The sequence below is a fragment of the Littorina saxatilis genome, linkage group LG3 (assembly GCF_037325665.1).
Source record: "Littorina saxatilis isolate snail1 linkage group LG3, US_GU_Lsax_2.0, whole genome shotgun sequence".
NCBI classification, from domain to species: Eukaryota; Metazoa; Mollusca; class Gastropoda; order Littorinimorpha; family Littorinidae; genus Littorina; species Littorina saxatilis.
The window spans coordinates 61,824,692-61,932,191 of NC_090247.1; the positions used below are offsets into that span (position 1 = coordinate 61,824,692).

The window sequence follows — 107,500 nt, forward strand, 5'->3', positions numbered from 1 at the left end:
TGTCAGTTACTGGTTTATTGGTATAAACTGATGAAAGAAATGAACGATGGTGCGAATAAGATGTCTTGTTTAATGTTAAAACTACATTTGAAGTTGTACCATGTACAAAACGTTAAATTGCCCTGGCTGTCGCATGTCAATACTATGTTAAATAAGTTGGGTCTATCATATTTATGGACAACTCAGAGTCTTGCCGTCTCAGGTTTTAAAAACGTTGTAAAACAAAGGCTAAGAGATCAATTCCTGCAGGAATGGAACACTGACGTGAATGCCAACAGCTTGTGTTTTAATTACAGAATATATAAAAAGGATTTTTGTCTGGAAAGGTATTTGCTTTGGTTGCCTAGGAAACTCCAAGTTAAACTAGCAAAATTTAGAACAAGCAATCATAAGTTGCCAATACATCAGCACAGATTTTTTAATGTTCCTAGAAATGAAAGATTGTGTGACATGTGCGATAAAAATGAATTAGGTGATGAGTTTCACTATTTGTTCAGTTGTACCGACGAAAGTATAGTGTCTGAAAGAAGAAAATTAATTAGTCCTTATTACCGATCTCACCCAAATTGTTTAAAATATGAACAGCTAATGAATTGTAAATCTAAGATAAAACTAATGAAGCTAGCAAGATTTGTAGCCCATGTTATGATTTTAGTATGTTAGCGTTATATCTAGTTTCTTTATTGGTATGTATATATGTAATACATGCTTTTGTTTTGTTTTTACAAAAGATGCATGGCATAATGGTATTGCCAATTTACTTCAGCTGTATATTATCGTTGTCCGCTTAATGTATACATATTATCTGCCTGATTTCTTACCTGATTTTGTTAAACCTATTTTTCTTTTTGTTTGCATGTATGGAAGTGTATATTGCCAATTTAATTTGGTCGTATAGTATTGTTGTATTTGTCCGCTCAATTTATATACATATATTAACTGTCTGATTTGTTACCTTTTCTGTGTTAAAGTTATATCTTTGTTTCAAAGCCCTCTGGGCCCAAAACAATAAAATACTTGACTTGACTTGACTTGTTTGCTTTTGTGTGCAACAGATTCATGTCAGAAAGGACAGACCAAAGCAAATTAGGCTACATTATCGAATATTTGCCGTGTGCGTAAATGCCTGCACGCGAATCCGCGTGTGTTTTTGTTTGTTTAATTGTTGATATTCAAATGGGTTTTTGTTCTGTGTGTGCTTATTTTATGGATTCTTTCTTTCTTTGTTCTCTTTCGAAACAGGAACTAACTGTGTTCTGACATGGGAGTATCTTCGTACAGATTGCGCAATCTTTGCCTCTAGCTCTTTTTTTTCTTCTTCTTTTTTGGTCGAGGGTATAAAATAAGGAACATAAGGAAGTGTATGTCGACTTACGGCAATGGATCCACGATGGAAACATTCTTTCATCTGTGTCTTCCGTCTTGAAACGTCTTACGTTTCTATCTTGAACCATCCCTTAACCTGTGTCTTACGTCTCCATCTTCGTATACCATTTTGCCTTTGTCATTATCATTGTACAGTTTTGTCTTTCCACTGACCACACCATACACCAATAGGATAGCTGGTGGTGGTGGTGGTGGTGGTTTCTTTCAAGACTTTTCTGCACCATCGAAGCTTATAATTCATGTTTTAACTAAATATTACTGTGATTTCAGAATTTCGTCATAGGTCGCCATTCTTGTCTTGGGTCTAGGACACTGCTTTTTTGTTATTTTTTTCCAACAGTGATAAATTGTCAGCCATCTGGTTTGTTTTTCAACCTCCAATAATTTTTTTTTTTTTATTAAGGAGCTAAAGTACTTCGTGGTGTGGATCATTTTATAAGTAGCCAGCGTCACACCAGGAGGTTGTGGTGGTGGTGGTGGTGGTGGGAGGGTGCGGGGTCGATTGCATCAGACGATCAGTTCACAAGGTGTCATACAGGTCGGTATGTTGTTCGTCCGTCGATTCGACGAGGACCACTCTAGTAGAGTGACTTGCGCGGTGATTTGGATTTAAGTGAGGAGGAGTTGCGCAGTTCGTCGACCTCACTCTCTCGCCCGAGACCATCTTGATCCAGTGGCAGGACAGAGTCGAGACGGCTGGAGACGGAGACGGGTGCAGTGGATGGCATGACATCCTACGTGTCTTGTCGTGCCCTTAGGTCGGTATACACTGGTCATCAAAGCATGATGCAAGATCGATTTATTGTTGAATTAGCAGTTCCCACTGATTGTGCATACACCAACAACTTAAGTGGCAAAAGCTGGTGACAGATTTAAAGCTCTAAGCCTATCAATCAATCAATCAATCAGGTAAGGGCGTTTACTCTTTCATGTGTGCTCTTTTCACGTTTCTTTGTTTGGTTGATTGGTTTGTTAGTTGTTTCTTAGTTTGTTTGTTTGTTTGTTTGTTTGTGTATGTGGTTAGTTGGTTGGTTGGTTGGTTGGTTGGCAGAATAGAAAAACAGCCGAAACAGAAAAACTGCCATGCTTTCTTGTTATGCAACTGAAGTGACTCTGTGTTTCTGTTTGTTTGTTTGATTAATTTGTTTGTTGTTTCGTTTGTTTGTTTGTTTGTTTGTTTGTTTGAGCGGTGCATGAATTTCTTGAAAAGGTATCTTGTCTATGCCGTAGTTTCTTTCTCTGTCCGTCTGGATTTCTCTCTCTCTCTGTCTCTCTCTTTTTTTTCTCTCTCGCACACACACGCGCACGCACACACACACACACACACACACACACACACACACGCGCACGCACACACACACACACACACACACACACACACACACACACACAAGCGCGCGCTGATATCTGCACAAACTCGTTCAGGCGTGTGCGTAGCGTGACAAGAAGGGGAAGTAACTAATAAGGGACGGAAAAGAATAACTAACCTTTTCGCGCTATCGTTACTTAATTTCATTGCACACAACTGACAATGGTGTCGCGATTCAGTTATTAAACAGACAGAAAGAAATATGAGGAATAATAAACGATGTTTGCATAATTTACCTTTAGGCTGAGGCGATATTTATATGACTGAAAACATAAAAGAAGAACACGCAATTTTGAATAATTGTCTGAACATGTGAACATGTTACATTTTCACCAACGAAACTCCATTAGGCTAACTGGTCCCCACACTGTTGCTTTGTGACTTTCTGCAAATGTTCTTCTCAGCAGTAAAACTGGTCCATATTTCTCTGTGCATCGAAGGCGATACTCCATGCGTTGAAATCCATAAACCGCCAGCGAAAGAACAATCAGTCGGAAGCACATCTCTGACGTTAACCTCCTCGTCAGATAATCCAAGATGGCGGACCCCCGCGGCGTGGGCTAAGGTTCCGGTCACGTGCACATCCTCCATGTTGTTGTACGGAATATATTCAGCGATACTGAGAATCCGAGCAGCAACACTCGTCTTCATGAAGTAGAAGTTTCCCCTCGTGTACGGCGGGTAGAACAGAAACGGATAAGTTTCAAAACTCACCCCGTACTTTCCCCACCTCCGAGCGAGACTGTGCGGTAACACACGTCCGTGAATCATACCGTGTCTCAGCGACACACTCCGAGCGGAGGATGCAGCAGATCCGAGCCAGAAACGCCGATGACCGTCCGCGCGGTAGCTCTCGTGAGGAAAACGCGTTAGAAGCAGACGTTGCGATTTGTCGACGCCGTTGACGGAGCCGTAAGTCCGCTGAATGTGTCTGAAGAGTCTAGGGATGTGTAGAAACGTGTCATCGTCCACCTTGACTACGAAACGAGCCGATGAGCAGAACTCCTTCACCCAGCGAAAGCCGAGGAGAACTTTGTAGGTCAGGTTGGAATAGTCCTCCTCCAGTCCTTCCCACTGAACCACGTCACCGAATCGTTCGCTCTCCAGCGCCACCTGTTGGGCCTCGGCGTCTCGGTTAGCCGCGTTCTTGGTCTGGCCGAGAAGAAAGACGAGCCTGACGCTTCCTGTTGCCTCTCGTCTCGGCGTGCCTGAATCATGACTCGTTCCGTGCCCTCGTTGAGGCTCTGAGCTGCCTTCGTCTACGGACAATTCTTGCACGTTTCGTTCAGAACCGTCCAGATGTCTTATCCGTTGAGTTTTCTTCTGTCTCGGCCCAACTCTAGAGCCTTTGTTCATGGACGGCTCCTGCGCGTTTCTTACAGAACCGTCCACGTCTCTTATCTCCGGACTTGCTGGCTTTCGTTGCAAGGCCTCGGAGCCTTCGTCCACAGAAAGTTCCTGCACGTTTTGTATGGAATTGTCCACTTGTCTAATCTCCGGACTTTCTGGCTTTCGTGGCCAGACTCCACCGCGAGTCAGGCTGCCGTAGGTTTCCCTGATGGCTCGCCGGTATTCTGTACGCCCTGGTGTGGTCAGAACCAGTAGAATCAGGTCAGGGCCTCGCTGACCGCTGTCTAGTCTCCGTCTGTCCACCACGCAGACATGGCGGGCATCGTGGACGTAGCCGTGTCTCAACAAGACCTGCCTATGACATAGACAGAAGATTTTATTACAACCACGGTACACAGGAATGTTGCTTGGCTTGAGTATTTTAATACATACAATATTTCAACACAACAACTAAACAGAGTGCTCACCGAACTGCGTACACATACTCACTCACACCCACACACACGCACGCATTGACGCACACACACACGCGCACACACGCACGTACACACACACACTCGCGCACACACACACACATACACGCACACACTCGCACACACACACACACACACACTCGCACACACACACACACACGCTCACACCCGCATACACACACACACACTCACACACACACACGCGCACACACACGCACACACACACAAACACACACACACACACACACACACACACACACACACACACACTCTCTACATTGTACCTGTGCTGTCTCGGAAGAAAGAACCCTCCATCACCGAAGAGAAAAGTCGGCCTCCAGAGAATCAGTATAATACCAACGACTATTAGAATTTTAATCCAGATATTTCGTCTCTTTACAGCCCTTACGACGCGATAGTTTAAAGATGTGAACACACTCATGTCTATAACAGAGCAGGGATGCTAACGGAGTAAACGGGAGTGAAAGATTTGATGTGAAAATTAAAGCAGGAAACAGTTGATGCGAGAGCGTGTGCGTGAATCGAACAAAAGAAAATATAAGAGAAATCAACTGTTTCCTGCCCCGAGCGAAAGGCTTAAGTCATCTGATGAAGTAGATGTATAATAGTCGTTTGTCTTTTCCACAATAGAGCCGCATGTCTACGTTTCCATTTAATTTGATGAATGCAAAAGGAGCAAGACAAACGGAGAATACGCCACGGGAAACAAGCTGACGGTATTGTGCACCTTCGGCGTCCCGTGAACATCGTCATCCGGTCATTCGCACCAGTTTTGATTCAATTTGACATGGTTTCTTTGGTTTAAACAGTGTTTATTCAACAATTCATAGGTAATTGAACATACTACATGTTAAGGATCAACAACAAGCTCAAGCTTATGGTGGTGACTCTAACAGGAGAATTTAACATCGGATTACAATATCTTGCGACGAGACTTTGACAAATACTTTTTTAAACCAAAACAAACAAGAAACAAACAAAATATGCAAGCATATATATATATATATATTTATATATATTTATAAACTATACATATTTGACAAAAAGCAAAGGTATAATGGAGACAGGACACGACAATAGAATGGACAAACAATATAAAAGGGAAAGAGAGAACTCGAACAGAGAGAGAGAGAGAGAGAGAGAGAGAGAGAGAGAGAGAGAGAGAGAGAGAGAGAGAGAGAGAGAGAGAGAGAGAGAGAGAGAGAGAGAGTGAGAGAGAGAGGACATGGTTTCTTCTTCTTCTTCTTCTTCTTCTTCTTCAACGTTCCAAGAAGCTGATTTTAGAACGTTTACGACAACCTGTAACGTTTGTGTTAGCCGGAAGTTTCCTGTATGTTACGGATATTAAGTTCAAAATACTGGAAACGAAATCGTCATCCAGCCATTCTTCTTCTTCTTCTTCTTCTTCTTCTTCTTCTTCTTCTATGTTCCAAGTAGCTGATTTTAGAACGTTTACGGCAACCTGTAATAGATACGTGTAACGTTCGTGTTAGCCGGAAGTTCCCGGTATGTTACGGATATTTATTTCAAAATACTGGAAACGAAATCGTCATCCGGCCATTCGTACCAGTTTTGATTCAATTTGACAGGGCTTATGTTGTTGTTGTTGTTTGTTGTTGTTTGTTGTTGTTGTTGTTGTTGTTGTTGTTTTTGTTGTTGTTGTTTGTTGTTGTTGTTGTTGTTGTTGTTCTTCTTCTTCTTCTTCTTCTTCTTCTTCTTCTTCTTCTTCTTCTTCTTCTTCTTCTTCTTCTTCTTCAACGTTCGACAAAGCTCTTTTAAGAACGTGTACGGCAACCTGTTCGTGTAACGTTCGTGTTAGTTCTTCTCCAATGTTCGACGACGACGCTCTTTTTAGAACGTGTTCGGCAACCTATTTGTGTAACGTTCGTGTTAGCCGGAAGTTCCCGGTATGTTACCGATATTTATTTCAAAATACTGAAAACAAAATCCTCGTCTGCCTGTTCGTACCATTTTTTTTTACTCAATTTGACAGGGTTTCTTTCTTCCTTATGTTCTTCTTTTGTTCTCTTCTTCAACGCTTGACGGTTGTGTCATTAATATATATGTCATGAACTGGCAACTAAATTCGGCGCAGGTCTTCAACAGTTTGACACAGCTTGGTCCTCGAAGTAGTGCTATCTGTCAAATGAATTGATCGTCAGTGCCATTACGCCAGTATTAGAGTCGTTGTATAGATTATTATCCTTTCTATAACCTAAGTTCCGCCGCCGGAATCCCGGAAGTCTGCACTATAATCAATTTAACTCACACGCAGACACACACACACACACACACACACACACACACACACGTGCGCGTGTACGCACATGCGCGCACGCACGCACAAGCACACACACATTCACTCACATAGACACACACACACACACAAACACACCCACACACACATACACACACAAACACACCCACACACATACACACACCGCCACAACCATCGTCCCAAATCCTAGTCAATGTTATAACATTTAGTCAAAACTTGACCCAATGTAAATATACGAGGGGAAAAACACCACACACAATGCGGATAGTATAATATTATTTTAAGATGCAAAGGGGTAGTGTGCCTGTGTCACAAAGCAACGCGGACCTTCGGATAGAGAGTTATTGCCCGACATATTACTCGACTAGAATCAAAACAGGGGGGAGGAGGAGGAGGGGGAGGAGGGAGAAAAAGGGAGGGGGGAGGAAGAGGACAATGAGTAACAAAACACATTCCCAAAGACATTAATGGCTTTTGGATTTAGATTGATAGGACCTGTGTCTACTCTGCGAACTCCTCGAAACAGTCATGTCTGCTTGACACTTCTGATATTGTACAGTGCTGCATGGCCCCGACACTTGTGATATAGTAGAGTGATTATTGTCTTCATGGCTCTGACACTGTTCTGACAGCCATGGACCTTCACCCTGACAACTCAGTATGAGTCGATCGGTACCCGGAAGTACATTACTTCGAAAAACATTGGTGTGCACGAGTCAGCCCTCGTGTCTGATTGGTTGGATTGGGGTTTGCAGACGTGATTTCAACCAATCCGAGCACGCAGCTGGCACCCACTGAGTTGGTAATACTCTCGTGCGCATTCTCCCAGGATCTGGGTGCAGACATCGTGTGGCACTGATTAAAGATACTCTCTTCCCCGTGAAAATCATCTGGTACATCCCTTTTCATCTACCATGTTTTTATCCTGGGATAAACAGCATCATTGCACTTTTTATTATTATTATTATTATTATGGTGAGCTTATATAGCGCGAACCACAATTAACTGTGCTCTCCGCGCTTTACATATTAATTTCTGCCGTGTGAAATGGAATTTTTTTACAGACAGACAGACAAACAAACATTTTTTACACACAATATATAACGCATTCACATCGACCAGCAAACCTCAAGCCTGTTAGGCGAGCATTCACCTTTCGCGGCCTTTATTCCAAGTCACACGGGTATTTGATGGACATTTTTATCTATGCCTATACAATTTTGCCAGGAAAGACCCTTTTGTCAATCGTGGGATCTTTAACGTGCACACCCCAATATAGTGTACACGAAGGGACCTCGGTTTTTCGTCTCATCCGAAAGACTAGCACTTGAACCCACCATCTAGGTCAGGAAAGGGGGGAGAAAATAGCGGCCTGACCCAGGGTCGAACACGCAACCTCTCGATTCCGAGCGCAAGTGCGTTACCACTCGGCCACCCGCCACTTTGACACTCACCAACAATCGAGTCTTGCTACTTCCGATGCAGAACGCAGTATTTTTCTGAATTAATATCCCTGGTTTATATAGCTATGTGTTACGAATCATGTCAAGAAAGGCATTCCACTCATTACAGAACGCAGCATTTTGCTGATCTAATATCCCTGGTCTATATAGTTACGAATAACGAATCATGTCAATAAAGACAGGCTGCGGATGTTGGGGTTGAATCCCGGGGGAAAGATGCTCCTTTCCTGAATGCGATATACAAGATGGTTGACACAGGAAGGAAGATATTCTTAAAGGCTCAATCTTTCACCTGTAACCGATTCGACTCTCATATAGGGCTAGACTTTTACATGGGATAAGGCCAAATATTCGATTACTTTGGCCTATTTTGATGTGGGCTGGCATTTTTGACTTGAATCTGTTGCACGGAAAAGTATACAGAACACAGCAAGTCCGCTTTGCTGTGATCTGCCGATGTTTTTAACAAACCAGAGTCTCAAGAAAACAGGCAGAACACAATGAGTCCCCTTTGCTGTGATCTGCCGATGTTTTGAACAAACCCGAGTCTCAAGAAAACCTTGGCAGAACACAGTAAGTCCACTAATTTGCTCATAGTTTTTTCATTGAACCAAATTTTTGAAAGAAACTATTTAGCAACAAATGCAGAATGCATGCAGACGCTTACTTCCAGTAAAACTTTAATCTAGAATGTCTTTGCTTTAAATATATAGATCAGAACAAAAACAAGTCGCGAAAGGCGAAATTACAACATTTAGTCAAGCTGTCGAACTAACAGAATGAAAACTAAACTCACTGCATTTTTACAGCAAGAGCGCATTTTTCATGATCCGCTAACTTCGACCATTATTTTTGATAATCACTGAGACTCGGCATGTAACCTCTACGTCTCTTCCGATCATCAAAGCATAATGCTACGGAAGTCGGCCATTTTTGCCAATATTCAAAAGCATATTGCCAATAACAAAGATGCATGGTTCCTGTTTACCCATCTGTACCACACGATGTTATAATCGACAACAGCATACACTGACAACTTGAAATTCTTCTCGGGAATGTTTTTCAGCTTTACAAATGTCGATAGCATACCCTTTTCTGCTAACTTCCCGATGAAACAGGACTAAATCAATTATCTTCTGTCCCTAAACACCACACAATGCCCAAAGTCGAAAGATGTAGTACAAACAGGGGAGTAAAACGGAACAGCCGTTTTTGTGTGCCTGTGTCAGTTGCCGACTGACACAAACTTTCGCATTCGGCTTTTCTTATCTCGTAACTCCAAACTAAATACCCCACTTCCCCTCTGAAGTATTGATGTACAACCCATGGCACTAACATTCATGTAGTCGTTTATAACTGAGGTTGAAAATTTCGCTTCATGACGAGACAAGTATAAATGTCATTCACCCAAACTGAAAACTTCGCTGCCGTCTGCTCGCGATTATCTGTTCTCTTCTCCTCCCCTTGTTGCATCCTAGTTCTTCAGTTGTTTCTAGCTTTCCGTTTATGTTGTGTTTTGGTCTTCTTCATAAGTAGTCTTGTTCAAAATTAAAAAAAAACTCAAACTTCTTTTTGTTGTATTCGAATGAACTAATAAAAAGCTGTTTAACAGCTGTGTTGTCAAATCGAGTTTTGCGCATAAGAAACGGCGTCTGCTATCAAAACCTGAGATCAACGCATCGACGCAAAAACTGTCATTTTGTAAGTTTGGAACAACAAATCAAGGTCAGAACAGCTATGTAATCACTATTGTGTTTTCAGCGTAGCAATAGGGTCCGATATTTAGACTCGAACAAGTATAATGCGACTCGTCTTCGACTCGTCGGCATTTTACTTGTCTCGTCTAAATATCGGACCCTATTGCTACGCTGAAAACACAATAGCTGTTAATAACAAGACTCTCCGCCCGTTTATGACGCATATTCAAAGTTTTTTGGGACAAATACCTGAGCTGATTTAAACACGCTCGGATCTTAAATCACAACATGAATATTCATATCGCACAAAAAAGAGTGCGCGGTCTTTTGTTGCTTGTTTAGTGCTGAATTAGAGAATAATATTACAGTGGAACCTATCTTATGTTGCTGGTTTAGTGCTGAATTAGAGAATAATATTACAGTGGAACCTATCTTATGTTGCTTGTTTAGTGCTGAATTAGAGAATAATATTACAGTGGAACCTATCTTATGTTGCTTGTTTAGTGCTGAATTAGAGAATAATATTACAGTGGAACCTATCTTATAAGACCTTCTTTTTTTCTTCAGATTATTTGTCCATAACCTCTGTAAATTGACATCCTTTTTTAAGACTCACACCTTACATTTTTAAGACCGGTGTAACAGGCCATTTTGACACATAGTCAGTTTTGACCGGGAGGTCATTCTGGGCTAGCCAATTTTGACCCCCCTCAGTCAGTTTTGACCTCCCGTTCAAACTTCAAGAATAAGTACATTAGGACCTTTTAAAACGAAATATATGTAAATGTGCACAATATTAGTTGGAAAAGTGATCTAAAAAAAAAAGTTTTGACGCTTCCTTTGAAACTTCAAGAATAAGTACACTAGGACCTTTTAAAACGAAATGTACGCATAAATGAATGAATCTATGCATCTCGACAAGTTTGGGGGGGTTGGGGGGTAATTCCCGGTCAAAATCAGCTAGCCCAGAATGACTCCCCGGTCAAAACTGACTAGGCCAGTCAGTTTTGACCCCCCCCTTCAAACTTCAAGAATAAGTACTTTAAGGCTAGCGGATTTTGACGGGGGGGGCTAGCCCAGAATGACTCATCCCTCCAAACCTGTTGAGATACATAGATGCATACATATATGCATAAATTTCATCATCTGAAGTCCTAATGTACTTATTCTTGAAGTTTGAAGGAAAGCGTCGAAACGTTTTTATTTTTTAGAAAAAAATTAAAGTTTTTTTGTGTGTTTTTTTTTAATATCATTTTCCACCAAATATTATCCACGTTTACATTTAATTCGTTTTAAAAGGTCTTAAAGTACTCATTCTTGAAGTTTGAAGGGGGGGTCAAAACTGACTAGACCGGGGGGTCATTCTAGGCTAGCTGATTTTGACTAGGCCAGTCAGTTTTGACCCCCCCCCCCCCCCCCAGAATGACACATCCCCTTAAACCTGTTGAGATACATAGATGCCTACATATATGCATACATTTCGTCATCTGAAGTCCTAATGTACTTATTCTTGAAGTTTGGAGGGAAGCGTCGAAACTTTTTTTGTTTAGAAAATAAAGTTAAAGGGTTTTTTTCGATTTTTTTTTCCATATCCTTTTCCAACAAATATTGTCCACATTTACATTCAATTCGTTTTAAAAGGTCTTAAAGTACTTATTCTTGAAGTTTGAAGGGGGCGTCAAAACTGACTGGCCTAGTCAGCTTTGACCGGGGGGTCATTCTGGGCTAGCTGATTTTAACACATCCCCCAAACCTTAGATATACGTAGTTGTATACTAAATATGCATAAATATTGTTTCTAAAGGTCTTAATGTACTCATTCTTAAAGTTTGAAGGGGGGGTCAAAATTGACTAGGGGGTGGGGGGGGTCAAAACTGACTAGCCCAGAATGACCTCCCGTTCAAACTGGGCTGTGTCAAAATAGGCTGCTACACCTGATTTTTTTTAGATTTTGAGGGCAGGTCTTAAAAGGAGGTTCCTAGCTATTATTGTGGGGTCGAGGATGACCCCACTTACTGTACAGCCTTGGGGACTGTGCCATGGGCAATCGTGTTACCGTTCTCACGAGATCAGTTCCTCGGCTTTTTGGCGAAAGCGTGCTAGCGTATTCTTCAATTCATTTCAGTGTCGCCAACACGTCAGCTGTAACCGTGGCCGAACGGTTATGGCGCTCGCCTGGTAAACCATAGGTGTACTGCCAGGTTCAGTTCGCGGTCGGCTCTTATTTTTTTTTACTCTTTTGTCATTTTTGTGTGTTTTTGTTTAGTTTTATTCACGAATCACGTGTAAAAGATTATGTTGCCAGGAATTTCACAATCTTCTGTTTCGCCTGAAGTCAGTGGTACTGGCAACAGTACAAAGTGTAAACAACACAGCAAACGAAGACTTGCAACCATTAATCGGGAACATTCTTACTTTTCTCTGCAGCCGATACGCAAACGCCAAAGTAAGTCGAATCAAGTCGAAAGCAGCCAATCTCTCTCTTGAAAATATTGATATTCCAAATGAACCATGCATTATTTTTAATCTGGATCAAGTAGCAAATAGTTGTGAAGTTAGAACAAATGAAGAAGACAGCTTCCTCACTTCCCCTCTGCATAATTATAACTATGAAGTTGCTATCAAACAAAGGCCATCTTTCCATTGCCACTCCTGTCACAGATTTTTGTTTGAACAACAGTGTTGCTCATGGAAAAGCAAAGATAGTATGGATACATTCAGGCAAAGTTTGGGACTTGACAAAACTGCTGTCTTTTGCCTAACATGTCATTCACACCTGTCAAAAGGTGCAATGCCTGCAAGTTTTCATAGAAATAACCTAACAATAATAATAATAATAATAATCCTATTCCAGAGGTTCTCAAATGTCTCACATTTTCAAAAAAAAAGTTGATTTGAAAACTTCAGATTTTCCTGACTTTAGGTGTACTGCCAGGTGGTCAGTTTTGTGAGCGTGGCAGTGTTTTGCATTTACCTCTGAATGTGTCGGATATTATAGGGGAAGGGTTCCTAATATGGACCGGCTCCTAATATGGACCACCACAAACTAACGCGCTCAAAACAGTTTTATTCGCTGTATTCACCCTCTCTGGATAACTTGCACATGTCAAAACAGTTGCAGAAACAGAAATCTCAAAACCGTTTGGCTTTTTCTCTTTTTTCACGTTTGGCAGCGTTCACTCTAAATTTGCCGCCTAAAACGGACTCGTTTCTGTCTACAGCCAAAGCTTTTATCAAACAAAAATGGCTATATATGACAGCTAAAACCGTATTTGTTACATTTTAGCAGTGTTGACCCCGAGTTTCTACTGCAAACAAAAAATAATAGCAACATCTCAAAGTATGTGCGAGTCCCCTAATATGGACCACCTTCAACAAATCGAAGAAAATAAAAGCTAAAGGCTATTTTCATTAATTCACTAAGAAGCTTGCTGGTAATAACCAATAACTAACCCTCGAGATTTAAAAAAAATGCAACGAAAAGTCTTCTTTTCGTGGAAGTTGATAATTTCACTTATTTTCACTCTGTTTTTGATAAGCTTCTTTAGTTTCCTGGTGTGCTTCAAATAATGCTCTCATCAACCCGAAACAGATTAATCTAGAGCATATTTTAATTAGGCTGACTTGTACACTAAGTTGTATCATGTTATTTTGAAATATAGGGGGCTTTTTACAGTGATTCGTGAAGGCCGCTTCACTGGTCCATATTAGGCGCCCAGGCTCCTAATATGGACCCTTTGTGATTTTTTCTGTATTTAATTTTTGCTGAATGTGTATCAAAGCTATTTTACTCTAATTAGGCCTAACGGTTAACATAAGAAAGAAGGACTACCAAACACAAAATGAAACTTGTTTGCAAGAAAACAAGCTATTTATCAGCATGCAACAAAAAGTGGTCCATATTAGGAGCCCTTCCCCTATTCTTAACCAACTTCCTCTGCATCAAACTGAAACCGAACACGTATCTGTCTTTTATGAAAATGGACATAATATGTACTGGAGTTATTTCCAAACATAAACTTTCACCTGATAACATTTTACTCGCTTTACAGTGGTTAATAACAGCTATTGTGTTTTCAGCGTAGCAATATAGGGCCCGACATTTAGACAAGACAAGTATAATGCCGACGAGTCGAAGACGAGTCGCATTATACTTGTTCGAGTCTAAATATCGGACCCTATTGCTACGATGAAAACACAATAGCGTTTATTTATCTATTCTGACATTAAATTCTGTGTTAAAATCATGTTTTTGTCAGCAACAAGTACCAGAATGGTCCATGTCGTTGATTGCAGACGACGGTTCCCTTTCCGAATGAAGCCACGGAAATAACCGAACATTGAAAAACTCACGGACATGTATTACGGAGAAAACTCGAGATAACCGGATGTTTAGCATTACGTCAATATGCTAGGAATCATATGACGTCATGACGTATCATGCTTGCCTACGTAGATTGTATGTTCGAAAGTCTGACTTCTGTTGGGAATTCGCGTGGTGAAGACTGCGGTAAATCTGTAGATGATAAGAGAACAAGGATTGTCTCAGAAGAAACGACTAAATGTTTCAGACCGGTAACTTCATTTCAACATTGCACTATACAATAGACGTTCTATGTGACAGGAGAGTTTGCTGATTTTGTGTTAAACATTTGAGAGATCGTCTGCTAGAATCAGAGATAGGTCGCTTCAGATTGCAGCTTCTGGAAATGTGCACGGTTTGTTGCCTGTTAAAGAACTGGATTTTACACGTAATGTATGTCATGTACATTAAGCAACAACAAAAACACACACAAAGCAAATGGCATCGCCTGTCGACTTGTCACATAAACAAACCTGGCGAGGTATGCGTGTACTTTATACACGTGGAAGAAACCGGAACCATGCGTCTTTGTTATTGACAATATGCTTTTGGATATTGGCAAAAATGGCCGACTTTCGTAGCATTATGCTTTGATGATCGGAAAAGGGAAGTGTGAAACCATCCAATCACAGCCCCCGAATTCACCCACGTGTCCATCAGAATAGCTATATTATGAGTTATTTCTAATATGCTGACTGTTAGCAAATGATAACAGGCATGTCGAGAAAAAAGATATCAAGCATGAGCCTTTTATGCGAATGCTGATATCGTTTGTGAGACATGACTGTTATCATTTGCTAACAGTCCGCATATTAGAAATAACGGTTTTATTACCGTTTAATTCGACCAAAACAAATTTCGAAGCGACCCCGCAAATTAGACAGAACAGCCGCAATGGGAACTTGAGCGCTCCTACCTGATTATGCCTGTCAGTCAAAGAATTCTCGTGACCTGGGTCAGCCAATCAGAGTAATACTCCTGACGTGATGAATATTCACAGATCAAATGCGTTTGACACACAACAATCTCACAAGATAAACCATGTTCAACATGCGTTTCGGTTGCTTCGCTTTTTCTTGTTGAATAGAGAGCGACAGATTTCGAACCGACTCAAGACGGATGGGAAATGACGTAAAGATACATTTGACGTAACGCGAGTGACGCAATTTCACTTGATTTTTTTAACTTAGGTAATTTAGATTTCAAGTGAGCCGGCATTTCACACTCAAAGGATGGGCGGTACCTTGCTGTTCCGTAAAGCACCCACCGACAAAACTCGCTTATTGGTATTTTTTTTTAGATAAAGAGAGTATTATCTGACAGGATTTGAAGTGTCATTCTGTAGAATAAATCACGCTGATCTTGTTGATTTAAATTTTTACTTTGTTTTGTCAATTTTTAGCTTGATAAACAAAAAGGGTCCCTACCTGAACGTTATAACATTTAACAGGTCACCTAGAATCCGTCCTGATTGGTCAAAAAGCCATATGGGGCACTGAATTGGTAATAAAAGCCAATAATCCAATCTACGCAGACTTGGACTTACACAACGCTGGATCAAAGCTAAGCAAGCCACATGATGATAGTGTTTGATGGGATTTTGAACAAAACTTTGAAAAAAGAGGGCCCCAAAGGGGGGGTATCATCACGATCACGGGAAGGGACATTTTAGCTTTCACGATCACAGTTACCTTGATTTTTGTTTTCACGATCACGAACACCTTGACGAATAGAGGATCATAGAGTGATACAGCTGTGAAAAATGTACGTTGAAAATAAAATGCTTTGCAATAATGCCCATCACGATCACGAAAACAAATGACGATCACGATCACGAGACTTGATTTTTTTGTCATCACGGATCACGGGCAAAGTCCCATCACGGTCACAGAAATGGAAATTTCGGCAATCACGGTCACAGAAAGGTAAAAAAACGCCAATCACGATCACGATTTTAAACCCTTTGGGGCCCTCAAAAAACACAACATGAAGTTATGGTCCCTGCTGATAACTCTGCATATCAGTGAAGCCTTGAACGAGTTACACACACTTCACCTATGTTGTATGTCCAGAGGTCTAAACATAGCCCTGTAAATATATACAAGATTAAAAATGGAGAGGAAATGGCATTTCCATGGCGTTTTTCTGAGGGCAGAAATGGATTCAGCCATGCAAGAGACAGCAACATATAGCTTTCAATGTACTTGCGAAACAGGCTTTACAATGTAGACTCTCGGTTCAGAAAAGATATGATGTATTTGCTTCAGTCAGCAGTAGCATTATGACAAGTTACTTCTCAGACAAGCTGCATCAATCTACATGAAAATCCGATCTCCATTTGCAACTGGAAGACAAAGTAGAATTTGTGCAAAGGATGCTAAGAATATTAATACCACTTCATCTTTGAATTTACTAAATCGTTCAACAATCCAAATGCTGTTTAAACATCGATTTTATATTTACATTATACTGCTACAGTATAATGCTTTCCCAAATTGAATGTATGGCAGAACATTCATAAAAGAAATGTTCCACACAATCAATCTTATCTGGACAGAATGAACATTTCTGAATAACACTACTGCCCATTTTGCACAACCTAATATTAGTCGGATATATGTTATGCAGTATCTTCCAGTGCAATTCTCTCAGTCTTAATTCTTTCAACACAGTCCTTACAATGTGCCAATGCCATTTTGTTAGTTCTATATTAAACGTATGCATCCAGAAATTCAGACAACTTGAGTTGTGTTTGGTTTTACTTATTCAATGTCATCTTTATGAACGTGCTGTAGATAACTTTTTATGATCACAAAGCAGAACATTGTTTTCTTTGGATTGCATGAGCATACGCCGGATATCTTTATTATAAACAGGGTACCAGCAGCCTGGACAACATTGTGTTCTATCATCAGTAAAGATACCCACTTTTACCTTAATCTACTCTAAGATAACAGCCACTTATTAACACATATCAGCAACTACTGCGATCCCACATTTAATCAAAAATAACACATTATTTTGGTACATAATCTTGTTTATTATTCCAGACTGTTACTAACAGTGGGTTCTCTATTTCTGTATGAGTATTATTCTCTATCCACAATTTTAGGGCCTCCTCCCTAAAAAGGGCTAAATGAACAAGTTCTTCTTTTAATTACTTCCATAAAGACTAAGTTGACTAACACACACGAACAATTGCAAAATGGCCTGTCAGAGGTTATGTCATTTTTGCTGAAGAGGGGAGAGAGGGGGGTGGGGGTGTTGGTAGATGGGGGAGGGGAGGAATTTTACTCCAGCAGTGTTGTTACTGTTTTGCTTAATCTTCTGATGTCTTTATGATCTGCTGAAAAGTGAAGAGGCTACTGTTTTTCCTGACCGAAACAGTTGTTATGGCGTGATAGTCATCTGTGACAGTGTTGCTACATTTCTTTGCTAATCTGTTGAAACCGGGAGGTGTCTTCAGTCCCGCGTCGTTTTGAATGTCATAAGTTTGACTTTAAGTAATTTACCAAATACAGCTTTTCTTAGACAAATGACGCCATTGATTGAGCAACCATACATTTTCAGCTAGTGCTGGTTTTGATCTGAATTGCATTTTTGACTCACATGCGAAGCAAAAGTGAGTCTATGTACTCACCCGAGTCGTCCGTCCGTAAAACTTTAACGTTGGATATTTCTTGGACACTATTAAGTCTATCAACACCTGATGTGGCCTGATGGTGTATGGTTACAAGATCTCAAAAAACATGTGCGGCAACTTGACCTCACTTCAAGTTCAAGGTCACAGGGGCCGTAATTGTTGTCTTAAAAACGACCATTTTTCACATTTTCTTCTGAAGTTATCGAGAATGGCAACCTTAGCTATGTATGCTATACAGGGCAATGTAAGCCCTATCTTTGGACACCAGTTTGGTTGACCTTGCTTCAAGGTCAAGGTCGCAAGGGTCCTTAAAAGTTGGATTGTATACATATTTTGAAGTGACCTTGACCCTGAACTATGGAAGATAACTGTTTCAAACTTAAAAATTATGTGGGGCACATGTTATGCTTTCATCATGAGACACATTTGGTCACATATGATCAAGGTCAAGGTCACTTTGACCCTTATGAAATGTGACCAAAATAAGGTAGTGAACCACTAAAAGTGACCATATCTCATGGTAGAAAGAGCCAATAAGCACCATTGTACTTCCTATGTCTTGAATTAACAGCTTTGTGTTGCAAGGTCACATGTATTTTGGTAGGAAAAATGTGTAAAGTAGTTCTTAGTGTATGATGTCATTTCTAGGTTTAGTTATTTGACCTTGACCCTGAAGGTCAAGGTCATGTAAAGGTCAAGGTCAAGAATGTGAGTTGTATGGGCTTTGCCCTTCTTGTATCCTATGAATTGCTCCTCAAAATCAAGTTGGATGATAAAATGTATCCCCGATTGTCATGCGTGTCATATTTCTTGATTATTCACACAAACAATCGGGTGTGAACTGTTTTTGTCGGGTTTACGTTAACGTTTCACTGAAGGAAATGCTTTTAATGTGTAAAACAAAACACTCTGGAGAATTTCATGTAAACGGGAAAAAGCACTACACTTTAATTTATGTAGTTACTGAACGTAGATTGAGCTTGCATGATGTTATTTGAATATCGCAACGACAGCGATGACGTTGGAATATGACGTCATGGCTTTATTTATCTGTCTTTGCCTTTTTTCCCCATTTTGTTTTCAGCGAAGACTTTTTCAAAACACCTGCACATTTTTTGTGCAACAGCTACTGAGCCACCTGTACATATATTTTTAAAGGTTGTATACGTCCTGTCGGAAGGCGGGGAGCTAGATCATTAACAAGTGTCCTTTAAAACAAAGTTTAGGCGAAGTATTTTGTGTCTCTTTTGAAACGGACACAACTTTTGATCCCGAAAAAGAATGTTTCTGAAACTGTACACACTTATATGGATACAACCACTTGCTAAGCATGCACAATTTCGATGATGTTACATGTGTCTCCGTGGCGTTACCAACGTTCAAAGAGTTTTCACGGAAAACCATTACAACGTCTACTCTCAGGTTATGTTTCTTTCTACATAAAGCTCGCACACAGAAGAGAGCATTTGTCAGCGTCCTTTGTAATTTGAAGAGATTGCTTTGTGTTGTTTTAGATTTATTGCATATTAACTGTAGCTACCCAGGACAAAAATTCTCAAAAAAACAGGATTTCTTATCATTTTCAACCTTGTGGGCGCTCTCTTTTACACGTTAGATCAACTTGACCTGACTGCGCGGCAGTTTTAAACGAAATTGGTATGCCCTGTTGGGTAAGACTCCAACGAAACTCAGTGGTGTAAAACACGTGAAAAGGTTGTTTAGTTTTATTCGCCTCTTTGACGCTTTAAAGAGAACCATGCTGTCAAAACCCCACATTGTTTTGTGACGTCATACCGAAATCATACTCATATCCTTTAAACCACTTTGTAAGCAGGAAAAAGGCAAATCTTCATACACCCATATGTTTTTGGCCTAAACACTGCTGTTTAACATGATATCTGTAGAACTGAAGAAACATCCTCTTTTGTTTGGTGCTCAGTGTGGTAGGGATGTTTTGCCTTCGAATTGTGAATTGACCCTGCTACTGCTGAGTTCCACGACAAAACAATTTAGAGAGTTCATTTATATGTCTTTCACATGACACAATTTTTTCGAGTAAGTACCGATTGTCCGACCATTACACAGTGCTCATTCTTGACACCTTGCCTACGTTGTAACTATGACGTCACTATGACGTCACGTGTGACGTCACTGATGTTGTTGCGATGTTCAAATAACATTCTGCAAGCTCAATCTACATTCAGTAGCTACATAAACTAAATTGTCCTGCTTTGTTGAAATTGACCAGAGTGTTTTGTTTAACTTTACAAGGAAAGAGGTTTAAAGCTACGCCTTTTTTTTTTTTTAAACCGGTCCTGTACAAACTTCTGTTACGGATAAACAAATAGAATAACCAAACGAGCAAACAAACAACGACATAAATAAGCAAGAAAAAAATGCAAACAAACAACCAAAAAGAAAACCAAATCAGCAAGTAAGCAAACCTGCAAAACGTTGATAGAACCAACACTTTAAATTAAACAGAACATCATCGCGCCTGTTTACAAGTCTGCCCACCTCTGGCAAAACATAGTAAGTCCATTTTTGTCAAATATGAGATTGTTATGTCATCATTACGTGCGCATCAGGGCGCATTTTGTCAGTAAATATAAAGTGTCAATGTCGTTTAGTTTCAAAGATAACATAAAGTAAGTCCATTTAAAAAGATTTAAGTTCTCAAAAAACAACGGCAGAACACAGCAACTCAACGAAGATTTGACATCTCAACGCGTATGCCGTGTGCAACGAACGTCTTGAACTCGCGACGGCAGAACACAGTAACTGTGTGAGCCAATCAGAGTGACGATACCAAAATTGAACCAATCAGAATGTTCGATTTACTTTGCATGCATCTGCAGATAATCATGGCGACCTTTCCGACAGCAGCTTGACTTCTTGAAAGAAAGGTAAGTCGAGTCAGGACTGTATCGTTTGTTTATTCATAACTTTACAATATTTCACGCATTCTCCGTGATCTTGACAAAGGATGATGCTGTCAGAGAGAAAGAGTGAGAGAGAGGTCTGAATAACGCAATGGTTGTGAGTGTAATAGTAAATATTTGATCAAGACTTGAAAACAGTTCATGGCCCGGCCACAGTTTCCGGAAATCAGCTCATTGACCGGAGGTCAGTGACTGTTAACATGGAAGAGCCGGCGGATCGGACAGTGAGGCCTGTCAGAGTGAGGGGGAGGGGGGGTGTGGCTTTCAGCTGGGTCGTTCACTGCGAAAAGAAAAAGTCGTTTGGAAGGTGGCTGCTCATTCGGGGGTATTTACTGTTGAAAACAAACTTGTGCTAAGCAAAATAATGTAGTCTTGCATGGCAGGTAAGCTGCTTAAATATGTTCCTGACATTGATGTTATGCCTAATCTTTCAGTCTGCGTTTAAAGCCACATAACGGTTTTTTTCTTGTGACGCAAACGTACAACCAACAAGCGATTATAACTAAATTCAACAATACCGACCCCTCATCTGGCAGCTCAAAGTTTGTTTCTTCCTATGTTTCCAAACATGCGCATATTTAAGTGAATGAAACATGTTCTTCTTTTTGTTCTACAAGAACAAAGTTTAAAAAAAAAAACAAGAAGGTATACTGAGACATATACCGGAAACACATCCGACACAGTCACCAAACCAGAATTCGAATTCTTACCGGAATCTTCATCAGAACTCTGATCCAGGTCTTCTGTCATACAACTTAGTGGATCTAAGATGCCTAGACTCTGACATTTCAGATGAGGCAGAACCGACTCCAACAACGAGAGCTGGATCTTCTAAGTAAAGGGCTCAAAGGACATTTAAAAACACCACATGCAGCCCTGAAAGTCCCACATATCAAATGAAATGTTATTAGCCAAAGGAAATATTCCAACGTATCAACGGCTCTAATCAAAATCCAGTTACTGACCACAACTTATACACAGAGTTATACATTTACTGTACTTTCACATATTTTTTTTAACAAAACCACACATCCACACTTCCCGGACATAATGACCTAAAATATAAAATGTTTTGGGTGTGGGAAAAAGCAGTGTAAGCAGCGGACTGCAATAGCTTCATTAATACATGAAGCACAATGATGCAAGTTGCTTACTAGCAAAATATTAGTGTACCCACTTCATATTTAGGCATACATTACCAGAAGCTAAGCTTAACCCATTAGGATGTCCAGTTTGTTTTGCAAGTCAGTACTCGCAAATGTATTTTGAATGATTTTTTTTTTATAACAAAACTAGCATTCATGACCCGGCTTTGCCCAGGTGTTTCCCAGATAAGATTCACCCTGTCGAGACGAGATACAACGCGATTTTATGGATACATCGCTGGTGTAACGTACATATCCCGTGACCCATCAAAGCTAATGTTACGTTTTCAGCGGATTGTTAGGTGTCAGGCTGTCTTCAGCAACAATACACTTTTACTACCTTTCGTTGCGTGCCAGTAGCTGTCGGACCAAATGTCAGTGACAACGCCACCCAGATGTCTCGTCTTACCTGTAGCGGGGGAAAGCTGAGACTGCGTGCTGTGATTTGGGACCCCAGGTGTTACTCACGAGATGTGCAGAAGAAAGAAATCGTGATACCAGAAACGTGGCTGTTGTATTTAATTTCAGACAATTGTCAAAGGTGCACATAGATCTGAACAATCTTGACGCGGGTTGTTGTCTGTGTGTCTTCCAACCGTATGTCTGTGTTTGTCTGCTTGTGTGTGTCTGTCTGTCCAGCAGTTTGTTTGTTTGTTTGTTTGTTTGTTTGTTTGTTTGTTTGTTTGCTTAACGCCCAGTCCACCACGAAGGGTGATATCAGGGTGGTGCTGCTTTGACATTTAACGTGCGCCACACACAAGACAGAAGTCGCAGCACAGGCTTCATGTCTCACCCAGTCACATTATTCTGACACCGGACCAACCAGTCCTAGCACTAACTCCATAATGCCAGACGCCAGGCGGAGCAGCCATTAGATTGCCAATGTTAAAGTCTTAGATATAACCCGGTCCGGGTTCGAACCCACGACCTCCCGCTCACTGGGCGGACGCCTTACCACTAGGCCACCGTGTTGCGGTTGTCCAGCAGTTAGAACCCGGCTTCGCCCAGGTGTTAGAAGAGCCAACATGTGCCCAAGTAACTATCACCTGGGAGTTTTGTAAATTTATGAAAGAATGACTCATGAAAGACAAAAGTGCTCACGTAATTTTGACAGGTGAGAACGGTTAATCACACAAGCATTCGCCAGTTTGTCATGATACCAAGAGTTACCTCCTTCAAAGTTCCTGAATATTCTACAAGTGTTTTGTTGTGAAGTTGCTTACACATTTAACAACAGGTTGTGAGACAATTTAAACACTTAGAATCAACATAATTTGATCGTTTAATACCGGAAGAAAATTTCAAATTTGGTTCAAATGCCATGAGTTACCTCCAATCCTTGAGAAAGTTTCAGATAATTGTGCAGCACTTTCAACTTCGTAATTGTACACCCTTTCAGGATGAACTTCTCTTTGAAAACAACAGAATGTAAAAAAAACCCATCAAATACATATCTTTAGTCTCGTTCTGCTTGCAGCTGATCTTCAACAAGTCGCGTAAGGCGAAATTACTACATTTAGTCAAGCTGTGGAACTCACAGAATGAAACTGAACGCACTGCATTTTTTCACAATGACCGTAGTCCGCCGCTTGTGCATAACGGAGTGAAACTGACGAGCCTGTTCAGCGCGGTAGTGGTTTCGCTGTGCTGCATAGCACGTACGCTTTTCTGTACCTCTCTTCGTTTTAACTTTCTGAGCGTGTTTTTAATCCAAACATATCATATCTATATGTTTTTGGAATCAGGAACCGACAAGGAATAAGATGAAATTGTTTTTAAATCGATTTCGGAAATTTAATTTTGATCATAATTTTTATAGTTTTAATTTTCAGAGCTTGTTTTTAATCCAAATATAACATATTTATATGTTTTTGGAATCAGGAAATGATGTAGAATACGATGAACGTAAATTTGGAACGTTTTATATAAAAAAGTTATTACAATTTTCAGATTTTTAATGACCAAAGTCATCAATTAATTTTTAAGCCACCAAGCTGAAATGCAATACCAAAGTCCGGCCTTCGTCGAAGATTGCTTTACAAAAATGTCAATCAATTTGATTACAAATGAGGGTGTGACAGTGCTGCCTCAACTTGTAAAAAAAATCCGGATATGACGTCATCAAAAGTATTTATCGAAAAAAAGAAAAAAACATCCGGGGATATCATTCCCAGGAACTCTCATGTCAAATTTCATAAATATCGGTCCAGTAGTTTGGTCTGAATCGCTCTACACACACACACGCACAGACACACACACACACACACGCACATACACACGACACACACACACACACACACACACACACACACACACACACACACACACACACCAAGTGATGCACAGACACACATACACACACAAACACAACCTTAGATAAAATATGGTTGGTGTATGTGGTAATAATTATCACCATGCGATGGAAGTGTACACTACATTGGGGTGTGCACGTTAAAGATCCCACAATTGACAAAAGGGTCTTTCCTGGCAAAATTGTATAGGCATAGATAAAAATGTCCACCAAAATACCCGTGTGACTTGGAATAATAGGCCGTGAAAAGTAGGATATGCGCCGAAATGGCTGCGATCTGCTGGCCGATAGCGTGATGTATTGTGTAAAACAAATTCCATCTCACACGGCATAAATAAATCCCTGCGCCTTGAATATGTGCGCGATATAAATTGCATTAAATAAAAAACGCTCGCGCTGGACCCGAGTACTCTTCAGACTGGCTCGCTCAATAAATATAAATGTTTGGATCGAATGTCTGTGGTGTGAATGTTGGTTTCTGACCAGAAATGCAGATCTATCTCTGGCCGATTCATAGATTCAACCTACAAACTGCGACCTCATCTGTGATCAGATGGCCAAGCAATGCGTGAAATCTTTTATTCTAAAGCCTTATGGCTCGTTTCGACAAGCATTAAACGGATGAAATTAACCACACGCAGTTTATTCTTCAGAAAAATGCACACACAAAATGGGTTGGGTTCGGAGATTTGTACATAAACGTCTTCCTCGCGATAGATTCGCTTATTATTTTGTCTTATGAAGCCGTCATCAACACGAACACAATGATTGCAGAAGCAAACTCTGTACCTACACGACCGAGACACAAGACTGATTATTTCACAGCTGCAATGAGACTAGAGAACAAAGACGTTTTGGGTAAGCTTACTCACGTCAGGTCTTCACTGACAAGCAAGGAACAGACGGAAAATTCCGAACAAAAGTAAATGACGTCAAAGTCTCTTTCGCTTTGCGTGTAACTTTGTCATGACGTATTTTTGTGTGACGCGTTCGGCTGTTCTATCAGGTCAATGGCTGCGTGTTGCCCCGCCGGTGTGAACTCCTCCTACGGCCAAGTCGTTTTTGTGGTTTATTTCGCATTTAGGTCCCAGGTAACATTATGAAGTTTTAATACGATCAATCGGGCCTATTATCAAGTTACTGTATCAACTTTTGAACGAACTGCGCCCAGTAGTTTCCCAGCAATAAGCTGTTAAGTGGAGAAAGACAGACAGACACACAATTAAAGTCTGCTGAGCCCTAGTACTAGCGTACTCGGGGGAAAAATATATATAAAAAAAATACCTGCGCTTATAGAACTGTACCCACGGAATACGCGCGATATAAGCCTCATATTGATTGATTGATTGATATGATGCTATGACACCTTAGGCCAAAGTACAAACGGTAGTTTTGTGATGATATGTCATTTGTGAGGAATTACAGATGATTTTGTGCAGAAACGTACGTCGCGTGTCTCCCTTCGGACAGAAAAATAAGGGTGCAACCGCTTCGGACAGATTTGCCTAGTGCAACCACGGTATACGGTGTGTGGAACAAAGGTCTCGGTGGTATGCCGACTTTATAACATTATCTTTGTAACTCGGCCTTGACACTGCTGGTTGACAGAGACTTGTCAACTGTACTTAATACACATTGCCGACAGGTGTTACAGTGGTGATGCTCAGCCAGAATGGATAATCACTCATCATTTTTTAACGAGGTTTGGTACTCTAACCAATCACTGAAATCTGTTTCATTCCAAATGACTGATCTGCAATATGGTGTCACCCTACGTGATAGAATAATATGCATATGACCTGCGCTTGAAATGTGTAAATACTTGAAGGCCAACGTTCACAAACACATTGAAGCAATGAAACAAATCGATGATATGATGCTATGACAGCCTCATATTGATTGATTGATTGATTGATATGATGCTATGACACCTTAGGCCAAAGTACAAACGGTAGTTTTGTGATGATATGTCATTTGTGAGGAATTACAGGTGATTTTGCGCAGAAACTTACGTCGCGTGTCTCCCTTCGGACAAAAAAATAAGGGTGCAACCGCTTCGGACAGATTTGCCTAGTGCAACCACGGTATACGGTGTGTGGAACAAAGGTCTCGGTGGTATGCCGACTTTATAACATTATCTTTATAACTCGGCCTTGACACTGCTGGTTGACAGAGACTTGTCGACTGTATTTAATACACATTGCCGACAGGTGTTACAGTGGTGATGCTCAGCCAGAATGGATAATCACTCATTTTTAACGAGTTTGAGTACTCTAACCAATCACTGAAATCTGTTTCATTCCACATGACTGATCTACAATATGGTGTCACCCTACGTGATAGAATAATATGCATATGACCTGCGCTTGAAATGTGTAATTATTACCCCCTCTGCTTCTTTACCTCCAAATAAATAAAGAAAGAAAGCTTCTTTACCTCTGTAAACTTGTAGAGCTAGTTATTTTTCGATAAACACCCAGCAACCAAACAAATAACGACCCAGCAACAGCCTGAATCCTCGATAGCGCAATGGGTTGAGAAGCTGTTCTGCGTCGGTTCTACTTTTGCGACTGAAAAGTTCCGAACGCTCTAATGTACGAAGTATACATCTCTGGAGCAAACAATACAAACATACCGCATTTAAATTAACAACTACAGGCTTGAAAACATGAATCTCCATATAAAATCCATGAGTTTGGTTGTTTTCTGAATCTAGGTCTGCTGTGCACAAACGTTCATCACAAGCAAATTCCCAAGGCAAGTAACTCTCATACTTTGTCTAGCGACAAGAGTAGTTCCCCTTTCAAATTTCTTTTCACTCAGTTTCTTCGACAACAGACTGCAATCCGACGGTCAGTTTTCAACAATATTTCATTTAATAAATAGATCACACGCAACCAAATGCACACACCTCATCAATTTAAACAACATAAAGCGGTTTCATACACTATTTTCCCCAGAAAACTGAACTTCATACAGTTTTTAACGTTGGAACACGGGTGCAAAAGTTCGTCTGCTAGTCCCATTTGACGAAAGAACATTATCCTAAGCGATACCAAAACATATACAGAACACACAATATCTGCCTTTGCCGCCACAGCAGAATAACAGCATATCTGTGTACTTGATTTTAGTCCAAAATAGGAAAACTGACAAGAAGTGTTAACAGAATGGAATGATTTGCACGGAACTATACAACCGCGCATTAATCGATCGCCTGCGCAGGTTGAGTGAATAGGATTCGATCAAACTTTCGCAAAAAAACTCCTCTTTTCTTTGAAAAACTGAAGAAAGGAGGAATAAAGAGGTTACACACCTCGTCTCAGTGATTATAAAAAATAATGGTCTCAGTTCGCGGTCATGAAAAAGCTCGCTAAAGCTCGCATTTTTCATGATCCGCTAACTTCGACCATTATTTTTAATAATCACTGAGACTCGGCATGTAACCTCTACATACTTGAAGGCCAACGTTCACAAACACATTGAAGCAATGAAACAAATCGATGATATGATGCTATCATGACACCTTAGGCCAAAGTACAAACGGTAGTTTTGTGATGATATGTCATTTGTGAGGAATTACAGGTGATTTTGTGCAGAAACGTACGTCGCGTGTCTCCCTTCGGACAGAAAAATAAGGGTGCAACCGCTTCGGACAGATTTGCCTATTGCAACCACGGTATACGGTGTGTGGAACAAAGGTCTCGGTGGTATGCTGACTTTATGACATTATCTTTGTAACTCGGCCTTGACACTGCTGGTTGACAGAGACTTGTCGACTGTACTTAATACACATTGCCGACAGGTGTTACGTTACAGTGGTGATGCTCAGCCAGAATGGATAATCACTAATTTTTAACGAGTTTGAGTACTCTAACCAATCACTGAAATCTGTTTCATTCCACATGACTGATCTACGATATGGTGTCACCCTACGTGATAGATTAATATGCATATGACCTGGGGTAAAAAAAAGACATAAACTAGTCGCGTGCAGCGAAATTGATACATTTAGTCAAACGGTCAAACTCACAGAACGTAACTGAACGCACTGCATTTTTTTCACAAAGACAATAGGGTTGTCAATACACGTATAAGAAAGCGCTGACACATTCAAAGCGGCCTGCTAATCGCTTGAAGTGACAGCCAGTATAGCGCAGTAGTAATTGTGCTCAAGAGGAAAGCGCGCTTTTCTATATTCTTTTAACTTTCTGAGCTTGTTTTCAATCTAAACATAACATATCAATATGTTTTTAAATTCAGGAAATGATAAAGAATAAAATGAAATCATTTTTGCATCCGTTACTGAAAAACATTGTTGAATTAGAATTTTGAGATGTTTAATGACCAAACTCGTTAATTTAATGTTTACTCTTCCAAGCTGAAATGTAATGCCATAGTCCGGGCTTCGTCGAAGATTGCTTGACCAACATTTCAATCAATTTGATCAAAAAATGAGGGCGTGACAGTGCTGCCTCAACGTTCACGTAAAGCCGGATATGACGTCATCAAAGACATATATCGAAAACAAGAAAAAGAAATGGGGATATCATCTGGAGGAATATGTATGTAAAGTTTCATGAAAATCGGTCCAGTAGTTTTCTCGGAATCGCTCTACACACACGCGCGCACACTCTCACACATATACCATCACCCTCGTCTCGATGCCAATGCAGTCTATGTTGAAACATTTAGTCAAAACTTGACTAAATGGAAAAAGCCCTATGCAGTTCTGAGACATCCTGCTTGCAGCCGCGCGCGGAGAGACAATTTTTCCCTCTTTATCTTCACTGCGCTGGCTGCAAAACCCCTCACGATGAGGTGTTTTCAGACAGGCCAGACACAGCTTGTCCCGGAGGTGCATGGCGCGGTGGACAGTATCCATGGACCAAAACCGACTAGACCAGTGCAGTCAACCAGGAAAAAATGTGACCCTCCACCACGGAATGAGTCGCATGTCACCTTTGCATGATTTTCATATTTTTACATTTTCTTAAAGAGTTTGTTGTGCTCTATGCAGTGGTAAAAACCGTTTTAGAAAAGAGCGAAAACTGTTTGAGTTATAAGCCTGTGACTAAGGTGACCCTCACACTGTTACACAGAACCGCGCGAGGTGACATGCGACTCATTTCGTGGTGGAGGGTCACAAATGTGATAGGACGTCGCGCGTAAATTAACTCAGCCGTGCAAACGAACGAACGCCAAGCAACATTCCTGTGTACGACACGTTTGGGTTGACACAGAATCAAAGTAACCTCGGTCTCGTGTGGATGTTCATGTAGAACTGAGAGCACAACTGACAGTTGTCGTCATTTCTTGCTGTAACTGTAAGTATGTTATCTTCTGTGTGTGTATGTGTGTGTGTGTGTGTGTGTGTGTGTGTGTGTGTGTGTGTGTATGTGTATGCGTGTGTGTGTCGTTGTGCGTACATGCGTGCAGGCGTGCGTGCGGGCATACGTGCGTGCGTGCGTGCGTGCGTGCGCGTGTGTTTGCGACAGTATGTGCGAACGCTTTTTGCGTCTATTGATTTTTGAATAGGTCATCAGTGAAAGAGACAGAACTTGAGGAATGCCGGATCGCGCTTTTTTAATTATTGTTCAGGTGCCTGTAGTAAAAGTTTGATGTTCGAGGGATGTTACCTCACAAGGACGAATATAGATATTGGCCCGGTTTGCACTGAAACAAATGCAATAAAGCCTCACGCCTAAATCACCTTAGTAGCATGCAATGCAAACAGGAAAGAGGAAAGAACGAAGGCAGATACGCTGACACAGGATCATATAGTTGTGTGTCTCGGTCGCGCTTGGAAGAGGTGCTGAGAGTGTTACTTGCAGTTGTCATGATAATACTTTCTTGTTGTAAGTATCTTGAATTCTCTGGGATTTTATTTTTCCCTTCGTTTTTGAGCTTTTTCGATGCCGTACAACGGCTTAATGGGTCGATAAATGAGTTTGATTGTTCCCGTGGGTGGGTGGTGGTAGTGTGGGAGGGGGGGGGTGCGTGCATGCATGCAGGGGACGCGTGCGCCGCGTGTCTTTATGTGCTTCTGTCTTTGTGTGTGTAAATGCTCGCGTGATAACCTCAGTGCGTGTGTAATACAATGTGCGCGTGAGTACATCTAATGACGCAATGTCACGAGTTTGATGTTTGCACAGTTTTGGAGTGTGCATGAAGAGACGCATGGCGCAGTAACAACAGGACATGATATAACGCGACCTAAGAAATAAGAGGCCGCAGGCACTGATGCATGACTTAAACCTGACATGACGTATGTTAATTTGTTTTGCCATAAATCATCCTCGATGCTCCGGGTCAAATAGTGTTTGAAAAGGAATTGCGCACAGCCGTTACCGGATGCATTTTTTTTACAATCGGTCCCAGGTTATAAATTGTCTTTTTTATTGATTATGAAAAAGCATTTGATTATGTGAAAAGAGCTTTTCTATGGAAGAAGATGTTTGACGCTGGTATAAATGGGCGAATGCTAAATATTATTTAAAATTTGTATAGTAAGGCCAAGTCATGTGTTTTGGTAGGTAACCAAAAGTTAGATTTCTTTCAATGTTTTACCGGTGTACATCAAGGGGAAAACTTGTCTCCTGCATTGTTTGCTGTGTATTTAAATGATTTACAAGCGTATATGTTTAATAAAACTGAACACCTCCCTACTATTGAAAGAGAGGTTACTATGTTGGACTTACAGCCGGATGATGCTGAGCTGATGTTTACAATGTTTATTTTAGTATATGCAGATGATACAACCATTTTAGCAGAATCCCCAGAAGCATTACAAGACTCGCTTAATGTGTTGTCCGAATACTGCGATCTGTGGAGTTTGCGGGTGAACGCCAAAACAACGAAAATAGTTGTTTTTTCAAGAGGTAAAATACGAAAATTGCCATTATTTAAATACAAAGATGAATTAGTTGAGGTCGTCTTTGGTTTTCAATATTTGGGTCTATTTTTTAATTATAATAATAAGTTTAATAAATCACAAAAGTTGTTATATGATAAGGCCTCTCGAGCAATGTTTAGCTTGTTAAAGAAGTGTAGAATATTGTCGTTGTCCATAGATATTCAAACTCCCCCCGCGGGTTAGGGGGAATAATTTACCTGATGCTCCCCAGCATGTCGTAAGAGGCGACTAACGGATTCTGTTTCTCTTTTTACCCTTGTTAAGTGTTTCTTGTATAGAATTTAGTCTCCGCCTGGCGTCTGGCATTATGGGGTTAGTGCTAGGACTGGTTGGTCCGGTGTCAGAATAATGTGACTGGGTGAGACATGAAGCCTGTGCTGCGACTTCTGTCTTGTGTGTGGCGCACGTTATATGTCAAAGCAGCACCGCCCTGATATGGCCTTTCGTGGTCGGCTGGGCGTTAAGCAAACAAACAAACAAAATAGAATATAGTCAATTTTTGTAAAGATTTTAGTCAAGCAGTATGTAAGAAATGTTAAGTCATTTGTACTGGAAACTTGCATTCTCCCAGTAAGGTAATATATTGTACTACGTTGCAAGCCCCTGGAGCAAATTTTTGATTAGTGCTTTTGTGAACAAGAAACAATTGACAAGTGGCTCTATCCCATCTCCCCCCTTTCCCCGTCGCGATATAACCTTCGTGGTTGAAAACGACGTTAAACACCAAAGAAAGAAAAGAAGAAGCTGGTTAATGCATTTTGCGAGTATTTCTAGCTCTTCTGCGGTGCAATAGGCCCTATAGACGATGAAGGTGTCTAAGATCTCAGGAGATGCGTGTGTAACCACTATGTATTCAGTCAAATCCGTGTAAGAGGCTTTCAACTGACGGGGACAACCAAGCCACCATTATGCACCGACTTGACATAGATCAACAGACGTGCCGTTAGAATAAGGTATGTGCAGAGGTGCCTCATCTGAACAGACAACTAAAGCTTGATGTTTCCGTCACACTTTGTCTTTTAGATATTCATGGGATATACAGGTTACAACACTCGTGATTTTTTATATGACTTGTATTTCAGTCAAGACCCAGCGGGAATATCAAAGGGACTCACTCGCCAGAGGCTCGTGAGTCCCTTGATATTCGTCCACTGGGTGTTGACTGAAATACAAGCCATATAAAAAAACCACTCGTGTTGTAACCTCTATATATAACACGTTTTAAACAGCCAAAAGAATTAATATTTAACTCAGAATTTGCAATCAGGTTAAAACTAACAAAAACACTAGTTATAATAACGAGTTTCATGGATTAATAAAATGATGATTAAGATGTGATGCAGTAATAGTTCTGATTGTCAAGTGTAGGGAGAGGATTATGATTGACTAAGATATTTTCGAACATTTTCTTTGAAAGACGAAAGTGTTTGACAGGTTTTACAGTATATTGGAAGTGAATTCCTCACAAGCGATCCCCAGTAAGATAAACTGGATTTATATAAATCAATGCGTGGGAGCGATAGCGTGTAGTTCAAAAGCCTGGCTCTACCAGGAGGACGCTCGAACAGGTCTTGGATGTATGAAGGTGTTTCGTGGTTGTACATTTTGAAAACAAAAACACTAGCATTTAAAAAAAAACTTTTTTTGTAGAGTAAGTATGTTTAGTTGAGTGTATTTGTCTTGAGTGGTCTTATGTTGGGGGCCAGGAGGCCCCCATTCTATACGGATAGTTTCGAGGTTGACCATGGGCAGCGCCATTTTGTTGTGAAATACGTCATCAGTTTGTGTACACAGGAAGTTGTGACATCCGTCACCCTTTGGGAGGGGTGAAGGCAACATTGTTCATCAGTAGAAAGTTGTGAAATCCGTCACCCTATGGGAGGGGTGAAGGCAAAATTGGTCATCACTGAGTTTGTGTAACACAGGAAGTTGTGAAATACGTCACTCTATGGGAGGAGTGACGGCAAAATTGTTCAACAAAAACATCATAGGCCGAACTGTGCAGGGTTAACCGCAACAAACTCAAACCATTCATACTACTCTGCATTTGAGTGACTTATATACCAACATTTTTATGTCTTATTTTCAGCACAGGTGTAGGAAAAATCATGAACCAAAATGTTATTTATTTTCTAATTTAACATTTGTTTTACAAATTTGACCTTGGTCTTTCAAACATACAGTGACATTAAACATTGTTATGTTAAAAAAAAGAAGAAAAAGAAAGCTTTTGTGCACAAATCAGAAAATACATTGTACATTTTACCTACAGGCCCAACAAGAGATCCAAGCAAGTTGCACTGATCTAAAAATATATGGCAAGTTGTCAAAAACAGGCGCTTGCATTTGGATGTGTCCAATGATAGTAGGTTTGGTTGTGATCAATCAGAATAATGTAGGAAAAAAAATGTATGACAGCTTGGTATGATGACATATGTAATTCACATATGCTGAAATATAAAATCATACATCATATGATATTAATATGGCTGTTGCCATGACCATGAACCCCAAGAAAGGTTTAATGTTATGTAAATCAAAATACCAAAATCAAGCACCTATTAATCTGGTCTACGGCGCGGGAAGATTGAGGCCTTCGTAAACGTTCAACGTTGGCCAATAATGATTTTAACAATGTTGTGTCGTTTTGTATTATGTTTTATTTTGTTGATCAATTGATAAATATGTCTTCCCAACATATTACAAATCAAACAGAAATAAAGTCTTAGAAAACTACAATAATTATTGTTGCCATCAAAACCTTGCAAGGCCTCAACCGTTCTCACGAGATCAGTTACATGTCTCTCTCTCTCTCTCTCTCTCTCTCTCTCTCTCTCTCTCTCTCTCTCTCTCTCTCTCTCTCTCTCTCTCTCTCTCTCTCTCTCTCTCTCTCTGTATGTATGTCTTTGTCTGTGTCTCCCTCTGAGTCTCTCCGCTTCTGTCTTTCTATGTCTGTCTCTGTCTATGTGTGTGTGTGTGTCTCTCTCTCTCTCTCTCTCTCTCTCTCGCTCTCGCTTTCTCTCTCTCTCATCTGACTCTTGGCACACAGGTCAAAGCAGAGGTTAACTTGAGTGCACGTGTACCTAGGAGGGGGGGGGGTGATTTCTTGAATTAGCTGAGGGCGGAAGGAAATCGCTCACCTTCCACGTCCAAAACGTAGTGATATTGACACGCCAGATTAGTGCGGTAGGGTATTGTGCTAAGCAGGAAAGCGCGCTTTTCTGCCGGTATTCTTGTTAACTTCGCAATTTCCGGAAAACATCCACTTTCACTTTGAGACTGTTCTGTTTACATTCGACACTATCAAAACCACTTTGCAATACTGAAATAATTTTTTCTGTGTTCGAAAGCTACAGCCAATCGTTATTATGTCCCCTTGGGTACAGTTTTATAACATTATTGGCACATGTAAACAATAGGAATTAATTAATGAACGCTACGAAAAGGGCAGCCTTTAACCTCCCTGTTGTCACTCAGCATTTTTTTTTAAATTCTCATCCACACTTTCAGCACTTCCCCCACCCGCCCTCCCTATCTCAGATGTAATTTGTAAATGACGTTTTCAGCCTTCAATCCACTATTTAACATAGTAAGTCAAGCTTTTCAAACCTTATTAATAATTGCTTTGATGTTTTGCTGATGTTCAGTTTATTATTTAATAAAGATCTCATGGTTGAGGTTCAAAATTTCATATTGTTTTTTTCAAAAACGTGCGTGTGTTCCATTTCAAACTAACCTCACTGATGTGAACTCCATTATTACTGTCACATCTGTTTTACAAATTACACCCATAATCCAAACCAACGCGCAAACACACACACACACCACAACTACACACATATGTACTCGTTACCATTAGCCAACGCTCGTCACAACACTGTCAGTCTCAAGTGTAAATAATAATAGTATAAATCATAACTAATTTTCTTCACATCATCATAGACATAATGTTGCTTCACATGTTCTTTGTACAATCGTTGGTTTTCACAATAAATATTGCATTACTGTAATTGTCTTCTTTTTCTTTAACAATATCTTTCCAAAAACAAAACTCAAAGACCACACAAACTATTGCAACCTACTCCTATCTCTGGTCTCTCTTCCTGGGTACAATGGTACCTAAGACTTACATTCAAATGCTTACATTTCCATGCTACCCACATTGTCAAAATACCAATAATTATTCAAAACAAATGTTAACTACTACCTAACTTCATTTCAGACCCACACCCATTATTATACACACATTTCACATTTAAACCATTAGTCGGCCCCCTATCGATATTTATCGACTAAGTTCCTTGTTGGGTTCTCGGTTTAATAACTTTACACCTCTCTTGGGAAGTGTGTTTATTTTCTTTATATGAACATCACTGGCACGGGACGGACACGGGTCAACTTTATGTGCAGACCCAGAGACGGTATCCATCTCCCACCCCCGTACGCGTGTCACCACAATGGCACGTTAAAGATCTTGGTCATTCTACCATAAGTGCAGATGGCTGATACCACCTAACATCAAAAAGCTGTGAGGGCGTAAAACTCGAATCGTATAAACCAATTCATGTCCAATATAGGCAATTTTAGACCTTAGAATTTACTCTTTTTATATTTAGTCAAGTTTTGACTAAATATTTTAACATCGAGGGGGAATCGAAACGAGGGTCGTGGTGTATGTGCGTGTGTCTGTGTGTGTGTCTGTGTGTCTGTGTGTGTGTGTGTAGAGCGATTCAGACTAAACTACTGGACCGATCTTTATGAAATTTGACATGAGAGTTCCTGGGTATGAAATCCCCGAACGTTTTTTTCATTTTTTTGATAAATGTCTTTGATGACGTCATATCCGGCTTTTCGTGAAAGTTGAGGCGGCACTGTCACGCCCTCATTTTTCAACCAAATTGGTTGAAATTTTGGTCAAGTACTCTTCGACGAAGCCCGGGGTTCGGTATTGCATTTCAGCTTGGTGGCTTAAAAATTAATTAATGACTTTGGTCATTAAAAATCTGAAAATTGTAAAAAAAAATAAAAATTTATAAAACGATCCAAATTTACGTTTATCTTATTTTCCATCATTTGCTGATTCCAAAAACATATAAATATGTTATATTCGGATTAAAAACAAGCTCTGAAAATTAAATATATAAAAATTATTATCAAATTTTTTTTTCGAAATCAATTTAAAAACACTTTCATCTTATTCCTTGTCGGTTCCTGATTCCAAAAATATATAGATATGATATGTTTGGATTAAAAACACGCTCAGAAAGTTAAAACGAACAGAGGTACAGAAAAGCGTGCTATGCAGCATAGCGTAACCACTACCCCGCTCTTCTTGTCAATTTCACTGCCAATGCTGTGAGCGGTGGACCACGAGTATACGGTCTTGCTGCGTTGCATTGCGTTCAGTTTCATTCTGTGAGTTCGACAGCTACTTGACTAAATATTGTATTTTCGCCTTACGCGACTTGTTTTTTACTGCACCAAACAGGCAATGCATAACAAATGTGAGATAGACAGCGTGCGTGGAAAAACATTTTAAGAGAGAGAGAGAGAGAGAGAGAGAGAGAGAGAGAGAGAGAGAGAGAGAGAGAGAGAGAGCAGGTGGGAGAGAGAGAAACTGAGAAGGAGAAAGAGAGAGAGACAGAGACAGACAGACAGAGACAGACAGACAGACAGAGTGAGAGAGAGAGAGAAAGAGAGAGAGAGAGAGAGCGGGTGGGAGAGAGAGAGAAACTGAGGAGAGAGAGAGGGTGGGAGAGAGAGAGAGAAACTGAGGAGAGAGAGAGAAACTGAGGAGAGAGAGAGAGCGGGTGGGAGAGAGAGAGAGAAACTGAGAAGGGGAGAGAGAGAGAGTGTGTGAGAGAGAGAGAGAGAGAGAGAGAGAGAGAGAGAGAGAGAGAGAGGGGGGGGAGGATTGGTAGGAGGGGCAAAGTTGGGGAAAACTAATCCAACGCAGTCTGGATTTTTTCAACTACAAAAAAAGATATTGGTGTCTAATCGTGTACACGATAATCTCGTTACGGGGTGTTTTCGAGCAAATGATCGCGGGAGCGTCTTACTTACAGCCCAGCGAATGTACCTTGAACTCCTCAACTCGCCAGAAAACGTCTCCCAAATGGTTTCTTCTCTGTTATTCCAAGCAAGTTGTTTATCACCCTGCTGTGCCGACCTTAAAAAGAAATCTCATCTATCTTCGTACAAAGTTGTCCCGCTTCTTGCTGACCATTTCGAATAGGGAATGTTTACATACGATTAGACAAGGCAAGGCAAGGCAAGACAAGACAAGGCAAGGCAAGGCAAGGCAACATTTATTTCAGAAACCCCTAGGGTTACATGAATGATTGTTGGGTGTTTTTTTTGTGAAGGGGGGGGGGGGGGCAATTAAAACACCAACAAAAAATAGATTAAAGACACACTCCTTCCTGTAAAGAGACCAAACAGCAATGTACTCACGTTAAAATGACGAACACGGAACGAATAACAGAGACGTTTCGACCTAAGGGTCTTCTTCAGGCACAAAAACACAAAAATACACACACAAAACAGAAGAAGAAAGACGATAGAACAGATAAAGAGGAGAATAACTGACAAAACAACTGCACTGCACAAACCAACAAATGACAAAGACAGAGAAGCAAGGGAAGCTACTCGAGGGGAAGCCAACAATAACACAGGCAAGAAAAAGTTAGTTGAAAAGTGGCAGTTTTGAGGCCTGTAGACCAAACAAAATGTGGGGGGGGGGGATGAATGGGAACGAAAGAGAAAACTCACGTACCCGTGCGGACACACACACACACACACACACACACACACACGCGCACACGCACACACACACACACACATACACACAAGGTGGAACATATGGCTGGGGGAAGGTTTAGATGAATGAATTAACGGCGGATGTTAATTCCATCGGGGCAGGTAGTGCCGAGGGATGATATGATGTGGGACTCCCTGAGTTTGCGCTCGAAGGAGTCGCCACGTACTTGCCACAGAGCCATGACTCTGACATGATCAAGTGAGTGATAGTGATTAACGGCGGTGAAATGAAGGAATACTGGCCTATTGCGGGAATGACGGATGTCGGCCAGATGCTCGGAGAAACGCACCTCGAGGGTGCGCGCGGTTTCTCCGATATAAATCTGGCGACAAGAGAGGCAGACGATCGCATAGACAACGTTGTGACTTTGACAGTCAAACGTTCTCTTGACCGTGAAGGAGCCACGAGGGCCTTGGAGGCAGGTGTCAGAGTGGAGGAAGGGACAAGATTTGCAATTTCGTTTAGAACAAGAAATGTCCCAGGGGCTGTGGGGTTGGTGGGACTGCGAAGACGGGATCTCACCAAGAGGTCGCGAACGCTGCGGTCTTTTCTGAAAGCACAGAGTGGTTTTTGAGCAAAGATCGAACCAACAGAGTCACTTCCTTGACAAAACACGTCGCTGTTATTCGTTCCGTGTTCGTCATTTTAACGTGAGTACATTGCTTTTTGGTCTCTTTATTGTTCCCTCTCACGTGCAGTCGCCATTGTTTAATACTCCTTCCTGTGTTAACACAAACATGTTGTCCCCTCACTACTGGTAAGGACGCGGGGAAAATGTTAGTAAATCATAGTAATGTAGTTTGCTGCTGAATAGCTTCACTTCTTAAGTTATGAACTGTATATAACGACTTATAAAGCCACTAGCGGTCTGAACAAAATGAATTCATACAAAATCCCGAATGCACACAGAGAGAGCACCCAGACAGTAGAATGTGTGTATGTGACCAAGTGGAAGGGGTGGTCTTACCCCATGTAAAAACCTTGCCAGATCTGAGAGGGTGAACCAAACTGTTTATTGGAGACGCGGAATGTGCCTTTAACTTGTTAAGGTTCATAGCAGAATTGAAACTTTTCAGCAGCAAATTATATTTCAGTAACTATTTTTTCCCGTTTAAAGTGAAACACAATCATTTTGATGAAAGTGAGTGAGTGTGACGTGATCAAACTATTGGTGAAAATGCTCGCATGTAAGTACCATTTTTCTTCCATCAGTGCAAATAGAAGAATTCGGAAAATACGAGTAACTCGTAACTCGGTTGAGTTTGAATGGGTTGTGAAAGAGTGAATGCCCTTGCGTTTTACTCCGACAAACATTGGAGGGGCCAATCCCTAGCAAGGTTTGTGTCAAAAACATGTGGACAGGAGCTGCTTGTGTTAAATTATTTGTCAGAGGAAAAACCAGCTTTGGTATTCATTTGTTCACAACTCATGCAAACCCGACGGAATTATTTCCAAAAATCGTCAATTGGAAGCGCAAGCATTGTGAGGCCGCGCAGTAGCTATGTTGCTGTACTAGATCACACGCTAAATACTCACTGTTTCAATACTATCCGGAGCATTCACAAATAATGGCATTATAATCGTAAATACATAGTCATCACTGACAGCTGTCTGGCAATACTTGCAATCGTCTGCGATAAAAACGAGACGCAAGTAATGCGAATTTTGAAAATTCAAACATTTTAGAAGCAGTAGATTATATCTCTGTAAGTATCCTTTCTTCTCTGTTTTGTTTTGTTTTCTTTTCTTTTCTTTTCTTTTGATTTCTGTTGCTTTGTTTTCTTTTCTTTTGTTGTATTTTTTTGTTACCGTCAGTGCAACGGCTACGGGTGGGTCTCAAAATTGATATAATGATGTGTGTGTGGGTATGTGTGTATGTGTGTGTGTGTGTGTGTTTTGTTGTGTGCGCGTGCGTGCGTGCGTGCGCATCTCTCTCAGTCTCTCTCTCTCTCTCTCAGGATGTACGATATGGCGTACCACAAGGGTCAGTTTTAGGCCCTCTCCTCTTCTCTATATACATAAATGACCTTCCCCTTCACATTGAGAATTTATGTGAACTTTTTGCAGATGACACAACCATACATTCTAGTAACACAAATTTAAGTCGTTTATCAGAAACACTGCAAGAAAGTTTAAACCAGTTGAGTGAATGGACTGAGCTAAATCACATGTCCCTTAACCCCCAAAAAACAAAAAGCATGATAATAACAACTAGGCAAAAACGCCAGAACATAACCTCAATATTTCACGATCTAACGGTTAATAATAAACTTGTTGAAAAAGTCGACCATCATAAAGTTTTGGGAGTGACCATTGATAACAACCTGTCTTGGTCACACCACATCGAACAATTGTCTAAACAAGTGTCCAAGAAGGTCTATCTATTATCTAGAATCAAGCACTTTCTGAATTTGGAAGCCAGGAAATTATTCTTTAATGCTCATATTCAGTCTGTTATTGACTACGCGTCTACCTTGTGGGACTCGGCAAGTGAAAATTCATTCAAACCACTAATTAGATTACATAAGCGAGCGCTTAAAGTAGTCTTATTAAAGAAAACAACCCTATCTGAGTTAGACTACATGAACTTAGGCATTCTTCCTCTGAAGGCAAGGCTAAGTTATAATAAAGGTACCCTTATGCATAAAATTATTCATGGATGTGTACCTCAAACCATATTTTCCAAATTCACGTTAAAAACTTCACGCCAATTGATGAGACTGAACATGCCTCTGCCTAGGATTGACCTATTCAAATCTAGTTTAGTCTATTCAGGTAGCAGTCTCTGGAACACTCTTCCGACAATCCTACGGCAAACTAGCAGCACAAACGTTTTTAAGACCAGATATACGTCTTATCTCATGAAGTCTAAATAAACATCTGTTGTCGCTAGAATGGTTGTTAAAACGAACAACCGGTGCTTTTTAACAATGTATTATTATTTTTATATACACTGATTCTTTCGAATGCAGTGTATGTCAATGGGCATGGCACTTACAACGTTGTTGCGTCAGTGCAATCTACTCTATAATTCTTAACTCATGTCAAATGAACTTACATTTTTCATTTAAGCAATGTATTGTATGTAAATTGATGATATGTTCTTACTTTCATTTCTATTATAATCATGTAGCAGTAGTTTGTTTTCTTTACTTGCTTATTCTTTAGCAATTTTAGACTAGTCCCTCTTTAGGGCGAGGGCCAGATGTAAAAAAGCAGATCACTGCTTACTCTATTACCCTCGTAAAATAAAGAATTGTTCTTGTTCTTGTTCTTGTTCTCTCTCTCTCTCTCTCTCTCTCTCTCTCTCTCTCTCTCTCTCTCTCTCTCTCTCTCTCTCTCTCTCTCTCTCTCTCTCTCTCTCTCTCTCTTACCGGAGAATATCAAGCTGGGTTTAAACAGAATTATTCCAACTGTCGATCATATGTTTACATTGTTGGCGTTTGTACAGAAGCAGTTTTCCTTTAATCGTAAACTCTATGTGGCATTTATAGATTTTGAAAAAAGCATTTGATTCTATCGATCGTAACCTGATGTGGCCAATTTTGTTGAAAAATGGCATAAAAGGAAAGTTGTTCCGTTGCATTAAAAGTATGTATGAAAATGTTAAATGCCGAGTTAAATGTGGTGTACATTTGACTGATTATATTAAGTGTACCTACGGTGTGAAACAAGGTGATGTTTGTAGTCCTCTTTTGTTTTCTCTCTTTATAAACGAGTTGGCTTTGGAAATTATTGAAAAAGGAAGACATGGTGCACAGTTTTTGAATGATTATATGGAGCTATTTATTTTATTATTGGCTGATGATGTTCTTCTATTATCTGAGACTGTGGTTGGTATACAGACGCAGTTGAATAATTTGCAACATGCAGCATCAAATTTACACCTTAAAGTAAATATGAATAAGAGTAATATTGTTGTTTTTCGGAAGGGTGGATACTTGAGTGTAAGAGAGAAATGGAAGTATGATGGAAAGATAATGCCAGTGGTTAATGTTTATAAGTATTTAGGAATATTGTTCTCCACAAAACTCAGTTTTACCGCCACTTGTTGTGACCTTGCAAGCAAAGCGAAAAACGCATTGTTGTGTATATTACAAAATTTGTCCAAGCTTGGTAATAATAATTTGAAAGTTTATTTAAAATTATTTGATTCTCAGGTTTTGCCAATTGCAATATATGGAGCTGAACTGTGGGGTCTTGAGAAATCTGCATTACAGTCTGAAAAAGTTCATTTATTTGCCCTAAAGAAATTTCTTGGTGTTGGATCACGCACACCCAACGATTTTGTGTACGGCGAGATGACTAGGTATCCCATTTATGTGAATGCTGCAATACGTTGTGTTAAATATTGGTTGAAGTTGTTAAGAATGGACGTAAATAGATTGCCACATAAAGCCTATAAAATGTTGCGTGAACTGGATGAAAGAGGTAAAAGAAACTGGGTGTCTAGCGTACGTTGTAAATTATGTCAGAATGGTTTTGGGTTTGTATGGATGAATCAAGGAGTGCAAGATGAGAACCGTTTTTTGAAAGATTTCAGAGAAAGATTGATTGATTGTAGATGGCAGGAATGGAATTTTCATGTTCAGAATAGTGATAGATTTGCGTTATATAGGACATTTTGCACTGTGCACGAAGTAAAACCTTATTTATTATTGAACATGGATAGGCATTTGAAAATTATTATGGCAAGATTCCGAGGTGGAAGAACAGAACTATTTGTGCACGTTAATCGATATAAGAGATACGATGCGGATATGTTGTTATGCCCATTGTGCAGGGAACGTAAGGAAGATGAGTTTCATTTTGTGCTTTGTTGCCCCGCACTTGGTGATTTGCTATGCCAGTTTATTCCTGCTAAGTTTTATAGAAACCCAAGTTTACACAAGTTTTCTATGCTTATGGCATCTGTGAATGAAGGTATTGTTCGAACGTTTTCAGTTTATGTGTACAAAGCATTTCGGCTACGTAGTGTTGTATGTCTTAGTTCATGTAGGCCTACGATATATTTTATTTGAAATGTAATGTCTTAGTTCGTGTATGATATACTAGATGAATACCCGCTTCGCCGGGTACGGCTGCGCCGGGAAAAAGTCGAGCCGAATACCCGGCTGCGCCGGGGACCCGGCTATGCTGGGTGACACAAGTCGTCTATATATATAGATTTCATTTGATTTGTGTGCAAATGTCATTATGTCATTGTATATATATGTTCACCCCCCTCATAAGGGGCTATGGCCTAAATGAGTAAACAATCCAATCAATCCAATATCTCTCTCTCTCTCTCTCTCTCTCTCTCTCTCTCTCTCTCTCTCTCTCTCTCTCTCCCCTCTCTCTCTCTTTCTCTCTCTCTGAAAGCGAGGTAACTGAAAAGCTGAACACTGATGAGTGAATCCATTGGGTAGTAATACCTTGGAATGCCAAATCATATGTGTTTGAAATTTCACCGAAAAACAAAACACAGAGAACGTGTGTTTTTTTTCCTTTCTAGAGCTGGCTCAACTCTCTCTACAGTCATACATTGAGGACATACTAGTGTATTTAAATCCCCGGTCAGATTAATTTCAAATTGTGTGCATAGGTTCCTTCAGACATCCCTGGAAACAAAACGGGAGTTCATCTTAGTAACATTTTTTTCAATGATATTCATCTGGGGGGAGGGGTCGGATATGATTTTCTCAAAAACACCTTGATTTTGAATGTGGTCGTCGTTGAATAGTTTGGCCATTCATATGATAAATAATACATTTTTATTGTTTTGACAAATGGATAGAAAGTGTACATGCATGTATCATAGTATGTTAGTTTACAAAATGTATGTGAAATGTTATCCAGGATTGTCGAAGCTTCTTGTCTTATTTCTACCTGACTGGATCCATCACCTTTATTTCACTTACCAAAAGTCTTCTTTTCCACATCCTTATTTCTCTGCACCCCGCATGTCGTATGAGGCGACTAACGGATTCTGTTTCTCCTTTTACCCTTGTTGAGTGGTTCTTGTATAGAATATAGTCAATGTTTGTAAAGATTTTAGTCAAGCAGTATGTAAGAAATGTTTAGTCCTTTGTACTGGAAACTTGCATTCTCCCAGTAAGGTCATATATTGTACTATGTTGCAAGCCCCTGGAGCAATTTTTTGATTAGTGCTTTTGTGAACAAGAAACACTTAACAAGTGGCTCTATCCCATCTCCCCCCCCCCCCTTTCCCCTATCCCATCTCCCCCCTTTCCCTCGTCGCGATATAACCTTCGTGGTTGAAAATAAAGAAAGATTGTCGAAGCAGGGGTCCTGATTTGGCCTATATGGTCCGCTGGACCCAAAACGCAACAAGAATCAAATCAAATCATTGTCGAAGCAGTACCACCCAAAAAATCATCATACATTTGTGTGATAAATACGTTGTATCACAATGACCCCGCATCTAATCATCTAAACAGTTTTCTCCCCTTCTTTTCTCCGGTCTAGTAATCGGAGAGTCCACCATCGTCCGGCTTATCTGAACATTTGTTGCCAGACACTTGCATGGTGGGTGTAGGTGTCAGTTGTGCATCTAGAGGTCATTTATCACGCTTCAACTCAGATCTTCATACTCGGTTCTCCGCCCTGATATGGCCCTTCGTGGTCGGCTGGGCGTTAAGCAAGCAAACAAGCAAACAAAAATACTCGGTTCTAAAATGGGGCTTTAACACCAAAGTGGTTCTTAGCAGACGAGTCTACTCTCCGAGACCTTAAAACAAACGTGGTTCTAATTGGGCGAGTCTACTTTCGATCTCTTAAAACCAAAGTAGTTCTCAGTGGGCGAGTCTACTCTCCGAGACCTTAAAACCAAAGCCGTTCTCAGTGGGCGAGTCTACTCTCCGAGACCTTAAAACCAAAGCCGTTCTCAGTGGGCGAGTCTACTCTCCGAGACCTTAAAACAAACGTGGTTCTAATTGGGCGAGTCTACTTTCGATCTCTTAAAACCAAAGCCGTTCTCAGTGGGCGAGTCTACTCTCCGAGACCTTAAAACCAAAGCCGTTCTCAGTGGGCGAGTCTACTCTCCGAGACCTTAAAACCAAAGCCGTTCTCAGTGGGCGAGTCTACTCTCCGAGACCTTAAAACCAAAGCCGTTCTCAGTGGGCGAGTCTACTCTCCGAGACCTTAAACCCAAAGCCGTTCTCAGTGGGCGAGTCTACTCTCCGAGACCTTAAATCCAAAGCTGTTCTCAGTGGGCGAGTCTACTCTCCGAGACCTTAAATCCAAAGCAGTTCTCAGTGGGCGAGTCTACTCTCCGAGACCTTAAAACCAAAGCCGTTCTCAGTGGGCGAGTCTACTCTCCGAGACCTTAAAACCAAAAGCCGTTCTCAGTGGGCGAGTCTACTCTCCGAGACCTTAAAACCAAAGCCGTTCTCAGTGGGCGAGTCTACTCTCCGAGACCTTAAAACCAAAGCCGTTCTCAGTGGGCGAGTCTACTCTCCGAGACCTTAAAACCAAAGCCGTTCTCAGTGGGCGAGTCTACTCTCCGAGACCTTAAAACCAAAGCCGTTCTCAGTGGGCGAGTCTACTCTCCGAGACCTTAAAACCAAAGCCGTTCTCAGTGGGCGAGTCTACTCTCCGAGACCTTAAAACCAAAGCCGTTCTCAGTGGGCGAGTCTACTCTCCGAGACCTTAAAACCAAAGCCGTTCTCAGTGGGCGAGTCTACTCTCCGAGACCTTAAAACCAAAGCCGTTCTCAGTGGGCGAGTCTACTCTCCGAGACCTTAAAACCAAAGCCGTTCTCAGTGGGCGAGTCTACTCTCCGAGACCTTAAAACCAAAGCCGTTCTCAGTGGGCGAGTCTACTCTCCGAGACCTTAAAACCAAAGCCGTTCTCAGTGGGCGAGTCTACTCTCCGAGACCTTAAAACCAAAGCCGTTCTCAGTGGGCGAGTCTATTCTCCGAGACCTTAAATCCAAAGCCGTTCTCAGTGGGCGAGTCTACTCTCCGAGACCTTAAAACCAAAGCCGTTCTCAGTGGGCGAGTCTACTCTCCGAGACCTTAAAACCAAAGCCGTTCTCAGTGGGCGAGTCTACTCTCCGAGACCTTAAACCCAAAGCCGTTCTCAGTGGGCGAGTCTACTCTCCGAGACCTTAAAACCAAAGCCGTTCTCAGTGGGCGAGTCTACTCTCCGAGACCTTAAAACCAAAGCCGTTCTCAGTGGGCGAGTCTACTCTCCGAGACCTTAAAACCAAAAGCCGTTCTCAGTGGGCGAGTCTACTCTCCGAGACCTTAAAACCAAAGCCGTTCTCAGTGGGCGAGTCTACTCTCCGAGACCTTAAAACCAAAGCCGTTCTCAGTGGGCGAGTCTACTCTCCGAGACCTTAAAACCAAAGCCGTTCTCAGTGGGCGAGTCTACTCTCCGAGACCTTAAAACCAAAGCCGTTCTCAGTGGGCGAGTCTACTCTCCGAGACCTTAAAACCAAAGCCGTTCTCAGTGGGCGAGTCTACTCTCCGAGACCTTAAAACCAAAGCCGTTCTCAGTGGGCGAGTCTACTCTCCGAGACCTTAAAACCAAAGCCGTTCTCAGTGGGCGAGTCTACTCTCCGAGACCTTAAAACCAAAGCCGTTCTCAGTGGGCGAGTCTACTCTCCGAGACCTTAAAACCAAAGCCGTTCTCAGTGGGCGAGTCTACTCTCCGAGACCTTAAAACCAAAGCCGTTCTCAGTGGGCGAGTCTACTCTCCGAGACCTTAAAACCAAAGCCGTTCTTAGTGGGCGAGTCTACTCTCCGAGACCTTAAAACCAAAGCCGTTCTCAGTGGGCGAGTCTACTCTCCGAGACCTTAAAACCAAAGCCGTTCTCAGTGGGCGAGTCTACTCTCCGAGACCTTAAAACCAAAGCCGTTTTCAGTGGGCGAGTCTTCTTTCCCGGACCTTAAAACCAAAGTGGTTCTTAGTGGACGACTATACTTCAGTTCAATTTTTGACTGAAATTAATGTTCCTTACATAGTCAAACGTGTCCTTTTTAATTTCCATATATGGCAAAAAGTTTGTATAAAGCTTTGAAAAAACCGGGGAAACCATGCTGTAACTTTCTGTCCATAATGTCTTACCCCTTATCTTTTCCAGGACCAAACCATGAAGTTTGACGATGTCCTACGTCAGATCGGCGAGTTCGGTCCTTACCAAAAGCGAACGTACTTCTTTGCTGCAATTCCCGCCATTCTGGTAGCCTTTGAGACACTCAGCGTCATTTTCATCTTCAACATCCCTCCTCATCGGTGAGTATGTGACGTCATGAATCATTTAACGTCATCAATCCGTATGACGTCAGAAATCAGTGCGAATAAGTCATCAACCAGTTTGACGTCACCAAGCAATGACGCCTTTCATATCTTTATGTGTGGTATTGCTCCCTGAGTGACGTATATCATATAGTATGACGCAGTAAGTGTGCATTTAGCTTCGTACGGTTATTTTCAGCCTCATTTGCAGCAAATTAACAAACGTGGAGAACAACATCTCCACTGCAGTCAAACTCACGTGGGTTTTTTTCTCTCCAAATAAACAGCATTAACCAATACACCGCCCAAATATATGGCATATCGATTGATAAAATACCACCCGCGGGTTAGGGGGAAGAATTTACCCGATGCTCCCCAGCATGTCGTAAGAGGCGACTAACGGATTCTGTTTCTCTTTTTATGGGGGCGAGGACGCCCCCATTCTATACGGATAGTTTCGAGGTTGACCATGGGCAGCGCCATTTTGTTGTGAAATACGTCATCAGTTTGTGTACACAGGAAGTTGTGACATCCGTCACCCTATGGGAGGGGTGACGTCAAAATTGTTCATCTGTAGAAAGTTGTGAAATCCGTCACCCTATGGGAGGGGTGACGTCAAAATTGGTCATCACAGAGTTTGTGTAACACAGGAAGTTGTGAAATACGTCACCCTATGGGAGGGGTGACGTCAAAATTGTTCAACAAAAACATGATTTGTCGCATTGTGCAGGGTCAACTGCAACAAACTCAAACCGAGCCATTCATACCTAGCTGTATTTGAGTGACTTATATACCCGACATTTTTATTTCTTATTTTTAGCACAGGTGTAGGAAAAATCATGAACCAAAATGTTATTTATTTTCTAATTTAACATTTTTTTTACAAATATGACCATGGTCTTTTAAACATACAGTGACATTAAACATTGTTATGTTAAAAAAAAGAAAAAAGAAAAAAAGCTTTTGTGCACAAATCAGAAAATACATTGTACATTTTACCTACAGGCCAAACCGTGAGTGTCTGTGGCAAAGCCCGACCCAGGAAATTGCACTGATTTTATATTTAGATCAGAGAGAAATTGTCAAGAACAGGCGCTTGCATTTGGATGTGTCCAATGATAGTAGGTTTGGTTGTGATCAATCAGAATAATGTAGGAATAAAAATGTATGACAGTTTAGTATGATGACATGTAATTCACATATGCTGAAATATGATATTATACATCATGTAATATTATTATGGCTGTTGCCATGACCATGAAACCCAACAAAGGTTTAATGTAATGTAATTCAAAATACCAAAACCGAGCACCTATTAATCTCGTCTTTGCGCGTGAAGATTGAGGCCGTCTGCCAGCAGCGGTTAGGTCATACAGTGGAACCCCTCTCTAGCGACCTTTAAAATGTTGACAAAAATCGGTCCTTGTGGAGGGGGGTCCTTACAGAGGGAGGGGGGCGGAGTCAGGGGGCCACAAAGAAAGTCAGATTTAAAAAAAAAAAGAAAACAGAGAAGTTTGAGTTGCTGACGACCGTTCTCTCTGAAAGCAAACTGCTTCGATTTCATGTTTGTCCTTGGTGTCCACCAGTTCTGGTGCATGTACTACCCTGGCCAAGTTTCCTCTCAAGACATCAAAGAGACCGCCCCAGTATACTCTACAGCCTCTGGGCGAACCACCTCTCATAGCTAAAACTGGGTCAATGACCCCTGGGAAGAAGGTCAGTGTCTATAAAATTTTACTCCTAGGCCTGCGGCCAGGGGGGGGGGGGGGGAGTATACCGGTACCATTTGAGAATCAGACCAAATGAGAATTGAACCATTTGAGAACATCCTTTTTTTTCAATCACTACATCGAAGGCCTGCGGCCCGGGGTTCACAAGGGTTGGTTTGTTTGTTTGTTTCAAACCCACACCCATATACACACATTTCCCATTTAAACCATTTGTCGGCCCCCTGTCGATATTTATCGACTAAGTTCCTTGTTACCCTTGTTAAGTGTTTCTTGTATAGAGTATAGTTAATTTTTGTAAAAATTTTAGTCAAGCAGTATGTAAGAAATGTTCTTCTTCTTCGTTCGTGGGCTGAAACTCCCACGTATTTACGTGTATGACCGTTTTTACCCCGCCATTTAGGCAGCCATACGCCGCTTTCGGAGGAAGCATGCTGGGTATTTTCGTGTTTCTATAACCCACCGAACTCTGACATGGATTACAGGATCTTTTCCGTGCGTACTTGGTCTTGTGCTTGCGTGTACACACGAAGGGGGATAAGCCACTAGCAGGTCTGCACATAAGTTGACCTGGGAGATCAGAAAAATCTCCACACTTAACCCACCAGGCGGCCGCGGCCGGGATTCGAACCCTCGACCTTCCGATTAAGAGGCCGACGTCTTACCACCACGCCACAGCGCCCGTCGTAAGAAATGTTAAGTCCTTTGTACTGGAAACTTGCATTCTCCCAGTAAGGTAATACATAGTACTACGTTGCAAGCCCCTGGAGCAAATTTTTGATTAGTGCTTTTGTGAACAAGAAACAATTGACAAGTGGCTCTATCCCATCTCCCCCCTTTCCCCGTCGCGATATAACCTTCGTGGTTGAAAACGACGTTAAACACCAAATAAAGAAAGAAAGAAAGATTGATAAAATCATTTATCGACACTGGATTTCCCTTCTTTGAGCCATGTGACGTCAGAGGCCGACAAAACTTCATATTTAGGCGGCCAATTGAGACTACAAAATAGTGTCTGTTTGTGTGCGTTCAGTCATAGAAACTAAAAGGAATTCTAACCAGAATCGATCGATACATAAATGTTATTACTATTTTTGACCAAAATATGACATTTTACACAGATCTCGACAGTCAATGTTCACCTCGACCTAAATACGAATAACGTATAATCATTGACATTGTCATCATTTTCACGAGTTTTCATTCACAAACACCTGGGAAATAAATCTCATGTTCCCCATGCAATTAATCGAGGTGGTGAATGGGTTTGAGCTTTCAGGTGAAACGTGGATTGTCAAAGTAAACGCCGATCAGGCTGATTGTTTGATGTGTAGAACCATCGCAGCTTTGGACTTGTGTTTCCGAGGACAACGATTGTAAGCATTCACTCTCAAAGACCCAATCGATGTTGATAATTACCGCGGCGACTCATGGTCAATTTGCAACTTATCTCTGTAAACGTAAAAAGTCATAAACACTTAAAAAGAAAAGAAATATGCTCAACACTTACTGAACTCACACGTATGATCGCAGCTCTGTACATTTTCAGACTGGACGAAAAGCGTCAACAAGCTACGTTTGACGTCACATACAAGGTTGACGTGTTATCTCGAGCTACTGTGACGATGCTTTGTGGCCCGGAGTTGGATTCTAAAAATTCGTCTCCCTGTGGGTTATTGTGCATTTTGTTGCACAACCAAAATGATGACAAAAACAATGTTTGGTGGCTTGTCGTCAGACCAGCATTTTGTTGTTGGTCCTCGGGGAGCATATCGCCTTTTGTCTCATATTTATCAACCGCGGCCTTCGGCCTTGGTGAATAAAGATGAAACAAAAGACGATATGGTCCCCTTGGACCAACAAAAAAAGCTGGTCTGTCAACAAGCCACCAAACATCTTATATTGTCATCCTCACTCGTGTTACATTTTCATCTTAAGTATATAGACGTCATTTACCTTTAAAAAAAATTTTTTTAAAAAAAGGAAACCATCGGAATTAGCCTACTGCATTTGTTATTAATGACAAAACTATGTGCCTATCGTGTTATGTTGGTGATTTGCCGTCGTGATTCCCTGTGGTTATAGTGAACTTTAGCATCTTTTATAATACTTCTTTGTATGTGCCTGACAGGTGCGCGATTCCCGGTTACCATGGCGACAGCTATTACGTCAAGGATGGTAATCACACCTTGATGTTGAATCACTCGATTCCTAAAACCAAGGATGGCTGGGACAAATGCCACGTCTTTACGGAAGCCCTGAATGACGTCATTGTAGCAAACTATCATGACGTCATTGAAGGCACTGAGAATGGTACCGTGAGCGGAAACGAAAGTGACGTGTCACAAATGACGTCATACAGGACCAGCGACAGCCTGTCAACATGTGACAGCTGGGTGTATGACACGTCTATCTTTGAAAGTACGATCGCAACTGATGTGAGTTGAGCAATTTCGTTTTCACCTCTGACTGTGTGTGTGTGTGTGTGTGTGTGTGTGTGTGTGTGTGTGTGTGTGTGTGTGTGTGTGTGTGTGTGTTTGTGTGTGTGTGTGTGTGTGTGTGTGACGGTGTGTTTGTGTGTTTGTGTGCGTGTGCGTGCGGGATGGTGTGCATGTGTCTGTGTGTGACTGTGTGTGTTTGTGAGTCCGAGCGATGTCTTGTTTCGATCAGTACTTACTTGTTAAAACAAATATTCAAAGAGGATATCCCTACGTGTTACAATTACTTTTTTTTTTAAACTCAATCTCATTGTTTGTCCTTTTCTTTTTTTTTTTGGGGGGGGGGGGGTAATGTTGCTATATTTTTTATACTCTGCTGCAGTCTACAGGAATCTGATAAACTGATAGAACCCACACACAAAAGCATTAGAAGCTTAAAATTGCAGTATAATGTTAACGCTCTCTAGAATTTACACAGTAGGCTAATTGCAGGGAATCCATCTACAAATTGCGATAATATATTTTAACTTGCGCATATTTTGTAAGGGTTTCGAGACACTTTCAAGCACTGCGTTTATTTTGTTGCTGTTGTCGTCCCCATCCATCCAATATTTTACATATTATCGTCACATCAAAGTTCTTCACCCCTCCCCCCCCCCCCCACTATTAATAATTCACACTCACACACACACACACACTCGGGTTAGCATGGGTTGCCATGGGTTGAATACTCTCGCTTTTATTGAGTCAAACTTTTCCCCGTGACATTGAAGGCCAGTCAATGACAAGGGATGTGTCTGAAACGCGTGGACAAGGAACGCGTGTGTTAAAGTTTGCCTCAAGAAAAAGGAGGGGGAATTCACTCTTTCACAACCTTTACAAACCAATCAGAGCGCTTGTAGACCATCATTTAAATGTGTGTGTGTGTGTGTGTACGTGTGTGTGTGTGTGTGTGTGTGTGTGTGTGTGTGTGTGTGTGCGTGCGTGCGTATGTATGTGTTTGTGTGTGTGTGATGTGTGTGTGTGTGTGTGTGTGTGTGTGTGTGTGTGTGTGTGTGTGTGTGTGTGTGTGTGTGTGTGTGTGTGTGCAGTTTGACGTGGTGTGTGACCGCAGTGTGTACCGCCCCAGTTCCAACATGATCTCTGAGATCGGCACATTGTTCGGCGTCTTCATCTGCGGCATTCTAGCTGATCGGTAACGTTTTCTTCCTTCAGTAGTAGTTTTTCGTCTTTCTTTCTTTTATTTAATTTTTTTAATTTTTTGTTGGGGGGGGGGGGGGGGGGTGGGGGGGTGGGGGGGGGGGGGCGGCGAGTTAAGGGGGGTAGGTGGTGTTACCTCTCGTTTTAGATAATTGATTTGATGCTAGATTGGAAGAGGAACAGTTTTTTAAGAAAGGATAAATCTTGTCAAAATGAAGTATGGTAAGACGTCGGCCTCCTAATCGGGAGGTCGTGAGTTCGAATCCCGGTCGCTGCCGCCTGGTGGGTTAAGAGTGGAGATTTTTCCGATCTCCCAGGTCAACTTATGTGCAGACCTGCTAGTGACTTAACCCCCTTCGTGTGTACACGCTAGCACAAGACCAAGTGCGCACGGAAAAGATCCTGTAATCTATGTCAGAGTTCGGTGGGTTATAGAAACACGAAAATACCCAGCATGTCTCCCGCGAAATGGCCGGGTATAAACGGTCATACACGTAAAAATTAACTCCCCGTGCTAAAAACATGAGTGAACGTGGGAGGCTTAGCCCATGAACGAAGAAAAAGAAGAACGTGGGGGAGGTCGAGGGAGAGCAATTATTATCGAGGGGGGACTCAGACATATGCGTTGCCAAAGAGGAGGGCCTGGGAGTGCTCACAGATTCATGAAGTGTATTGTTTTTAATTCAGCTGTGAAAATGGGATTCGTACTCAAGTACATGCTTGTTATATGTATATTCTAAAATATGAGATGAGCGGAGCTATATATTCTACAGTCTCATTTTGTTCTCAACTTGCATGTTGCAGATTTGGTAGGAAGATCCCATTCTACATAGGGAGACTAGCTTTGATTGGGGGAGGCTTTGGTATTGCCTTCACTTCCAACCGGCATAGCGGGCAGTAAAAATAAAAAATAAATTGCATGTTCCAGATTTGGTGGGAAGATCCCATTCTACATAGGGGGGCTAGCTTTGATTGGGGGAGGCTTTGGTATTGCCTGCACTTCCAACCGGCATAGCGGGCAGTAAAAATACAAATAAATTGCATGTTCCAGATTTGGTAGGAAGATCCCATTCTACATAGGGGGACTAGCTTTGATCGGGGGAGGCTTTTGTATTGCCTTCACAGTTCACTTCCAACCGGCATAGCGGGCAGTAAAAATGAAAATAAATTGCATGTTGCAGATTTGGTAGGAAGATCCCATTCTACATAGGGGGACTAGCTCTGATTGGCGGAGGCTTTGGTATTGCCTTCACTTCCAACCTGATCACCCTCAACGTGTGTAGATTCGTCCTTGGAATCGCCCGAATGGCGGTCTTCATGAACGGCTTCGTCGTCGGTAAGTACAGTTATCTATTTAGTTATGATTTTGTTTAAATACCTCTGCACGCATGTTTGTTGTGCCTGTGTGAATGATCAATATGGGTGTGTTTGACTTCGTGTTGTTTTGCATAACCTTTAGACGGGCGCAGTGGCCTAGTAGTTAAGACGCCGGCCTCCGAAGCAGAAAGTCGTGGGTTCGAATTCCGGCCGAGGCTGGTGGATTAAGTGGGGGGGGGGGGGGGGGGGAATTTCTTCGATTTCCCAGGTCAGCTTATGTGCAGACCTGCTAGTGCCTTAACCCCCTTCGTGTGTACACGCAAGCACAATACCAAGTGCGCACGGAACAGATCAACAGAAAAGAATCGACCCTTTTCAGTGAAAACCTGCTAACAACAAAAATATACAATTTATTTCTTTTTTAATCAGAAAAATGGTGTTACCGACCTGCCTTCCCCAAGTTGTTAGGCCTGATTACCAGAAACAAACAGCACCTTTAACGCACGATTTCAACATGGCTAACACGTCGAGATTACGTGTTCGGTGTTTACATAGCTGTTTCAGGCGCTTATGTTGTGGTGTTTTAATATGCTTCGGCTTGTCAGTCCTGTTTGTCAGTACAGTTAAGTGTTGCACGCTTTCCAAACTAACAAACTGTAGCCGTTGCAAAGACGTAACTTGTCTGATAAAATTGTTGCGTGCAATTAGGTGGCTCCACAGAGCTTTGGTACATTTTGTAACGTGTTGTTGTTTTTGTCCCGGTTATGTATATTTAAGTATATCAAATGGCGAATAGAATGTATCATCTTTACTTTTGTCATTATTACTCCAGGTGCTTGAAGATACAAACATTTCAAACGAATCATAGTATACATGCTATGTCTTTTTACATTTATTCAAGTTTTGACTAAATGTTTTAACATAGAGGGGGAATCGAGAGGAGGGTCGTGGTGTATGTGTGTGTGTGTGTGTGTGTGTGTGTGTGTGTCTGTCTGTCTGTGCGTGTGTGTGTGTGTGTGTAGAGCGATTCAGAGTAAACTACTGGACCGATCTTTATGAAATTTTACATGAGAGTTTCTGGGTATGATATCCCCGGAAGTTGTTTTTCATTTTTTGGATAAATGTCTTTGATGACGTCATATCCGGCTTTTTGTAAAAGTTGTGGCGGCACTGTCACACCCTCATTTTTCAATAAAAATTGATTGAAATTTTGGTCAAGCAATCTTCGCCAAAGGCCGGACTTTGGTATTGCATTTCAGCTTGTAGGCTGAACAATTAATTAATGACTTTGGTCATTAAAAATCAGAAAATTGTAATTAAAATTATTTTGTTATAAAATGATCCAAAATTACTTTTATTTTATTCTTCATCATTTTTTTTATTCCAAAAACATATAAATATGTTATATTCGGATTAAAAACAAGCTCTAAATTAAAAATATAAAAATTATGATTAAAATTAAATTTCCAAAATTGATTTAAAAACAATTTCATCTTATTCCTTGTCGGTTCCTGATTCCAAAAACATATAGATATGATATGTTTGGATTAAAAACACGCTCAGAAAGTGAAAACGAAGAGAGGTACAGAAAAGCGTGCTATGCAGCACAGCGCAACCACTACCTCGCTAAACAGGTTGTTAATTTCACTGCCTTTTGTACGAGCGGCGGACTACGGTCATTGTGAAAAAATGCAGTGCGTTCAGTTTCATTCTGTGAGTTCCACAGCTTGACTAAATGTAGTAATTTCGCCTTACGCGACTTGTTGAATCTTATTTTGATATGTTTAAATCCATGTGACCTCTATTTTCTACGTTACAAGAGTGCTAGTATTTCTATTTTGAACTGTTTGTAAAGTACTGAACGTAGACAATCAATCAATCTCTTTGAGTGTTTTCTTAACTTTTCCTTGACACCAAATAATTATTTGGGAAAGGCATGCATTACTTAAAATGTATGGCTACAGTTCCTGGGTTAAAAATGTAGATATCCTCGAGCTACTACTACTCTTGTTGTCATAGTTGGCACCGTTGTGGTTGTTGTTGTTGGTGGTGGTGGTGGTGGTGGTGCTGTTGTTGCTGTTATTTTTGTTGTTTCTTTGTTGTTGTTGTTGTTGTTCTTGTTTTCGTCGTAGTTGTTGTTGTTGTTGTTGTTGTTGTTTTCGTCGTAGTTATCGTTGTTGTTGTTGTTGTTGTTGTTGTTGTTTTGTTCTTGTCTTGTTCTTGTTTTCGTCGTCGTCCTCGTCGTCTTCGTTCTATTCTTGTTCTTGAAGCTCTTGTTGTTGTTGTTGTTGTTGTTGTTGTTGTTGTTGTTGTTGTTGTTGTTGTTGTTGTTGTTGTTGTTGTTGTTTTTGTTGTTGTTTTTGTTGTTGTCCTTGTTCTTGTTCTTGTTCGTGTTCTTCGTGTTTGTTGTTTCTTGTTGTTGTTGTTTTAGTTGCTGTGTGTTTCATGTTGTTGTTGTTCTTCTTGTTGTTGTTCTTGTTCTTGTTCGTGTTCTTCTTGTTTGTTGTTTCGTGTTGTTGTTGTTGTTGTTGTTGTTTTGGTTACTGTGTGTTTCATGTTCGTGTTGTTGTTTTTGTTGTTGTTCTTGTTGTTGTTCTTGTTGTTGTTTTTGTTGTTCTTGTTGTTGTTGGGGCCTTTTTGCATACACAGGCATGGAGATTGTGGGTCCCAGCAAGCGTGTGTTTACGGGCCTCTTTATCGAGGTTCTGTGGTGCGTTGGAGAGCTGCTGCTCCTTCTCTTTGCCTACTCCATCCGCCAGTGGCGATACCTGGAAATTGCTCTGTCCATCCCCAGCATTGGTCTTATGTTCTACTGGTGGTTAGTATCCCTTTAAGTCGGCCTTATGTTCTACTGGTGGTTAGTATCACTTTAAGTCGGCCTTATGTTCTACTGGTGGTTAGTATCACTTTAAGTCGGCCTTATGTTCTACTGGTGGTTAGTATCACTTTAAGTCGGCCTTATGTTCTACTGGTGGTTAGTATCACTTTAAGTCGGCCTTAAAATCTACTGATGGTTAGCATCATTTTAAGTCGGCCTTGTGTTTTACTGGTCGTTCGTATCACTTTAAGTCGGCCTTATGTTTTACTGGTCGTGTTATGTTCTACTAGGGGTTTGTATCACTTTAAGTCGGCCTTACGTTCTACTGGTCGTTCGTATCTCTTAAAGTCGGCCTTATGTTCTACTGGTCGTTTGTTGGTTTTATGCTCTACTAGTTGATAGTTCTACTGGGGGTTTGTATCACTTTTGATTCGGCCTTATGTTTTACTGGTTGCTCGAATCACTTTAATACGGCCTTATGTTTAACTTGTCGTTCCTACTTATAACGGGCCTATGTTGGTATTATGCTCTACTAGGTGATCGTGTCACTTTGAAATTGGCTTATATCCTACGGGTGATTCGTATTGCTTTAATTCGGTATTCTGTCATACTGGTTGTTCGTATAACTTGACATCGGCCATATGGTCTACTGGTCGTTTGTATCAATTTAAAGCGGCCTTTTGTTCTGCTTGTGGCTTGTACCATTTTGCATTGGCCGTTCATGGTAGTGGTGGTTCGTATGACTTCACGTTGGTCCTATGTTGTACTTGTGGCTGGCACTAGCATGAACCAACAAATGTTTGCTATTAAGTGACAGTTTTCAAAAGAAATGCAGAGATGATCAATGGTCTTTTAGAAAACATATAATATATATCTTAGAGCGATCCGAGCTACATAGTGTATTTGAGTAAATTTTGAAATAGAAATGTTGGTTTCACATACCGCTTTGACACATTCTTTGGAAAAAATGGGACCAATATAGTATGATGAACAATAATTATAAGACACAATTCAAAACCCCTGTCACACTAGTGCTGCGTCCTCACTGCGTTCTCGCGGCATCCAAAAACAAGTCGCGTAAGGCGAAAATACAATATTTAGTCAAGTAGCTGTCGAACTCACAGAATGAAACTGAACGCAATGCAACGCAGCAAGACCGTATACTCGTGGTCCACCGCTCACGGCATAGGCAGTGAAATTGACAAGAAGAGCGGGGTAGTGGTTACGCTATGCTGCATAGCACGCTTTTCTGTACCTCTCTTCGTTTTAACTTTCTGAGCGTGTTTTTAATCCAAACATATCATATCTATATGTTTTTGGAATCAGGAACCGACAAGGAATAAGATGAAAGTGTTTTTAAAACGATTTCGAAAAAAAAAATTTGATAATAATTTTTATATATTTAATTTTCAGAGCTTGTTTTTAATCCGAATATAACATATTTATATGTTTTTGGAATCAGCAAATGATGGAGAATAAGATAAACGTAAATTTGGATCGTTTTATAAATTTTTATTTTTTTTTACAATTTTCAGATTTTTAATGACCAAAGTCATTAATTAATTTTTAAGCCACCAAGCTGAAATGCAATACCGAACCCCGGGCTTCGTCGAAGATTACTTGACCAAAATTTCAACCAATTTGGTTGAAAAATGAGGGCGTGACAGTGCCGCCTCAACTTTCACGAAAAGCCGGATATGACGTCATCAAAGACATTTATCAAAAAAAATGAAAAAAACGTTCGGGGATTTCATACCCAGGAACTCTCATGTCAAATTTCATAAAGATCGGTCCAGTAGTTTAGTCTGAATCGCTCTACACACACACACAGACAGACGCACATACACCATACCCTCGTTTCGATTCCCCCTCGATGTTAAAATATTTAGTCAAAACTTGACTAAATATAAAAATGAAGAACGCCGAGGTGCGCGGTGGCATCTCCATTTGACGTGGTGGGGTCGCCAAGAACCCCATGCAACGGCGCGCACTTTGAGCATGCACAAAGTACACGCCGTCGCTCGGCGTTCCGATATATGCGCGTGGAAGCTAGGAACGCCGAAGACCGGCGTTCTTCATTTTTCTTGGACGCCGCGGGAACGCCGTGAGGGGGAACATGTCAATACGTCCCAATACCATTACGTCCCAGTACCATTACGTCCCAGTACCATTACGTCCCAGTACCATTACGTCCCAGTACCATTGCGTCGCAGTACCATTGCGTCCCAATACCATTGGGTCCCAGTACCATTGCGTCCCAGTACCATTACGTCCCAATACAATTACGTGCCATTGTACCGCCCTGATATGGCCCTTCGTGGTCGGCTGGGCGTTAAGCAAACAAACAAACAAACAAACGTGCCATTGCGTCCCCGTACCATTAGGTCCCAATACTAGTGAATTTAATTTCTGAGATGTTACTGTAGCAGTGTAGCGACACGTTTTGTAATAAAAGTGCGTTTTATAATAAATTTATTACAAATCGTGTTCGGATTACACAATTTTTATTACAAAACGCGTTCAACACGATTTGTAATAAAAATTGTGTCGGTACATAGCAGTATTTCACAAATAAAAATAAAATAAAAAGATGTGTACCGGTTAGTCGAGATGAGGTGAAGTGGAAAAAAATAAAAATAAATAAATAAATGTTTGTTCATGGGAGAAAAAAAATCCTTCACGATATAATCAGAAACTGTAAAGGATATTGCATGTCAGTTTGTTTGTTTTGAGGCGCTCCTTGCTTTCCTTACAGGTTTTCTGAGGTAACCATGTTCTTTCTTTTAAAAGCCGACCGCACAGATTCAAACGGGGGTACCTCTATATCGCCCCCACCCTGACGCTGCACATTTGCAAGTACAGCATCATAGATGCGTCTCGACGGCCTTGTGGGGTCCTCCTGTGCTTCTGCTCTCATCCTTTCACGCATAAGGGCACGATTAATTTGAGCTGTCTCCTCGGGGTGATTGTGGAGATTGACAGTCCTAAATACTCTGATGTGTGCATTTTCGTAGTCAACTGCAAAAACATTGCTTCGAAGGCCTGCAACACATGTTTCTCTCCTCCAGCACCTCCACTCCATCTCTGCTCCACTAATTCTTTTCTGTTGATACCGAAAACCTCGGTAAATTAGAATTCTACCCCCACGGTCGCCTTTAACCAGCTCTGGCTCCATCTCAAACAAACAATATCAAAGTTTCACTTCGTCTAGTTTTCGCTTGCTACTGAAACATCTAGACGCAAAACGGAAGTGGGTGACGTAACAGCAGGGAACCACGTGAAAAGCGTTTTCCACAGTCACATCACACGGTGCAGTAGAAAAAAATGACCACCATTATACTCCCAAATCTGAATTTTAACTCAGATCGATCCGAAGTTTCTCAACAAGATTACCCACCATTAAAAACAATCGTTCCGTGACTTGCCCCTCCCCCCCAAACTCTCTCTCTCTCTCTCTCTCTCTCTCTCTCTCTCTCTCTCTCTCTCTCTCTCTCTCTCTCTCTCTCTCTGTGACTGGAGAACAATAATTGACAAACACACAATAATTATTGGAAACGGCACAATCAGACAGTACATTTCTTCTTTATGAAAAATCATGAAGGAAAAAAAGGGGTCATAATACTTGTTACAATATGTTAATATCTTCTACGTATCACTCAAAATCAAAATAAATTTTGACTCTTGAATTAAAGGTCTTGCTTAAAAAAGGGACCTGTCATCTTTCATCAGATTATAAAATGTAATGAATTAAAAATTGTCTGATAAACGAAATATCTCATAAATCAATGTGTTTAACAGATTGTTTGTATGTCTATTTATTTATTTATTTATTTATTTATGTATCTCTTCTCCATCCTTAATCACTGTTCACACCCACCCATCCCTTCTCTCCCCTAGTCTGACCACGATGATCACGTACCTCATTCCCCCTTCCGCGGGTCCCCCCTTCCGCGGCCCACACCTCACTGTGCCCACCTCACCTCCCCATTCACACACACACACACACACACACACACACACACACTGCCCACCGCAGCGTTCAAGCATTGCTCAAGTAACAATTGTGTTGGGACGTAATGGTACGGGGACGTAATGGGATTCCTTTATGGGACGTATCGAGATGCAATTTTCTTGGGACCTATCGACACGCAATTTTGATGGGACGCAATGGTACGGGACGCAATGGCACTGGGACCCAATGGTATTGGGACCCAATGAGATTGCTTAATGGGACGCAATGAGACGGCATTTTTTTGGGACGCAATGGTACTGGGACACAATGGTACTGGGACGTATTGGCATGACCCCCCGTGAGGACGCAGCCCTAGTGTGACAGAGGTACTATGAGTAGTTTTGTGCAATGCATCTTTGAGTTTTAAATTTCTGCTTTCATTTGTGATAAACGGTTTCTACATCTAGCCTCACACAACGTTTGTTTTCGCATTTTCCCAACCCCACTAAAACGAGATTCATTGACCCAATGTTTTGGCAATTTCACTTTGCATTGGGTGTGCCGTACTGTCGGTTTGTATCACATCGGCCGTACTGTCGGTTTGTATCACATCGGCCGTACTGTCGGTTTGTATCACATCGGCCGTACTGTCGGTTTGTATCACATCGGCCGTACTGTCGGTTTGTATCACATCGGCCGTACTGTCGGTTTGTATCACATCGGCCGTACTGTCGGTTTGTATCACATCGGCCGTACTGTCGGTTTGTATCACATCGGCCGTACTGTCGGTTTGTATCACATCGGCCGTACGTTGTGCTTGTGGTAAATCTGAAATAGTAAACCGAACATTTTTCATGAGAAGGAGTTTGCCTTTAGTCTGTGAGTGCTGTTTAAGCTAAGAGACTGGATGAAAACAGGAAGGGGGCCCGGTAGCTCAGTTGAAAGAGCACTGGACTTTTGATCGGAAGGTCGCTGGTTCGAATTTATGTGCAGACCCAGAGACGGAAGCCATGTCCCACCCCCGTGTCACCACAATGGCCTGTAAAAGACCTCGGTCATTCTGCCATAAGCGCAGATGGCTGACACCACCTAAACACGCATGCACTTGTGTATCTCGTCATATGCCATGAGGGCGCAAAACTCGAATCAAATAACCCATAGCTTGTCCTTAAGAGGCGAAATATTTAGCCCAGGTGTAGGATATAAAGCATTCTCTCTTTCGAAAGCAGGAACACGCCCAACTTTGACAGGTTCGTCTGTCCTCACATTCAACCCACGTTTATAATGTGCGTCTAACACTTGTAAACGCATTTTTCTTTTCTGTTTTGACACACTGCTCCCAGTTGAATGGTTTTGCTACGCGAGCGTAAACTTCGTGTTGTTGTTGCCTTTTTTTTTAGACAGTTTTTTTTTATTCAGTTGCATGAATACAAAGCCGTATTTGGAAGTTATAATAAGGGGAGCACAACAAGATAAACTTATAAATGTGCTCTTAGAAACAAACGAGTAATGTGGCGGACGATATTCTAAATGCATGATATTTAAACAAATGAAAACAAATGAAAACAAGAACAACAGGACAACGATAACTATAGCAACAGTGGTACGGAAATCTCACACACACACACATAGAGACACAGAGGACAATCAGATACAGGGAAAGGGAGAGAGAGAGAGAGAGAGAGAGAGAGAGAGAGAGAGAGAGAGAGAGAGAGAGAGAGAGAGAGAGAGAGAGAGAGAGAGAGAGAGAGAGAGAGAGAGAGAGAGAGAGAGATCGCATCCACTACACATCAATTCAATGCTCTAATAACAAAATGACTAAACATATTATGGTATTAACAAAAACGTTTGCTGTCTAATATAATAAAACGCTCGCGCTGGACCCGAGTACTCTTCAGACTGGCTCGCTCCCCCAGTATGAAAGTTTTTGTCTTGTGCACGTTTAAGACCAAGTGATTGCTCTGTGTTAATTACAGGCATTCCCTTTGCTATATAATTACATTGCATGCGAGCCGAGGATGTGCGTGGTGACTGGCCTTTCTCTTTTATTTGGTCACAGTGAAAAATATACTGCCGACCCTCTTCATAACTGGTGAACTTGTGGCCCACGAAGTTCTTTTACTGTCCTGGCTCGCGGATTCTTGCATTTATCACGCCCCAGGTAGTTTTACCAAATTCTTTAATGTAAAGTGAAGGTAAAAGACTGAAACATATGTAAACAAAGGAAACCATAAGAAAAAATACAAATTAATATGAAAAGAATCAAAACACAAAATCGCGACCTCTAAACCACCGCAGTCGCGACCGAGCAACCAACGCTTGGTAGAAAATGGGGTACACAAAAAAATCAAATTATTCAAACACACAACGCGCAAAGCCTGGCAAATCGTCTCGCATGCGATACGCATGCTTTTTACGACGCTATATTTCTCGTCACTGTGTGACGCGTTCGGCTGTTCTATCAGCTCAATGGCTGGCTGTTGCTCCGTCTGAATTCGTCCCACCGCCAAGTCGTTTTTGTGGTTTATTTCGCATCTAGGTCCCAGGTAACATTATGAAGTTTTAATACGATCAATCGGACCTATTATCAAGTTAGTGTATCAACTTTTGAACGAACTGCGCCCAGTAGTTTCCCAGCAATAAGCTGTTAAGTGGAGAAAGACACACACACACACAGACAGACAGACACACGATTAAAGTCTGCTGAGCCCAAGTACTAGCGTACTCGGGGATAAATTTCTGGATCTGATGAAACAGCGCTGTATTTTCAGCCAAGGACTTGTCACTATTACCGAACACAGCACACAAAACAGTAATATTATTCTTATCTGGTAAAGTATCAATAGTGGTTGCTCTAACATTCGTGTACAATGGACAGTCAAATAAAAAGTGTTCACAATTTTCAACATGAAAACCACACCTGCAGAAAACATCATTTGTCAAATGTCTTTTAAACATATCTGCATTTAAATCACTAATCTCTAATCCTAATTTACAGTGAATGATTTCTGCTTTTCGAACTTTAGAGTAGACATACGGGGGAATTAGAGGATCATCTCTGGACACAAATCTTTTAAAACAACCAATTGAATTCGTTTGTTTTATATGATCAGGTAATTCATTCCTTAAAGATGTTGCAGAAGGAAAAAAAGGAATGCTTATATAATTCAGTTCTACATCGAAACATTTGCCAATCATATGGTTTGCGTCGGTGGTACGGATTTACTGCTGAAATGAGAGATGGTAAGTAATCAAGTAAATACACTGATGCTAGACCATTAATTAAAATAAACGATCAATTTATGTCTTCTGCGCCGTTCTTGCAGTGTTGTAAAACCTGACTCATTGTAAAGTTTTTGATGGCTTGTGCCTTTTCAGGCTCTATCCAGAGTGTCCAATTTGGCTGGTTTGCGAAGGCTATTCAGATTACGGCGGCGACGACGACGACGACGACGGTGACGATGATGATGATGATGATGATGATGATGACGACGATGACGTCGATGATGATGATGATGATGATGATGATGACGATGACGATGACGATGTTGATGACGACGACGACGCTGACGATGCTGACGACGACGATGATGATGATGACAACGATGACGACGACTACGAATATTAAGGCGACCTCTACAACTACGACGATGGCGACAACGACGATGACCTATAGGCTTCATCCAACACTTGTCTTTTCAGGCTGATCCCCGAGTCGCCCAGATGGCTGGCTTCAAGAGGCCGCGGAGAGGAAGCCCTTCAGGTCCTGGAGAAGATCGCTGCCTCCAACAAGACGCAGATGCCCAAGGTGGAAGAAACCAAGGGCCTGTTCGAGGCGGACACCCAGTTCAGTCTCCGTCAGGTGTTCCAGTCCCGCGAGCTCCGCACTCGCGTGCTCATCGTCTATAGCAACATGTGAGACTTAATGCCAGACGATACCTATACCCTTTTAAGACCCCCCGATTAAAGACTATCTCTTTTTCTTTTTTTTCTTTTTTTCCAGATTGCACATGTTTTAATCTAAATTTTAAAAAATGTCGCACCCTCAACAAATGTACCCCTACCACAATTTGGAACCCACCTCCCCCCCCCCCTCCCCCTCCCCCAACTTAGGTCCGGCCCTGAGCCATTAAACAAACGTACACCATAACATATTCGTGTATTGAGAGCTTACTTACATTAAAGGCACAGTAAGCCTCCCGTAAACCATCACAGATACTGTCAGGCTTTTATTTAAACACAGTACAAACACCCTTTCATTTAAACACTCACCGCTTGAGAACATCCTAGGTGCCCTCCGTAAAGAGCGAGCAATTTTCAAAGAATGTATTTTTGCGTGGTTTATCTTACCCCTGAGCCATCGTGAACCCGTGTGATCCAGTTTCCCTTTTTCACAATGCAGTCGTCAGTTAGTAATTTGAATGCGACTCGCTGTGAGCTTATCTGCAATAGCACGTTATTATGTACCTCTGACTATGCACGAAACAAACGGCTGTGGTTCACAAGAACTCTCGCGATGGCTTTTGACTGTTCAGAGGAACTGGCGATAGACATAAACCGTCGTCTGCTGCGAGAACCACGACCTTGCGTGACCCTGCTTCCGGGCGTTTCTTTTTTCAAACTTTCAAAACTTCGAATTGTACTGATCTTGTCTTGATGAAAAAAGAATTCTTTTATGATTTAAGAATGTTTGTGTAACAAGCTGTCAATTTATTATTTAGATTTTAAAAGTTAGGTCTAGCGCCAAAACGCACCACGGTCCGATTGTCTCTGACACAATCCACAAAATTAATTCTTTGAAAATTGCTCGCTCTTTACGTAGGGCACCTAGGATGTTCCCGTTTGGTGAGCGTTCAAATGGAAGGGTGTTTGTACTGTGTGTAAAAGCCTGACAGTATCATGTGATGGTTTACGGGAGGCGCACTGTGCCTGTAATACCACATTCACACAGGAAGCACAGATTACCACTTCACACACTGACTCCCGAACGAACTCGAGGCTACACTGAAATGCCTCGTATTGTCAGATGACACTTGATAGTTTTTCTAATTTAAAGATGTATTCAGTTTACAATATCCGTTTCAATTAACTTTGAACTGTATGAAGAACACAAAAGGCTATGATTACAACGACAACCACAATGACAGCGACAACAACAACGACGATAAATTGATGGACGTATACTGAATATTTGATATGATTGAGAGAGAAAAGACCAATGAAAAAGAATGCCTTACACACAAAATACACACACAAAAACACAACTAAGGGTTGATAAAGCCAACATGCAACTGAGGTTAAAATAAAAAAATAATGATAATACAAAAATTAACAAAATTAACAAAACGACGATGAATCTTGAACTACCATTGCTCAGGTTCGTCATCGCCATGGTCTACTACGGGCTAACCCTCAACGTCACCAATCTAGGAGGGGACATCTTCATCAACTTTCTCATCATGGCCGTTCTGGAGACCATCGGTTTCGCCGTCCCCACCTTTCTCTTGGACCGCGTGGGCCGCAAGCCTGTCTACTGTGTGTCCATCCTTGTGGCTGGCCTGGCGTGCGTCATTTCTCTCTTCCCTGTCATGTTCGGGGCACCTGGTGAGTGGGGATGTGGGGGGGGGGGGGGGTAGGAGGGGACCGCGTGGGCCGCAAGCCTGTGTACCAAGTGTGTGTGCATCCTTGTGGCTGGCCTTTTTGTTTGTTTGTTTGCTTAACGCCCAGCCGACCACGAAGGGCCATATCAGGGCGGTGCTGCTTTGACACACAAGACACAAGTCGCAACACAGGCTTCATGTCTCACCCAGTCACGTTATTCTGACACCGGACCAACCAGTCCTGGCACTAACCCCATAATGCCAGACGCCAGGCGGAGCAGTTATGGCTGGCCTGGCGTGCGTCATTTCTCTCTTCCCTGTCATGTTCGGGGCACCCCAACCCCCAATACCCCCCCTCCCTTCCCACTTACCACTACCACCCCTAACACACCACCTGCCTCCCCCCCCACACACACACACACACATACCCCCCCCACACACACACACACACACACACTGATGTGCATAAGGTCCTCGTCGAGACAGTGGGAGAGAACGACAATTTCCAGGACCAAAAGATCGATGCCAACAAAATGTCGAGGACATTTGACTGAGAGTCAAAACGACGAGAATGACAAAACGTCCAGCCTCAAAATAGTCGTGTAACAAAGAACAAGTAGGATACCTTTAACCTTCGCCGGTGGTCGTGGGTTCGTGTGGACCCAGAAGGGTGTTTAATTGCAAATACCTCTTAAAGCAGTTGGCATTTTTTAATGAGCTTTTAAGAATGCCTCAGGCACCTAAAACGCTCTTATGTCCTAAAATTTCAGCGAGAAGTAATCAAAACAAAAAAAGTCATATTTAGACTACAAACATCGTGGGGCCATGCGGACCCATGTTTCTCAAAGAAGGAAATGAGAAGCATGGGTCCGCACGGCCCCACGCTGACTTCCGTGTGTAGTCGATAACCCGGACGGGCGAAGGTTGAGTAAGCCGTTCTGGTTGGTATAACAGTTGTACCTACACTGACAGGTCACCCTTGGGACCAGACAGAAATGTCCCTACATTACAGATGATCTCTCGACAAGAGTACCTTTGGGTACAAATGTCCTTACATAGGGAGATGTCCTCTCATCAGAGGGGTCTCGCATCGCATGTATTACTCAAACTAATTAGTCTCACTCTAAGCGAAATATGAACTGTCACTCAATGCTTGCATGTATTGTTCAGCTGTAGTGTTATGCATGATAGCTGGTGTTGGCAGATGTTCTTTTGATTATTTCGTGCTGTTTAATCAGTGCCCCGCACCGCACTATATCATTTTACCGGCAAAGCCATGCATCGGTGAACATTAACACACACAGCCTGTTTAACCACTGATCGAATTGTATGTTTGACTCATTAAAACTACAACAGGCACATTCAGCTCAATATTTGTCTTGCGTATTTAACAAGAAAAGAATGTTAAACAAAAATATTTGCGAAAACAAGAACGCTGGAGCGTGAGTAACAACCATTCAGTTAATCCCAGAAGCTGCAGACACATCAACGGGGAAGCAATGACAGTCGAATGCATGTTAAAGGCACAGTAAGCCTCCCGTAAACCATCACAGAGCTCCCCGAGCGTCTACATACAGTACAAGCATACTTCCATTTGAACGCTCACCGAACGGGAACATCCTGGCTGCTTTCTGTCGAGCGTGAGAAATTTTCAAAGAATTTATTTTCGTGGACTTGGTCCTCTACAACAATGGCGCCTCGTTTTGGTGCTGGACGGCTGTTATGAATATTCAATACCGGAAATCACGCCCGGACAGTAAGCCTCCCGTAAACCATCACAGATACTGTCAGGCTTTTACACACAGTACAAACACCCTTCCATTTGAACGCTCACCAAACGGGAACATCCTAGGTGCCCTACATAAAGAGCGAGCAATTTTTAAATAATTAATTTTGCAGATTGTCTCGAACACTTTTTGGACCCATCCTGAACTCAGGTCAAACATGAGTTACTTCCCTTCGGGTCTCATTCTATCGATGTAAACTGGCGATAGCCGTGAATCGATGATTATCAAAATGTTTTTTGACCGTGGTGCGTTTTTGCGCTAGACCTAACTTTTAAAATCTAAATGATAAATTGACAGCTTGTTACACAAACATTGAATTTCTTTAATCACAAAAGAATTCTTTTTTCATCAAGACAAGATCAGTACAATTCGAAGTTGTGAAAGTTTGAAAAAAGAAAAGCCCGGAAGCAGGGTCACGCAAGGGTCGTAGCAGACGACGGTTTATGCATATCGCCGTTCCTCTCAACAGTCAAAAGCCATCGCTAGAGTTCTTGTGAACCACAGCCGTTTGTTTCGTGCATAAAAACGTGCTATTGTAAATAAGCTCACATCGAGTCGCATTCAAATGACTAACTGACGACTACATTGTGAAAAAGGGAAACTGGATCACACGGGTTCACGATGGCTCAGGGGTAAGATAAACCACGTAAAAATAAATTCTTTGAAAATTGTTCGGTCTTTGCGGAGGGCACCTAGGATGTTCTCAATCGGTGAGTGTTTAAATGAAAGGGTGTTTGTACTGTGTGTAAAAGCCTGACCGTATCTGTGATGGTTTATGGGAGGCTTACTGTGCCTTTAATACGTCCGATTTACTCTCGTCTTCTGAACACATGCGCACGCACACACACATGCCCACGCACACACACACACACATACACACACACTCACTCACTCACTCACTCACTCACTCACTCACACACACACACACACACACACACACACACACACACACACACACACACACACACACACGCACGCCTTCACGCACGCACGCGCGCTAACAAACACACACGCACGGACGCGCGCTAAAACACACACACACACACACACACACAGAGTAAGTCAGTCGCCAATGAACGCTTTGCCGAAAGAGATGCTATTACATGCATAATAATTCCCGGTTGAAATTTGAAGAAAAATGTCTTCATTTTTTTCAGAGTGGGCAGTGATAGCGCTATGCATGACGGGACGCCTGTTCGTGTGCACTGCCTATGGCGTCATCTACGTGTACGGTGCGGAGCTGTTCCCCACTGTCATCCGGGCATCCGCCATGGGCACCGGGGTCACGGTCTCTCGGGTCGGCAGCTTGATCTCCCCTTACTTGGCGGATGTTGTAAGTTACGAGGGAGCGAATTAGGGAAGAGTGGGGGTGAGGTTTTTATTGGGGTTTTTTTTGTTTGTTTTATGTTTTTGTTGATTTTTTTTGTGTGTGGTTTTTTTTTTGGGGGGGGGGGAGGGGGAGGAGGGGTCCGGTTGGAGTGAAAGAAAGTGAGTGAGAAAAAGATAGAGACTGAGAGAGTGTGTGTGTGGGTGAATGGGGGGGGGGGGGGGGTGTGAGGCAGCCATCTCCCCTTATTTGGCGGATGTTGTAAGTTACGAGAGAGCGAAGTTGGGAGGGTGGGGGTAAGGGGTGTTTGTTCTAGCGAGAGGAAGCGAGTGAGTTAGAGAAGGCGACAGAGAGTGTATGTATGTGTGTGTGTGTGTGTGTGTGTGTGTGTCATAGTGTGTGTGTGTGTGTTTGTGCGTGCGTGCGTGCGTGTGTGTGTGTGTGTGTGTTTGAGTCTATGTGTGTTTTGTGCGTGTGAGTGTCTCGATCTAGATCTATACGTAGATGCTCAAATGCACGCGTTCTCCTATGTGTTAATGGAAGTTGGATGATTTTTATTAAGATGTGGACTCACTCGTTAGTAATACTTATATTTTCCTTATCCCCCACAGGGCATTCTGGTAGGAGGTAAACTGGAGAACGCCTTGCCCCTGGTTGTCATGGGAAGTCCCGCTATTCTCGTTGGTCTGTTCTCTCTCTGGCTGCCCGAGACTAAAGGCACCAGGCTGCCCGAGACTCTTGAAGACTTGGACAGGTTTCGGAGGTACCTAATTCCTGCTGTCTGTATCGCTTGCTCTACGCTTTACCTTTTTATTTATTTTTTTTTTTTTTTTTTACATTCAATCAAGATTCTGTGACAAACATTTCAATCGAATTGATGAAAGATGTGGCCGTGACAGTGCCGCCTCAACTTTTGCAAACGGGCAAATATGACGTCATCAAATAGCTTTTAATATCTAAAATCGGAGAAAAAAATTTCAAGCATGTTTCTTTATCTCAGTTTTAAACGTTACGTGACATATAAATAATGTGACATGTAATAATGCCACGCTCAATGTGACATTACATCGCATAATATAACAGCCTGTCTGCGTGCGTGCGTGCGTGCATCCGTCCGTCTCTATTCACTTCTAAGACCTTGCTTTATCAGATGTGTTAAACTTAATATTCATAATGGTCGTAAATGTACTCACCTTTTACGATTCCCTCCGAGTTAAAACCTGAGTTTCTCAGCCTTTTTCTTTTGTCCACTATATTTTATTTTATGATTTAACGAGTCAGATCCTGTCAATGATTACGGTGTTTTGATTTTTTCGGTTTCTTGTTGTTTTCAGCAAGCGGCGATGCGGCGGCTGTTATGGGACTGGGGACGAGGACATCAAGGAGATGACCGTGGAAGGAGAAGCGGAGGGTCTGACCGCCACTCGCTGATGACCAGACCAGTAGACGTTTTCCCCAAAATACACACACACACACACACACACACACGCATACAAACACACACACACACACACGTAAACAATTACACACACACACACACACACACACACACACACACACACACACACACGGCACACACACTGTGACACACACACCCATACACACACACACACACACACACAACTCTGTCCGGGTTTCCTTCTTTTTATATTTAGTCAAGTTTTGACTAAATATTTTAACATCGAGGGGGAATCGAAACGAGGGTCGTGGTGTATGTGCGTGTGTGTGTGTGTCTGTGTGTCTCTGTGTGTGTGTGTGTGTGTGTGTAGAGCGATTCAGACTAAACTACTGGACCGATCTTTATGAAATTTGACATGAGAGTTCGTGGGTATGAAATCCCTGAACGTTTTTTTCATTTTTTTGATAAATGTCTTTGATGACGTCATATCCGGCTTTTCGTGAAAGTTGAGGCGGCACTGTCACGCCCTCATTTTTCAACCAAATTGGTTGAAATTTTGGTCAAGTAATCTTCGACGAAGCCCGGGGTTTGGTATTGCATTTCAGCTTGGTGGCTTGAAAATTAATGAATGACTTTGGTCATTAAAAATCTGAAAATTGTAAAAAAAAATAAAAATTTATAAAACGATCCAAATTTACGTTTATCTTATTCTCCATCATTTGCTGATTCCAAAAACATATAAATATGTTATATTTGGATTAAAAACAAGCTCTGAAAATTAAATATATAAAAATTATTATCAAAATTAAATTGTCCAAATCAATTTGAAAACACTTTCATCTTATTCCTTGTCGGTTCCTGATTCCAAAAACATATAGATATGATATGTTTGGATTAAAAACACGCTCAGAAAGTTAAAACAAAGAGAGGTACAGAAAAGCGTGCTATCCTTCTTAGCGCAACTACTACCCCGCTCTTCTTGTCAATTTCACTGCCTTTGCCATGAGCGGTGGACTGACGATGCTACGAGTATACGGTCTTGCTGAAAAATGGCATTGCGTTCAGTTTCATTCTGTGAGTTCGACAGCTACTTGACTAAATATTGTATTTTCGCCTTACGCGACTTGTTACATTTAGTCAAGTTTTGACTAAATGTTTTAACGTAGAGGGAGGAATCGAGACGAGGGTCGTGGTGTATGTGTGTGTGTCGGTGTGTGTGTGTAGAGCGATTCATAAAAAAAACTACTGGACCGATCTTCATGAAACTTGACATGAGAGATCCTGAGTATAGTACCTCCAGACGTTTTTTTCATTTTTTTGATAAATGTCTTTGATGACGTCATATCCGGCTTTTCGTGAAAGTTGATGCAGCACTGTCACGCTCTCATTTTTCAACCAAATTGGTTGAAATTTTGGTCAAGTAATCTTCGACGAAGCCCGGACTTTGGTATTGCATTTCAGCTTGGAGGCTTCAAAATTAATTAATGAGTTTGCTCATTAAAGTTGTCATTGAAATCGATTTTTCGCAAACAGATTTAAAATTGATTGCATCGTATTCTTCATCACATTCTGAATCTAAACATATACATATGTCATGTTTACTCTTAAAATGTGATCACAATCAACGAAAATAGATTAATTAGTCTTACGATTAAAATTTAAGAAATCGATCCAAAAATTATTTCATCTTTTTCTTTATCATTTCCTGATTCCAAAAACATATAGATATGATAGGTTGTATTGAAAACAAGCTCAGAAAGTTAACAAGAATACAGAAAAGCGACGCTACCGCGCTAACTTCTGGCGTGTCAATATCACTACGTTTTGCACGTGGAAGGTGAGCGATTTCCTTCACGCGGGGATTGACGAAGCTGTTCTGTCTTGGTGAAAAAATACAGTGCGTTCAGTTTCATTCCGTGAGTTCGACAGCTTGACTAAATGTAGTAATTTCGCCTTACGCGACTTGTTCTTCTTCTGCGTTCATGGGCTGAAATTCCCACCTACACTCGTGTGTTGTCTCTTGGCACAAGTGGGTTTTTACGTGTTTGACCGCTTGCGTGTACACACGAAGGTGAACTTGATAAGGCACTATCAAGACTGCACATAAGTTGACCTGGGCGATTGGAAGAATCCCCACCCTTAACTCACCAGGCGCGGCCGGGATTCGAACCAAAGACGTTCCGCTTGGGACGCCGGTGTCTTATCCACTGCGCCCGTTATAGTTCGGGTTTTGACAAGCTGTTGAAGAGTTGTCGCCTCCTGAAGCTAACATGGCGGCAGTACACGCGTTTAGCTCCGATATGCAGGATTTCAGGAAAGTGAATGGATGGTCTTATTCCAGACGGAGTGGGCCTTTATCGGACATTATAATTATAAAAACATGCAACTCGGAGCTCATCGTTCACTGTTATACAATGTACCATTATCTATCTCTTTAACGCATCTTGTGGCCCTGTGTGTTTGCATCAAGGGGCATAACTCTGCCACAGCCCAACCTAGTACACGACCAAGAGTTACCGCGCTTTGAGCAGGGTTAAACCCTGGATACATGCGCTGTATAAATAGTATGCATTATTACACCCCCGGTATAGGGGTGTGTATAGGTTTCGGTCGATGTGTTTGTTTGTGTGTTTGTGTTCACATATAGATCTCAAGAATGAACGGACCGATCGTCACCAAACTTGGTGAACAGGTTCTATACATTCCTGAGACGGTCCTTACAAAAATTGGGACCAGTCAAACACACGGTTAGGGAGTTATTTGTGGATTAAGATTCTACAAGGACTTATAGAGAAACATATTCATGGTCAAAGGGAAATAACCTTCTCAGTTGGTGGCAGTGAGAATGGGTGCAGTGAGAATGGTTATTTCCCTTTGACCAACGGGGGTGTTTTTCCTACCTCGAAGGAATTTCTTGTTCTTATTATTTTTATTTATTTCCCATTATTTCGTCATTTTTTTCCGCTGACGAAAGCCGCTCATTTATTCTATGAATAATCCTTGTTTTCCCCTGTTTGAGAGAGAGAGAGTGAGAGACTGGAGAGAGAGAGAGAGAGAGTCGCGCGTGGGGGGAGGGGGGGTGTATAGGGTCGAGAGTGAAGATAATTTCGAAATAATTGTATATCTGAATGTGTAAATCATATTATTTTTTATTGAGTTGTGTTTTTTTGTTTCCTTATTTATAACTGTGGTTTGCATAGAGACAGAGTCGTCAAGGGGAGAGATGGGGGGGGGGGGGGGGGGGGGGGGGGGGCGATGGAATTGTGAGCGTGTGTGCAGTTTATTTTGAAATAAAGTTATATGTTGTTGTCACGTATACCATTTACTGTTGTTTGTTTGTTTTTTTTGTTTGTAAACTAGATACTTTAGTCAGTTTAATGTTTTTGTATTTTTCTTCATGTTTACACTTTGATATTCATCTTACTGCAAGAATGTATCTTTCTAATCCGAAATCCTCAATTTCATTTAGTTTTTTTACGAATTATAAGCCTACAATGCTATGTTATTTTGATCTTGATAGAATTACCATTCAAGTTCCAATCAATATTGTTCTATTAAGACCGCACTTAAAGGCACAGTACGCCTCCCGTAAACCATCACAGATACTGTCAGGCTTTTACACACAGTACAAACACCCTTCCATTTGAACGCTCACCACACGGGAACATCCTAGGTGCCCTACGTAAAGAGCGAGCAATTTTCAAAGAATTTATTTTTGCGTGGTTTATCTTACCCCTGAGCCATCGTGAACCCGTGTGATCCAGTTTCCCTTTTTCACAATGCAGTCGTCAGTTTGTAATTTGAATGGGGCTCGCTGTGAGCTTATCTGCAATAGCACGTTATGTACCTCTGACTTTTCACGAAAAAAACGAATGTGATTCATAAGAACTCTAGCGATGGCTTTTGACTGCCTATAAACCGTCGTCTGCTATGAAAATCACGACCTTGCGTGACCCTTCTTTCGGGCTTTTCAAACTTTCAAAACTTCGAATTCTACTGATCTTGTCTTGATGAAAAAAAAATTCTTTTATTATTTAAGAATGTCTGTGTAACAAGCTGAGAATTTATTATTTAGATTTTAAAAGTTAGGTCTAGCGCCAAAACGCACCACGGTCCGAATCATTCTGATAAGCATCGCTCCACGGCTATCGCCAGTTGAAGGGAAGTAACTCATTTTTGACCTGAGTTCAGGATGGGTCCGATTGAGATGGAGACAATCCGAAAAATTTTTCTTTGAAAATTGCTCGCTCTTTACGTAGGGCACCTAGGATGTTCCCGTTCGGTGAGTGTTCAAATGGAAGCGTGTTTGTACTGTGTGTAAAAGCCTGACAGTATCTGTGATGGTTTACGGGAGGGTTACTGCCCGGGCGTGATTTCCGGTATCATAACAGCCGTCCAGCACCAAAACGAGGCGCCATTGTTGTAGCAGGCCAAGTCCACGAAAATAAATTCTTTGAAAATTTCTCACGCTCGACAGAAAGCAGCCAGGATGTTCCCGTTCGGTGAGCGTTCAAATGGAAGTATGCTTGTACTGTATGTAGACGCTCGGGGAGCTCTGTGATGGTTTACGGGAGGCTTACTGTGCCTTTAATGTTGTGCGATCTTGGCTGACTTTGTTGAATATGTACTTTAAAATAAAATTATTCTCTAGAAATAACACAATTTTGAACAGTTTTCGAATCAGTATTTGAACAGTTGAATGAGAGAACGCAACTGTTGCACAGATTTGAATTCAGGCACCATTTGAAGGATTTATTCCCCCCTCTGCTTCTTTACCTCTGTAAACTTGTAGGGGTAGTTATTTTTCGATAATGACCCAGCAACCAAACAAATAACGACCCAGCAACAGCCTGAATCCTCGATAGTGCAATGGGTTGAGAAGCTGTTCTGTTTCGGTACTACTTTTTGCGACTGAAAAGTTCCAAACGCTCTAATGTACGAAGTATACATCTCTGGAGCAAACAATACAAACATACCGCATTTAAATTAACAACTACAGGCCTAAACACATGAATCTCCATATAAAATCCATGAGTTCGGTTGTTTTCTGAATCTAGATCAGACGTTCATCACAAGCAATTTCCCAAGGCAAGTAACTCATACTTTGTCTAGCGACAAGAGTAGTTCCCCTTCTTTTCACTCAGTTTCTTCGACAACAGACTGCAATCCGACGGTCAGTTTTCAACAATATTTCATTTAATAAACAGATCACACGCAACCAAATGCACACATCTCATCAATTTAAACAACATAAAGCGGTTTCATACACTATTTTCCCCAGAAAACTTAACTTCATAGAGTTTTTAACGTTGGAACACGGGTGCAAAAGTTCGTCTGCTAGTCCCATTTGACGAAAGAACTTTATCCTAACCGATACCAAAACATATACAGAACACACAATATCTGCCTTTGCCGCCACAGCAGAATAACAGCATATCTGTGTACTTGATTTTAGTCCAAAATAGGAAAACTGACAAGAAGTGTTAACAGAATGGAATGATTTGCACGGAACTATACAACCGCGCATTAATCGATCGCCTGCGCAGATTGACTGGTTGAGTGAATAGGATTCGATCAAACTTTCGCAAAAAACTTCCTCTTTTCTTTGAATAACTGAAGAAAGGAGGAATAAAGAGGTTACACACCTCGTCTCAGTGATTATCAAAAATAATGGTCTCAGTTCGCGGTCATGAAAAAGCTCGCTAAAGCTCGCATTTTTCATGATCCGCTAACTTCGACCATTATTTTTGATAATCACTGAGACTCGGCGTGTAACCTCTACAAATCCGCCTCTTAAAAATAGTTCTCTTCACTGTCTCAGATCCGGTCAGGCTTTTGCACGGGATAAGATCGACCATCCCTCCACTTGGTCAGATACCAAAAATGAAAAGCCTGGGTACGCACGGTGCACAGTGGTATTTTAAAGGAAATTTTGGTTTTTTTTAAATCAATTCATCACACAAATTCCTCCTCACTACAGCAAGCAGTGGGGATGTTGATTTTTGGTATATGTTCAAGTGGAGGCATGTACTTATCCCATGTAAAAGCCTGGCAAGATCTTTGACGGTGAGGCGAACTGTTTTCACACACACACAACCACACACACAAACACACACACATGCACACACACACACACACACATACACACACAAACACACACACACACATACACACACTCACACACGCGCGCGCACATACACACACACACACACACACACGCGCGCGCACACACAAACACACACGCGCGCGCGCAACTTGAGCACGCACACACACACATACACACACACGCACACACACTTAGAGAGAGAGAGAATGTATCGCATATTACACTTATCTTACATATCATTTATTTCCCCCATAGGCCTACGCCACCACACTCACGCGAACACACACTCACACACTCACACTGCTGGAGAAAAGGCAGACGAAGAGAGACTCGGCAGCGGATGATGGAAGTCCTCGCAGCACGGATGAAGCAACAAGCCGTTCCATCTTGAACACAAGGCCAGTACTGCAACTGACCTTGATACGGATCGATCCAAGGGGGGCAATCTCAGTCATCTTAAAGAGGGAAATCCAAACGCAACTGATCCGCTTTGTTCGATTTTATGGGCTTGGACGATAGAGAAAAATAAGAAAAGCAAAAGCTGGAGTAAACCTGGACGAAATTGCTATCAAGAACGCAGAATTGATTTTTTCTGAGGTTTTTTTTTTGCCGTAAGCGCCATGTTTATCGGAGCAGGAAACTCTTCCAGAGTGAGGCCCCTTTGTTGATGCATGTCAACATCAGATGTGCGAGACGCGATAAACATGGCGCTTACGGCACAAAAAAAAACTCAGAAAAAATCAATTCTGCGTTCTTGATAGCAATTTCGTCCAGGTTTACTCCAGCTTTTGCTTTTCTTATTTTTCTCTATCGTCCAAGCCCATAAAATCGAACAAAGCGGATTGCGTTTGGATTTCCCTCTTTGAGATGACTGAGATTGCCCCCCTTGGATCGATCCGTATCAAGGTCAGTTACAGTACTGGCCTTGTGTTCAAGATGCAAGCCGTTCCGGGGCAGTAGCGTAGCAACTCTTGATTGTGTGTGTTTACGGGCAGTAGGAACAATCTACACCGTAGTTAACTGTGACGAGGCATATTATACAATAGGGCAGTTGAGGTAATTACGGTTGTGTTACTAATTAGATAGATGAAAGAAACTGACTGCTGGAGAAGAAATAGACGAAGAGAGTGGAGGTGATGGAACTTCTCACGGCAAGAACTGATGACAAAGAAAGACAAAGAGAGAGAGAGAGAGAAGAATGAATGATATTTATTACTCAAATGATGAAGATTTTCGGCTAACGCTTGGTATTACAATGTGTCCCCGCTAACACAACAACATAAAATTGAAGACAACCAAAGCACAAACAATATCAAACAGACACGAGCAAAGTGTTACGTGGCAATATAAATCGTACAGACCCATGACAGAAAAAAAGGAAAGTTTTTTTTAAGATGACTCGCTCGGTTCAAATAAAAACAAGCATGAAACTTACCTTTAATTCACTGCCAGCATTTTTAATATGAAGACAGGTGGTTCTTCTAATTCAAAATCATCCTCTCAAGCCGTGGAATAAAATCAAACATGTGTATAATGTACTATACAGCGGCAGTTCAAACCATGCAACCAGCAATTTTCCTCGAGGTCTTCTTTGGGGTTGATCCAAAACATGAATCGAAAAAAGGGAGGAAACTGTATTGCGTGCGATGCAGAAAGGTCGCTCAAAGGGACAGAACCTGTGGGAGAGAGGCGCATATCGCATACCGAATACAGTTTCCTCCCTTTTTCCGATTCGGTTTTGCAACGGCCTCTATTTTATTTTAGCGTGCGCATACACACACACAAACAAACAAACAAACACACACACACACACACACACACACACACACACACACACACACACACATATACAAACTAACACTAACACACTTACAGTAACACACACACACGCACACACTCACGCACACACATACATGCACATATCAAAAAAATGAAAACAATTCTGGGGATATCATACCCAGGAACTCTCATGTAAAGTTTCATGAATATCGGTCCAGTAGTTTTCTCTGAATCGCTCTGCACATACACACACACTCACACACACACACACACACACACACACACACACACACACACACACATACACCACGACCCTCGTCTCGATTCCCCCCTCTATGTTAAAGCATTTAGTCAAAACTTGACTAAATGTAAAAAGGACATGCGTACCGTACACACAGTGTCCCCGGTGTGACCTGTCGTTTTGTCGTCATTAGGCAGGATGTCTTCAGTTACCTCCACAGAGCTGCCCTGCCTTCGTTAGTGCAATGTCGTCGCAGTGATTGGACGGTCGGGTTGTTGATCTTTTCATACTGTGTATAATTATGTTACAGTATATCCTTGAGATATACTCGTTTTCCTTTAAATAAGTTGTTAGTAAATTTGCACATTTCGAAATGTCCTAGAATAGTACTAAGGACATTTACAAAATCCTCGAGCGAAAACTAAATTTACAAATTTACTGAAATTTTCAGGGATTTTGTCAATTTCCTGGTTTTGAGAATTTACTGTAACATATATACACCTGAGCTAGCAATCTAGTCAAATCGGATTTCCCTAAACGGATATAACATGCTTCTTCTTCTTCTCCCACGTTCACGCGTGCTTTTCCACAAGTGCATGGGTTTTTATGTGCATGATCGTTTTTACCTCACCATTCAGGCAGCCATATGCCGCTTTCGGGGGAATATAACATGCTTCTTCTTCTTCTGCGTTCATGGGATGAATCTCTCTGTTAATTTGGCACGAGTGGGGTTTCTACGTGTATGACCGTTTTTACCCCGCCATATTGGCAGCCATACGCCGCTTTCGGAGGATGCATGGTTTTTATTGTCGTGTTTCTATAACCAACCGAACTCTGACATGGATTACAGAATCTTTTCCGTACGCACTTGGTCTTGTGCTTGCGTGTACACACGAAGGGGGATAAGCCACCAGCAGGTTTGCAAATATTTTGACCTGGGAGATCGGACAAATCTCCACCCTTAACCCACCAGGCGGTAGCGGCCTGGTTTTGAACACACGACCTTCCGATCAAGAGGCTTATCCACAAGGCAACTGCGCCCGTCTGAATATATAACATGCAAAAATCAGAGCAAGATATAGTCGTAAATGTTAGAGAGAAAAAAACACCAATTAGGGCAGTAGGGCCCACAAGGCCGGTGTAACACGAGAAAATTACTCCCACGAGATTTTTACTGCGGAGTAAAAATTTCGTACGAAAATGTTACTCCCTTTACGAAAAAAGCACTCCCCCATTACACGAGAAAATTACTCCCCACGACAGGTGAGTTCCGAGTAAACATTTCGTACACAAATGTCAGGTTACTCCCCTGACGAATAAAAAAAAACCCGAATAAATTACTTCACCCTAACAGAGCAATTTAACTTCCCAAGCCTCTGGTGTACGGAATTTATACTCCCTTGTCCCCTGTTAGTCTTGGTGGTGGAAGGGGTGGAGGGAGGGAAGCGCGACATTCGTGTGTACGAGATCACATTATTGGCATTATCCCTTCGCCCGCATCCCATTTTTCGCGCACGAGATTTTTTACTGGAAGCACAAAAAATGGGGAGTCAAAATTTCGTGGAGGGAGTAATTTTTTCGTGCCTTGGGGAGTTCTTTTCTCGTACGAAATTTTTACTCCGGAGTGAATTTTTCGTGGAGTCAAAATGTCGTGTTACACCGGTCCAAGGGCGCGTCCAGTGGAGACAGTCTCAGAAAATGGTGTTCTCTCTATCTGCATATTACTCAGTTGCAACATACCTTTCTTCTGGTGTAGACGACCATTGCAACAGATCTGTGGTGGCTTTTTACATTTAGTCAAGTTATGACTAAATGTTTTAACATAGAGGGGGGAATCGAGACGAGGGTCGTGGTGTGTGTGTGTGTGTGTGTGTGTGTGTGTGTGTGTGTGTGTGTGTGTGTGTGTGTGTGTGCGTGCGTGCGTGTAGAGCGATTCAGACCAAACTACTGGACCGATCTTTATGAAATTTGACATGAGAGTTCCTGGGTATGATATCCTCAGACGTTTTTTTCATTTTTTTGATAAATGTCTTTGATGACGTCATATCCGGCTTTTCGTGAAAGTTGAGGCGGCACTGTCACGCCCTCATTTTTTAACCAAATTGGTTGAAATTTTGGTCAAGTAATGTTCGACGAAGCCCGGACTTTGGTATTGCATTTCAGCTTGGTGGCTTAAACATTAATTAATGACTTTGGTCATTACAAATCTAAAAATTGTAAAAAAAAAAAAAAATTTTATAAAACGATCCAAATTTACGTTTATCTTATTCTCCATCATTTGCTGATTCCAAAAACATATAAATATGTTATATTTGAATTAAAAACAAGCTCTGAAAATTAAATATAGAAAAATTATTATCAAAATTAAATTGTCGAAATCAAGTTAAAAACACTTTCATCTTATTCCTTGTCGGTTCCTGATTCCAAACACATATAGATATGATATGTTTGGATTGAAAACACGCTCAGAAAGTTAAAACGAAGAGAGGTACAGAAAAGCGTGCTATCCTTCTCAGCGCAACTACTACCCCGCTCTTCTTGTCAATTTCACTGCCTTTGCCATGAGCGGTGGACTGACGATGCTACAAGTATACGGTCTTGCTGCGTTGCATTGCGTTCAGTTTCATTCTGTGAGTTCGACAGCTACTTGACTAAATGTTGTATTTTCGCCTTACGCGACTTGTTATTTTTTTTTTTTTTTGGGGGGGGGGGGGGTGAAATAATTTTGCAGAGTGACATTGGTACATAAATAGCAGCATAAATAAAATAACAAATAAAAAAAATAAAAAAAAATAAAAAAATATATTTGGTGTCCTGAAGTTATGAAATTTATTGAGCAAAAAAAAAATCCGTGCGCACTGTGTCTTGTGCTTGCGTGTACGCATGAAGGGGGGATAAGGCACCAGCAGGTCTGCACATATTTTGACCTGGGAGGTCGAAAAATCTCCAACCTTAACCCATATATTTGGTGTCAGTTATGAAATGTATTGAGCACAAAATAAAATCCAATTTGCACAGAATACAGGCATGCTGTTGTTATGTGGATAATTAAGCCATGTTTGAATCCTAAACGAATCTGTTGTGATGTACAAGTTGATCTGTAGGGAAGTTAAGGAAGGTATCTTTAAAGAAAAAGAAAATCCAATGTTTACTGATCAAAAAAGCTTCTTTTTTTTTAATGCAGGCCAGAATCTAATACTGAGCTGTGTTTCAATCAGGAAAATGCACGAAACTTCCAACATCAGCACACAATATGAGATTATTGGATAGAAACAGCAGACGCCAGCCAAACTTTTTTTTTATTTGAAAGATCTTCTTCTTCTGCGTTCGTGGGCTGAAACTCCCGCGTACACTCGGGGTTGTTTTTTTTTTGCACGAGTGGAATTTTACGTGTATGACCGTTTTTTACCCCGCCATTTAGGCAGCCATACGCCGTTTTCGGAGGAAGCATGCTGGGTATTTTCTTGTTTCTATAACCCACCGAACTCTGACATGGATTACAGGATCTTTTTCGTGCGCACTTGGTCTTGTGCTTGCGTGTACACACGGGGGTGTTCGGACACCGAGGAGAGTCTGCACACAAAGTTGACTCTGAGAAATAAATCTCTCGCCGAACGTGGGGACGAACTCACGCTGAAAGCGGCCAACTGGATACAAATCCAGCGCGCTACCGATTGAGCTACATCCCCGCCCTTATTTGAAAGATGAGACAAGTTGTGCATGGTACGTAAATATGTAAAGATGAGACAAGTAGTGTATGGTACGTAAATATGTCACAATTGTTGATGTGTATCCGGTCATGTCAATGTCCTTGTGTAAAAATAATGAACCACAAACCGTGTCGGTAATAACACGAAACGGAAAATACATCCAATCATGACTCTATATACGTCTAACCATGACTTCTTTGTTATTTCTATCTTGATCTATATACACCCACACTTCGTCACGCTTTTCATTCATCTTCGTCTCAAGCCTGTCAAGCAAATCTGTCAACGTATTGAAACCAATATCATTGCAAGTAATTCTATATGTGTGGTGTTTGGTTTTGCTTTTGTTCCACGTATAAAACTGAGTGCGACATTTTCAAACAGAGAAACATAGATATTTACAAGACAAAAATAGCCGGTGTCTTTTTCCCCCCAAGGTTGAGATCATGCGCATTTCTTTTCTAATGGCAAGAAACACCTGCTGTTTGAATAGACGTGAGCAGTATGAGTTTCAATTTAAAGCATCGACCGTCTCCTGTTGAAGGTATCTAGAACCACCAGTTTACAAAATCAGAAAACAAGAAAGGCAGGTTGTTGGAACGTTTGTTATTGAGAAAACAATACATTCACAAATATATCGACCCAACGGTCTTTTAAGTGCACAGACAAACGAAGCCGCAAGCGAATGAATACACTATGTTTAGAATATATAAAATATGAATAGAATTTTTCACTTATTGACTGTGACCACACAGAGCCACGTTCAGTTATTACACGTAATGACTAGAGATTTTAGTCATTACACATAATGCCTAGTTTACAGAATTACAATATCCTCGTGCTGTGTTGGTGGTCAGAGGGGGTTGTTGTTGTTGTTGTTGTTGTTGTTGTTGTTGTTGTTGTTGTTGTTGTTGTTGTTGTTGTTGTTGTTGTTAAACCCATTCCATTTCTTAGTGATTGGAAACGATATATAAGTTTCATAGTGATTAGAAACAATCAATTTTTGATTATAAGAAATAACTAATTGTTTGTGGTTAGACTACAACTTTTCCTTGCAATAAAAAACCTCAAATTTCTTAGTGATTAGAAACAATCTAAATCTCGTAGTGTTTAGAATGTATCAATTTCTTAGTGATTTGAAACAGTCTATTGTTTCATGTTTATTTTTATTTTATTTTTTTAAACAAGAATGTCGAAAAACTACCCAAATTACCAGCCCTTGTAAGGGTGGTAACCAAGTTAAAGAAAACAGACGCCATTGCCGTTGCTATGGCCTGACCCCTATCTTGGTTACCCATCATGCACTCTCTCTTTCTCTTTCTCTCTCATTCTCTCTCACTTTTGCTCTTTTTCTCTCTGTCTGTATGTTATAATCCATTTTTCGTGCTTGTGTGCTGTTGTTGATGTTGAGGAATTGTTGTCGTTGTTCTTATTGTTGTTGTTTTGATTGGTTTGAATAATGAGTTTACAATATCGTCCGCAACTTTAGTATTACTTTGTCTCTAAGATCACATTCATAAGTTTATCTTGTTGTACTCCTTTATCATATTATACATGCCAAGGCTTTGTAAACTTGTATCTGAATAAAATACTATTTAAACGAATTTCAATGTTGTGTGTTTATTTGTTGCTGGGTTTTGTGGGTTTTGTCACATGGTATGTTGTGAGCTTACGTCATTTCATGATGTGATGAGTGTAACCGAGTGCCGAAACACTACGATCACCTCGGGAGGCGAAGTGCAATCAAACAGGATTGAAAATGTTAGGGCTAATTTCTTAGCCCTATAAAAACTGTTATGCAAACCCGAAGGTTTCCATGAACATACAGACAATCGGAAACCACCAGACCCCATCACAAACAGAATCTCACAAACCACGGGTGTTGACTTAAAGGCCAACAACTCGGGTGCAGAGTCTGCTGTGAAAGGAGCGGTAGCCTCCCCTGTCACATGAGCATAACACATGCATTTCTAATTCGATCTAATGAAGTTGTATATGCCAATGTCTATGTCCGTATCTATGTATCTCTGCGAGCAGGTTAATTGCATCGGTATTTCCAGTGTTATATCTATCAATTTTGATATTCACTGAAAGGCCAAAGATAGTTAAACTGTGGTGAAGCTGCATCAATAATGAACACTGTAATCTAGCGATAAACCCGTCACAGTTTATTACCTTAGCGAGCTATTTTGACCGTGATGATCTCTCGACAATTAAGTGTTCATTCTTCGCAGTTATTTCTGAATAATTCCGCATTGCACAGTGTTATCAGAGAGTCGTTGATAAAAGGGGCGAAAGGCGTGACGAACAGCACACTTTCCTTTTAACTTTCTTCGCATAGTCGAGTATGAATGGGAGAGTGCGTACGTGCGAGAGTGAAAGCGAGAGTGGTGTGACAGAATTTGTGATTGGGTGTGGCGGTGTTGGCGGAACTTGGACCGCCGGATACTTTGTGACAAAGTCGATTCACTTGGAAGCAAATCTATTACCGGTTAAGTCGTTCCAGGACTGGGTGGATATTGATATTGTTTTGCAAAACAATCACATGTGTGTGTGTGTGCGTGCGTGCGTGTGTGCCGGCGTGCGTACGTGTGTGTGTGGGTGCGTGCGCCCGCGCTTGTGTTACTAACAAGCACATACAGTTTTATTTATATCATTTTAAGTTGGTAAGAATGGGATATTATCCTAAACACGTGTGAGATACCACTCATGACATAACAATATCGTTCACCACAGTTCATGTGAGTGAGGCCATGTAAATCTAGTCTGGAAGGGACCTGTTTTTCCACTGCGAATGATGCCAGAGTCACCGAGAAAAACGTCATTATGGAAACATTTCTGCGCTTGATGTTTCCCCTAAAATAATTTTTAGAACAAACACGTCACGCAACACTCTCGTCAAAGATTTGCACGAGGCATTGAAAAAGATCGAGGTTCCATTAGAAGCGTCTTCAATTCAGTGTACGCGTCGACTCAGGAATGTTTGGAGCTGAAGGCATGTAAGTACAGTATGTAGGATAAACAGAATACACCACATGGCTTGCTGTGTCGTTCCAAATTTACACGAGTTACGACACAGCAAGCCATGTAGTAGGGGAAGGGCTCCTAATATGGCCGACCGGCTCCTAATATGGACCACCTTCTGTTCTGACAAACTAACGGCGCTAGAGCGCTCAAAAAAGTTTTATTCGCTGTATTCACCCTCTCTGGATAACTTGCACATGTCAAAACAGTTGCAGAAACAGAACTCTTAATACCGTTAGGCTTTTTCTCTTTTTATATTTAGTCAAATTTTGACTAAATATTTTAACATCGAGGGGGAATCGAAACGAGGGTCGTGGTGTATGTGCGTGTGTGCGTGTGTGCGTGTGTGTGTGTGCGTGTGTGCGTGTGTGTGTGTGTGTAGAGCGATTCAGACTAAACTACTGGACCGATCTTTATGAAATTTGACATGAGAGTTCCTGGGTATGAAATCCCCGAACGTGTTTTTCATTTTTTTGATAAATGTCTTTGATGACGTCATATCCGGCTTTTCGTGAAAGTTGAGGCGGCACTGTCACGCCCTAATTTTTCAACCAAATTGGTTCAAATTTTGGTCAAGTAATCTTCGACGAAGCCCGGACTTCGGACTTCGGTATTGCATTTCAGCGTGGTGGCTTAAAAATTAATTAATGACTTTGGTCATTAAAAATCGGAAAATTGTAAAAAAAAATTAAAAATTTATAAAACGATCCAAATTTACGTTTATCTTATTCTCCATCATTTGCTGATTCCAAAAACATATAAATATGTTATATTTGGATTAAAAACAAGCTCTGAAAATTAAATATATAAAAATTATTATCAAAATTAAATTGTCCAAATCAATTTAAAAACACTTCATCTTATTCCTTGTCGGTTCCTGATTCCAAAAACATATAGATATGATATGTTTGGATTAAAAACACGCTCAGAAAGTTAAAACAAAGAGAGGTACAGAAAAGCGTGCTATCCTTCTTAGCGCAACTACTACCCCGCTCTTCTTGTCAATTTCACTGCCTTTGCCATGAGCGGTGGCCTGACGATGCTACGAGTAAAATGGCATTGCGTTCAGTTTCATTCTGTGAGTTCGACAGCTACTTGACTAAATATTGTATTTTCGCCTTACGCGACTTGTTTTCACTTTTGGCAGCGTTCACTCTAAATTTGCCGCCTAAAACGGACTCGTTTCTGTCCACAGCCAAAGCTTTTATCACACAAAAATTGCTATATATGACAGCTAAAACCGTATTTGTTACATTTTAGCAGTGTTGACCCCGAGTTTTTACTGCAAACAAAAAATAATAGCAAAATCTCAAAGTATGTGCGAGTCCCCTAATATGGACCACCTTCAACAAATCGAAGAAAATAAAAGCTAAAGGCTATTTTCATTAATTCATTAAGAAGCTTGCTGGAAATAACCTATAACTAGCCCTCGAGATTTACAAAAAATGCAACAAAAAGTCTTCTTTTCGTGGAAGTTGATAATTTTACTTATTTTCACTCTGTTTTTGATAAGCTTCTTTAGTTTCCTGGTGTGCTTCAAATAATGCTCTCATCAACCCGAAACAGATAAATCGAGAGCATATTTTAATTAGGCTGACTTGTACACTAAGTTTTATTATGTTATTTTGAAATATAGGGGGCTTTTTACAGTGATTCGTGAAGGCCGCTTCACTGGTCCATATTAGGCGCCCAGGCTCCTAATATGGACCCTTTGTGATTTTTTTCTGTATTTAATTTTTGCTGAATGTCTATCAAAGCTATTTCACTCTAATTAGGCCTAACGGTTAACCTAAGAGAGAAGGACTACCAAACACAAAATGAAACTTCTTCGCAAGAAAACAAGCTAGTTATCAGCATGAAACAAAAAGTGGTCCATATTAGGAGCCCTTCCCCTATTCTCTATGTGTCCTTCACTATGAAGCTCCGGCTGTAATTTTTTCATTGGTTGGCTGGTTGGTGGTTGTTTAGCTTGCAGTGCTTATTCAATCAGAAGAGGTTAAGTTCCTCTTTTTAAGTTTATCTGAGATTTTTTGTTGTTAAATAGGGTCTTAAAAAGGAGGGAGTCGTACGATGGAGAATTTAAATTTACAGGTGTTAAGAACAGAAAATGAGAAGATAAGGAATGGTTTACAAAGGGAAGAGTCTAGATAGAAGGGAGCCACCGTATGCAGATTGTATTTTTACGCCTTAATAATGTCCTTGTTTGAAGGTTATACTTATTTGCTTGTTACTCCTGGTTAGTTCATTTGTTGGTCTCTAGATCTGTCTTTCTTTCTTTTTTTATTCCTTTTTTCTTGATTTTTTTTCTCTCTCTTTCTCATTGTCTTATGTTTTTTATATTTAGTCAAGTTTTGATTTCTTTTGTTCGTTCGTTCGTTTCGAGGCGGACGTTCGTTCGTTCGTTCGTTCGTTCGTTCGTTCTTACTGTCTCTCTTTCATTCGTTCTTTTTTTTCTTCTGTCCCTTTTACTTTCTTTCTTTTTTTCTAGCAACAAGCTAACTAACTAACTAACTAACGAACTAAGACAAACACAAAGTACAGCCAGTAATGAAGTATACTTGCAAACCCTGTGTCTTGACATGAAGCTTTGATGACTGTGCGGTGAGCGGAGGTTGTTAAGGTAATTGCTATATAATGAGATCGAAGATACGAGATATACGTCGACCATCATATTGCCCTGCACTGAAATTACAGTAACTGCCCCATCAACAACCAACCAGTAATCATTCCTATAGCAGCTAACACTGAACGAGGGCAGCTAAATTGCCCCGACACCGGATGCCGTGCGCCTAGCCTCCATGCATTGACTATGCGCAGTCAACGCGTGCGATTATATGCGTCTTGTGTGTGAGAGGGGGAGAAGGAGAAGGGAAGGGCTAGTTCATGATTAGCGGCACATTCGCCGATGCACCGCATCCTCTCAGCTTCTGATATAAAAATCTGTTCTTTTGCTATCTTTGATCAGTCACTGACTTGAATGACTTTCGTTACAGACAGGAATTAGCTTGTCAGTTGTTTGCGTTTTGCATAGTCACCGTCGCAGACGGATGCTTAAAACTGGAAAGCACCGTAGTTCCGATTTGAATCTTAAAGATAATTTTTAACTTTGGTTGCAGTGAAAGCGTGCACATTTTCAGTTAAAAAAAACGTGACTTGTTTAGATTAAACCAAAAATATAATAAGGCATTTCTATTCCTTTGTATTCTATCTTCCGTTGAGAAAAAAAAGCCTCAAGAATTCTGCCTAACAGTGACAGTATTAATTCATCTTCTGGCGAAAATGGCTGACATTCCTGCCAGAGTGATTCTTCTCGCAATGCTGGGGAGCTGTATAGGTAAGTTCGTGTGTGTGTGTGTGTGCGTGTGTGTGTGTGTGTATGTGTGTGTGTGTGTCACGTGTGTGTGTGTGTCACGTGTATGTGTGTGTGTGTGTGTGCGTGTGTGTGTGTGTGTGTGTGTGTTAGTGTGTGTGCGTTAGTCAGTGTGTGATAGAGTATGTGTGTGTGTGCGTGTGTGTGTGTGTGTGTATGTGTGTGTGTGTGTGTGTGTGAATGCGTGTGTTTGCGTGTTTGTGTGTGTGTGTGTGTGTGTGTGTGTGTGTGTGTGTGTGTGTTTGTGTGAATGCGTGTGTGTGTGTGTGTGTTTTTCCTTTTCATTATTTTGTTATCCCCTTGCTTGGAAATTCTCCCACTGAGCTAGCAGCAATAAGAGCCGCGCTACCCACCACTGAGCTAGCAGCAGTAAGAGCCGCGCTACCCACCACTGAGGTGTGTGCGTATAATCAATCAGTCAATGGCAGAATGTCCGAGGTCTTACCACAGTGGTGACACGGGGGTGGGACATAGATACCGTCTCTGAGGCAGCACATAGTAGTTTACCCGTGTCCGCCCAGGTCTGAATTCGTACCCGAGACCCGAGGATCAAAAGTCGTAGTACCCTCCCTACTGAGCTACCAGGCCCCCTCGCCTCAAGAAGCGCGCAGGGTGTATTTTTCATATAAAATAATGACATCACTCACAACAAAATATTCAAGTGTGCAATACTTAGTTTAGTTATCACAGATAAATCGCGGTGGTGATTGTAGATTATGATTGCGTGCGTTGTGACTCTATCATGACCTGATTGTTCGCTCCCGGTAACAATGGAATCCGTCTGCATTCATTTTGTAAGATTCTGGATTCGATTTCCTTAGATCCAGTTTGATTCCAGTCTGGAACTGTATATGCAGACTCAGAGACGGTACCCATGTCCAGGGATGGCCAAATCGTCCGCCCGGTCGCCAGGGGCGAGTAACAATTCCGCCTGGCTAGTAGAAACCGCCTGGCAACTCGCCCGGCTGGCAAATGAAAATTCTGGTCAAAATAATGCGATCCTTTTAATTGTAAAATCGGCTTTTAAAGCCATATAAAAACTGCAGATCAACTGTGGTATGTACCGGGCCAGCGAAATTTCTGCCGGGCTAGTGACTTTCTTGAAGTTACTCGCCCGGCTGGCGAGTTACAAAATTTAGATTTGGCTAGCCCTGCATGTCCCATCCCGATTCCTCTCTGGCGCACGTCATAGACCCCGGTCAGTCTGCCAGAAGTGCAGTTGGCTGGTTACACCTCAACACCCAGCGTGACTCTGTTGCTGCTAGCTTTTCACTGAGAGGTAACGAACCGAATTTCCCAGTGGTGAAATGAAAATGACAAAAATTAATGTTGTCAAAGTTGCCAGAAAACGGGCAGTTTTAAAATGCAAACCCCGTATTATCATTGAAGAGCTAAAGCCTGTACTTAATTGGGCGAAGTCGACTGCACATAGCTTTAGTACTGAGTATTTGGTAAAACGTATTCGCGAAGTCTACTTCGGGCTTGATTAATGACAGCCCTTAAAACGTCATGTATGTAAGTCTCTCTCTCTCTCTCTCTCTCTCTCTCTCTCTCTCTCTCTCTCTCTCTCTCTCTCTCTCTCTCTCTCTCTCTCTCTCTCTCTCTCTCTCTCTCTCTCTACCAATTTGTGTTGATTTGACACTTGTCGGGTTGATTTTGATGGTAATCTGATTGATTTTTGAGTGACTGTCATATGACCCCCGTCCAAAATCTTCTATTCAAAAAGTGCCCTGAATATCCAAGTCCTTCTACATCGTATAGAGATCGAATTTATCTGATTTGTTTTTATTGTTGGTGTTAAAAGGGAAACCAAAATTAATCTTGTTCTTACCTCTTTATTTCTTTTTTTTAAGCGATAGGAAATGGGTCCTGGAAAACATTCTTTGACGTTAAAATGTAACAGGATATGCTGAGAGAACAGTTTTAGACTTTAAACTTTAATCGAAATGTAACAGAATAGTTATGCTGAGACAACATGTTTAGACTTTTGTCAGTGATCTTCAGACCAACAAGAAAATAATTATGGGTCAGTAGTTTTAGCTTCGAAATGCGTAGGTATATGATTGTGAGGGGGGGAGGGGGGGAGGGGACAGTAGTGTAAGAGGGAAAGGAGAAAGAAAATATGGAGCTTCTGTGCAACGTCTGATTGAAGTGTCGATTAGCTTAAGTTCATGCTGGCAGACACAACCTCATCCTCTTGCAATCTCTTATGACACTGATTCAGGTTTCAACAAATCAATATATTGAGAGAAAAACTGTTGTTGAAGTCAGCACAAACACTTCCCAGATATAAATTGAAAACTGTCGGCAAGTGAACATTTATTTTGACATTTCGAACATTTTGGACTCTATGTGTTTCCCAAACTGTACTTTAAATAAAATGCTTTTGCAAAAATACAAACAAATAAAACAGAAGTGAATATTTGTTTAACGAAAGCTTTTCTCTGTGCAAATTCTCTGTAAGTACCTTTGGAGTTGAATTTCCACAAACTTGAAATTTCCAAACTCGAAAATTAAGAATGATTTTGTTCGGTTGCATGTTCTTTAGAATATTTTGCCCTTCTGAGTTGAATTTCCAAAAACCTGGTTGTTAGACCCCAAGCTAGCCCGGTGTATTCAGAAGCTCCTCATTTCCAAACTTGAAACGATAGAATGAAATTGTTCTTTTGCATGTTCTGTGGAATGTTATGCTCTAGTAAATGACGTTTAAGCTCTGTCACAAATATCTATTTAGCTGACTTTCCAGTAGCTTCTGTGGCGAGTATTTTTTAGTCTTGCTTTGTCTCAGAATAACGTTGTGAAAGTGTACATGAAGATGTAAGTGTTTGGTCCCTGTCTCTGTCTGTCTCTGTCTCTGTCTCTGTCTCTCTCACTCTCTCGTTCTTAGTATTCTCTCTCTCTCTCTCTCTCTTTCTCTCTCTCTCTCTCTCTCTCTCTCTCTCTCTCTCTCTCTCTCTCTCTCTCTCTCTCTCTCTCTCTCTCTCTCTCTCTGAAATGATGAAGAAATGAAATGGCAAACACACATAAGCAACCTCTGCAAAGTGTTATCAAGGAATTTGTATTTGTTGTCAAAACTCAAACATTATGCGAAGTCTGAAACATTAAAAATGTTCGTTCATGCTCATATAATGCCTCATATTAATTTTGCTTCGACATTGTGGGATGGCTGCAGCGATGTTCACTTATTAAAACTCAATTCTTTGTACCGTCGTGCTGCAAAACTTATCCTGTATGAATCGCACATGTCTACAGAAATGAAGTTAAACATCCTTAATTTCCTTCCCCTAAAAACCCACCTTGCATACAATAAGGCTGTCTTTATGTATAAAGTAGTTCATGGTGATGTGCCCAGTTATGTGCAATCCTATTTTACACATGTTACGAAGAGGTATGGGTCTCAAAATTTACTTCCTCCAATTCCTCGTATAGATCTTTATAAATCCAGCTTAGCTTTTTCAGGATCATCTCTGTGGAATTCTTTGCCAATAGAAATCAAACGATCCGCATCATTAAAGGCCTTTAAAAGGCAGTTGCACACATATTTGAGCACACTATAAACTGCCCCTGATGTCTAGTTTCCATTGTGTACTCGGATAATGTATCAATGCTCTTAAGTGTTTTGTTTTTTATGTTTATACTCGACCATTATTTTGATGTTTTACTAGTTTAATACGTTGATTAGATACTGTTCATTTTAGGTATGAAATGATAGCATGTGCTTGTGTGTAGATATGCGAGCGCACGCTCGCGCGCGCGAGCATGTGTGTGTGTAGTGCTTGTGTGTAGATATGCGAGCGCACGCTCGCGCGCGCGAGCATGTGTGTGTGTATATGTGTGTGTGTGTGTGTGTGTGTGTGTGTGTGTGCATGTGTGTGTGCATGTGTGTGTGTGTGTGCATGTGTGTGTGTGTGTGTGTGTGTGTGAGTCTATGTGTGCATGTGTGTGTGTATACGTGGGTGTGGATGTATGTGTGTGTATGTGCGCAGTCTTTGCTTTCGTTTACAATTATTCTCTGTATATGTTCCAAGGACAGGTTGGAAGATTAGGCTAAGCCTAAAACCTTTATCCTTATGTAATAAAGTTCTGAGTTCTGAGTTCTGAGTTCTCTCTCTCTCTCTCTCTCTCTCTCTCTCTCTCTCTCTCTCTCTCTCTCTCTCTCTCTCTCTCTCTCTCTCGTTCTTAGTATTCACACAATCATTGTCATCGTATTGTCCCTTTATTTTCTCCTCTATTGCTTCTTCTCTTTGGCTTGAAACATTGTTCACTGTGGAACGTAATGGACAGTAAATGTCTGCTAGAGAGGGACAAACAACACACCGAGACCTCTCCATTTGTGAGAACCACCTCCTTGTTGTTGTAGTAGTAGTAGTAGTTGTTGTAGTTGTAGTTGTTGTTGTTGTTGTTGTTTTTGTTGTTTTTGTGGATGCCCCTGCTATTGTTGATGTTGCTGCTACTGCATCTGTTGTTGCTGTTGCATCAAATATAGAAACACGGCTGAAATTTGAGACTTTTCCAAAAGAATAATCTAGGTTGGATACCAGCCAGCCCTGTTGTTGTTGTTGTTGTTGTTGTTGTTGTTGTTGTTGTTGTTGTTGTTGTTGTTGTTGGTGGTGGTGGTGGTGGTGGTGGTGTATGTTGTGTGTTGTTGTTGTTGTTGATTTTGTTTTGTTGTTGTTGTTTGGGGGAGGTGGCAGGGCAACAAAACCAGCTTTACCAGCCTTTCGTATTGTTGATTTAGTTATGTGTTGACCGTGACCAAGATCACGTGACCTTCCGACGTCATTTCCGTTTACCTTTTTCATTGAAACTATGTCGCCTCTTAGTTCCCAGCGAGAGTCGGTCGGTGACTGTGTACCAGCGGTCATCACCGGCCCTTGGGGTCAATAAGACCACTTAGAGAAACGACGGTGACGTCTTTGTACTTATCTCTCGCATTCCATGTGAGGGAGGAACTAGCTCTTCACTTACGAGTTATTCAACTTGAAGAACTTTGCGCACTTCCCACGTCAGACATTTGCAAAACTATAGCGACTGAAAAAAAGCTGAGATTTATTTCCGAACTCCTCCTCCACGATGTACGCACACTGACACGAGCTCGCACACACACACACACACACACACCTACAAACACGCACACATATGCACGCACGCACGTATGTACACACGCACGCACGCACAAGAAAAGTTAGTTTTGGGGAACGTTAAATGTTGGATGAAACGAAACATTCACGCATACGGCTACCTAATGCCAGAGTTTTGGTCTTTGCAGTGCACAGACTCACAAATAATTACTATTAGCTCTTTCAAAGTATTGTCATAAGTAAAATTTGCTAAATTATGTCATGAATGGATGTACAAATGTTTCTCCCACACGCGCAAGCATGCATACAAATGCACACACACAATCCCAAACCAGTCCCCTCAAGGACAATTTCCTCTATCAAAAGTCACGATGACCCGTACGTCATTACTAAATTAACACCTAATCAACAGAAGGCCGCAGCCAGCTCTTCCATTACAACTCATTGACTCAATTCCATTAAAACAAAAAAGTATAATTATCTGTTCAGAATATTTTTGTTGCATCTCCCAGAATTGCTGATTTCTTTTCCTCGCACTTTCATTCTAGTCTTCTTTTTGGTTGCCCGTAAATTCTCCCTCAACACGCACCCTTTAATTTCCTCTCTTTTGCTTTAGTTCCCCACCCCACCCGCAGAATTTGTTCTTGTGGATTCATTCTTGTCAAGTCCACCATAATGGTGGGGTGTGTAATATTGTAATGTTTTGGTCACGTAGTATAAGCTTGTTTGCTTGAGTCCGTGTCCTCGCTGTATGCTGTTAATTCAGTGTAACATGTCATGTATTTTGCATAATGTTTTGTTAAAAGCAACTCATTTACCAAGAACACGCAACGTGCGTGCAACACGTGCGTTAAACGGCAGGGTGTCCCAGTTTCTGACGCGAAAGGTGACAGGGGTGTGGGATCGTTCATTATCATTAGCTGCACCACTTGGGATTATGAGCACTCCCCTTGACACTTGCCATGTTTCGTGCACCGGCGTCCGTTTCGTGGCCTCTGCGCTGAATACCGTGAGAAATGATATATCGTCATGGAATTCAAAACCCCTGTATCTTAAATTTTGCTGTTTTGAGTATAACGAGAAAAAAAAAAGTTTTGAAAAAATCACCGCATCAAATGGAACTTCAAGATACAAGATACAAGATACAAGATATTTATTCACCAATTTTGCAAAAGGATTTCATCTTGGCACGGCACGGTAAAAATAAAATAAAAACCAACCAGACACATATGCAGACACACATCACCATGCATGCATACATACGTACATTACACTGTCATGCACACACAGACACAACTCACACACACACACACACACACACACACACACACACACACACACACACACACACACACACACACACACACACAATTATTTACATTCTCACACATAACCAGCCACATATCTACATCACAAATTCACAATTTTGCAATACCAATAGCTGTCTAAATGTGTATTATTGTCAGATGTTAAAGATATTCGATACCATTTTGAAAATATTGCGATATAGGAGCTTTTTATCCAAAGGAGTCATCCAGAATTGGTATCATGTATTGTACGTGTTTTCCCTGTTGTCACCTAACCTTCGGTGGCCACTTTCATGGTGTAGTTTTGCAACCGATGCGCTCCTCTAAGTGGTTATTTTCAATTCATATAGCTGAGAAAAAAAAATTAAACTGAAAATACAACAGTAGCAACCTCGTATCTTCCATGTTATGACGTAGTTTCCGTCCCAGTGTGGCACGAAAACCTCGTAATTGTTTTTGTGTGTTTTTTTTGTGTGTGTGGGTTGGTTTTTTTTTTTTTTTTTTTTTTTGTTTGGGGGGGGGGGGGGGGGGTCGCTTGAAAGAAATGAAGATACAAGTTTTCTTCACGAAAACTTTTTCTCACTTTAGAAAGCAGTTGGAGATACGAGCTTTTCTCATCGCACGGGCAAAGAAGTAAGGGAGCTATTCTATTGTTTTAGTTCCAAAACCTCCAAAATTGAGATACGAGGTTTTCGAATTGTAGCAAGGTTGTTCTGCTTTGAAAGCTTTATGATTTTGTTACTGTCATGTTTGCTTCGTTGAACTTTTAATCGACGTGGCCCTAATGCTGATCGAATGTCGTGAGAAATGTTATGAGATCTCTGTTCACACACAACAGTGTTGAAATATATACAACCGAAGCTTTAGATTTGTTCCGTCTGACTGCATGATAATCGTTTCTCGTTTATCTTTGCACGAGAAAACATGGTTAAAATGGATGGTTTCATTTGAACGTTGTTCCAAAACAAAAGAAGTAATCCATTGACCTTTTCCTTTTCAACCGTGTTCGTGAATAGTTTTTGTTTGGATTAAAATAAAATATATATGTATCTATATATATCCGGCCTTATTCAGCACTCACACAAAAATGCTTCTTATCTGTAACTGCCTATTAAAAATACTGAGATGGTGATTGAATCGAACAGGAAGGACTAGACGGGGCCCGCGCAATGGCGTGGTGGTAAGACATCGGCCGCCTGGTGGGTTGAGAGTGGAGATTTGTCCAATCTCCCATGTCAACTTATGTGCAGACCTGCTAGTGACTTAACCCCCTTCGTGTGTACACGCAAGCACAAGACCAAGTGCGCACGGAAAAGATCCTGTAATCCATGTCAGAGTTCGGTGGGTTATAGAAACACAAAAATACCCAGCATGCCTCCCCCGAAATCGGCGTATGCAGCCTGAATGGCGGGGTAAAAACGGTCATACACGTAAAAATCCACTCGTGCTAAAAACATGAGTGAACGTGGGAGTCTAAGCCCATGAACGAAGAAGAAGAAGAAGAAGAAGAAGAAGAAGAAGAAGAAGAAGAAGAAGAAGAAGAAGAAGAAGAAGAAGAAGAAGAAGAAGAAGAAGAAGGACTGAGCCCTGAGACTTGTCCACACATCTTGATCTCCACACTTTGTTGTGCTTCCTGTGAACTGCTTTTAAATTTGGAATACATTATTGCTGTGTAGTGCATATCAAAAAGCTACACGGAAATGCATGAACTTTTTTTTTTTTTAACTTTCCGAGTGATGCAAGTGTATTGCCTTATATAATATATTTTGCAGTTTTTACAGCCTTTGTTCGTAAGTTTCTGCTTGAAAATATCTGAACCTTAGTTTTATACACGATTCCATTGGAACTGGGAATATTTCGGGATAGTTTCGTTTTTGAGTTTATTTAATTTTTGTTGTTTGTGTGTTCATTTTTGACAAAACAGAAACAAAAACAAAACAAAACAAAACAAGGCGCCAAACACAAAAACATATATCTGATATTGGACATAAGAATATAATTATATTCCTAATGTTGCACAAATAAAAAATCCGAATACATTTTTTTTTTTACAAATTCTTTATATGATTTGGTAAATTGTTTTTATTAAGTTTGTTCGTTTGTATGGCTGTTTTTGTTGCTGTTTTTTCTAAGTTTTTTGCTTCTTATTCTTTTTTTTCTTCACGAAGTGCAATCTATATTTTACACTACCAGCTCAGTGCAATCTTAAAAAGAAAACAAACATGGATTGTGTTGCAATGCTTTCTACTTTTCCTTTAGCCCGTCAAGCTGAGTGGAGCAAGGGAAATAATGTCTCCATCACGACTCAATATCCGTAAAGATTAGTGTTCAAACAAAAAGTTGAATGCTGGCCGTTTTTAACTCGCCAAGCTGAGTTAAAACATACAAAAGAGTTTCTTCATCACGAAACAGTATCCGTAAAGGTCGTCCTTGATAGGCGATTTTCAGCCTTCTTCCTATGAACACCCACGCGAAAACAGGATTTGATTGGTAGACGTCGACAATCGACGTATAATTCGCCTTTTCCCAAGAGAAACACCTGTGGCCCTATCTATGGTAATACCTGAAAGACAAATATCCCAGGGGACATGGGTCATACTTATTCATTTATGTGTTTACTTACTTTATCTGTTTGTGTCTGTTTTTGTTGTTGTTGTTGTCTTTCTTTTCTTTCTTTTTTCACTTTATTTCTTTCTTTGTTTCCTTCTTTGTATCTTTCTTTCTTTGTTTCCTTCTTTGTACCTTTCTCTCTTTGTTTCCTTCTTTGTACCTTTCTTTCTTTGTTTCCTTCTTTGTACCTTTCTCTCTTTGTTTCCTTCTTTGTACCTTTCTTTCTTTGTTTCCTTCTTTGTACCTTTCTTTCTTTGTTTCCTTCTTTGTACCTTTCTTTCTTTGTTTCCTTCTTTGTATCTTTCTTTCTTTGTTTCCTTCTTTGTACCTTTCTTTCTTTGTTTCCTTCTTTGTACCTTTCTTTCTTTGTTTCCTTCTTTGTATCTTTCTTTCTTTGTTTCCTTCTTTGTACCTTTCTTTCTTTGTTTCCTTCTTTGTACCTTTCTTTCTTTGTTTCCTTCTTTGTATCTTTCTTTCTTTGTTTCCTTCTTTGTACCTTTCTTTCTTTGTTTCCTTCTTTGTACCTTTCTTTCTTTGTTTCCTTCTTTGTATCTTTCTTTCTTTGTTTCCTTCTTTGTACCTTTCTTTCTTTGTTTCCTTCTTTGTACCTTTCTTTCTTTGTTTCCTTCTTTGTATCTTTCTTTCTTTGTTTCCTTCTTTGTACCTTTCTTTCTTTGTTTCCTTCTTTGTACCTTTCTTTCTTTGTTTCCTTCTTTGTATCTTTCTTTCTTTGTTTCCTTCTTTGTATCTTTCTTTCTTTGTTTCCTTCTTTGTATCTTTCTTTCTTTGTTTCCTTCTTTGTACCTTTCTTTCTTTGTTTCCTTCTTTGTACCTTTCTTTCTTTGTTTCCTTCTTTGTACCTTTCTTTCTTTGTTTCCTTCTTTGTATCTTTCTTTCTTTGTTTCCTTCTTTGTACCTTTCTTTCTTTGTTTCCTTCTTTGTATCTTTCTTTCTTTGTTTCCTTCTTTGTACCTTTCTTTCTTTGTTTCCTTCTTTGTACCTTTCTTTCTTTGTTTCCTTCTTTGTACCTTTCTTTCTTTGTTTCCTTCTTTGTATCTTTCTTTCTTTGTTTCCTTCTTTGTATCTTTCTTTCTTTGTTTCCTTCTTTGTATCTTTCTGTCTGTCTGTCTGGGTTTTTTCTTTTCTTTTTTCTTTGTTTCTTTGTTTGTTTCTTTGTTTCTTTTGTTCCTTTTTCTTTGTTTGTTTGTTTCGATCTTCCTTTATTCCTTTCTTGGTCAACCAGTCGGTTCATCTGAGCTGCATATTCTTTCTTTCTTTCTTTCATCTTCCCTTTCTTTTTGTCTTTCTTTGTCTTTTTTTTCTGCAGCAAACTCACCGAAGAAAACAAAGAAAACTTTCACCGATGACCTCCCCCCACCAAAAAAAACAAAAAACCGAGAAAAAAACCGAAAAAAACCCACCCCCAAAAAAACATGACTGTCCATTTGACCATCGTTGACATGCCGAAAGACACAGCTTCGCAGTGAAACAATGTCGCACAAATCAGAAATTCCCTCGTGAAATGACCGCTATGCATAGTGTGACGATTATAAGGGCTCTGCACACAGAACGGCCTGAAGTATTGCTCTGTACCCGAATCGATTGCGCACTGAGTATGGTCTTAAACATTTCATGGAGGGGACAGTATTGCTGCAATCTCTCAGTATATGCGACGGTGGCGGTAGCACCAGCAATAAAAACAACTTCACAGGGCTGATTCTGGCTCCGATGGGAATTGTATGTAACACCTGCAATATGTGGTTATTGTTTCCGAATCACGTGATCATGTGGTTGCCCCGCCGCGCCTTCTTTCTTTCTGTTTGTTTGTCTTTCTGTCTCTGTGTTTCTTTCTCTGTCTCTCTGTCCCTCTCTCTCTGTCTGTCTGTCTGTCTGTCTGTCTCTCTCTCTCTCTCTCTCTCTCTCTCTCTTTTTGTGTGTGTGTGTGTCAAAGAAAGTGTACCTACTATCTAGAATCAAACACTTCCTGAACTCCAACACCAGGAAGTTATTCTTTATTGCTCATATTCAGTCTGTAATTGATTATGCATCTACTTTATGGGACTCAGCAAGTGATAATTCCATAAAGCCACTTAGATTATATAAAAGAGCACTAAACGTACTATTACTCAAGCAGACTACTCTCACCGAGCTAGATTACATGAACTTAGGGATCCTACCTCTAAAGTTAAGGATGACTTATAACAAAGGAATCCTGAGGCATACAATTATCTCTGGAAATCTACCCGAAACAAATTTGTTCAAAGTTCTCCTTGAAGAATTCACACCTCTTTATGAAATGTAACACTCCTCTTCCTAGGATAGACCGTTTTAAATCTTGTCTAGTTTTCCCAGGTAGCAGCCTCTGGGACGCTCTTCCGAATGTCCTGAGGCAATCTACCAGCACAGATTCTTTTAGGAGCAAATATGCATCCCATTTAATGAAATTAATAAGCACATAAATCTTCTGATTGGTATGTTCCCTTCGGATACTGTTGCTTATTTTCAAATTACCATTTATTTTTGACAAGTTTGTGATGATTGTTCTCAATGTCCTTTATTTTGCTGAGCTATTGCATCGTTGCAAAATATGCTGAATTTGCTTTTATATTGCTCTTTCTTGCTTTGCACCTAGTCTTGAAAACATCATTTTGAATTACAATAGTTCCATATAATGTGCTTTATGTACATACAATCATGTTGTTTGTTGTTGTTTGTTTTTAGTGGTTTGTTGTTTGTTGTTGTTGTTGTTGTTGTCTCTCTCTCTCTCTCCCGTCGCGATATAACCTTGAACGGTTGAAAACGACGTTAAACACCAAATAAAGAAAGTCTCTCTCTCTCTCTCTCTCTCTCTCTCTCTCTCTCTCTCTCTCTCTCTCTCTCTCTCTCTCTCTCTCTCTCTCTCTCTCTCTCTCTCTCTCGTGCGTGTCAAGGTCATACCCGTGCGCAGCAAGTGTTGTGAGCTCTGCAAGTTTCTCTAATTTTCAAGGTATTTCCAAAGACATTGCTTCCAAGATTTTGCAAGGTTGTATGTGATGCCATCATGCCTTCGTCAGCACTGGAGTTTCGCTCAGTGTGCGGCGGATTCAACCATGTTTTTATTGGATTCATGTTCAAGAGGGCGAAGAAGAAAGCCGCCATGTTTCTGACTGTATACACACTTCGAAACAGGGTAGACGGTGTCACCTTTGGATTGCTCCTGTCTCTGCTGTTCTGGGGTGGATGGCTCATGCAATGTGGCGACGTGGAGAAGAATCCAGGACCAGGCCCAGAGTTAAGACAGACACGATTGGGTTCCTCACAGAGTACCTCACAGAGCCAGGACCCAACGCTGAAAGACGTCATGACTATGCTCCGAAGTATGAACAGTAAATTTGACGACATGTCGGGCGACGTGAAGAACCTTCGTGAAAGTTATGTGACCTTGCAGGAGGAAGTGAAAGATCTAAAGGAAGAGGTGTCTGAACTTCAGAATCAGAATGGACAGCTCCAAGAATACAACATAAGCTTAGAAAAACGTTTGGGTGACATGGAGAAGAAAACAGACGATCTAGAATGTCGTTCCAAGCGCAATAACATCATTATTCACGGGATGGAAAGAAGGAAGGACGAGACATCAGACGAGTGTGAAGCTGTGCTGAAAGAAATGATTACGGACAAGCTTGAACTATCAGAGGACGTGCAGTTTGACAGAGTGCATCGTCTTAGTGCCAAGCCAAACTCACCGGTGATTGCGCGCTGTACTTTCTACCAGGACAAAGTGAAGATGCTGAGAGCAAAACGGAAGCTACAAGGGAGCCAGATCTTCATTGGCGAGGATTTCTCCATGCGCGTGAGGGATATAAGACGCAAGTTGTTACCGCATCTGAAGCTAGCCAGGTCAGAAGGTAAAAGGGCTACGATGGTGTTTGATCACCTTCTGATAGAAGGTAAGAAGCATGTACTGGATGCCGATGGAGAGGTTCTTAAAGAATTAAGATAGGAAGGTGGCCGCCCTGATAGTGATACCACACAAAAAACGAAAAAGACTGTGAATAAGAAAATTGTTCCTGTGGTACGAAATAAGAGGGGAGATAGACCTGAAGCGACACCGGGTTTGACTGAAGCCAGTGCACGTGAATTTTCCGTGACTGGTGACATCACTGTCACAAACTTACGCGCAGGCCAGCCGTGTGCTACGGACAGTGATATTGAAAGTGTTCGTGTCACAGGGGCTCAGTGGCAGACCAGCGAATGTGTTTTGGCACTTGACAGTGGTGAAACGCCGCCGAATGGTGATAGTGACGACAATAGTTCTGTAGACAGCGCTGCTGTAGACGATACCTGTAATCTAGTCTCGGACACCCAGACAATTATTATGATAGAGGATACACCAAATATAACTGATAATAGAAACGGCCGTGTAACCAATAGGCCTACTGCATTTACCCATTATCGTGACTGTCCAACCCCTCGCACTGCAAAAGACATGGATGATAGCGGCATTTATATTGCTTGTGGTTGGAATGTGTACGAGGATAAAGTTATACATGAAATGGATAGCAGCAGTTTATACGATACACGTATGTCTAGCAATGATAGTTGTATGCTTCATATGAACAAGCGTGCGGTCGAGAGTGGGGAGGGGGGAAGTGAGGGAGAAAGTGAAAACGAGAGTGGAAGTGAGCAAGAACAGGGTGAAATTGATGGGGGTGGTGAGAATAGTGACGGTGATGACGAGGTGGTGGATGCGTCAAATTTAAATGGCACTGATCGATCTGATGACGTTGAAAATTCTTTTAACTCATTATCTTTTCTTCATTGGAATGTTTGCGGTATCTTGTCAAAATTAGACGATCCCGAGTTTGTCGATTTTCTCTCTTCTTATGACATTGTCTGTCTAGTAGAGACGTTTGTTCTAACTTTCGAGTCATGTCTTTTTAATGACCATACGGTTTTCGTCAAGCCAGCAGTCAAATTGACGCGGCAGGGAAGATGTTCGGGTGGGGTGATATGTCTAATACGGAATAATATTATCCCTCACGTAACACAGTTGGAAAGTGATAGCCACTACTTCCTTTCGTTTGTTCTGCATAAAGAGTACTTTAGGTTCACTAAGGACATTTTGCTTCTCTGTGCATACATCCCACCTGAACATTCACCGTATTATACTGCTTTTGATTTTGAAAATGGAATAAATATTTTAGAATCATGCTTGGCGGATAGTCTTTTGTCTTTGGATGATGTAGATGTAATCATATGTGGTGACCTGAATTCTAGGACCTCGGATATTACACCTGATTACGTTGACGAACAGGATTTATATGTACACGTTAGTAAAGTGGATTTGCTTGAGACAAAAAGGTCCTCCGAAGATAAAATCTTGAACAATTACGGGAAAAAATTGCTTTGTATGTGTACTGGTTTCGGATTGTGTATTCTGAATGGAATGTGTCAAGGTGACCTTCGTGGACGATACACATTTATTTCTGATAGTGGAAGCAGTGTGAATGACTACTTTTTGATGTCTGTAAATCTATTTGAAGCAGCTGCGAATAATTGCAAGTTAAATGTTTTAGAGCGTATTGAATCAGACCATATGCCGGTGGGGTTGGTTCTGCATGATAAAAGATGTATGCCAAATGCCATTATGAATGAAGCTGGTTGTGAGGTTGACGAATTTGTTGTCAAATACTGTTGGAAAACTGAATGTGCGGCTGCCTTCTCCTCTTTAATGAATTCAGGTGATGTACAGTACGAACTTGTCAATGCTGCTGCCTTAATTGAGAATGATGTTAACGCCGCACTGAACAAGTTTAATGATGTCATAAAACAGCAAGGTGAATGCATGAAAAAAAGAATGTCAATAGGTGGTAAGTCGTTACAGAGAGAATGGTTTGACCATGAATGTCAAACAGCAAAAAGGCATGTCCGTAAGATGTTACATAAATGTAGAAAATCAAAAGATGTTCTGGATAAAAATATATATTGCATTGCTAGGCGTGAATATAAATACCTGATCGTTATGAAAAAGAAAAGCTATAACGCTGGTCTACTCGCTGACTTGAGCAGCTCAGTAAAATCGCAGAAACTATTTTGGGAAACTATGAAGAAACTTTCACGGAGGAAAACGCAGCCGCGTCATAACATTACTCTAGATGATTGGTTCCAACATTTTAAGAATGTATTAGAGAAGGACACACATGTAGCTATAGTGGACGTCGTTGATGGGGCTGTGGATGAAAATGCTGATGTTAATGATGAAGGAAATGATGATGATGTTGTTGAACATGTATTAGATAGACCGATTTCGAAAGAAGAAGTCACTCTTGCAATTAGAAAGCTGAAGAACGGAAAGTCTGCTGGTCCAGATGGGCTGATTGGTGAGTTTTTCAAGCATTCGGGTGAGGCTGTGGTGGTGTTTTTAGTAAGGTTGTTTAATGTCTTGTTTGATAGTGGTTTTTACCCGGACAACTGGAAGGAATCAATAATCTTGCCTCTGTTTAAGAAAGGTCAGATAAATGACACCAATAACTACAGGGGAATATCACTGTGTGATGTCAGCAGTAAATTATATAGCTCCATAATTAATAACAGATTGCAGGAATGGATTAGCATAAATGATATTACTGGTGAACATCAAGCTGGATTTAAAAAAGATCATTCAACAGTTGACCATATCTTTACACTCCTGGCGGCCATTCAGAAACAGTTTACAAATAACAGAAAATTGTATGTCGCATTTGTTGACTTTGAGAAGGCATTCGATTCGATTTCTAGGAAACTTCTGTGGCCTGTACTTATGAAAAACGGTATTAGAGGAAAATTGCATCGTTGTGTGAAAAGCATGTATTTGGATGTGAAAGCTAAAATAAGATGTGGCGCTAAATTTACTGATGTAATCAATTGTACATATGGGGTAAAACAAGGTGATGTATGTAGCCCTGTGTTGTTTTCGTTATTCATTAATGAATTAGCTTTGGAAGTAATGGAAAATGGAAAACATGGTGTGACATTTGATTTTGTTGAATTTTTCATATTGCTTTTTGCTAATGACATTGTATTGCTCTCCACAACTGTTGTTGGCCTGCAAAGACAGCTGAATAATATGTACAATGCAGCTTCTCGATTGGAGTTGAAAGTTAACATGAACAAAACTAATATTATTGTTTTCCGTAAAGGAGGATATTTAGCTAGTTGTGAAAAATGGAATTATGGTGCAGATAGAGTTGTTGTTGTTAACGCTTATAAGTATTTAGGAATATTTTTTTCCACGAGACTCAGTTTTAATGTTTCCTGTCAAGATTTGGTGAGTAGGGGTAAACGGGCAGTGTTTGGTATACTCCGTGGCGTGTGTTGCACAAGCTAGAGAGTAGTTCTTACACATTGTTTACAAAATTGTTTGATTCTCAAGTCCAACCGATTGTGCAATATGGTGCTGAGATTTGGGCTTTCCAAAAAGGTACTGAAATAGAAAGACTACACTTATTCGCCATGAAACGATTCCTACATGTAGACATGAGAACACCAAACGACCTTGTGTATGGTGAATTGGGAAGATTCCCAATATATCTAAACTCATATGTAAAGTGCATTACATATTGGCTAAAACTAACAAGAATGGAAAATTCTAAGATCCCATGTAAAGCATACAAAGTTCTCTATAATTTAGATTGTAATGGCAAGATTACATGGGCGACGGATGTTCGAAAGTGTTTGTTCTCTCATGGGTTTGCAGATGTATGGTACAACCAAGGGGTGGACAGTATTGGTGGTTTTCTAAAATGTTTCAGACAGCGATTGATAGATTGCAGATGGCAAGACTGGAACGACCATATGCAAAGCAGTGATCGATTTTCTACATACAGATTGTTTAAGACCGGAAGCAGTACTGAAACGTATATAGATATGGAAATGAACAGCTATGTGAAAAGTGCATTAACTAAATTCAGGTTCGGTGTATCGGATCTTGCTGTACACAGGTGTAGGTATAGTGTACGGAGTGAGGAAGATTTGTTGTGTCGTCTGTGTAAATTGGCTGAAGAAAATGAAATACATTTTATGTTCTGCTGTCCTGCACTACGTGACCTAAGAGTATTATTGATAAAGCCAAAATATTATAACCATCCATGTATGTACCGATATACTTTGCTTATGTCTACTGGAAATGTCAGTCAAATATCCAAATTAGCACAATATATTTATCAGGGAATGAAAAGATTAATCACTGTGACATGATCTATGTACACATGTATTACTGTTTGATGTATACAAATTTGGGTCATTTATGAAACACAATATTTGCTATGATTATGTTGTATATGGACGCATACCCTTCAGAAGGGGCTCTGGCCTAAAACTGAATAAACTTTCGTATTCGTATTCGTATTCGTATTCTCTCTCTACACAGACTCAATACGTCTAGGGAAAACAACGCTGCGCTCCCCATAACACCAGCAGCCATTGAAAGCGCACAGACATCTTAACATTAATGTACACTTCTATTTACAGGATATTCAATCGCGCGAAGTGTGCCGACGTCGGACGACCTCAGTGACGATGGTGCTGGTGTGACGCACAACTCTATGACGTCAGATGTCGTTAGATGTGACGAAGCAGGCTGTGCCTACGACATGCACCTGTACTGTTTGAGCAATGGCGTCATCGTCACGGGGTCCTGTTCTCTTAAAAAGACGCTGTGCACGTAAGGCATTCTTCTGTCCTCAGACTTTCTTCTTTTTCTTCTCTTTTTGGGGGGTGGAAGGGGGGGGGGGCGTGGGATGTTGGGGGATGGGGAGTGTGTGTGTGTGTATGTGTGTGTGTGTGTGTGTGTGTGTGTTTTGGGGTGTTGCTTTTTTGTTGTTTGTTTGTTTGTTTGTATGTTTGTTTGTCGATGTACCAGTACATATAGTGTCTGAACTTATGTTGTAGAATATGTTATTATTCAGTGCCGAGCTGCCAATGCGAGTTTCCCATGGCTAGCTAACAAGAAGCTTCTGTATTTTATATTATTACCGTTATTCTGACAGTTACTTCAACGAGTTACAGAGAAAATTATCTACCACCAATGTCCATCACTCTCACACACACACACTCACAAAACACACACACACACACACACACACACTCACTCATGCATATCCAGGCCACGCGCACGAGCAAAACACTCAATATAAAGGTACGACATCTATTGTTAGTGCCGAACTGGCAACAAGTTAGAGTAAAAATAATGCACTTTGCCACAAACTGTGAAATTCAGTCAAATTAATTTGTTTTATTCCAACACACACACTCACACACAAACTCACATG

The 107,500-nt window shown here is 41.1% G+C and overlaps 4 protein-coding genes across 4 annotated transcripts in view; 3 read left to right on the forward strand and 1 right to left on the reverse strand.

Moving 5' to 3' along the window:
• The window catches only part of LOC138962864 (organic cation transporter protein-like), a 15,741-nt gene extending 15,040 nt beyond the window's left edge, over positions 1-701 (forward strand). Inside the window, exon 8 of the mRNA XM_070334830.1 lies at positions 1-701. This exon is cut by the window's left edge and continues 1,915 nt beyond it. The gene's annotated coding sequence lies outside the window, so the exon portion shown is untranslated.
• Positions 702-2,923: 2,222 nt separating this feature from the next.
• On the reverse strand, positions 2,924-5,062 carry LOC138961001 (uncharacterized). The gene is made up of 2 exons (XM_070332615.1): positions 4,863-5,062; positions 2,924-4,460 (listed from the first exon to the last, which is right to left on the reverse strand). The coding sequence occupies exons 1-2, from the start codon at positions 5,018-5,020 to the stop codon at positions 3,107-3,109; spliced, it is 1,512 nt and encodes a 503-aa protein (XP_070188716.1). The 5' UTR covers positions 5,021-5,062; the 3' UTR covers positions 2,924-3,106.
• Positions 5,063-30,192: 25,130 nt separating this feature from the next.
• Positions 30,193-71,078, forward strand: LOC138962865 (organic cation transporter protein-like). The gene is made up of 11 exons (XM_070334831.1): positions 30,193-30,299; positions 47,266-47,417; positions 51,279-51,585; positions 52,677-52,780; positions 53,967-54,121; positions 56,752-56,920; positions 64,575-64,787; positions 66,250-66,476; positions 69,417-69,592; positions 70,198-70,349; positions 70,921-71,078. The coding sequence occupies exons 2-11, from the start codon at positions 47,275-47,277 to the stop codon at positions 71,015-71,017; spliced, it is 1,743 nt and encodes a 580-aa protein (XP_070190932.1). The 5' UTR covers positions 30,193-30,299; positions 47,266-47,274; the 3' UTR covers positions 71,018-71,078.
• Positions 71,079-88,729: 17,651 nt separating this feature from the next.
• LOC138961002 (dentin sialophosphoprotein-like) overlaps positions 88,730-107,500 on the forward strand; it is a 22,288-nt gene continuing 3,517 nt past the window's right edge. The window contains exons 1-2 of the mRNA XM_070332616.1: positions 88,730-89,179; positions 106,701-106,893. Coding sequence (XP_070188717.1) covers positions 89,125-89,179; positions 106,701-106,893 — 248 coding nt within the window. The 5' untranslated portion in view covers positions 88,730-89,124. The remainder of the gene's footprint in view (positions 89,180-106,700; positions 106,894-107,500) is intronic.

Excerpts from the sequence above, each read along its gene's own strand:
- LOC138961001 (XM_070332615.1), bottom strand. The coding sequence starts at position 5,020 with ATGAGTGTGTTCACATCTTTAAACTATCGCGTCGTAAGGGCTGTAAAG. Across the intron at positions 4,461-4,862 it reads TTTCTTCCGAGACAGCACAG|GCAGGTCTTGTTGAGACACG; the intron begins GTACAATGTAGA and ends TCTATGTCATAG.
- LOC138962865 (XM_070334831.1), top strand. The coding sequence starts at position 47,275 with ATGAAGTTTGACGATGTCCTACGTCAGATCGGCGAGTTCGGTCCTTAC. Across the intron at positions 64,788-66,249 it reads CTCATCGTCTATAGCAACAT|GTTCGTCATCGCCATGGTCT; the intron begins GTGAGACTTAAT and ends ACCATTGCTCAG. Across the intron at positions 66,477-69,416 it reads TGTCATGTTCGGGGCACCTG|AGTGGGCAGTGATAGCGCTA; the intron begins GTGAGTGGGGAT and ends CATTTTTTTCAG.